General features: G+C 50.6%; 5 protein-coding genes across 7 annotated transcripts; 2 read left to right on the top strand and 3 right to left on the bottom strand.

The window, feature by feature from the left end:
* The first annotated feature begins 12969 nt into the window (after positions 1-12969).
* TMEM120B (transmembrane protein 120B) lies at positions 12970-55870 on the top strand. Of its 2 annotated transcripts, XM_055405542.2 has the most exons (12): positions 12976-13199; positions 32089-32207; positions 34179-34295; positions 37374-37433; positions 38029-38124; positions 41695-41784; positions 50250-50315; positions 50820-50881; positions 51952-52044; positions 53099-53163; positions 53503-53571; positions 54081-55870. In XM_055405542.2, exons 1-12 carry the CDS (start codon positions 13131-13133, stop codon positions 54192-54194), a joined length of 1020 nt encoding a protein of 339 aa, XP_055261517.1. In that variant the 5' UTR covers positions 12976-13130; the 3' UTR covers positions 54195-55870. The 2 variants fall into 2 exon arrangements, with proteins under 2 accessions (XP_088684280.1, XP_055261517.1); XM_088828154.1 differs by lacking the exon at positions 54081-55870 and having other exon boundaries at positions 12970-13199; positions 53503-54060.
* A 37-nt stretch (positions 55871-55907) lies between these two features.
* On the bottom strand, positions 55908-69790 carry RHOF (ras homolog family member F, filopodia associated). The gene is made up of 5 exons (XM_088828155.1): positions 69528-69790; positions 69131-69218; positions 58958-59067; positions 58736-58870; positions 55908-57459 (listed from the first exon to the last, which is right to left on the bottom strand). Exons 1-5 carry the CDS (start codon positions 69675-69677, stop codon positions 57295-57297), a joined length of 648 nt encoding a protein of 215 aa, XP_088684281.1. The 5' UTR covers positions 69678-69790; the 3' UTR covers positions 55908-57294.
* A 1352-nt stretch (positions 69791-71142) lies between these two features.
* LOC129542814 (uncharacterized) lies at positions 71143-80827 on the bottom strand. The gene is given in 7 exon segments (XM_055405554.2): positions 71143-72305; positions 75923-76022; positions 77791-77826; positions 77934-78038; positions 79433-79475; positions 79893-80646; positions 80648-80827. Coding segments are annotated over 6 exon segments (1185 nt in total). The 3' UTR covers positions 71143-72305; positions 75923-75955.
* Positions 80357-103682, top strand: SETD1B (SET domain containing 1B, histone lysine methyltransferase). 2 transcript variants are annotated; one of them, XM_055405539.2, is made up of 17 exons: positions 80357-80488; positions 80975-81162; positions 81409-81507; positions 82155-82425; positions 84449-84561; positions 85527-86765; positions 90397-91224; positions 91685-91946; positions 92034-92362; positions 92449-92554; positions 93252-93734; positions 94972-96234; positions 97074-97240; positions 98678-98809; positions 98897-99016; positions 99101-99238; positions 101047-103682. In XM_055405539.2, the coding sequence occupies exons 2-17, from the start codon at positions 80989-80991 to the stop codon at positions 101218-101220; spliced, it is 5898 nt and encodes a 1965-aa protein (XP_055261514.2). In that variant the 5' UTR covers positions 80357-80488; positions 80975-80988; the 3' UTR covers positions 101221-103682. The 2 variants fall into 2 exon arrangements, with proteins under 2 accessions (XP_055261514.2, XP_055261515.2); XM_055405540.2 differs by lacking the exon at positions 80357-80488 and adding an exon at positions 80742-80868.
* A 3239-nt stretch (positions 103683-106921) lies between these two features.
* Positions 106922-118586, bottom strand: HPD (4-hydroxyphenylpyruvate dioxygenase). The gene is made up of 14 exons (XM_055405335.2): positions 118550-118586; positions 118212-118238; positions 117614-117676; positions 117172-117276; positions 116383-116425; positions 116108-116190; positions 114660-114749; positions 113200-113303; positions 112497-112574; positions 111115-111277; positions 110913-110984; positions 109393-109515; positions 107503-107619; positions 106922-107427 (listed from the first exon to the last, which is right to left on the bottom strand). The coding sequence occupies exons 1-14, from the start codon at positions 118550-118552 to the stop codon at positions 107317-107319; spliced, it is 1182 nt and encodes a 393-aa protein (XP_055261310.1). The 5' UTR covers positions 118553-118586; the 3' UTR covers positions 106922-107316.
* Positions 118587-130415: the final 11829 nt, after the last annotated feature.

The raw sequence follows: 130415 nt of genomic DNA, 5'->3' as shown, positions 1-130415 counted from the left end.
CAGAACGGAAGATTCAGCGTGTTCCAACTAAGACCTGGCACAGAAAAAAAAAAAAAAATGCAGACAAACCAGCAGAAAGTGGGATAAGGTCATGGGACAGACCTTCCCTCAGAGCCTCCAGGAGGAACCAGCCCTGCTGACACCTTGATTTCAGACATCTAGCCCCCAAAACCGTGAGACAATCAACTTCTGTCGGATAAGCTACCTTGGTTGGTGGTTACTTTGTGATGGCAGCAGCCCTAGCAAATGAATACAGTTCCCAGGAGGTCCTTAATAAATACTCACTGAATAAATGGGCTTCCCCGGTGGCTCAGAGGTTAAAGCGTCTGCCTCCAATGCGTGAGACCCGGGTTCGATCCCTGGGTTGGGAAGATCACCTGGAGAAGGAAACAGTAACCCACTCCAGTATCTTGCCTGGAGAATCCCATGGACAGAGAAGCCTGGTAGGCTACAGTCCACGGGGTCGCATAGAGTCGGACACGACTGAGCGACGGAACGGAACGGAATAAATGGATGGCTGAATAAAGGACAATTTTTATCATCCCTGGCTCTTCAAAAGATGACAAAAGAGGTGTCAAGAGAATAACTTTATCCTGCCTTTCAAGTCTGGTGAATGGTTGAAAACCAGTCCCTTTCCCCAACCTACTTCATTTTCTGTGGTGATATTTTCATTGTGTTTGATTGATACTGTCTTTGTCATGAGCCTCAGACAAGTCCTGGGCAGTGATAATAGGAGCAGGTAGAATGGGGGCTGTGGTTCCCTGGTTGACACACTATTGGTTGCTACTGAAATTCAACACCCTGCCACCCCCTGCTTTCATGTTAGCTTCCCTTTTGTCTAGGGAAAGTGAACCCTCTTCCCCAGAGCCAGGGGGTGAATTATAATTGAGCAAAACTTTTCTGTAAAGCTAGTTAATATTTTTGGCTTTGGAGTCCAAACATCCTACAGATATATATATATATATATATTATATATATGTAATGTATATCTGTATATATGGTATATATGTATGTAAGGCTGTATACTGTCACCATGCTTATTTAACTTATATACAGAGTACATCATGAGTAACGCTAGGCTGAAAGAAGCACAAGCTAGAATCAAGATTGCCGGGAAAAATATCAATAACCTTAGATATGCAGATGACACCACCCTTATGGCAGAAAGTGAAGAGGAACTAAAAAGCCTCTTGATGAAAGTGAAAGAGGAGAGTGAAAAAGTTGGCTTAAAGCTCAACATTCAGAAAACTAAAATCAAGGTATCTGGTCCCATCACTTCATGGGAAATAGATGGGGAAACAGTGGAAACAGTGTCAGACTTAATTTTGGGGAGCTTTAAAATCACTGCGGATGCTAATTGCAGCCATGAAATTAAAAGATGCTTACTCCTTGGAAGGAAAGTTATGACCAACCTAGATAGCATATTAAAAAGCAGAGACATTACTTAGCCAACAAAGTTCCGTCTAGTCAAAGCTATGGTTTTTCCAGTGGTCATGTATGGATGTGAGAGTTGGACTGTGAAGAAAGCTGAGCACCAAAGAACTGATGCTTTTGAATTGAGGTGTTGGAGAAGACTCTTGAGAGTCCCTTGGACTGCAAGGTGGTCCAACCAGTCCATTCTAAAGGAGATCAATCCTGGGTGTTCATTGGAGGGACTGATGCTAAAGCTGAAAATCTAATACTTTGGCCACCTCATGCAAAGAGTTGACTCACTGGAAAAGACCGTGATGCTGGGAGGGATTGGGGGCAGGAGGAGAAGGGGACGACAGAGAATGAGATGGCTGTATGGCATCACCGACTCAATGGACATGAGTTTGAGTGAACTCTGGGAGTTGGTGATGGACAGGGAGGCCTGGCATGCTGCAAAGAGTCGGACACAACTGAGCGACTGAACTGAACTAATACATATATGTGGGGGCTTCCCTGGTGGCTGAGATGGTAAAAAATCTGCCTGCAACTCAGGAGACCCAGGTTAGATCCATGGGTCGTGGAAATTTCCTGGAGAAGGGAATGGCAACCCATTCCAATATTCTTGCCTGGAGAATTCCATGAACAGAGGAGCCTGGTGGGCTACAGCCCATCAGGTTGCAAAGAGTCAGACACAACTAAGCAACTAACACACACGTTCATACATATATATACTGCACTTTTTTAAAACATAAGCTCAGTTTATGTATTTACTTTTGGCTGCTCCATGCAGCATGCGGGATCTTAGTTCCCTGACCAGGGATGAAATTTGAGCCCCCTGGCTGTGGAAGCATGGAGTCTTAACCACTGGACTGCCAGGGAATTCCCTCATTCAAGTGCTTTATAAACCTTTAATAATGTTGATCAAAATAAGCTACATGATCCAATCCCAAATGAAGAAGTAGGACATATGCTTTGCCTATGGAGTATGCAGTGCTCTGCGGATCTAGTTACAGTGAGTCCTTTACAACATATTTTCTCTCCAATGTGCACTCTCAGATTCCCATGCTAAGGTGTGATGAAAAGAAATAACCTGAGCTACAAGCCCCTGCACTGGAATTTACTGGACACTCTGAACAGCTATTACTCTGGCTCTCAGTTGCCTCATCTCTAAAATACACAGTTAAGAGCACCTACCTCTCAGGATTTTATAAGGATTACTTGAAATACTGTTTGTGAAAGCATAGCTGCTATCACAGGTAACAACTGCTCCCATGGAAGGCGTGTGGAAGATGTATGAATGGTGATGTTTGCACTGTTGTCAAACAGAGCTGAGAGCTGAGAGGCGCTGAGCAGATGTTAAATTCTTTGAAGTGCTTTTTCTGGCAAGTGGCACTTGTCTCCCCATTTCAAACAGCCCAATAGCAGCTTTCATGAAAGCCCACTTAGAATCTTTTTAAGCTACTAGCCATCTGAAATATACTTTTCAAAGGTATTTCAAAAAAAGCAGGAGAGTCCAAACACTTTTAGAGAGTGTGAACTATGTTGGCTGAGATCTAAAGTCATGAGTAACCTTGCTTCTAGCAATTAACTCCTGGCTAGGTACCAGGATAAATGTACCCGAATGCCCTTTCCAGCGTTGTTCTTCAAACCCCAAACAGGAAATGACCTGAATGTTTATCCATGATAGCACAGGCATTTCACTTGTGTACTCCTTATTCCATAGAATGTCACAGCAGTGAAAATAAACAAATTATAGTCCAGGTAGTACAGGTGACTCTTAAAAACATCATACTGAGCACAAGAGGCATAAAAATGAATCAGAAACAAATAAACCAATATAATTTCACTTTTAAAAGTTCCAAACTAGGGAAAAAAAAATCTATGTTATGTAGGGAGGCAAAGATACGTGGTAAAACCACAAGGAAAGGTAAAGAAATTACCACAAAAAATTAGGTCTGTGGTTAGAAGTGGAACTTTCTCCTTCTGCAGAAAAGAAGGAGATTGTAATTGGGAATTGACACCTGAGAGCTGGTGATATTCTATTTCTTGACTTGGGTGGTAGTTACATAGATGTCACCTCATAATTCTTTGTTAAACTATACAAAGTGTTTTTTACTCTTTTCTGTTTTTAAAAAAGTGTGGTTGTGCTGGATCTTGATTGCAGTGTGCAGCCTTCTCTAGTGGCTACAGGCTTAGTTGCCCCCTAGCATGTGGAATCTTAGTTCCCCCACCAGGGATTGAACCCATGTCCCCTGCATTGAGGGTGGGTTCTTGACTGATGGACCACCAGAGAAGTCCCTGCTCTTTTCTATATGCATATTTCACAGAAAATGAAATTTTCTTTCCTTCCGTCCTCCCTTCCTTCTTTTGAAAAAATTTCCCCAAATAAAAAGCAGGAAAGAATTAAGCATATATGTACCTTGATGCTTTCGTATTTTCCACTCCATATTTGAGGTCTCTTTTCACTTGTTTGTTACCCTTATGGTGGTGCAGCGGGAGCAGTCATCAGATTCCTTCAATGGAGAAATGAGACGTAGAGATTTTCTTAATCGTAACAAAATTCTACTAGGCAGAAATAATTGTGAAGTCTTGTGTTATGAATTGACTATTGCCTTCCTTTTGAAGATCTTTGAATATCTTTTGTGTGATGTAATATTTAACACTATGTATACACCTGTATGCAGGTCAGGAAGCAACAGTCAGAACTGGACATGGAACAACAGACTGGTTCCAGATAGGAAAAGGAGTACGTCAAGGCTGTATATTGTCAGCTTGCTTATTTAACTTATATGCAGAGTACATCATGAGGAACGCTGGGCTGGAAGAAGCACAAGCTGGAAACAAGATTGCTGGGAGAAATATCAATAACCTCAGATATGCAGATGACACCACCCTTATGGCAGAAAGTGAAGAGGAACTCAAAAGCCTCTTGATGAAAGTGAAAGAGGAGAGTGAAAAGGTTGGCTTGAAGCTCAACATTCAGAAAACAAAGATCATGGCATCTGTTCCCATCACTTCATGGGAAATAGATGGAAAAACAGTGGAAACAGTGTCTGACTTTATTTTTGGGGGCTCCAAAATCACTGCAGATGCTGATTGCAGCCATGAAATTAAAAGACGCTTACTCCTTGGAAGGAAAGTTATGACCAACCTTGATAATATATTAAAAAGCAGAGACATTACTTTGCCAACAAAGGTCCGTCTAGTCAAGGCTATGGTTTTTTCAGTGGTCATGTATGGGTGTGAGAGTTGGACTGTGAAGAAAGCTGATGGCCGAAGAATTGATGCTTTTGAACTGTGGTGTTGGAGAAGACTCTTGAGAGTCCCTTGTACCACAAGGAGATCCAACCAGTCCATTCTAAGGGAGATCGATCCTGGGTGTTCATTGGAAGGACTGATGCTAAAGCTGAAACTGCAATACTTTGGCCACCTCATGTGACGAGTTGACTCACTGGAAAAGACTCTGATGCTGGGAAAGGTTGGGGGCGTGAGGAGAAGGGGACGACCAAGAATGAGATGGCTGGATGGCATCATCGACTCTGTGGACATGAGTTTGAGTGAACTCCGGGAATTGGTGATGGACAGGGAGGCCTGGCGTGCTGTGATTCATGGGGTCGCGGAGAGTCGGACACGACTAAGGACTGAACTGAACTGAACTGAAATCTTTCCTGATTTTTGCCTTTTGTTGGAAGAAAAAGAAATTCTGGAACACTGTCAGCAGGTGGCGCAATTAAATAAGATTTAATCTTCCTGGCTCAATGGCAAGCCAAAAGGGAAAACAGAAAGCAGCCAACACTCCCCCTGATGATGGGAAAATATTCTGGTGAATTTCCCACTACCTTCAATCTTCCTCCAATATCCACCATTACACAAAAGAACCTGGTAAATATGGTTTCACTGGGGGACTGTCAGACTTAATTCTTCAAATACGTCAAAGACGGTAGATGTTTTCTCCCTGTTGCTTGATGAAGGGCCCTCAAAATAACAGACTTGGCTGGGCCCCAGGATGTAGGGCTTTCTGTGTCTGCAACAAATGAGGACAGCCAAGATGTCTAATAATAAATACATGTCTCAAATATTCTTAGATGGCTTTTGAAGTGAATTAGGAAGTGTTCAGTTTCTAAATCTTTACCAAGCACTTCCTTCCACACCCATCTTGTTGGTAATAGCCTTTGGAGCTTCTGTACAAAAAAAACAAAACAAGACATTTAAATCTGGACACAAGTCAGAGAAAGAAATTAACGTGCTCAGCATCTCTCTCATTAAGATACACTTATTGGTCCAGTGGTTAAGACTCTGCACTCCCAATGCAGGGGACCCGGGTTCCACCCCTGGTCAGGGAACTAGATCCCACCTGCCACAAATAAGACCTGGTGGAGCCAAATAAGTAAATAAAGAGAATATTTCTAAAAATGACACACTTATTGGGACTTCCATACTGGTCCAGTGGTTAGGACTCTGTACCTCCAATGCAGGGGACATGGGTTCCACCCTTGGTCGGGGACCTAGGATCCCATGTGCTGTGCAGTGCAGCCAAAAAAAAAAAAAAAGTGCAAAACCACTTATTTGGGGTAAGATTGGCTTCAAGATGGGAGAGGGTAGGTGGTGGAGATGGGAGATTGGTTACATATGAGGAGAAATGATCAGATAAGTAAATATACTAAAAATGACAGGAGATAGATTTCCCACTGTTGGTGAGGGGAATAGCAGATCTGGAAAAGAGAAAAACTAGAATGAACCCTATGGATTAGAAGTGGATATTGGTGTGGAGTCATGGTGTTAAATACTTGCTGCTGCTGCTTAGTCACTTCAGTCGTGTCCCACTCTTTGTGACCCTATGGACCATAACCCGCCAGGATCCTCTGTCTATGGAATTCTCCAAGCAAGAATACTGGAGTAGTGGGTTGCCATGCCCTCCTCCAGGGGATCTTCCCAACCCAGGGATCGAACCTGGACCTCTGCAATGCCAGCAGATTCTTTACCACTGAGCCACCAGGGAAGCCCTTTCAATACTTATAGAGTTATATATAAGTGCAGTCAGTCCCCAGATCTGTCAGCTGAGAGAGGAGAGTAGTGACATTCCATAGTGATGAACACATATCTAGTACTCAGAACTTGGTTTCTAGGGAATTTCCTGGAGGTCCAGTGGTTAGGATTCCATCCTTTCACTGCGAAAGGCCTGTTTTCAATCCCTGGTTGGGGAACTAAGATCCCAGATTGGGGCACAATACAGTCTAAAAGTAAAAATAAAATTTAAAGATAAGTCTTCCACTTGTCTTGAGGATCCCATTCCTTCTTTTCAAAAAATAAACAAAGGATTAGAATAGGCATTTCTCTGAAAGAAGATATGCCAATGGCAATGAGCAAATGAAAAGACAGTCAACATTCTTCGCCATTAGGAAAATGCAAAATTAAAGCCACAGTGAGATACACTTCACACAAAATCACAAGGATGGCTAAAATGAAAAACATAGACACTAACAATTGTGGACCAGGATGTGGAGAAATCCAAACCCTAATACTTCGCTTGGAGAAAGACATGGCAACCCACTCCAATATTCTTGCCTGGAAAATCCCATGGACAGAGGAGCCTGGTGGGCTACATAGCCCATAGGGTCACAAAGAGTCAGACAGACTGAGTGACTAAACAACAAATACTTTGTTGGTGAGGCTGTAAAATGTAGCCACTGGGGAAAAGTTTGTTGCTTCCTCAAAATGTTAAACAAAGTTACCATCTGACCCAGCTATTCCACTCCTAAATGGAATACAAAGAGAAAAGAAAACAGTAAGTCCACACAAAAAGTTGTGCAGGAATGTTTATAGGAGCATTATTCATAATAATCAAAAAGTGGGGGGAAAAGTCAAATTTCTATCAATTGGTGAATGGACACGCAAAATGTGTAATTCCAGTCTGAACTGCAGATGGTGACTGCAGCCATGAAATTAAAAGACGCTTGCTCCTTGGAAGAAAAGTTATGACCAACCTAGACAGCATATTAAAAAGCAGAGACATTACTTTGCCAATAAAGGTCAATCTAGTCAAAGCTATGGTTTTTCCAGTAGTCATGTATGGATGTGAGAGTTGGACTATAAAGAAAGCTGAGTGCCTAAGAATTGATGCTTTTGAACTGTGGTGTTGGCGAAGACTCTTGAGAGTCCCTTGGACTGCAAGGAGATCCAACCAGTCCATCCTAAAGGAAATCAGTCCTGAATATTCATTGGAAGGAATGATGCTGAAGCTGAAACTCCAATAGTTTGGCCACCTGATGCAAAGAACTGACTCATTGGAAAAGACCCTGATGCTTGGAAAAATTGAGGGCAGGAGGAGAAGGGGACTACAGAGGATGCGATGGTTGGATGGCATCACCGATTCAACGGACATGAGTTTGAGTAAACTCCAGGATTTGGTTATGGACAGGGAGGCCTGGTGTGCTGTGGTCCATGGGGTTACAAAGAGTCGGACACTACTGAGCGACTGAACTGAACTGCACTGAGTTTGAACTAAAGGATTTATTTCTTTTTTAAAGTATTTATTTATTTTATTGTTATTTGACTGTGTCGGATCTTAGTTGCCTCTTGTGGGATCTTTCGTTACAGCTCGTGGACCCTCTAGTTGTGATGCTTGGGATTCAATGTTATTGAAGCACATGGATTTAGCTGCTCGTCAGTATGTGGGATCTTAGTTCAATCACCGGGGATCAAATCTGGGTTTCCTGGATTGGCGGGTGGATTCTTAACCACCAGACCACCAGGTAAGTCCCTTGAGCTGAAGGCTTTAGAACCAAGAGAACTGATAAAGTGTAAATCCTAGTCCCAGGGCAGGAGACTTAATGGGTCAGGCAGAGGGAGAGAGAATGCTGTCTTCCCCTACCTTTTTGTTCTATTCAGACCCTCAAGTGATTGGCTGGGGCACTCTTATATTGGGGAAGACAATCTGCTTTACTCAGTTTACTGATCCAAATAATCCCTTCTGGAGAGACCTTCGCAGACACACCCAGATGATGTTTAGCTGGCTATCAGCCTATCTGGCTCAGTCAGTTGACACATAAAATTAATCATCATGACAGCTCAATAAACCTATTACTAAAAATATATAGTTTACTCTTCAAAACTGTCAAGACCTTGAAAAAATAAGGAAAGACTGAGATACTATCACAGACCAGGAGACTATAGAGACATGATGCTTAAATGCAGTGTCAGATTGAATTGCAGAACAGAAAACGGACATCAGTGGAAAGACTGGTAAAACCTGAATAAACTCTGGAATTTAGTTCATAGTCGTATACCTATGTTCATTTCTTAGTTTTGATAAAGATGTCATGGTTAAATTGTCAACATAAGAGGAAAAGAAGTGAAGAAGAGTAAATGGAAATTATCTTTGTAGTTCTGTTGGTAAATCTTAAAGTATCCCAAAATAACTTTGTTTTTTTTTTTTTTTGGCTGCACCTCAAGGCATGTGATCTTTAGCTCTCCTGCCAAGGATGGAACACGTGCCCTCTGCAGTGGAAGCGCAGAGTCTTAACCACGGGACCACCAGGGAAGTCCTGTTAGTTTTTTAAGACCCAGCTTTATAAAGTTAGTGCTTTCGGGTGCTTACATATCAGGTACTTCATCTACATATTACATTTAGTCCTAACAACAATCCTATGAGAGCAACCTTGAGTTTACAGAGAAGGCCAGTTATATACTCGGGTCACATATCCGGCAAATGGCAAAAGATTTGAACTCAGGTTGACTAGGAAACCACACAGCCCCAGCCAGCCAGGACTTTACAGTCCCAGGTAGGCTCAGTAATGCAAATAACCGAATAAAGACATGAACAACATTTTGCTACCTGGAGAGAAAATATTAAACAAATGAATTTTAATAGATAATACTGCTTACATTATAAACCCATGAACAGAAAGATATTGGTGTAAAATTTCTATCAAACACCTGAACATTTCAGGAAGAAAAGATGCCATCAATATATTTTATGGACTATTTCTGTTATACTAAATACACCCAGTCTTTTATAGCATACATGAATGATCATATAACTTTAATCAGCATATACACATTATTTTGGGGCTCCACTTTCTTACTTCACATGATTTAATATACCTGTTTAAAGATATTAATTTATGATATCTAATTTTGATATCTAATTTATGATATCTAATCCCATAGCAATTTTTAACAGCCATGTAATATTACATGAAATAGAAAGACTATATCTTTTTTGTTTTGTTTTTGTACTTTTTTATTTTTTTGTGGCACTGCCCGCCTTGTGGGATTTTTGTTCCCCTAGCAGGAATTGGACCCCGGCCACCACAGTGAAAGTTCTCAGTCTTAATCACTGCAGACTATAGATAACTTAACCATTTCCCTGTTGTGGGGCGCTTGGGATGCTTCCAGTGTGTGCCTGATTTGAAAAATTCTGCTATAACCATCTTTGCACAAATTGCTTTTTACAATCTCGGGGACTATTTTGAGCAAGGGCATTTGTGGGAAGCAGATGAAGGAAACGTCCCTAGAATTTTCACTTCTCACTGGGCAGCTGCTATTTCTGTAGAATAGTCTCTTGGCATCCTGCAATGCATAAGTAACACCACTACCAGTAGCTGGATGATTCGGGGAAAGTCTTTTCACCTCTATGCACCTTGGTCTCTTGCTATTGCAAGTGTAGTCCTTGGACCAGTGGTATTGGCTGGGAGCTTGTAGAATTACAGAACCTTGGGTCCTTCCTAGAACCTACTGAATCAGAATTTGCATTTTAACAAGAGCTCCAGGAGGTGGTTCATAAGCACCCTGAAAAGCTGGAGAAACCATACTTACGTATCAAATAGAGATAATAAAAGTCCTTCCTCATCAGGTCATTGTGAGGACTTAATGTGTAAATACAGATGCGTACAGTGCGTAGAACTCCGAGCACACAGTGAATGCTATGTGTATGCTACTTATTTTCTGGTGTTGTGCCATGAGGATTATAGGATCCTAGTTTCCTGACCAGGGATTGAACTTGAGCCCTCAGCAGTGAAAGCACAGAGCCCTAACCACTGGACTGCCAGGGAATTCCTTCTGTTTTGTTATTTTTACGACTCTTCCCAGCTAACTGAGCAAATTCTCCGGTGGGTAGGTCTCTAAGTAGAGAGATATTTCTCCCTGGTGATGTGGGGAAGAAGTGGGGAGGATACTCTTGCAACACATGTTTTCATATATCATGCTCAAAGTTCCTAAGAAGAGGCAGATCCAGCCCCAGGAAGCTGATGAGTGAGTCTGAAAGCTCTTTCGGAAGAAACCAGGACAGGGGATTGGGGGTGGGGAGGTGGGAGGGTGGTGACGGTGGGTGCAGCCAGATAAGATCTGATACTTCTGGTACCTAAGCAGCTACACTGATGGGGGTGAACAGCCTGTGCCATCTATAGAAGGGCTTGCGAATAATCACCTGGAGTCCTGACCCCATGGAGAACAGTTCCTAAGATTTGCAACCTGACCCCTGGCCAGCTAGTGGAGAAGGTGTACTTGCACAACTCTACCTGAGGGGGCAGGGCCAACCTCTTCCACCCAGAACTGAATGACTGCAAGCATAGGTAAAGCGGGATCTTCTTCCAAAATCCTCTGCTTGTTGTCATTGTTCTGTCACTCAGTCTTGTCCAACTCTGCGATCCCATGGACTACAGCATGCCAGGCTTCCCTGTCCTTCACTATCTCCCGGAATTTGCTCAAACTCATGTCCATTGAGTCAATGATGCCATCCAACCATCTTATCCTCTGTCGTCCCCTTCTCCTCATGCTTGGTGACATTTAATTCATCCTTCAAGGCCCTGGGTTTCCTTTTTTGTCTACTAACCCCAATTAAGGGCTTCCCTGGTGGCTCAGAGGTTAAAGCGTCTGCCTCCAATGCGGGAGACCCGGGTTCGATCCCTGGGTCGGGAAGATCCCCTGGAGAAGGAAATGGTAACCCACTCCAGTATTCTTGCCTGGAGAATCCCATGGACAGAGAAGCCTGGTAGGCTACAGTCCACGGGGTTGCAAAGAGTCAGACATGACTGAGCGACTGAACGGAACCCCAATTAAATTGTTTTCTGTTTTTTTCCCCCCATGTGCATGATTTATACAGATTTGCAAGCTTCATGACACTTTATGTCAGAGTTCTCAAACTCAGCAGTCTCCAGTCCACATGAAATAAACTGGGGCAGTACAATTGAGCATGGTGGGGACCGTGGTGACTGGCAAGCCCTTTGTGAAGGGGATATCTGTTCCTCTGTTCCAGCCCATGGTCAAGTATGAACATGAGTCCAGTGTACCCAGAGCCTTCCACTTTAAAAAAATTATTTTAATTGGAGGATAACTGCTTTAAAATATGTTGGTTTCTGCTGTACAACAATGTGAATCAGTCATAAGTATACATATGTCCCTTCCCTCTTCAACCTCCCTCCCACCCCACCCCCTCCATTTTTTTCTTTTTTCATGTGGACTGTTTTTAAAGTCTTTATTTAATTTGTTATAATGTTACTTTTGTTTATGTTCTGTTTTTTTGGCCATGAGGCATGTGGGCCCTTAATCCAAGGAGGCTGGTGTCCTTGTAAGAGGTGAGGACACACAGAGGCAAGCATGCAGGGAAGGAGAACCATGTAACAACAGAACGCAGAGGATTGGAGGGGGTGAAGCTTTAAGCCAAGGAATGCTGAGGTTGGGGACCACCACCATAAACTATGAAGAAGCAAGATTCTAAGGAGTATGAATTTGTTTTCTCCTTGATTTCTCACGTCTAGCCTCCAGAACCATGATAGAACACATTTCTGTTGTTTAAGTCACCCAGTTTGTGGTATTTAACCCAGTTTGTAGTTAGGGCAACCCTAGGAAACTAATACAGGTGTCATTTGAACTAAGTAGAGAATGATGAGAAAGAGGAAACCAAGTGAAGAGTTACAGGGAAGAATATTTCATGCAAAAGCAGGAAATAAAAAACAGTGGCTGAAGAGGGGTGAGATAGGAGCTATGCCTGGAAAGCTAGGCAGGGATAGAGCTTGTAGGAGGACCAGGCAGGAGACGGGATTCAATTAGTAATGAGGTGGTTGTGTCATTTGAATGACAGAAACATCTGTCAAGCGAGTCACCCAGATCTTAGAGGGCAGGATCTAGGATGTATTAGTTGCAATAAGTAATGACAATATGAGATGGCAGGGCCCTCTCTGCGCTTCCCCGCCCTGCCCGGCGACCTTGCTGGATGGTCAATGTCAGTTCTAGCATTTCAGGCCGTGGCTGACTTCGGCTCCGTTAAGGCAACGCTCCCTCCCCGCAAACTCCTTCCTCCCTCCGACCCCAGAGACCCCAAATACACACAATCTAGGTAAAATAAGCTCTATAAATGAGGTTTGCGGACAACTTCCCCATCCCAGCTAGGCATGAGAGATTCCGTAAGGGCAGAAGCATTCTAAAGAGACGCAGAGAGACCCAGCCAAGTCCTGCAAAGGTCCAACAATACCCCCGCGGGCGCCGGGCGCGCAGGGGCCGGACCGGGGCGGGGCGTGCGCATGCGCAGGGGGCTGCCTCCCGGCGAGGGGGTGGGGCGGGCGCCCAGGCCGGGGCTGTGACGTCAGGTGCGCGCGTGGCTCGGGCTGCGCAGGAACAGCTGGTGCCTGGGAAGGCGGCCGGCCGGCGGACACGCGTGGGGTGCGGGTGGCTTGCCGCGCCGCGCTGCGGGAGCAGCCGCCGCCGCCTCGCACCACTGCACCATGTCCGGCCAGCTGGAGCGTTGCGAGCGCGAGTGGCACGAGCTGGAGGGAGAATTTCAGGAACTGCAGGTAGGACCGGGCCACCTGGTCCCGAAACTCTGCTACCTGAAGTGCCGGGTATTCCCTTTCCTGCTTACCCCAGCCCCGGCCGTGGGAACCATCAATGCCCAGAGGTTGCCCTGGGCCAGGCCCTGCGACGGAGTCGGGGGCGGGGGGGCGTTGCTGGTGGTCTGCGTTGGCCAGCCCCCTCCCATCTCCCAGGACTTCAGTTTTTCATCCGCTTGGGGCTGCGGGTGGAAGCCCCCCCAGGCCCCCCCACCCCCCGCCCTCTCACCGGCTCTTTGCCGCGCGCTCCTCCTTCGCTGCAGAAAGTTGATCTGTGACCTCTGAGGGGAAGTTCCAGGCATGTCCATGTGGGGGAGGCCGGAGGGACCAGGTATGTTCTGGGACTCAAAAGAGAAAGCCCAGCCCCTACCTCCTCAGGGGTCTCCCCTAACCCCACCGCTACCCACCAGGTTTTGGCGGCTCCACTCTCCCTTTGCTGTGGCGGGTCAGCCCTCTCCTCTGACGCTCCATTTTGGGAGATGTGCTTGGGAGCCATTCACCTTGAACCCGCAGGCTTTGCTTAGGGGTTAGAGACCCCTGACCTCAGCCTTTGGGTTTCCTGTGTCTCGCCTCTGACGTTGCTGCAGGCCGAGTTTGGCATCGTGGATGACATCTGTCACTTCTGACAGCTGGGTTGCCTCCCAGTGATAGAGGCTGCTCCCAGCCCTCACCCTTTGGCCCAGAGCCTTATGCTGGGTGGGGTGAGGTCAGGTGTAAGAGAGGCCCCTTGAAAGAACAGCATTGGCATTGCTGCTGCAGGGTCCCTGGCAGGATTAGTTAGTTGTTCCTGATAGGAGGTTCACAGAGGCCTCAGATGCCTATCCTGGTGACTAGAGAGGTCTCTGGAAATCTTGGGGTTGGCTAAGAGAGATGCCTGGATCTTTTTTTGGGAGATGGGACTGTTCCCTCCCCAGCTACCGGATTGTTTGTTTTCTCCAGAGTTGGGCTGTGTTTGCCTGAAATCACGTGGAACACCCCCAGCCCACTTCTGCCTAGTCTCAGCTGGGAGCAGTGACATTTTGCTTGTCCATGAAGCTCTTGTCTGCAGTTTGGTTAGCCTCTTACTGTGTCCAGAGTAGGAGAGAGGAGAGATGGGGAAGGGTGTCTGTAATGGGTCTTTCCAGAGCCATCTAGAGGGAAGATGGGTCATAGGTCGGAAAGAATAGAGAAGGGGTGCTGGAGAGACCAAGCAGGGAGAGGGGTGCTGTTTTAGGTGTGAGCAGAGAGTAAGGTACCAGAACTGGTTCCCAGGGGACCTTTCTGGCTCTCCTGCCATGGAGAAGAGTCAGCTACTTTTTTTTTTCCTCAGTATTTATTTTGGCTGTGCCAAGTCTTAGTTGCTGCACTCAGAATCTTCAATCTTCATTGCAGTATGTGGGGGATCTTTAGTTGTGGTTCGTGGGATCTAGTTCCCCAATCAGGGACTGAACCCGGACCTCCTGCATTGGGAGCGAGGAGTCTTAACCACTGGACCACCAGGGAAGTCCCCACTCAGCTGCTTCTCACCACCTTGTCCTGCTGGGCTCTCGGTTATGTCCAGCTGTAGAGCCATGGAGGGTTAGGGTCGGGCGTGAGAGAAGAGTTTGCTCTGTGGAGCTTTTGTTGTTCATAATTCCTTTCCCTGACCCTGCTTTCAGCTAGAAGGAAGAGTCTTAACTCTTCAGAGCTATACAATTAATAGCAATTAGATAGCTAGTCTTGGCAGGCAGAGGTTGCAAAGGAGAGGTTTGATTTGTTGTTATGTTCTTACTTGGCGTCTCTGGGGCTCAAGTGTGTGGGGGACGGAGAGGACTTGGAAATGAATCCTGGATTGTGTCCCCTGATGCACGGCAAGGGTTGTAGAAGAACTGATCTGGTAGAAACTGTGATGTCCCTTCTTCAGGTCTTCAGCATTGGGGCAAGTGGAATGGACTAGGTCCGACTTCTTTTCCTTCCCTCCACCCCCCATAACACATGTGAGAACTCTGAACTCCTGAAATGAACATCTCTGGAAATAGGCATGTAATAAATAGAGTGTATGTTGTCATTATGTGTGTGTTGGGTGAACTTTCAAATATGAGACATTCGTCGGGGAGCAAGGAGGTCACAACAGGTATACGGGGTGGGGGGGGCGGTGCTGACTGGAACTAGAAAGGTTAATGATAGGAAGGGTCTTTTTCTCCCACCAGAAAATCCCAGTCTATTTTACTTCACCTGTATCTGCTTCAGAATCTGGGATTTGTGGGTTTCATGTTCGTATCTCTCTGATTCTGTCTTTCTTGGGATGATATATAATATCTCCATGTTTTACCTCTCCTTCCCTTTTGCCAGTAGAGGGAGGAAAGAGGAAATCTAATTTCAGACCCAAGAGGATTTGAAAGATTTCTGGAATTCCCACCCAACCTCTAAAATGTCAAAAATCTCTGGGACTTTCTAGAGGAAAGGATCTTTGTTCTTTTGTCTGTGATTTACATCTGCCAGGGCCTCCCTGGACTCAGGGGCAAGGCTGAGTTGCTATGTGGACTTTGGTTTTGGCTGGTTGAGGTTTCAGGTGTGCTGGCTGATTGAGCATTAGTCTGAGACTGGTGCATGTTTGGCCCTGTGGCCTGTGGTGTGACCACAGAAGGTCACTTACAGACATGGTGGCAGGTGATTTAATGAGCATTTCTTGTCTTGCCTCTCTGGAAACCTGACCTCATCCCTCTGCACCCAGGAAGGAGGTGGCCTGAAGAGGCCTTTCCCTTACCCTGACCTCGCAGAAATGCAGGGGCCTGATAGGACATTACAGAGATTTTTGGCTTTTATTACCAATGAAATGGGTATTCCTTTGACTGCTGTGTATAGAATAGAGATGAGGGGGACAGGCTGGAAGCAGGAAGATCAGTATTATTTAATTAAAACCCTCTGAAATAGAGCCTATTATTCCCATCTTACAGAGTGAAAAATACACCCCAAAGTATAAGTACTAGAGTCAGGATTCAAATCCAGGCAGGTGAACATCAACGTCTATACTCTTTAAAAAATTTTTTTATTTATTAGGCCATGCCTTGCGTCACACAGGATCATAGTTCCCACACTAGGTATTGAACTGGTGCCCCCTGTATTGGGAGTGTGGAGTATTAACCACTGGACTGCTGGGGAAGTCCCCAGAGTCTGTACTCTCAACCACTGCCCAAGGCAGGTCTGTGCCCTGGGTACTCTTGTTTCTCTCCCATCTTGCATAACTTTCTAGGCCTCTTTTCCCCTAGAAGTGGGTTGTGTGGAAAGAACTCTGGACAAGGGAGTCAGAATTCTTGGGTTCAGGACTGAATTCTGCTGCTGTCTAGCATCTGACCTTTAGCAAGCTGCTTCTCTGAACTTGAGTTTCTTTATCTACCAAACAAAGGCTGACAGTAATAGCAGCAACAATAAGAACTAACTGTGTGATACATGGATTATTCCATTTAATCTAAACAACAACCTGGCTTTAGAGATGAGACCGAGGCTGAGAGATGTTACATAACTTGAAATTCGTGGAGCCAGAATTTGACCCCAGGCCCGCTGTTTCCATCAGGTAATTTTTGGGTTGAGCTCCAAAAGTATCCTGAGACCCTTGGCTTTAGAAGGAAACTTTTGGACTTGTGGGGACTAATTTTATTTCTGTGGTGCTTTAACATGAAGCATTAGTAAGGGTTCTTAGTTGTAAGTGGCAGAAATCCAGTGCAACCAGCTTCAAGCCAAAAACACAAAATAGTTTATTGGCTTATGTATTGGGAAGTCCAGTGGCAAATGGCTTCAGGCAGGGCTGGATCCAGGTTCTCCAATGATGTTTATGTGTGCATGTGTGTCTGTGTCCGCTGTCAGCTTCCTTCACAATGGTCTCTCCCTTGTTGTGGTCAAGATGAGCTTTGACAGCCCTAGGCTGACATCTACCAGCTTAGCAAACCTCAGAAAGGAGCACCTTTTCCCCTGTAATTCTAGCTGGAGTCCCAGGGCTGACTCTCATTGGCCCCACCTGGGTCATGTGATTATCCCTTAACCAGATCCTGTGGCACTGATTGGCTGGGTCTTGTGGTGTCTCCCCTGTTGCCCAGGGCTGGGATGTCTGCTGCTCAAACCACATGAAGTAACAGTGGGAGAGGGGCGGTCCTTTGAAGGAGAATCAAAGTACTGGTAATAAAAAAACAAAAACAGAGAAGGATGGCAGACAGCTATCTTTTTAGGAGTAATATTGTAGAGACAGTCTATATCTGTGTTTCACCAACTGTGTTAAGGCACCTCCAAGGAGCTGCAGCAAGCTCACAGGGGCTCTATGGGATAATTTGAATTTTCAAGAGAAAGACAATGACATCTGTCACGTACCACTTAAACTGCTAATGTAGTAGTTCACAGCTGCACATTAGATTATGCTGCTGCTGCTTCTTTTTAATGATGTCATATCTTTGTAAAGTTGGGTTTTTGGTGCTGATTGAAATCAAGTACTATGTGAAAATCAGTTTAGAACAAGAAATGAGGGTGGCAGTGTCCAATCTATTCCTAAGGTTTGAGAATTTGTACAGAGCCTGACAGGCATACACATCCATAAATAATTTTGGTTACTTCAAAATTAAATTAAAATACCCTTGACAATTTCTGCATATCCTTTTTTTTTTTTTCTCCAAGAGGCTACTGAGTTGTTAGGATATAGATACTTTTCAATTATTTGGCTTCCTTAGTGGCTCAGAGGGTAAAGATTCTGCCTGCGATGCGGGAGACCCAGGTTCGATCCCTAGGTTGGAAAGATCCTCTGGAGAAGGAAATGGCAACCCACTCCAGTATTCTTGCCTGGAGAATCCCCATGGGCAGAGGAGCCTGGCAGGCTACAGTCCATGGGGTCGCAAAGAGTTGGACACAACTGAATGACTTCACTTTCACTTTTTCTTCCAATTATTTGGCCTAAGGACCCTGTGAAAAGTTCACTGAGACACTAAGGATGTGGTAAACCAACAAAGTTAGGGAACCTTTGTTTTATATCCTCATTGTGGTGCTGGTTACTCAACTGTATATATTTGCCAAAATTCATTAAATTGTACACCTGAAAATTGATGATTGGTATGTAAATTATACCTATAAAGCTTATTTAAAAATACCAGTACATGGCCTGTTACGTATATCTCATGCCCTAGCTCTTTCAAAACTGAGGAAACTAAGAAGTGGCAGATTCTAGACGTGAAGTCAGTCTGAGTCTCAAGCCTAGTCACTTAATTTTTATGTTACCTGCCTCCCAAATGCCTGACCTGCTTGCCTATACCTCCACTTACTGTTCCTGAAATAGGCATTACTAATTGATCCTGGCACATGACTCAGAATCTTTCCCAGTATAGAACTGATACAGTTTAGGTGAAGTCAACTTGTCATCTTTGTAGTGTTAGTTCAGTATATTCAGCATTCAGAAATCTTTGTTTGAAGTCAGTTCCTTAGAAACAGAACTATATAAATGCAATCTCTTGAAAACTTAGCACCAGCCCCAACTATCAGCCACCGTTTTTTTGTTGTGGCCATGACTGTGTAGCAGTCTGCTGGGTTGTCCACCAGCTTGCAGTGCTCTTAGGCCAGAGCCCTGTCTGAAAATGGCACATGATGGGAGCTTAGTTCCCTGACCAGGTATTAAACCCATTGCCACTGGGGTGGCAGTACAGTCTTAACCACTGGACCGCCAGGGAAGTCTCATTGCCATCAGTTCTTGCAATAAATATTGACTCAGGTGTTGTGACTCAGTCAAGTTATGTTAAGAGGGCATCTCCAGATGTGTCACAGCCGTGCTGGGACCTGGAATCATTAACCTCATCTTCCCACTGGGGTAGAGTTTGTGGCCTCAGAGGACAGGAGAGGTGGCAGATCTCCAAATCCTTCAGTGGCAACTCAGCTGTTTGTGTCTCCTGTACATGGTATAAAAGGAATGGCTATCAGATATGTGGGAAAGGAGCTATGGGCATCCCAGCTAACAGGGCCGATGTTAGTGTCTGTCTCTCTCTGTCTCTGATCTATCCTATGTTTGTATAAGTAATACATAGCCACATATTAAAAAAAGTTAAAAAGTCAAATAGGAAATGTGTATAAGCATTCTATAACAGCTAAAATCTGGAAACCTAACTGTCCATCAGGATGGATAATTCCACTGAACATCCGTAGAGTGTGGTTTGAAGATCAGAATGAATAAACTAGAACCATATGTATTAACATGGGCAAATGTTTTAAAGAGAAAAGCAACATTGAGTGAAAAGTTGCTTAGCGGGTATATATAATATGACGTGTATAATAAAGTTTAAAGCATTCAAAACAACACACTTATGTTCTGCTTACTGATACATGTCTATACAGTACAAATACAGACTTTTGCAAGGGAGTGATATGGGTCAGACTCAGTAGAATGGAGATTTGAGCAGGGCCCTAGCAAGAAGCAAATGATTCTTCCAGATGGATCTCACTGAAAACAGTTTAAGGACGAGGCTATTTACAGAGGTGTGGCGGTTTAAAGGGGTTTCCCTGGTGGCTCAGATAGTAAAGAATCTGCCTGCAATGCCGGAGTCCCAGGTTCAACTCCTGGGTCAGGAAGAGCCCCTAGAAAAGGGAATGGCTTCTCACTCCAGTATTCTTGCCTGGAGAATTCCGTGGACAGAGGAGCCTGGCAGGCTACAGTCCATGTGGTCGCCAAGAGTTGGACACAGCGAGGCCCCTGGATCTGGGACCATCCTAATACGTGAGGGACAGAGGGAAGGGGCAGTCACCGGAGCTTGTTGCAGGGTAAGAAGAGCTGCAGGACTGGAGCTGTAGCCTCGAAAGCCTAGTAAAGTGAGGAGGAGGCAGGGGAACCAGTGCCCCAGTCTGCCTCTCCTCCTGCACCCAGTCTTCTGTCCTGACATCCCATTGGCTAAGTAGGAGGCAGGACAAGGGAGCCCAGGAGATGCAGTCTGTAGGGGTCAACCTCTCAGGGCACAGAGGAAGACAGGATTGATCTGGGGTGGGCTTGGGGGCAGAGGATGGGGATGCTATGTGAAAAAATATGTAGGGGCTTTCAACAACTTGTGCACTATTAGTTCTTAAACTGAGGGTGAGAAGTGTGGACATTAATGTTGTTTATTTTCTATTAATTATGGGATTTTCTGTCTTTTTCAATATACCTGACCAAAAAGTCACCTAACAGTACCAAAAGGCTTATTCATAAAAATAGGCTCAATGGGACTTCCCTGATGGTCCAGGAGTTAAGACTCAGCGCTTCCACTGCAGGGGGCACGGGTTCAACATCTGGTTGGGGAACTAAGATCCCACATGCCGAGAGGTGTGGCTAACTAAACAAACCAAAAAAAAGACTCAGTCATTTATGTGATTACGACCATGCAAATTTCATTCACTGAAGAACTGAGCAGTGTACAATGCTTGTACTTTCTCTTGGGGATTTTTATTAAATTTATATAGTCAGCATTTGATTGTTTCCTGGCAGTGTTTGCCTTGTAACTATCCTTCCCCGCCCCTCACCTCAAAGCTCTATCTTTAGGTATTTTATCAAGTGGGTCTTTCTTTCTTTTGCTTGGTCTTGAGTTAGGCAGCAGGGGGTTGGGACTTTTTCTGAGCAGCTGAACAGAGTCCTTTCTTTCCCAGCTGCCTGTCTGCTCGGGTGCCCCCAGCACTCCAGGTTATTTTTGGAGGTAGCAACTTGAAGTGGGAGTCAGTCATGTGTTTTATAAGCTGGTACTCCCTGCATTGTGTGCAGACACCTGACTCGAAGTTTTTGGTGAGTGTGCTCCTTTGCTTCAGTCCACTGCTGCCAAATTTATTTTATTTACTTTATATTTCTTATTTATTTATTTGGCTGCGCTGAGTCTTACTTGCAGCATGCAGGGTCTTTCAGCTGTAGTGTGTGATATCTAATTCCCCAACCAGGGATTGAACCCTGGGCCCCTTGTGGGAGTGCAGAGTCTTAGCCACTAGACCACCAGGAAAGTCCCACTGCTGCCAAGTTTAGAAATAAAAATAGTGGTTTGGTATTTTGGCATTTTCTTTGAAAGTTGGCAAACATACATGTACCATATGACCCAGCAGTTTCATTCCTAGGTATCTAACCAAGAGAAGTTGAAATATATACTTACTACCAAGACTTGTGCACGAATGTGCGTGGCAGCCTTATTTGGAATAGCCAAAGACTGGAAATAACCTATATGTCCAACAACTGGTAGATGAATAAACAAAATATGGTATAAATGCCGAGGTACAGTTAAAAAGTGGGTACATGCTGCAACAGAAATACACCTCAAAAACACTATGTGAAAGAACCAGACACAAAACTGCTTCTTATATGATTCCATTGATATGAAATACCCAGAAAAGGCAAATCTATAGAGTCAGAAGGTGGGTTAGTGGTTGCCAGGAGCTGGGAGGAAGGAAGAGTGGGGAGTGAGTGTGGATGAACACTAGAGATCTTATTGGGTGATGGAAAGTTCCGAAACTGGACATGGTAATAGTTGCACAACTTGATAAATCTATAAAAATCACTTAATTGTACACTTAAGATGAGAATTTTATGACATGTAAGTTATACCCCAATAAAGTTGTTAAAAAATAATGGTTTAGGTTCTTGCTTTGGCAGAAAAACACCCAGTATGGTTGTTCAGAGATCTGCGTTTTAAAGTGCCTGTTTAGTTACTGGCTTGATGAAGGATTTATTCATCAGGCTCCAAGTTTTTGGCACCTTTATGATGACAGTGCCCAGGGCAAGAGGTTGTTAATGAGTCCAAGATTTATGGCTTCTCTTCTTACCTGGTGTGGTTAACTTTTCCTAGAAGGGAGGCTCTGTTCTTTGGCATATTAAATCTAGATTCTGACCCCTGCCTCATTTTTAAATTAGCTAATTAATTTGACTGTACTGGGTCTTAGTTGCAGCATGTTGGATATTGTCTTCCTTTCTGCATGCGGGATCTTTAGTTGTGGCATTCGAACTCTTAATTGCAGCAAATGGGGTCTAGTTCCCTGCCTGGGGATAGAACCTGGACCCCCTGTGTTGGGAGTGCAAAGTCTTAGTCACTGGACCACCAGGAAGTCCCTGACACTGGCCTCTTAAATGGAGACACTCAACCCAAATTGGCAAAGCCAAACAGAATAAAATGGCATTTGTTCATTTATATTAATTAGGACCTCAAAGGTGTACCACTTTCAGATATAAGCTGATCCAGGAGCTTAAATGAAACCATCAGGGCTCAGTTTACCCTCCATCCTGTTTTCCTCTCAATTGGGTTCATTCCCAGGCAGCTAATGGCAGCCCCATTAGCTCAGGGCTCATATCCTGCTACCTTCAAAACGAGTGGCAAAAAAGTTCTTTTTTTCCTTTTTTTCAACAGTTCTGATAAAAAGTCCCACAACTGAGTGTGATTGGTTTTGAATACTCGTTCCTGAGTCAACCAGCTGGGTCCGGTGGGTGATGTTCTGATTGGCTAGGCCTGGGTCATTTGCCCTGGAAGCTGGGGCAAGGTCCACTCTGTTCCTAGCCAGATCTCATGGACTCAGTGTCAGGGAGGGAGGATCTTCAAAGAAATTACAGGGAATTAACCAGAAAGGGAATAGCTGCCTAACTGGCAAAAACAACAGAAGGCTTCCATCTGGCGACTAGTTGCGTTCAAGACCATAGGGGCTGGTTGGTTGAAAGGCAGGATTGGCTTGCCTCCGTGTGGCTCACTCCTGGAAAAAGCATCTCAAAGCACAGGTCTAGTTGAGGGTCTTCTGGAGACATCCTCAGGAGTGGAGGGCAGGGTCTCTGAGGGAAGACAGGAATTGTGTTCCTCCCCCCTCCCCCGTCCCCTCCTAGAAACACCAGAAAGACAGTCCCATCAAGACACAGCTGTCGTGAAATGGTTCAGCCTCTCTGGAAAATGATATGGCAGTTCTTTTAAAAAAAAAAAAAATTAAGCTGTGTGATCAGTTACCATATGATCCAGAAATTCTGCTTCTGAATACACACACACACACACACACACACACACCCCAAAGAATTAAAAGCAGGGACTTGAACAAATATTTATACATCCATGTTCATAGTAACATTATTCACAATATCCAAAAGATGGAAGCAACCCAGGTGTGCATCGACAGATGGGTGGATCAAATGTGGTATATACATACCGTGGGGCATTGTTCAGCCTTAAAGAGGAAGGAACTTCTGATACGTTCTGCAGTGTGGATGGACCTTGAAGACGTGATGCTGTGTTTAAATGTCAGGCACAAAAATATAAATACTGTATGAGTCAACTTACATGAGGTACTTAGAGGAGTCAAATTCATAGAAATAGAGTGGTAGAGGACTTCCCAGGTGGCACAGTGGGTAAGCACCCACTTGCCAGTGCAGGAGACACGGGTTTGATCTCTGTTCTGGGAAGATCCCACATGCCTCAGAGCAACTAAGCTCTTGAGTTGTAACTACTGAGCCCACGAGTTGCAACTACTGAAGCCCACTTGCCTAGAACCTGTGCTCCATAACGAGAGGCCATTGCAATGAGAAGCCTGAGCACTGCAACAAACAGTAGCCCCTGCTCGCCACAACTAGAGAAAGCCTGTTTGAAACAGTGAAGACCCAGCAGAGCCAAAAATAAATAAATGAGAAAATAGGGTGGTGGTTGTCAGGGGCTGAGGGGAACAGGAAACTGAGTAATTGGGTGACGGGTTCAGAGTTTCAGTTGAGATGATGAAAAAGTTCTGGAGATGGATAGCAAATAATGTGAACATAGTTGGTATCACTGAGTTGAACACATAAAATGGTTAAGGTGGTAAGTTTTATGTGTATTTCATTGCAATTAGAAAAATTTTAACGATTAACATGGTAAGTTTTATATATATTTTACCACAGTTGAAGAAAGACAGAGAAAACTGTCTGGAAAAAGGGCAGAATCCAAGAAATGAGTTGATACTCTTTCCTGCCGCTTGTGTGACTGGCACAAGGTGGGATCAGCAGAGGCTGGGTGTGGGTGAGGAATGCCCTGGGAACAGAGGGCGTGTCACACTAAGGGCCTTGTTTCCACTTCACATGGTCCTCGAGGCTGACAAATCCTGAGCCTGGAGCCAAGGACAGGGTGGACAGGAGGTGTGGTCTCCAGTATCAGATCTCCCCTAGGAAGTGGCTCTAGCCAGTGGCAGAGAACTGTTAGGAGTCAAGAATGACTGTATGTGCCTGGGGACACAATTATGAGAAGGGCCATGGACTTCAATCTGATGTTTTAAGAGTGGGCAGAAAATACCACCAGTGGAGCATTATTGTTGTTTAGTTGCTCAGTTGTGTCTGACTCTTTGCAACCTCATGGACTACAGTACGCCAGCCTTCCCTGTCCTTCACTATCTCCCAGAGTTTGCTCAAACTCATATTCATTGAGTTGGTGATGCCATCCAACCATCTCATCCTCTGTTGCCTGCTTCTCCTCCTGCCTTCAGTCTTTTCCAGCATTAGGGTCTTTTCCAATGAGATGGCTCTTTGCATCAGGTGGCCAAAGTATTGGAGCTTCAGCATTAGGTGAAGTATGGAGCATTACATGCGTGTGTGCTAAGTTGCTTCAGCCGTGTCTGACTTTGTGCAACCCTATGGACGGTAGCCTGCCAGGCTCCTTTATCCATGGGATTCTCCAGGCAAGAATATGGAAGGGATTGCCATTTCCTTCTTCAGGGGATCCTCCCGACCCAGGGATCGAAGCTGCATCTCTTACATCTACCTGCATTGGCAGGTGGGTTCTTTTACCATTACACCACCTGGGAAGCCCATGGAGGCATTAGGAAGTGCCTTTAAGAAAGTCAGTGGGGATAGCACTGAGTGTTGGTGAAGTGTGGGCAGCTGTTATATGCTGTGGGTGGGAGCATAAATTGGCACAGCCACTCTGTGGGCAGTTTGCCAAGATATGTTAAAAGTAAAAACAAGCCTGTACCCTATGACCCAGCAATTCTACTTCTCTTCCCCAGAGACACTTGTGTGTGTGCCCAAGGAGACAGTGCAAGGGTATTAGTAATTGTTGCGTTGTTGGTTATTGTCAGAGGCTGGAAACAACCTAAGTATCCAGTGATAGGAAAATGGCTAAATAAACTGTTTTGTGTTCATAGTATGAAGTGCTGAACAGGACTAAAAATGAAGCACATCTGTATATTCTTCTTTTTTTCTTCTTCTTTTTAATTGATTAATTTGGCTCTGCCAGTCTTAGTTGTGGCACGCGGGATCTTTGATCTTCGTTGCAGCATGTGAACTCTTAGTTCTGGCATGTGGGATCTAGTTCCCTGACCCGGGATCTAGTTCCCTGACCCCGGATCAAACCTGGACCCCCTGTGTTGAGGGTGTGGAGTCTTAGCCACCGGGCCACCAGGGAAGTCCCTATCTATGTATTCTTATGTGGGTAGATCTATAAGACATATTATTGAGTGGGAAAAGAAGGTTGTGAAATTGTATCTATATTCTGATCCTGTTAATATATTTTAAAAAAATCAAAAGTATGTGCTTTAGGGTATAAGCTATGCTGCTGTAGCAAAGAGATCCCCTAATAACGGTTTAAATGAGATACCTTTTTCCTTTCTCACATAGTAGTTCAGACGGGTGCTGAGTGTTCCAGTTACCCATTGGCATAAAGCAACAGTAATTGTATTTTGCTCATGGATTCTGGGAGTCAGGAATTTAGGCAGGGCATGGTGGGGATGGCTTGACTGTGTTCCACGAGGTCAGAGGCCTTAGCTGGGAAGATGCAAATGGTTGGAGCTGGAATTACCTGGATGTTTCTTGACCCTCATATCTGCCTGAACTGAATGACAAGAAGATTTATCTTAGATGTGGCTATTGATCAGACTGCCGTCACATGGCTTATCTATGTGGTTAGGGTTTCCATGCAGCGTGGTGGCCTCAGAGTCATGGAACTATTTGTTACAGAAGCTAGTGTTCCAGCAAATAAGGTGTAAACCCAATGGCCCTCTGTGAGTTTTTCTCAGAAATGGTATAGTGTCAGTTCTGCTGTTTTTAAAAAATTGAGCCAAAGTTGACATATTATGTGTTTTCAGTTCAGTTCAGTTCAGTCGCTCAGTCGTGTCCGACTCTCCGCGACCCCATGAATCACAGCACGCCAGGCCTCCCTGTCCATCACCAACTCCCGGAGTTCACTCAAACTCATGTCCACAGAGTCGGTGATGCCATCCAGCCATCTCTTTCTCTGTCGTCCCCTTCTCCTCCCGCCCCCGACCTTTCCCAGCATCAGAGTCTTTTCCAGTGAGTCAACTCGTCGCATGAGGTGGCCAAAGTATTGCAGTTTCAGCTTTAGCATCAGTGTATAATATTGTGATTCACAATTTTTAAAGGTTATACTTTACTTATGATAAAATGTTGGCTATATTCCCTGTGCTGTACGGTATATCTTTATAGCTTGTTTATTGTGTGCATCGTAGTTTGTATCTCAGTCCCCCTACCCCTGTCCTGCCCCTCTCCCCTTTTCTCTCCCCACTGGTAACCACTAGTTTGTTCTCTGTAAGTCTGTTTCTTTTTTGTTATATTCACTAGTTTGTTGTATTTTTTATATTCCACATATAAGTGATATCATGTAGCATTTCTCTTTCTCTGTCTGACATATTACTAAGCATAATGCCCTCCAAGTCCATCCATGGCAAAAATGCCATTCATTTTTGTGGCTACATAGTATTCCTCCGTGTGTGTGTGTGTGCGCCACATCTTCTTTATCCATTCATCTGCTGATGGACATTTAGCTTACTTCCGTATCTTGGCTATTATAAATAATGCTGCTATGAACATCGAGGTGCATGTGTCTTTTTGAATTAGTGTTTTCATTTCCTTCAGATACAGACCCAGGAGTGGAACTGCTGGATCATATGGTAGGTCTATTTTTAGTTTTTTTGAGGAACCTCCATACTGTTTCCACAGTGGCTGCACCAATTTACATTCCCACCAACAGTGTGCAGAGGTTCCCTTTCCTCCACATCCTTGCCAGTATTTGTTATTTGAGGTCTTTTTAATGATAGCCATTCTGACAGATGTGAGGTGATATCTCCCTGTGGTTTTAATTTGCATTTCCTTGATGATTAGTGATGTTGAGCATCTTTTCATGTGCCTGTTGGCCATCTGTGTGGCTTCTTTAGAAAAATGTCTATTCAGATCTTCTGTCCATTTTTTAATTGGGCTGTTTGTTTTGGGGGGTACTTCTGACATATTTGATTAGTCAGACCAGCCACAAGCCTACCTGTATTTAAGGAGACTGAAAAGAGATACCACTTCTCTATGTGAGGAGTGCTGAAGGACTGGTGGTCATATTTTAAAACAAGATGCAGGTTGGTTTGGCTGAGGAGGGCACTGTGGGCTTTGCCATTTGTACCATGTAGCTTCCATTTCTGGTTTCAAGGTAACTGATCCATTGTTGCCATATACCAGCCAGGGAAAGAAAGAGTGGAGGGCAAGCTGTTACTTAAAAATGTGGTTCAGTTATTCTTGGCAGAAAATGTTGCCTTGACATGTGAAAACTGAATAGCTAGAAAGAGCAGGTGTAGTGGTTAAAAAAAGAATGTAGTTTAGAACTTACATCACTTCTGCTTGCAACCCATTGGCTAACACTTTGTTGTATTCCTACATTTAGCTGCAAAGGAGGCTGGGAAATGTCTGTAGCTGGACAGCCATGTGCTGGCTATGTCTTGGTGGGGTCCTCTTATTAAAAGGAAGCCAAGGAGGGCTTCTCTGGGGGTCCAGTGGTTGACTCTTTGTTCCCAGTGTAGAGGATATAGGTTTGATCCCTGAATGGGGAACTAAGATCCTACGTGCCTCATGTGCCACATGGTGTGGGGCTAAAAAACAAAAAACAGATGTAATAAATACTCAAACTCATTATATAAAAAAAGGAAATAAAGGAGAATAAGTATTAGGAACAACTAGTTTTTGCAACAGTGAGCATTTTTCGTATTTATGTTGTGTGTGTGTGTATATATATATATAAATAGATCTCTGTGGAACATCAAAATACATAGATACATAGAATACAGTCTAGAAGAAATGTAACTGGTTACTTCTGGAGAAGGGGGAGAAGACAGGATAGGGGTCCATTCAAAGTCAACTCTAGCTGTAGCTGTGGTGTTTTAATTTTTAACGAGGATAATGTCCTTATGTTTACTTGTGAAATTAAATATTAATCCAAACTGAAGAGGGCCTGGTGAGCATCTGTCTCTTGATGTTGCAGTCTGGGTCTTATCTCACTGTACGGGGGCCCGACACCAAAGAATGCCAGGCGGTGGTGTGGTGTTTTACCTTCCATTGCTGGGGACTCCAAATCCAAAGGCTTCACTTTCTCAAAGGCTGTGTAGTTGGGAGTCTCTCTGCACCCATCCTCCACATCTGGTTCTGGAGAGTTGCCTTTCTTACCCACAGACACTGGTTGATCATTGAGGACTGTTTTGGTGCTGAAGCCTCTTTCTGTACAGATTTATTCATTCATTACAGGTAGGAAGCTGGTCACTGTACAGTGGAAAAGACAGATGGCCAGCATCTCTCCCAAGCAATCAGAGTTAACATCACAGACTCCACGTCCCTTCTCATGGGAGACACTGAGGACCCAGTGTCACTTCAGTGGCATGTCTGTCCCAGATGCATATTCAAAATTCAATCACGAGGAAATATCAGACAAGCCAAGGCAGAGGGACATTCTCCAAAACGACTAGACTGAACACTTTAGAAACACTGATATTCCCAAGACAGAAGTTGAGGAGCTGGTCTAGACTAAAGAAGACCAAAGAGATATGAACAGCATTACAAGGCATAAGACGGAATTGGGTCCAGGGTCTGGGGAGAAATTGCCATCCAGAGATAGTTCGCAGGACTTCCCTGGTGGGCCAGTGGTTAAGAATCCGCCTGCCAGTGCAGGGGATAGGGGTTTGATCCCTGGTGTGGGAAGATCCCACATGCCAAGGAGCATCTAAGCCCGCATGCCATAACTATTGAGCCCGTGCTCTAGAACCCAGGCTCTACAATAAGAGAAGCCACCGCATGAAAAACACGAGCACTGCAACTAGAGAGTAGCTCCTGCTTGCAGCAACTAGAGAAAGCCTGCATGCAGCAACCAAGACTCCACACAGCCATAAATGAATAATAATAATAATTAAAGAAAGAGTTCACATCCAAATTTGAATTTGGATGGTGTTTGAGGTAACAGTAGTGTATTGTATCAAAGTAACATTTTCTATATTTGATCGTTAGATGTATAAGAGAATGTCATGTTCTTAGGAAATATGCATTGAAGTATTTAGGAGTAAAGAAGCCTATTGTCTGCAAGTAACTCCCAAATGATTTAGAACAGAAATAGTCAGACTCTTGACAAAAAGGTCAAGTAGCGAGGATTCTTGGAGAAGGCAATGGCAACCCACTCCAGTACTCTTGCCTGGAAAATCCCATGGAGGGAGGACCTTGGTAGGCTGCAGCCCATGGGGTCGCTAAAAGTCGGACACGACTGAGTGACTTCACTTTCCTTTTCACTTTCATGCATTGGAGAAGGAAATGGCAACCCACTCCAGTGTTCTTGCCTGGAGAGTCCCGGGGACGGCGGAGCCTGGTGGGCTATGGGGTCACACAGAGTCGGACACAACTGAAGTGACTTAGCAGAAGCACTGGGATTTGCAGGCCATGTGGTCTCTGTCACAACTACTCTTTCTCCGTTGTGGTGCACAGATGATACATAAATGAATGGGCATGGCCTAGCTCCAGTGAAACGGATATTTATTCATGGATTCAAGAGTTTCAATTTCACATACGTTTTACATGTCATGAAATATTCTTCTTTTGATCTTTTGCAATGAGACCAAAATCATTTCTAGCTTACTGCCTGTACAAAATCAGGTGGCCAGATTTGGCCGGTGGGTTTACTGATGCCTGATACAGATAAAGAACACACTCAACAGACATAAACACACGCACACACAAACACACACACGGGAAGAAAGCGAATGTGTCATAATGCTAATAGTTGGTGAATCTGGGCAAAAGGTGTAGGGGAGTTCTTTGCAATCTTACAATTCTTTCAGAAGTGTGAGACTATTTAAACATTAAAGGCTAAATTTTTAAAAATGAGACATGGTTTTCCTCTCTCGGGGCTCAGAAAGGAGAGAATGAGGAAACTGTATAAATCCAGGGGACTGAGCCTCTCAACTGGGGGCCAAAAGAGAGATGCTCAGAGCATTCTTCCATGTTGCTCCTAAGTGTTATCTATTCACTTCATTGCCTTCATTTTTTTCTTATTTTCGGGCTTAACTTTCATATCAAGGAACCTGCGTGGAGGACATGAGAGTTTAGGCTATGGGCCTCACTGCCCATCCCTTTTTCCTCTCTGCTAATACAGTTCTCTACCACCCAAGCAAACAGCCACTTTAAATATGGCCATTGGATTATTGTTTTTAATTTTATGGTCCCCATACCATCATATTGTTTTCTCCAGATTGTTGGTATTTGTCTTAGATTATCAGGACTCTGGAGGAAACTGGTTGTTTCCCTGCATAGGGCAGTACCCAGGGGGAGGTGTGCTGTGGCAGTAATGTCGAGAAGATACTCTGTTCCATTCTCCCTGCCCGGGGGAGCACTGTCTTGTATTTCCTCTGGTCTGTGGTCCAGAATGGTTATTTCCAGGAGTAAGATATTGAGTGTATTGGAGTGGCTGTGCCTGGGATAAGGAGGGTTGACTTAAAGGGAGGAGGTATGTCTTTTTCTTAATTGTCTTAGCAAGAACTGTCTTCATTGCCAAGATCAGAAACCCAACCCAACTGGACTAACCAGAAAGGAATTTATTCATATAACTAAGAGAATCAGCATTGCATTCAGACTTGGTTAGATTCAAGTGCTGAAATGATGCTATAAGAATGCTGTCTCTTACTGTGTCCAATTCTGTTTTCCTGTTTGGCTTCATTCTTCTTTTTAAAAAATTATTTATTTGGCTACATCAGGTCTTAGTTGTGGCACATGGGATCTTCAGTCTTTGTTGTGACATGGGGATCTTTAGTTGTGCCAGTTGCAGCATGTGGGATCTAGTTTCCTGACCAGGGATCGAACCCTGGCCCCCTGCATTGGGAGCATGAAGTCTTAGACACTGGACCCAGGGAAGTTCCTAGCTTCATTCTTAGGCAGGTTCTCTACACTCAACAGCCCCAGGTGTGCCTTCCACCAGATAAACAAACCCAGGAGAAAGAGGGCATCTCTAAATCAATACTTGTAGGTGAAGTCCCAGAGCTGACTCTCATTGGCTTAGTTGGTGGATGCATGGCTCAGTTTGAGTCATGCATCCACCTATGAACCAATCAGTTGCTGGGGGGATTGGAGAATACTGATTGGCCAGGCCTGGGTCACATGACCATGCTTGGTATGGGCACTGTCAGCTCTACTGAAACCACCTGGATCAAGAATTGACAAGAGGTGGCTGGCCCCTCAAAGGCATATTTGGTTTCTGTTCCTATCAGAAAAGACAGAACCAGCACAGGAAAAAACAGCAGTTCCTTATTACACTAGTGCTGCCTTCCCCAAACCCAGTCCCAGTTTTATAAGTTAGATCTTTAATAGGTGTACTTGTATCATCTTAACTGTCAAACTCTTAGTCACAAGAGCTGACTCACGGGAAAAGACCTTGATGCTGGGAAAGACTGAAGGCAAAACAAGAAGCGGGCAGCAGAGGATGACATGGTAGCATCACTGAATGAATTTGAGCAAACCCTGGGAGATCGTGAAGGACAGGGAAGCCTGGCGTGCTCCAGTTCTTGGGGTCAAAAAAAGTCAAGTCGGACACGACTTAGTAACTGAACAATAATATACTCCAACACAAGCAGACTGAAAAATAACCCCTTTATGTTCTCCTGCACACCCTGCCTGGGCTCTTTTATCCCTCAGGAAACTCACAGGATCTACAAGCAGAAGCTGGAGGAACTGAATGCACTCCAGACTTCGTGTAGCAGCTCCATCAACAAGCAGAAGACGCGACTGAAGGACCTGAAACTCACACTCCAGAGGTAGGCGGGCTGCAACTCAGAGGCTCCCCTGGCTTTTAGGGACAGAATCTCAACTCAAAACTGGCTTGAGCCGAGAATGGAAATTTTAATGGAAAAAAACAGAAGTGGCTTCACGCATCACTGGATCCAGGGGGTCAAAGGGTATTTTTAGGAATTTTTTTTTTTTCCTCTCAATTCTGCCTTCCTCTAGATTGGCTTCACTCTCTGGCTGAGATGGTCACTGAGATAGCCACAGCAGTGCCAGGCTGTTATCTTCTCAGCCTTTCTTCCTACTGGCTTGGCCACCCCAGCAGAATGAGAACTTGTCTTTCAGCACAAGTGCTGGTTGGTTGTGAGTCTCATTGGCTGGAACTGGTCATGTGACCATCTGTGAACCAATCATTGTAAGACTTGGGGGGGGGGTTCCCTGATGACTCAGACGGTAAAGAATCTTCCTGCAGTTCAGGAGACCTGGGTTGGGAAAATCTCCTGGAGAAGGAAATGGCAACCCATTCCAGTATTCTTGCCTGGAGAATTTCATGGACATCCGAGCCTGGCAGGCATGCCCATGGGGTTGCAAAGAACCGGACACAACTGAGTGATAACACTTATATAAGACTTGGTCCTATGCTCAGTTTATGGACCTGGGGGATGGGACAGCTCTACTTGAACTACTTGGGAGGCGGGAGAGGATGAGGCATAGTTCCCATAGGAAAGTTGTTATGAGAAGTCCTGTCAGGCAGATAAATAGTAAGTATCCTTCTCTCAGGCAAAGGGAGTTCACCCCACCAGGTCTCTGGTGTACAGGGTGAGAAGTCTGGCATGCCTGGTCGGGATATACTTGAGCTTACGACCTAGTTCGTTTCCTAAGGCCAGGATCACCTGTTCACTTCCTAGTCCCATGTCTTTATGGTTTGGAAAGTGCTGTCATTCCCTGAAAGTGAAGGAGTCCGGTGAATGCTGTGACCCCCTAGGGAGACAGGAAAACAGGCTCTGAGTGCCTTGTCCCTGGTCACTTAGTTGGGCCTCCATTCCAGTTTATGATTCCTGGGCGATTCTTCCCTTCCCCAGTGGAAAATTTGGGAGATGGTTACCGATTGTACCCCTAACCTTGACTGGCCATTTTGGACATGGAGGCCCATTAGTCATGTGAAGAGTGTGGATGGTTCCACATAATGACGTCACCTCTCTTGGAAAAACGTATCTCACTGATGGTAGGACTCCAGTCTTTTATCTGTCTAGGGCTTTTCATTCCTGGCACTGTTGATGCTTCTTTGCTCCTGGGGGCTGTCCTGTGCGTTGTAGGGTGTTGGGCAGCATCCCTGGCCTCTACCCACTAGATGCCAGTAGAGCTGTCTACTCCTGTCTTGACAACCCAGAATGTTCCCAGACAGTGTCTTCATGGTTTGGGAAGAACTCCCATCCCAAGTTTCCCCAGTTGAGAACCATTGGGTTGGAAGGTTGACTCATGAGTTAGGTTCCCAAGGACCCTTGCTATTCCTCTGAGTATCTATGACTTGTTTTTCTAGTTTTGAAATTAAATCTCACCAAAGAACAACTATCAGACCTCGGTTGGTTGACTGCTAATACTTTCAAAGCTTTTTTCCTGTCTGCACTCTTCATAACCTTCAGGTTATTTCTGTGGAATAGCATGGAGGGTGGTATTGCCGGCCAATATCCCTGGAGCTCATACTATGTGTCAAGTATTCTAAATGTTTTACACTGCATTTACTCACTGTATCTTCACAATGGTATCATTTACAAGGTAGGTCTGATGTTATCCCTGTTTGTGAGGTATGGAAAAAAAAGCAGAGAGGTTAAAGGACGTTTCCCAAGGCTGGCAGGGAGCCAGCATCAAACCCAGAGAGTACAGCGGGAGAGCTGAGGTTGCCAGAAGCATTGAGATGGAAAGATGGGGGCAGTGCCTAGAGCTTCCGGATTCTTCGTCCAGTCTGTATAACGCCTGTCTCACCCACACACCTCTGACCTCAGGTACAAGCGCCATGCCAGTCGGGAGGAGGCAGAGCTCGTTCAGCAGATGGGTGCCAACATCAAGGAGCGGCAGAACGTCTTCTTTGACATGGAGGCCTACTTGCCCAAGAAGAATGGGTAGGAGCTGGGGACTTGCCCTCACACCCCCAACACTGTGTGCAGATGCCCAGGCTTGGAGCACCTGGTCTGCGTGCCTCTCACCTCCCTGCTGGGGGTTGAGGAGGAAACAAGGGCAGGAAAGGGAGGGAAGCTTCCTTACATGACCCTCCATGAACCCAGGAGGGGACCTCAGCCCCTCCGTGTGGCAGTGACATTCATGGAAGGGCTTTTTCAAGGAACCAGACAAAGGACCTGGTTCCCATTCTCTGCCATCTGCCCAATGTCACCTGGGATCAAGAGGAAACGTGTTCTCTTTCAAGAGAACAAACATCCATTGAGGGCCCACTGTATGCCTGGCATTGTGCAGGGGACTCTCTTGACGTCAGTCATTTCACCCTCTACAGCCCAGTGAGTGAGATCCAGGAATCCCTGTTCTAAAGGTTCAGAGAAGTGGCATTAGGAAGTATCTTGCCCAGGGGGCTCAGACTGGGTTAGGCTGAACCAGGATGTGAACACTGGACATTCTGACTCTAGTGCTTGTGTTCTTTCCTTCTTCCTCCTTCAGAGAAGTCCCATCTCCTTCCTCAGGTGACATCTCTGCCACCTCGTAAAGAGAGATCCTTATAGCGTTGCATCATGACTTGATGTGGGTGGCTAAACGCATGTCCCAGGAAGCACCCTGACTTTCTTTCGGTTTGATCCAGCCCTGAGTCAGAGCCTTCTACCAGAGGCCTTCCTCTTGTCTTCTCCTTTTTGGCTGTGTTTGGTTAAAAACTCCATGCTTTGGATGGTGATAACTTTCTACAGAATGAAACAGCATGACCTTCTTTTAAAGTCAGATTCACTCTCCCAGCTCCAGTCTCCCTAATTCTCTGTCCAGCTTACGTTAGTTAGGAATCCTTGGAATACAAATGACAGAAAACCTAACCCAAAGTTGCTTAATTAATAATAGGGCATTTTTTGACACATGTAACTAAAAAGTCTAGGTGTAGCTCTAGGTACGCCTGGATACTGTTAAACTGTGTCCCTATTTATTTATTTATTTTTACTCTGTTTTGCTGTGTGTGAATTTTGTTCTCAGGCAGGCTTCCTCCACAAGCTGGCCCCAGCAGCTCTGGGTTTGCATCCTACCTGCTTAGCAAATCCAGTACAGAAAGCCTCTTTGTTCTGTAGGAGTTCTGGGAAAAGTCCTTCTATTGATTCTCATTGGCCTAGATTGTGTTCCATGATCATGACTGACCAATCAGGAGGTTGCACCGCTTTGATTGGGGGAACCTGGGTCATGTGCCTTACCCTAGAGCCTAGGGGGAAAAGTGATTCTCTGAAGGGAAATTATACTGCCCTTTCAGGAGGTAGGGGCTATATGCTGGGTGAGAAAAATAAATGGTTTTCTGACACCTCTGCTCTAGGTGCACAAGACTGGAAATCCCCCTAGATTTTACCCATGGCTGGAAGAAGGCTTTTCTGTTCCCTTTTCTCCTCTCAAACTTCTTTGCATCCTTCAAAGCCCAGTTCACATGTTACTACCTCAGGAAGTCTTTCTAAACTCCTCTCTCCCTCTGTGGAATTAACTTGTCTTCCCCTGAGATCTCCTAACCCTTTATTTTCACCTTTATTAGTTAGCATGTTAGGGGCTTCCCAGGTGGCTCAGTGGTAAAGAATCCTGCCAGTGCAGCACCAGCAGGAGACACTGGGTTGGAAGGATCCCCTGGAAAAGGAAATGGCTCCCCACTTCAGTATTCTTGCCTGGGAAATCCCACAGGCAGAGAAGCCTTGTGGGGCTACAGTCCATGGGGTTGCAAAGAGTTGGACGTGACTGAGCATGCGTGCACATAGCATGTTAGCGTGCAGGCTGTTGTAACAGAAGCATCATGGCACAGTGGCGCAAACACGTGAGGCTTTTGTCTCTCACACATAACAGTCCAGAGGTGAGTGGGCCAAGAGTGTTGGGCTCCTGAGGTCACCTCGGAGCTTGGTCCTTGCAGCTTACTCACTCCGCACCACTTCTTTAGGAGTTGTTCTCATCTGTGTGGCCAAAGCTGGGTCACACCATCACATTCTCAGCAAGCAGGAAAGAGTCAGGCTGTGGAGGGCACACAGATCCCTTTTTACAAAAATGTTTGCCATTTCCCAGTGAAGCCAAACACATACATACCATACAACCCAGAAATTCCACTCCTGGGTGTATATACACTCAGTGGAAATGAGTTCTGAACATTCACAACAAGGAAGCCAGACGTAAAAGGCCACGTATCACATGAGCTTGTTTACACGAAATGTCAAGAATAGACACATGCATAGAAACAGAAAGTACATTAGTGTTTGCCAGGGGCTGAGGGAGTGACTGCTAGTGGGTAAGGACTCTCTTCTTGAGGTGTTGAAATTTCATGTTCTGGGATTAGGTGACACTGATGTTTGCACAACATTGTAAATATACTTGAAACCCTTAAATTATATAATTTGCTTTTAATGTAAACGTTTTTTATGAGCTCACATTATTTTATTTATTTTTTAGATCAGGCTTTACATTAGCAATTTGATATTTCTGTACAGTACAAAATAATCACCACTAAGCTGTATACTTTATTTTTTATTTTTAAAAATATTTAGCTGCAAGGGAGGCTGGGAAACATGGTCTGTAAGCCAGCTAAAATGGGGAGAAGTGGGTTAATCATGACGGTTCTGACAGTTGCCATGTTCTCTGGTTAATCATTTTCATTGTCATATGATGTGAGAATTTTACCGTTGAGCTCAGCACCTCATTTTCTAATATCCAGTGCTCAGTGCCATGCTTATTGTGCATGCATGCTCAGTCACTCAGTCACGTCTGACTCTGTGACCCCATGGACTGTAGCCCACCAGGCTCCTCTGTCCATGGGATTTCCCAGGCAAGAATACTGGAGTGGGTTGCCATTTCCTCTTCCAGGGGATCTTCCTGACCCAGGGATTGAGCCCACGTTTCCTGTATTGGCAGCGGGTTCTTTACCACTGGGCCACCGGGAAGCCCTTGCCATGCTTATTAAGTCTGAATATTTTTGGTTGGGGACCACTCCTGGGGTTGTTAACGTGGTGGCCCTCACAGGTCTTTCCTTTCAGGCTGTACTTGACTCTGGTTCTCGGTAATGTGAATGTGACCCTTCTCAGCAACCAGGCCAAGTGAGTATCCCAGACACCCCTCCACCTAACTTTATGGAATCCGGGCATTTTGCTCTTTCAGCTCAAGAGAGATGGGACCAAGCCAGTTTTTGCATTTAAAAAAAAATGTTCACAGCTGGGACTCTGGCTTTTGGTCTTTCTGACGGTCTCTTCCTTAGTATGTAGACCACCTGGAGGAGGTTTCCTTCCTTCCTTTCACAGAGTCAGTACGTGATGTGGACTGGACTACCAGTTTTCCATGAGAAATGGCCCCTTGTCGCATTCCACGCCTTATCACACACATTCCTCCTGGGGTGTAGGCAGTCCTGGCCACCCCAGATGTATCCCATTTCCAGGGAAAATGGAGCTGTGGCTTTTCCACTACTGTAGGTGGTTGAGGAGGAGACCCTATCTCAGCTCCCTGCCTATCATGGGCTCAAAACCTTAAACCCAGGAGTCCAGGGACAAAGGAAGCTTTGCACATTGGCCTTCTTTCCCTATCGATCATCACCATTCATTCAAAATCTCTCCCTTAGTTTGATCTAGCTGGTCAGGGATCCAGTGGGGTGATGGGTTATAGTCATGTGACCTTTCCTGGGGGTGTCTGTCGCTGCAGATTTGCCTACAAGGATGAGTATGAGAAGTTCAAGCTCTACCTGACCATCATCCTGCTCCTGGGTGCTGTGGCGTGTCGATTTTTCCTTCACTACAGGTGATGGGGTGTGTTGGTGGGTGGGCAGGGGTGAGGGAGGAGGGCCATGAGAGAAGGATCCAGGGTTTCTCTTGCATCTCCAGCATTTGGTGTGATAAGGTACAGGATAGAGAATGACTGTCTCTTACGGGAAATAGCAGTTCTGTCTGCCTTACAGCCATCCAACAAATATCTACTAAATGGTTGCTGCTGCTGCTAAGTCACTTCAGTAGTGTCTGACTCTGTGCGACCCCATAGACGGCAGCCCACCAGGCTCCCCTATCCCTGGGATTCTCCAGGCAAGAACACTGGAGTGGGTTGCCATTTCCTTCTCCAATGCATGAAAGGGAAAAGGGAAAGTGAAGTCGCTCAGTCGTGTCCGACTCTTAGCGACCCCATGGACTGCAGCCCACCAGGCTTCTCCGTCCATGGCATTTTCCAGGCAAAAGTGCTGGAGTGGGGTGCCATCGCCTTCTCCAAAGAGGCCTTATAACATAGTAGCTAAGAAAGAGCCCAATGTGGTCCATCCTTACAATGGAATATTATTTGGCCACAAAAAGGACTGAAGTACTGACACGCACTATAACATGGATGCAGCCTGAAAACACGGTGCTGAGTGAAAGAGCCCAGAGGCAAAAGGTCAGTTATTGTATGCTCCCATTCATATGAAATGCCCAGAGTAGGCAAAGGCTATAGAGACAGAACACAGATTAGTGGTTGCCAGGGGGTGGTGGGGAGGCAAATAGGGAGTGACTGCTAAGGGCCACAGGTTGTTTTTTTTTTTGAGTGGTGAAAATGTTCTTGAATTAGATAGTGATGATGGATGCATAACTTGGTGAATATACTAAAAACACACTGACTTATATCCTTGAAAAGGGCGAATTTTATGGTATGTGAATTGTATCTCAGTTACAAAAATAAAGGTGATAGGAAGGAAGGAAAGAACAAGAGATAGACCACAGACCTCCTGGGTTTGAATCCTGCCTTCGAGACCTACTGGCTGTCAGATGGGCAGGTTGCCTCTGGGTGCCTCAAGTCTCCCCTGCTGTAAAATGAGGGTGGCACCAGACCCTGCCTCCCTGGGTTGTTGTGACAGTTGAGTGCATTAACACTGCCCATGGCTGTGCCCAGCGCCTGGCACCCAGTGGCACAGTCAAGAGGGTCAGCTGCTCCACTTGAGTGGGACAAGGGAGGTGAGCCGAAGCCGTCGGTGAGCCAAAGCCATGATCCCCCAGGGGGTTTTGCTTCCCCCTGCTCTGGCCCCGGGTTTCCTGCCCTGAGGGGAGGCAGCCGAGTGTGGCTTGGGCATTTGGCCCACCATGTGTCAAGGGTTTATTTCCTGGCAGGCACTTGGCTGGGAGTCCAGTTGCTGGGCTGCCTATTTGAGTGTCTGAACAAAGGTTCTTTCAGGCTCTGAGCCCGTGCCTGCCTGCTGCCTTGGGCCTGGGCCGCTTCCCTGGAGGGCAGAGGCTGCTCAGTCATGCCTGCTCACGTGCCCCCAGAAATGGGGCAGAAGTTCTTGACGTGCAACCAGATTTCCTGGTGCTCGGACTTCTGGGGCCCTCAGAGGACAAACCTGTGGCGTCCGGTTGAGTGCTCAGGCTCACTGAGGGCCTGGCATCACCATGTCTCCCACCCCTTTCTGTATTCATTTCCTGGGGCTGTCGTAACAAGGCACCACAAGCCGGGTGGCTTAGAACAATAGAAGTGTATTTTCTCATAGTTGTAGAGGCCAGAAATCTGAAATCAAGGTTGGAATCATGGTTGGCAGGACCACACTCACTCTAAAGACTAGAGGAGGAACCTTCCTTGCCTCTCCCAGCCGCTGATAGTGGCTGGCCATCCTTGGTATTCTCTTGGCTTAAGGCTGTTTCACTCTAGTCTGTCATTATATGGCCATCTGCCCTGCAGCCTTGTATCTCTTTCCTGGTCTTCTTATAGGGACACAGTCCATGGGTTTAGGGTCCACCCTAACCCATTATCTCCTCATCTTCACTATATATTTACAAAGACCCTGTTTCCAAATCAAGTCAATTATGAGGTTCTGGGTGGATTTGAATTTGAGCAGGGGGGAACACTGTTTAGCTGACTGCACCTTCAATGGCTTAAAAAAGGGCAAGGATGGGGAGCTGGATGGGCAGCACATCTCTGAACCTCAGTTTCCTCATCTGTGAAATGGGGAGTTGTTGTTGTTCAGTCGCTAAGTCGTGTCCAACTCTTTGAGACCCTGTGGACTGCAGCACATCAGGCTTCCTTGTCCTTCACTATCTCCTGGAGTTTGCTCAAACTCATGTCCATTGCATCAGTAATGCCATCCAACCATCTCATCCTCTGACACCCCCTTCTCCTCTTGTCCTCAATCTTTCCCAGCATCAGGATGTTTTCCAGTGAGTCAGCTCTTCACATCAGGTGGCCAAAGTATTGGAGCTTCAGCATCAGTCCTTCCAATGAATATTCAGGTTTGGTTTCCTTTAGGATTGACTGGTTTGATCTCAAGGGACTCTCAAGAGTCTTCACCAGCACCATAATTGGAAAGCATCAGTTTTTCGGTGCTCAGCCTTCTTTATGGTCCAACTCTCACATCTGAAGATGACTACTGGAAAAACCATGGCTTTGACTAGATGGACCTTTGTTGGCAAAGTGACATCTCTGCTTTTTAATACACTGTCTAGGTTTGTCATAGTTTTTCTTCCAAGGAGCAGGCATCTTTGAATTTCAGAAATGGGAAATAATACTGTCTTTGTTTGGGTTTCCCCAGAAGAAATCCCCCAAGACAAGCATTTGAGTGCCATTAATTTATTCAGGAGGTGATCCCAGGAAACACTGGTAGGGGAATGGAAGTGAGACAAACAGGGTTATCCTGTGGGCACCTGGAGTTCAGTGCTGCTGGGGAATAGGGGACAGCAAAGGACAGGCCTCAGTTATTCCCCCTCAGGGGTGAGGGAGCGGGTAGTATTTATCCTCCAACTGCTGTCAGTTAAGGGAGGCTTGACTCTCACAGAGTATTGCAACCTGTAGCATTTACTCTATAATTGTCTACAAAATAAAAAATGAAACAATGTAAGTGAGCATAATAGATACAAGTATCCATCTCCACAAATTTAGTTATTGCCAACACTCAGGAGAAGGCGATGGCACCCCACTCCAGTACTCTTGCCTGGAAAATCCCATGGATGGAGGAGCCTGGTGGGCTACAGTCCTTGGGGTCGCGAAGAGTCGGATACGACTGAGCGACTTCACTTTCACTTTTCACTTTCATGCATTGGAGAAGGAAATGGCAACCCACTCCAGTGTTCTTGCCTGGAGAATCCCAGGGACAGGGGAGCTGGTAGGCTGCCGTCTATGGGGTTGCACAGAGTCGGACACGACTGAAGCGACTTAGTAGCAGTAGCAGCAGCAACACTCAGGAAAGCACGTTTCCATATATTGAACTTTCAAGGCCCTACTCAAATGTCATCCCTTCTTTGGGAACTTTCTTGTCCTGGTTTGCTCTTCAGTTGTGTGTGTGCCGGGGGTAGGGGTGGGGTAGGGGGACAGCTGTCCCTGGTTCTCATGTCTGTACCCCTCCCTGGGACTGTTTCTCTATGCCAGGGTGACAGATGAAGTCTTTAACTTCCTGCTCGTATGGTATTACTGCACCCTGACTATTCGGGAGAGCATTCTTATCAGCAACGGCTCAAGGTAACGGGGGGCCCAGCTTTGTGGGGTGGTGCGGGGGAGCCAGAGGGAAATCTGTCATGGAGGCGAGAGCTGTCACCCTCGCCTTGCACCCCCGTCCTCTTTGTGGAGTGGGGGTATTCATGACTGTTGAGAACCAGGGAGGAGGAAATTGGTGTCTGCTGCAGCTTCACTTGCAATGGTCAGTCTCTTGCTTACAAGAAACTCTAACTCAAATAAATGAGTTTAACACAATAGGAAATTTATTTTCTCATATCAAGGAATGGGTCCATTGGCGCTGAATTCAGGTAATCCAGGCGTTCAGACAGTGTCATCAGGACCCAGTTTCTCTCTATCTCTCAACCATATCTTCTGCTGTGTTCTTTTAGTCTCGGGTTCCAGGTAAGAGCACCCAGCAGCTCCAGGCTTACATCTTCATTTCTAGCATTCCCAGCAAAATAAGGCACATTCCTCTCTCCCAGGAGTCTCACTGGGTCCTGTTGGCACTCACTGATTATCTCTGAACCAGTCGCTGTGGCCAGAGACTGCACTGCTGTGATTGGCTGGTTGTGAGCCTTGTGCCCACCCCCAGGGCTGTCAACCAACACCTCAAAGCTGAGTGTCAGGAGAGGAATGGTTCCCTGGAGGAAAGTTAGGTTACTGTCACCAGAAGGTTGAATGAATTCTGGTGAGAAAAGTGGATGGTCCCGGACAGAGAGATTAGAGTATCAGGACTGAGTTAAGACCCACGACTTGCCACTTGTAGGACCCATTTCCCATAGGTCTGATGCCTTTGGAGGGTGTCCATTTGAACCCCTGCATACCATTCTTGTCCCTGTTTTTCCTGAAACAGAAAGAAACAAGCTATCGACCCTCCCCACTTCCTTCTTCCTGGAGGCTGGTAAGGAGTGACCAGGAGCCATGTGTTTAAGATTGGGGTGTTTGCCAAACCCCCAGATAATTTGCTACTTTCTCACGTCTCCGCCAGTGCTCTCTCATGGCATATCCCTGCCCTGCCCGGCCTTACCCTAAACATAGAGCTGAGAGGCAAGGGCCAGAGGAAAACAGCTATTCTTAGGTATGCAGCCCGTAGCATGCAGCCCTTTAGAAAAGATCAGTGTTTCTCAAACTGCACTCATCCTTTACCATGTCCAGCATCACCTGAATGATAGTTTTTTCACAATTTAAATCCACCCTCTTTTTGCTTTTCTTTTTAATTAAATAAATGTGAATTTATTTTAAAAGGAAACTTTTATTTCCCCACCATATGTGGAAAACCAGCATCAATTGCAGGAAAGAGGAAATAGTGTAAAAATAGAATTTCATTTTCATTGTCTAATTTATTGAAGTCAATGACTCCTGCTTCCCGAAGGCTCCGAGCCTGAGGCTTGCTGTCTCTCTTCAGTGTATGTACATGTGTAAAAAGGGAGATAAGCAGATCTCTGTGTATGTATGTGTATGTGTTAATTGCCCAGTCGTGTCCGACTCTTTGTGACCCCATGGACTACCGCTCACCAGACTCCTCTGTCATGGCATTCTCCAGGCAAGAATACTGGAGTGGGTTGCCATTCCCTTCTCCAGGGAATCTTCCCAATCCAGGGATTGCACCTGAGTCTCCTGCATTGCAGGCAGATTCTTTACCATCTGAGCCACCTGGGAAGCCCAAGAGCAGGGGATTTTGTATATTAAAGATATCCGAGCATTTAACCAAGACTATCTCCCTGACTTAATCAGGAGAATGGAAAGAACAGGACTGATGACTTCTCACCATGTGATTCAGTATCATCTAGCGTTACATTCCCAGGGACGGGGGAGCCTTGTGGGCTTCCGTCTGTGGGGTCACACACAGTCGGACACGACTGAAGTGACTTAGCAGCAGCAGCAGCAGCGTTACATTCAGATACCATCTAAAACTTGGTGGTACATGCCCCATGCTTTGGGAAACACTGAAGTAGAAAATCCTACCAAATCTATAACATTTGTAGTTTTCCTTAATTTTAGTGATTGTATCTTCCTGCTTTGGGCATGGTTGGAGGGGACCCAGGGTAGTAACATAGTGGGGAAATGGGCCCAGGGCAATGGGCCAAGCTTTCTTGTTACTAATTCTCGTCATGCTCCCCTGAGCTTGGTGTTGGGAGTTTCCTCCTCCTAATGGACTTATATTAAGAGGGCATGCTATATCTCTAACAGTCACTAACACTTTAATAAGCGTTACTCTTGTCATTTTTTTCTTGTATGACAAACTGTGGGTGGGGGCTTCCCTGAGAGAAGGGAACAGGTCTGAGTCGAGATCCCTGTAAGTGTGGAGCACACCCAGAAAACAGAGGAGGACTAAAAGGGGAAAGTAGGATTCCAGAGCTGCCTCACTTGCCTGACACCTTAGTGGGGCCTTCTCTGAGGCCTCCCTAGGGCTTGTGCTCTGATGGGACATCAGGAAGGGCTGTCACTGAGCCGATAATGCAAAGCTTTGTGTGTAGTCCAGTCTGTCCCGACCTGCCATTTATTACATGTTTATTTTATGTATTTTACATTTTATTTTGCTGTGCCACACAGCATGCGGGATCTTAGTTCCTTGACCAGGGATCAAACCTGTGCCCTCTGCAGTGGAAGTGCGGAGTACTAACCACTGGACCACCAGGAAGTCCGCATTACACTTTTATTGAGCAACTTCTAAGTACCAGACACTGAGCTAGGGACTCCAAGACAGCTCCCACGCGGAGCCTTTTGGGAGCACTCATAGAGGTTCTTTAAAGGACAATTCATGGCAAGTATGGTTCAGGAAGGTCAAGTTGCTTCAGGAATCACACTCCCCCAGGCCTGCCTCCCCAGTTTGGCCTTCGGCACAGATTTGGATGTGTTGGTGGTGGGGACTGTGGGATGAGTGGGGTGGGCCTGTACGGATGTCTTATTTTCTGGAATGACTACGGGAGTTGTGGTCAACTTGTGGGACAGGGAGGCATGGCAGGTGGACCAAAGTTGGGTGATTAAAACTTGTGGCTCGTCCTCGACATCTGTTGAGTAGTTAGCCTCCATCCTCCCCCTGCTCCTTCTCAGAGCTGATTTTTCTCCTGGGGGTGGGCATGGGAGATGCCTGTGAGATTTCCCCTCATACTTGGCCCTTATTAGGGAATAGCTAAGAAACCAGTTCAAGAAAGCACTGTGAGGAGGAGGCAGGGGTCCAGTTTAGGATGAAGGCTGCCTTTCTCTGAAGTGTCCCAGCTCTGGAGCTCACAGTGGGTACCCAGTGAATGCCCCGGGGTCTGTGTAGAGATGAACTGAACCCAAGCTCTGTAGTGAAGGAAGTTCATTGGGGTCATCTTGGTGTTGGAGAGACAGCTGAACCAGAGCCAGATAGACTTCCTGGAGGCTTGCTGCCCAGTTTTGGTCTGATTGAACCTCTTTTACCCTGTTTCCAGTTGCATCCAAGACCTGAATTAGGGGTGTGTTGGGGGGAAGTAGGCTTTGAGAGGTGGGTGTGTAGGGGGAACACCCACATCATAGGATGGAGCCACCTGTGGTTTGTGTCAGATGTTTGCATGTGAGATGTAGCTCCATAGCTCAATTAGAGCCATAAGTAAGTCAACTTCCCTTCCAGATTTTGCAAATTATGGAAAACCACCTGATAGGAGTAAGCATGAAGGGGTATTTATTGAAGCATATAAATAGTTCAGGGAGGTCCAGAGTGCTCAAACAATGTTAATTTAACAGCCCTTTTCCTTCTCCCTTTTCCTTCCCTGTTACTTCCTGCACTGGCTCCCAGCAGCCCAGGCCAGCACCCCACAGGGATCAGCAATCCCAGAGGAAAGAGCATCTTTCCTCTACTGGTCCAGGGGCAGTAGGGTCTTGAGACAGATTTCTAATTGGCCAGGCTTAGGTCACATGGTCTTCCCTGAACCAATCACTGTGCTGGAGTGATTTAGCATCTCCATTGGCTGACTCTGGGTCATGTGCCCAGTATCTTAGCTCCACCACCCAGACTGACTTGGGGGTGAGGTAGTTCCCCCAAGGAAAGACAAAGGGGAGAACCAGAATGGGGAGTGATTAACAGACAGACAAAACAGCAGATGTCCTCTGCAGTAGTTCCAGGATAGAATGAATAATGAATCAGAAATCACGTTGCCTTTTCTGGCAAGCCAGCCCACCAGTGCCCAGAACGAATGGGCCTTTTTGTAAGGGCCTTTCCTAGGATACAGAGGGGTAGGGGTGGCAGAGGAGAGAGGGAGCCTCGATGTAGAAGCCATTCCCCTAGCTGCCCAGATGACCCGAAGCTCAAAGCCAGACAGAGCCAGGGGTTGACTAGTGACTGGTGCCTGGATCTTATGCTAAGATGTCCTGAAGGGAGGTCTCCAGGCACAATCCCCAGATATCAGAACATGCTGTTCGTACTACATTCAGGCTATGCAATGTGCCGGCCTTCCTGGCGTACCTACTGTCTGCTCATTTAAAAGGCCACAAGTTCCTGCAGGCTTCGTTTCTGGGGCAAAACGGACTGTAGAGATAGACTGCTAAAGGGTAAAGGTCTCTTTCTGGAGCAGTACAGATGTCCTAAAACTGACTGTGGTCATGTTTGCACAACTCTGTGAGTACACTGACTTGTATTTTTTAAATGGGTGAATTGTATGGTGTCTGACTGACATCACAATAAAACTATTATATAAATACACACACTCACACACTTGTACGTGCGAAGCACCAGTCCAGAGCCCTGGGGTATGCAGACGGACAGTGGGGCTGGTGAATGCACGCTGGGAAAGAAGACATTTTAGCCTCTCCCAGTGCCACTGAGCTGTGTTTATTGGTGGCGTCTGTCAGCGCTGGGCTGTGGGCACAGTGAACTGTGAAATTAGAAGCCGCTGCTCAGCCAGGCTTGCTGCCGAGGGCCTGTGTCTGGCTGCGGCCCTTCCTGGACAGGGAGTGGGTATTTCTCTGGGGACCTTTGGTGGTAGGACAGAGGACAGGGGGCTTGCCAGGCCTCCAGGGCTTGCAGAGACTTGTTGGTTGCTCTTCAAGATGAAGGTCTAAGGATGGGTGGGGCCATTTATCTTTTCGGTCAGAAACCAAGGTTCCTCAGAGACCCTGACAGGCAGGGCAGGGACACGGAGAAGGGAGATTGGGAACCAGGAAGTGGACAGATGTCCCATCCTGTCCCGTGAACTCATGTGGCACCTGCATCAGTCTTCTGTCCAGTCTCTCCTGGTGGCATCTATACCAGCTGCATTTCCTGGACATCACTTTTTTCATTTCAGCATGTATTGAGTACCTACTGGTTACCAGGTGCTGTTAGTGCTAGGAATAAAAAGCCTCCTAAAACCTTGTTTCTCCTCATAACCACTCAAGCATCCACAAGCTGTTGCCAGAACACCTGATTTATGACCAGACATTTTTTGTGGCTGTATCGTGCGGTATGTGGGATCTTAGTTCCTGACCAGGGATTAAACCCGCAGTCCCTGCATTGGAAGCGTGGAGTCTTAACCCCTAGGCTGCCAGGGAAGTCTCTTTATTTTTTTCTTTCTTTCTTTCTCTTCCTTCCTTTCTCCTTTCCTTCCTTCCTTCCTTCCCAGAACCACTGAAGGGCTTCCCAGATGGCTCAGTGGTAAAGAATCGGCCTGCCAGTGCAGGACACACAGGAGATGAGGATTCAATCCCTGGGTTGGGAAGACCCCCTGGAGAAGGAAATGGCAACCCACTGCAGTACTCTTGCCTGGGAAATCCCATGGACAGAGAAGCCTGGTGGGCTACAGTTCATGGGGTCGTGGAGAGTCAGACAGGACCAAGTGACTGAGCATGCACACACACACACTGAAGGGCTGCAAAGAGAAGAGAGGAATAAAATGCTGTCCCTGCTCTTACAGTGTTTATGTCCATGTTGGAAGGTTTTAAGACAACTCAAATCCACTTATTAGGACAGTGCAAATGAAAACCTCAATGACACACCAATTTGCACATAATAAGATTGGGAGAAATTTTTAAATTAGGTATTCCGTATTGGTGAGGGTTTGGGGAACTCGATAGTCTCTGCTGCCAATGGGAGTGTAAATTGGGAATTGCTGTTTTGGAAGGTAATTTGAGAAATAACCACGCACATGCCCTCTGAGCTAGCCATCCTGCATACTTACTTCCTGGTACCTTCCATGGAGAAACGGTGTCATGACACAAGGAACTTCCACGGATGTTATGGCAACATGAGGGATGACAGTGACAGTTCAGGAGTGGCTGCGTAGACTACGGCAGAGCAGACACATCCTGAAATGTTGTGTCATGTTTAAGAAGTCAGTGGCAGGTCTGTAGATACAGGCCCAGAGTCAAGACAAGGAAGCAAGTCGCAGGATGATTTTAGTTATAGTCTAAAAAAAAAAAATTATTTTTAAATTTTTTTAATAAAAGGGACTTCTTGGAACTTCCCTGACAAAGATGCCATACTCCCAGTGCAGGAAGCCCAGGTTCGGTCCTGGTCAGGGAACTAGATCCCACATGCCACAGCTAAGGTCCGATGCAGCGGAATAAATAAATTTTTAAAGAGGGGACTTCCTTGTGGTCTAGTGGTTAAGACTGAGCATGCAATGTAGGAGAACGGGGATTTGATCCCTGGTCGGGGAACTAAAGTCCCACATGCTGCATGGCTCAGCCCAAAACAAAGAAAAACATCTAATCCATCAGCTCACCCCCGAACCAGCAGATCCTCAGGTGCCTCCATTTGGAGCCCATCTCCCCACTTGGCCCCCACTCCAGTTGTCTCCCAAGAGTGTTCTGGAAAGACGAAGGTTAACTGCTTCCCACATGGATGCTTCCCGTGTCTCAGTCCCTGGTGTCCCAGGGTGCACTTGGCAAAGCAGATTGCTGCCCCCTCACGTTCTGATCACTGAGCTCCTGGAGAAGGCCTGGGGAGGCCAGCAGAGGCCTGAGACACACTCTGGGACCTTGAAGAATAAAGACTGCCTGTGACACTGGAGAGGGGGTGACAGCCAGGCTCCTGCCCCTCTTTGGAGTGACAGCCCTGAGCCAGGGGAGCGCTGGGTTCTTATTTTTTTGGCTGCGCTGGGTCCTAGTTGCAGCACTTGGAATCATCAGTCTTCATTTTGCCATGGGGCATCTTTAGTTGCAGCAGGCAAACTCCTAGCTGCGCCACCTGGGATCTAGTTCCCCGACCAAGGATCCAACAGGAGCCCCTGGCTTTGGGAGTGAGGAATCGGCCATGGGACCACGAGGGAAGTCCCAGAGCTGGATTCTGACCATGGGGTCCCGGCAGCTCGTGGACTGGATGAGTGAAGTCCAGGGCTGGGCGAGGGCCTGCTGTAGACAGAGGAGCAGACAAGCCTAGGGCCTGGGCCCCCAGAGAGCAGCTGTGTCCGGGATGGAGCAAGGCACTCCATGTACAGTTTGTCGTTCCTGTGTCTGTGTGGGTGAACGCAGATAGCTACAGCTCTGTGTGAACGTGTGCGAGTGTTCTGTGTTTATTCAGCATGCTTGTTGAGCACCTGCTCTAAGCCAGGTGTCACAACAGAGAGGAACAGACAGTATCTCTGCTCTTTTGAGTGGGGAAGAGGGTTCAGAAACAAATGAGGAAAGAATGATAATTTTAGTTAGTGATAAGCACCGTGAAGAAAATGAAGCAGGGTAACGTGATCCAGAGCGGGGCTGTCTAGCTGTTTCAGATAAGGGGGTCAGGGAAGGCCTCTTGGAGGAGGTGACAGTTGGTCCGAAAACTTGAATTTGGACCAGGAGCCAGGCTGGCCAAGATCTTGGAGCAGAGAGAACAGCAGGTTTGAAGGCCCCATTAGCCTGCTCAGGCTGCCATGACAAAATGTCACAGACTAGGGGACCTAAACAACAGAAATGTATTGTCTCGGTTCTGGAGGCTAGAAGTTCAAGAGCAGGGTGCTGGCAGGTTTCCCCTGAGCCTATGCCTTGGCTTGCAGACAGCCACTGCACCCTCACAGGCCCTTTTCTCTGTGTGCATGCATTCCGCTCCAGTCGCTTCTTCTGCTTCTAAGGACACCAAGCCTATCGTTTTAGGGCCCTACCCTTATGACCTAATTTAACCTTAATTGTCTCTTTAAAAATATTCTCTCCAAATATAGTCACATTTTAAGGTACTGCAGTTAGAGGTCTTCAATATAGGAATTTGAGGGGAACATCATTCAGCCCATCACAGGCCCTGAGGTAGCCATGGGCTTGGCAGGGTCAAGGAGAAGGCTACCTGGAGCTCCTGAGAGTGGGGGTGATTTGGGGCAGAGAGGCGGGTCTTGGAGTGCTGGAGAGGTTAGGGAGGTGTTCTGAGGGTAGTGGGAAGCTGCTGGGGGCCCGAGTGCCTCTCTGGGTCTCTGTGTGATTGTATATCTCATAGGACAGAGGGCGAAAGTCTTGGCTTGGGCTCATTTCTTGCTCCAAGAAGCTGTCTCTGGGTTGCAGACCACTCCTCTCCCTCAGCACAGGCTGGGAAGCTTGCCTTTCTCTCCCCTCCTGAGCTCTTTTCCTTCTCTTCTCTCAAGAATTAAAGGCTGGTGGGTGTCTCACCACTACGTGTCCACGTTCCTGTCTGGAGTGATGCTGACCTGGTGAGTGTCTCCTGCTTGAGCCCCAAGACCTCTGTCTGCTCAGTCTCCCCAGGGAGCCGGTGGATGGGGACTGGCGGTGGGCCCACAATGCAGGGGATTTTGGGGCTGACTTTTGGGCTGAGAAGTAAAAGTGTGAGCTTACGAAGGGGCTGCAGGGCCACCCCAAGCCAGCTGGGGACTTTTCCAAGGGCCGCTGACTGCGGTGACAGGAAGCAAGTCTGGCCAGAACAAGCACAGGGACAGGTCTGTGACTGATGGAGGCAGGAGGAACTGGTGGGCATTTGGCCTTCGAGATGCCTACCCCAGCTCCCTTGGTTCTAGAAGGTGTTAAAGCAATGATGGGGATTACCTGGTCCAGCCCCAGGGACATGGTGATAAGGTAGAAATTGGGTTTAAAATCTTTTATTCTCTCTCTCTCTTTTGGTTGGAACAAATATAGGATGGGGATGAACAGATGATTTCAGATTGGGGCCTCATCTTTGCTTTTCCCCCACTTCTCTGCAGGCCTAACGGACTAATTTATCAGAAGTTTCGCAATCAGTTTTTAGCGTTCTCCATTTTTCAGAGTGAGTGTCTCTTGCTCAGATTCTGGGGAGGGGCATGGTGTGGCTTTCACTGGTGGAGGTTGTGTGAAGAGTGTGTCTTGTGTGAAAGGGAGATGAGACGGGGGGAGGTCTCTGGTTGGGCAGGGAAGGGTCCCAGGAATCCAGAAGGAGCTGTCGGCCATCTCTCCCCACCACTCCATCAGCTCCATCCTACCATCCAGCCCCCAGCCCCTGGAGAGGAATGTCCATCCCGTGGAGCTCCAATCACTACCTTTTTCTTACCCGGTTCAGAATCTGACCAGTTGTGCCCTTCAGGAACTGGGTGGTGTTGGGAGCATCAACTTTGTTTCCCTTAAAATGGACATTTATGTTATTTTTCTTATTTAAGAATAGCTCCGGATTTGTACACAATGAGGGGTTATCTCTGAGGAACAGAGATGGGATGGTTAAAGACAGGGAGAGGGTTTTACTTTTCACCAAGTACCTGTTTGTTCCCCTTGAATTTTATGCTGAATACATCTTATCTATTCAAAAAAATACAATTTAATTTTTAAATAAAGCCCTGCATCCAAACATAAGCCAAGAAGGAAATAATTCCATCCTTAGGGTGTTAACAAATATATGTCCTTTCAAATATTTTCATTCATAAACACATATACACACCTATAATACTATATTACGTATAATCTACAAACATGGGATTCTTCTACACAGCTTTTTTTTTTTTACACAACCTTTTTTTATAACCTAGTTTCTATTCTTTTAACAGTTATGATGGGTATTTTTCCATGTCGACACACAGAATTCTGCCTTCTCATTTTTTAGGTTCAGATGTGTGTGTGTGTGTGGCGTGGCATGGCATGGCGTGGCGTGGCATGGGCTGCCTTCTCATTTTTAGGTTCAGATGTGTGGGTGGGTGTGGGTGGGTGTGTGGGTGTGGTGTGGTGTGCTGCGGTGCAATGTGTGTTGGGGGTGGGAGGAAGTTGTCCCCAGGCGCCCCTGGTCTCTGGGCAGTGGAGACCTGCCGGCCTGCCGTGGAGGTGTTGCTGGGTCCCCTAGTGCCTGAGCTGGGCGCTGTGCTCCCCCTACAGGCTGTGTCCAGTTCCTGCAATATTATTACCAGAGAGGCTGCCTCTACCGACTGCGGGCCCTGGGGGAGAGGAATCACCTGGACCTCACTGTGGGTGAGTAGCCTGGCCTGGTCGGTGGGGTGACAAGCACTGACCCTCTCTGTTCCCCCAGACTTTGCCCCGCGTTCGTCACGGGGACCAGCTGCCAATAAGAACCTGCAGGACCTGCCACATGCAAAGCCAGGGCTTGCTGGCCTCATCCTAGTTGCTTTTTGTAATTCATCGTGGATTCTATTGCAGTTGACAAATGCAAGGCCAGCTGTGTGCCAGGCCCCGGAGTCTAAGCGCCTGTAGCTTATCCCTTTTAAATGTCTATTTTTTTTTTCCTGTGTTTTATGACGTACATAATGTTACTCTAGTGTTTTTACACTTGTGCAATTTATGTGTTCTTGCAATGGCAACCCACTCCAGTACTCTTGCCTGGAAAATCCCATGGACGGAGGAGCCTGGAAGGCTATAGTCCATAGGGTCGCTGAGGGTCTGACACGACTTCACTTTCACTTTCACTTTTCCCTTTCATGCATTGGAGAAGGAAATGGCAACCCACTCCAGTGTTCTTGCCTAGAGAATCCCAGGGACGGGGGAGCCTGGTGGGCTGCCGTCTATGGGGTCACACAGAGTCGGACACGACTGAAGTGACTTAGCAGCAGCAGCAGCAGCAACTTTAACTCATTGGGGTGGGTGCTGCATCAGGAAAACTCAGAGACCCTTCCTTTAAACTTTCAGGGGAAAGTGTTAATAAAAATCTTCTGTTTTTTGAAGTGGTCATTTCCATCGAATTACTCTGCACAGTAGGCCCTATTTTGTCAAGACTCGATTGAAATGAAGCATGCCAAAGCCAGTTACGAAATGTAAAATCCTGTGCAAATTATGAAAAACCTATTGCTGGCATGTCAGTGTCCTGTAAGAGTGGTCAGCCCACTTGGGTCACAGGGGCATGAGGCGTGAGGGCCACCAGGCCTGGAGGCAGGTATTCCGCGTGTTCCCTGGATTATTTTCCAAGTGAGCACTCACCCACCTGGAGGAGGTGAACCCGCCTGATCGCAGAGTGACTGGCAGGGCCGGGCCACCTCACCCAGGCCCTTCACTCCCTCCTTCCTCTCCACAGAAGGATTTCAGTCCTGGATGTGGCGAGGCCTCACCTTCCTTCTGCCCTTCCTGTTCTGTGGCCATGTGAGTCCTCCTGGAGTTTGTGGGTACCCCCTCCCAGGAATAGAAGGTCCTAAGGCCTCTCCCTCTCTTACCAACCATCCGTGAGCTGGGGCCCTCAGGGTCCTGTGGCTGGGACGGCCCCTGGGTCCAGGGAGGCCAAAGGCAGGAGCTGGAATTAGCCCTGGGCACCCGCATGCCCCACCCCAGGCTGGGGGCCCAAGTTTCATTTGAAGGGGGTTGTCTGTCTTAAGGGCAGTTAACAGCAGAAGCTGGGGGGGCTGGCCCCTGCCCCCTGGACTTTCCCACCTGGGTCTCAAGGGGACTCAGGTGAGCTGAGCAGTGCCTGCTTCCCCTCTCTAGTTCTGGCAGCTCTACAATGCTGTCACATTGTTTGAGCTCTCCAGCCATGAGGAATGCAGAGAATGGCAGGTATGGTGCTCGCACGTGTGTGTGTGTGTTGTGTGTGTGTCCTGGGGAGGGTTGGGGCCGCCTGGGGAGAATTCCTTCCCTGCCCCCCCCACCCCGCTCTGTGGGGACCTACAGCAGAGAGCTCACTGCTCTGGGGACCTAGGAGACTGGGGCAGGAAATCTGGGAGTCCCTGGGAGCCCCTCAGAGGTCTGAGAAACACCAAGGAGGGCGCTGGGGATAGGAGGCGAGCGGGGAGCCCCCTAGGACACTGCCTGACCCCGAGGACTCACACACCCAGCTGGCTCAGATCCCTGCCTTCTGCTGGCAAACCTTGCAGTTCTCAGGGAGCTTGTGCTTAGGGGTTCTGAGGTCCCAGGGGGCAGTGGTGTGTGTGTGTGGGGTGGGGGGGGGCAGTCATTTCAACAAACAGAGCTGACCCGAGCGGGCCTCTGTCTTTTCTCCCTTCTGTTCTCTACCCGCCTCCCTGACCCCGGGGCGCCCCTCCTATGCACCCCGCCCCCCCCACCAGGTGTTCGTGTTGGCGCTGACATTCCTCGTCCTCTTCCTCGGCAACTTCCTGACCACACTCAAAGTCGTGCACACCAAACTCCAGCAGAACAGAAGCAAGGCCAAGAAGCCATGAGCCACGGGGCCGGCGCCCCTCGAGACCCCGGACTCTGAGACTGCAGGGGATCCCAGGCAGCGTCCTTGCTGCCCATCTCCTCCCCAACAGTGCCAGTGACCACTGGCAGCGGTGACCTCAGGGGCCAGTTCATTGCTGGGATCAGGGCCGAGGCCCGGTCCCCAGCTGGACAAGAGGAATGTGACCCCAGCCTGTCGGCGTGGTATTAGCTGGCCCCAGCCTCCCTATTTATGACATATTTAATATCACCTGCCCCCTTCCCTAGAATCTGCTGCCCTCCTTCCCCCGCTGCTCTCTCGAGACTGGGTCAGTCTTCCTGGGAGGGGGCGGGGGGAACGAAGCCTCAGGGACCCCCTCTGTTCCCCATCCTGTCACCGAGCCACTCGGGTTTGGGCTTCGGACGTGCCTCGCTGGGGTTGGGATTCCGCTGATCTGTGAGTTACTGAGTCCCAGGTGGGCGGAAGGAAGCCTCTCGGTGCCCCGCGGAGCCTCCTCCCCGGGCGCTGCTTCTGCTGTAAGCTCCCGGTGGCCTCCGGGGTGTTTCAGTTCTCAGAGAACCGCTGCTCCTGTGCCTCCTGAGGCTCCCTGCTTGCTGGCCGCCAGGGCTTGGCCTGAGGCAGGGGAGTTTTCTGAGGGTCACCACCAGGGGGCACCCCTGCTCTGTTTGGTTGGTTTGAGGGCGTTTTTCCCTCCCACCCCCCACCCCTCCAAAGTTTGGGTCCACTCTTGGGGGGTGCTTCCTGACTCCACTCCTCAGCCCACCTTTCCAAACTCATGCAGTGAGTAACTCAGGGAGTGGGGACAAGACTCTCAGCCCGGGTTGGGACTTCAGCCCCCATGGAGGTCACCCGTGCTCCGGGCTTCCTCCCTTCACCTCATAGGTTCTGGAATGCGGGGGGGAGGAGGGCCGAGTCTGAGCAGGCTGGCTTTGTGGAGGTCACCCTCTGGAGGTCGTGGCAGGTCTGCTGGTCACCTCACGTTAGGTTCTCTATCTGTGAAGAAGCCAAAAGGTTTGGTTGCATTTTCTGAGTCTTCTCGTATGGGCTTCAGCCGCCCTTAACAACTTACCTAGAAATCTCTGTTGGCCAGAATTCACACATGCTATCTATACTCATGCTCTGGCCCTCGAAGGAGTTTAAATTTTCACAATATGGTATTTCCCCTCCCTCCAGTAAGATTCCACCTGAAAAATCCAGATTTCTACTTTCCCTGCTGCTACTAAGGCACTTCAGTTGTGTCCAACTCTGTGCGACCCCATAAACAGCAGCCCACCAGGCTCCACCACCCCTGGGATTCTCCAGGCAAGAACACTGGAGTGGGTTGCCATTTCCTTCTCCAGTGCGTGAAAGTGAAAGTGAAGTCGCTCAGTCGTGTCATTGCCTTCTCCGAGCTACTTTCCCTAGAGAGATGGAAGGAATCTAGAAACATTCCCACAGAGCAGCATTTGGCTGGGCTGAGCTGCCTTGTCTAGGGTGGGGGCTTGCTTTCTAGTTTGCCCCACCACTTCCTTTCATCTCTACCCTACTTCACTCATTTGGGTCTCCCATCTGGCCCTTTAGGAACTTGGGTTTGCCCCAGACTAGGAGTTGGCAAACTTTTTCTGTCAAGAGCCAGATGGCAAATATTTTAGGTTTTAAGGGCCAGATGGTCTGTGTCACACGAGTCTGCCGTTGGAGGGCAAAGGCAGCCAATGCATAAATGAATGGGAGTGGCTGTGTTTCAATAAAAGTTTATTTACAAAAATAGGCAGTGGCCAGATTTGGCCCATAGACTGTAGTTTGTGGACCTCCTCTTTCCTAGACCATCCTTTGTCCACGAAGCTCTGGACTGAATGCTCTGTTGACTCCCCCTAGGCATGGCAGGAACCTAGGTGGCGTAGGGTAGGTTTTATAAGTCTCTTTCTCAGGCCCAGTGGAGGCCGGAGCACTGGGCAAGGGAGTGGGCAGAGGCAGAAGATACCAGGGAGGGCAGGAACCACCTAACGCCGTGATCTCACATTAGGTAAAGCTGATTCCCCGGCTTATTCAGAAACCACCAGCTCACAATCTCTGGGGCATCAGAATCACCTGGGGCACTGACCCCAGACCTTTCAGGAGGTTCAGTGAAGCTGTGCTGGGGGTTAATCAGGAAGTCTCCCAGGAGGCCAGGATGGCCTTGGTGCGCCGTCTCCACACCTTGGCAGTGGGGGGCACTGTTTGGGACAGAGGGGAACCTGGTGACAAGCCAGTGCCATCCTTCTGCAAGTAAAAGAAATCTGTAGAGCGACCTGACTTGCCCAAGATCACTCAAGAGCTGCTGTTACTTTTCATCTCAGGTTTCTGGCAAATTGTGGCCATGGTAGGGTCACAGACACTGAGCAGGGATCAAATAGATGGTCCAGGGAATACTTCTTGCTTTTATAGAGAGGTTCTTCTCTGCCCCTGTGCGTCCAGCTCTGGAAAGAAGGTGGCCAAGCTGAAGGCTGAGACTGAAGTCCTCTGTATGAGGTGGAGGAGGGAGGGCCCCCATGTCCAGGGCTGAGGCCTGTGTTCTTCTGATAGGCCCCAGGCCCACCGTGGTGCCCGAGTTCCTGGGCGGAGGAAGAGAAGCTGGAGGATGCGACCAGGCCTATCTCGGGGGCCCAGGGAAGCAAGTGACTTGGGAGAGCAGGCTTGGGGGCCCTGTGGAAGGCTGCCAGGTCCACATTTATCCACGTCCCAGACATTTCTCGTTTCAGGCATGGGCTTGGAGGGCCTGTTGGGTGTGCACAGCGGGGACACACAGGTGGGGGCTGGTTGTGACAAGGGCACTCCTGAGTGCTGGGGACAAGTGCTGGTTCCAGGGTACAGAGGGACCGAGTCCAGCACCCCTCACCCTGACCACCACTATGACCACACAGGCTGGAGGGGAGCTTGTGGTCAGAGCTCCAGCTAGGAAGGGACAGAGTTCCAGAATGTTCCAAGAGCCTGACCACAGGCTCCAGACACTAGGTCCTGGAGGTGCCTGACACCAAGTGCCCTTCAAGAGGAGGGGCAGGGGTGGGGTCTGGACAGCAGCGTGGGCCTGGGGGCCTGGGCCCTGTCAGTTCTGTCGTGAGGGCCGCATGCCCTGCCGGGAGCTGTCAGAGCAGCAGGCAGAGCCGGTGTTGTTTCTGCCGCTGTGCTTTCTTCAGAGCGCTGAGGGCAACCTTGGCGGCCTCCCGGAAGACATCTTCCACATTCTCCCGAAACTTGGCAGAACATTCGAGGTAGAGGGCGGCTCGGATCTGCTCGCAGGCGCTCTGGCCCTGGTTGGGGGACGGGGTGGGATTAGACCAGGGGCCTGGGGCGCCTCCTGTGAGACCCCACTCACGAATTTGGGGGCTTCCTGGGGCCAGGGTCCTCCCCAGGGTGTGCAGATGGGCCATAAGAGCTGGTTTGGTGTGGCCCACAGGCTGTAGCTGCTGGGAACTCTGTCCTGGCCTCCACCCTACGCTTTCCCCAAACTCAGGCAGAGATGGGCTGACTTCAGCCAGGAACTGGGGTGGTCTGTTGTGTCTGCCAGGCCTGTGAGAAGTGTTGAAGGCCTCAAGACATAGGGCTTCCTACATGCCTTTCTCCCCGCTCATCTCAGAAGCACAATTTAGGCAACTGAGCTGGCTATTAGAGTAGAAAGAAAAATACCTTTAACACATTTATTAATGCCTGTTCCTTTTGATTAAACTTTATTAGTTTTCCTTTGTGTTCCTTTTATTCTGCCACGCCTCACCCAGAAGGCTTGGTCAGGGTTTGGTCAGGTTCCTGAAAGGAGCCCTGCTTTCCAACACAGGCCTGCCCCTCCAGGCCTCTGGGGTGATGGGACAGGATGGTGGTCAAAGGCTCAGGCTCTGGGGCCAGAGTGACTAGGGTGGGATCTTGGCTCCAATTCAGGTTAGCTGTGTGACCCTGGGCAAGCTACTTAACCTCTCTGAGTCTCAATCTCTACTCTGTAAAGGAGGGGAGGCAGTAACAGTGCTTGCCTCAAGGTAATAAGGATTAAATGAGGTAAGTAATGTGCTCAGATAAGTGGTCTGTCAATATTAATATCTAAAAATAATTATTCTTAGGGAATTTCCTGGTGGTCCAGTGGTTAGAACTCAGTGCTTTCACTGCTGTGGCCCCAGGTCCAATCCCTGGCTTGGGAACTAAGATCCCACAAGCTGCTGGGATGGCAAATACGTGTGTGCTGAGTCACTTCAGTCATGTTCGACTCTGTGAACCCATGGACTGTAGCCCGCCAGGCTCCTCTGTCTATGGGATTCTCCAGGCAAGAATCCTGGAGTGGCTTGCCATTTCCTTCTCCAGGGGATCTTCCCTACCCAGGGATCGAACATCTGAATCTCTTAATGTCTCCTGCACTGGCAGGCAGGTTCTTTACCACTAGCACCACTTGGGTATATGATTCTTAAAGTCCTGCTGCCTTCAGCTCCCGAAAGGTCACTAAGGCACACCAGGTGCAGAGGCCAAAGGCCTGGGAGGCTTTTGGCCACGGCTGTGCATGCGGACCCGGGCTCCTCGGGGTGGGGTGGGGGAGGCCCCGGTCACCTGTGTGTAGGTGATGGGCTCCAGCTGGGCTGCCCGGAGCTTGCGCAGCTGCTCCTTGTCCTTCCGCAGGTCTGTCTTGCAGCCGATGAGCACCATGGGGATCCCACGACAGAAATGTGTGACCTCGGGGAACCACTGTGGAAGGGGAGGGCAGGCGTCAGGGCTAGGGCCCCATCTGGCCCCACTTCCAGAGGTAGGCGGGGCTGGGAGATGGGGCCTCACCTTGATGAGAACGTTGTCGTAGCTAGTGGGGTTCATGACGTCATAGCAGATGAGCACGAGGTGGGTGTTCTGGTAGGACAGTGGCCGCAGCCGGTCATAATCTTCCTGCCCTGAAACCAGACAGCAGGTAGGGGTCAGGGAGGTACCCCTTACTTCTCCACCCGAGTCCCCTGCCTGGGCTCAGACAGGTTAGGGATTGGGCTCTCCTGGGCAATTGACTCTGTATCTCTGGGCCTCAATTTCTTTAACTGTAAAACAGAGGAGACAGCCCACAGTCTTTGACCGTAGGGACGATTACATGACATAAAAGCAGCTGGGCTTCCCTGGTGGCTCGGTGGTAAAGAATCCGCCTGCTAATGCAGGAGACACAGGTTTGATACCTGATCTGGGAAGATCCCACATGACTCAGAGCAACTGAGCCCGTGCACCACAGCTATTGAGCCTGTGCTCTGGAGCCTGGGAGCTGCAACTACTAAAGCCCACATGGCCTAGACCTGTGCTCCCCAACAACAGAAGCCCACGCACTGGAACAAAGAGTTGCCCCCGGTAGGAAAAAAGCCCGAGCAGCCACGAAAACACAGTCAAAAGCCATGTGGTGCTCTTGCAGCGCTCAGAGATGGGCCTGGCTGAAGGGTCAGCACTGGGAAACGGCTAGCACTCGTGTCGGTAATGATCACCACCCCTCGCTTCCGTCTTCATCCCTGATGCTCAGGTTTAAGGCTCAGACTCCGAAGAAACCAAACCCTTCCCTTCCCGAGGCTTCAGACCAGTGGGGTTGGGTGGGCCCAGGACGCTGCAGTTAACTGTGGAGGATGCCCCTGCCGCCTGCAAGCTGAGAGGGGCATGGCCTCTGGTTACACTCTTGCCATTCTGGTCCAGCTAATAGGAGGGTGGGGGACTGCTGGAGATGACCTGCCTGCCTGGGCCCACCCGGCACTGGTTGTCAGCCCTGCACCACATGACTCACCAGGGGAACTGATGGCTTCTGATCTGTCAGCCCCTCCCAGCGCCAAGTGAACCAGGACCCAAGCCTCAGCTGGGGCAACGGTGGGCTTGGTTTTTTTCAAAAAAATACCTCATTTAGTAATTTTTTGCTGACAGTTTCAAGCTTACAGAAAAATTGCAGAAGGGTGCAAAGGATTCCCTTACTCCCTTATTCACTGGGGCCTCACGTTCTGTCCACTTGCTTTATCTGTATATAAACACTTCAAACCACGTGAGAAGTCACTGCAGACCTTTGGCTGGCTGCTGCTTCTCCCCACCCCCGCCCCAAACTCCGGGAGATTTCCCGTGCGGTTTTTCTAAGAACAAGGACGTCTCTCTTCTCACTTACCTCAGTACAAGTATGAAACTCAGAAACCAACACTAAGACTGTATTCTTCTAATCCAGTCTATTAGCTGTGTTCGGATCTCACCAATAACGTCCTGCAGAATTTTTTTCTCTGTTTCAGAAGCAGGCCAGGGATTACACACTGCATGTGGTCCCCATGGCTCAGTAATTCTTTTAAAAAAATTTATTTTTAATTGAAGGATAATGGCTTTACAGAACTGTGTTGGTTTCTGCCAAACATCAACATGAACCAGCCATGGGTATACATACATATGTCCCCTCCCTGTTGAACCTCCCTCCCTGGCTCAGGAATTTTTAGAAACTCCCAGAGTGAGAAGTGAGAGTCTTTCAGGCCCATGGGTGACCCCCGGCCACGTCTGCAGAAAGAATCAGGCAGTGACTTCCTTCCAGGGAACACAGAACACAGCCCAGGAATCCCCACCCTGTCCTCTAGCCTGTGGGTGCCAGGGTGACACCAGCCTGCTCTCTGGCCCCTGCCTGCCCAAGGCCTCTCAGGACAAGCGGCCTTTCGGAGAGCACAGACAGGCCATGTTCTGCTGACGATGGCACAGCTGCCATCTTTCCCACTGGCTCCCTGTCAACCCAGGGACCCCTGATGGTGTGCAGTGGCTGGGAACCCAGCTCTAACGATGGCTGGTCTGGGAGGACTGTCTAGGCTGTCATTCAGCCCACGTCCCGTCAACACTGGAGAAACGATTAGGGATAGTCTGCGCCTGGCAGACTCGGGCCCTCCTGCCCTCGTCGCCAGAAAGCAGGAGAAATCCTTGTAAGATTGTGGAAAACGGGCCAACATGCTACTCTAGCCAATCTCCTCCCCTTTCCACACACATCCCCAAACTATCCCCTCTCCTGACCTCTGTGAACATCTTTCTAGACCTGCACTGTCCAGCAGGGTAGCCACTAGCCCCACCTGGCTACTTTAGTTAATTAACATTAAAAATTCAGGTTCTCCAAATGTAGCATTGGCTACATTTCAAGTGATTAACTCATGCAAGCCACCGACAGTCTCCCGCGTCACCTCCTCCCGAGCCTCCTCCTCTCCTGCTACTCCTCCACCCATTCTCCACCTGGCAGCTGAACGGATGGGGGTGAGGTGGTGTGTGTGTGTGTGTCTGTGTGTGTGCGCGCGCACTAAGTTGCTCAGTCGTGTCCGACTCTTTTTGACCTCATGGACTGTAACCTGCCAGATTCCTCTGTCCATGGAATTTTCCAGGCAAGAATACCGGAGTGGGTTGCCATTTCCTATTCCAGGGGATCTTCCCAACCCAGGGATTGAACCCAAGTCTCTTGCCACCTTATGCATTGGCAGATGCATTCTTTACCACTGCGCCACCTGGGAAGCCTCTGAATGGATGGTAACAAAAGTAAAATCATCCCCCTCCCCTCATCTGAAACACCTTCAATTACTCCCTATTGCTTTTTGTGGAAAATCCAAGACTCTCCCGGTTATTGACATGACTTCCGTGCCTACCAACCTCGGCTTCACCTTCCTCCCTCCTGCGCCCCTACCCCCTACTCATTTCGATCCAGACTCGCTGTTTCTCAAACTCATCAAGCTCTCCTGTCACACCTGGAATGCTTTCTCCTCATTTTCCCTTTGCTTCCAAACATTTTAAACGTTCAGACTCACCATCCATAGTATTTCCTTTATCAAGATGATCGCCTTCTCTCTAACTCTACTTATTGATAATGCCACGTTATGTGTCACAGGTTTTTTTTTTGTCTGCAACCCATGGCTTGTGGGATCTCAGTTCCCAGACCAGAAATTGAATCTGGGCCAAGGCAGTGAAAGCCCAGAATCCTAACCACTAGGCCCCTGAGGACGTCCCCTCACAAAAGACTTCTTACAGTGCTTCTGCCTCTAAATGATGAAGAAATCTTTACAACATGGATTTCCCTGGTGGGCCAGTGGTTAAGAATCTGCCTGCCAATGCAGGAAACACAGGTTCAACCCCTGGTCCAGGAAGATTCCACGTGCCTCGGGGCGACTAAGCCTGTGTGCCACACCTACTGAGCCAGAGTGCCTAGAACCTGTGCTCCACAATGAGCCACAACAAGCCTGCACACCCCAACTAGTGAGTAGCCCCTGCTCGCCACGACTGGAGAAGGTCTGTGCGCAGCGATGAAGACCCAGCGCAGCCAAAAAATTAATTAAATTTAAAAATGAAAAAAGAAATCTTTACAACAAACACCTGATGTGCTAGTCAGGGAACTCCTGAATCCTCCTATTTACATGTAAAGAAACAGGAGCCATGAAGTGACCCACCCCCCCAAAACCAAGAGGTCACCGAATCCGATCCAGGCCTGACTCCAGGTTCATTCAGTTCCAATGCTAGCATCCCTTCTGCTGATACACAGCAGTGCTCTTTTCTGCTCGGAAGTATACACACAAACCGGTTCGAGGCCTAACACACACTGATTCCCTTTTAGAAACACGGCAGGAGAAGACACGCAGTTGTGAGACGGGCCTGCAGCATGCCGATGTCTTCCCCACCTTGCCCGGCTGACTCCTCAGAGAGGCCTTCCCTCAAAGCCCGTCCCCGCCCTGTCTGGCCACAGTCTGTACTCACACGTTTATTCGTTTACTGCCAGCCCCCTAGGAGACTGTAGGCACCCAGAGGGCAGGGACCATGTCTGTCCTTAAACATCATTCCTGGCACCGGGTAGGTGTCCAGTCACTACTGGCTGGTGGGCTGTCTCGAAGTCATTCAACTCCTGTCAGATGCGGCAGGGACCAGGGAGGTGAGAGGGTGCCACTGGGCTGAGCAAACTGGGGCCTGAGCTGACTGCAGCAGGTTCGATGGGGGCTGAAGTCAGGCTAGTAGAAACAGGAAGTGAGACCATGCCTGCTCCTGGCGAGGGCCCCTCCCTTGATGTTCCCTCTTCTAGAATGCTCTTCCCAAGTAACAGTATGGCTCACTCCCTCCTTTCCTTCAGGCTTCTGCAGAGATGTCACCTCTTCCTAGAGAACTTTCCAGACTGCTTTGAGATAAGAGTGTCCTTTGCCATCTGTCCCATGACCAACTATGGCTTTAATTTTCTTCCTAGAAAGGACATTACTACCCGACATCATGATTTTTTTTTTTGAGGGGGGAGGTGTTCCCCATGAGTACATAAGACCCTGAGATGCGGGCCATCTCTGTACATGTCACTGTTACATCAGTGGGTACACCCACAAGCTCAGTAAACATTTGGGGAAATGAAAGAACAAACAAATGAGCGGGTGAATAAAGTGTAATGATAATTTCTATGGCTTTCAGGCTTGAAAGGGCATTTCATTTCTTTCACCTGTGTTAAAAAAATTTTTTGGCTGCATTGCTCGGCTTGCAGGATCTTAGTTCCCTGACCAGGGATCAAACTCATGCTCCCCCACCCCAGCCCACTTCAGTGGAAGGATGGATTCTTAATCACTGGACTGTCAGGGAAGTCCCACCTGTGTTAATTTAAGCAGTCACCCCAGGAGGGAAGCTGGGTGGGGAAAATTCTTCCTGTTAGGAGCCTACGCGTGGCTGGGGGTGATTTCAAGGTCACAGACAGGTTTCCTGTGAGCTGAAGCACCAACTCAGTTCCCAGTTCCAAGGTCAGCTGCCAACCCAGCCACTCTAAAAATTCCAATCCTCCCAGGAAGCCTTTCGATTGGGAATTCACCTCTGGACCTCAGTTTTCTCATCTGTGAAATGGACATGTGAGGAGTAGGTAGGCCTGTGATAATAATAGTGAAAATGGTTAGTGTCAACAGTATTTATCGGTAGTGCTCACTCATCACATGCCAGGCCCCATTCAAAGCCTTTTTTATGCATAGACTCATCAATCTTCACTATGATTCCTCACTATTGGCTATTGGGTTTTTTTTTTTTTCTTCTTTTTTTTTTTTGGTCTCATCACATGGCTCTGTGGGATCTTGGTCCCCCAACCAGGAATCGAACTCAGGACATTGGCAAGTGAAAGCTCGGAGTTCTAACCACTGGACCGACAGGGAATTCCCACTACTGGCTATTGTTATCCTCAATTTACAAATGCAGAAACTGAAGCAGAGAGAGGTGAAGTGACTTGCCCAACATCTCATAGCCAAAAGGAAGGTTCGTAAAGGACAGAGGACCATAGGGAGGGCTACTGGGGTGCTTTTCTCTCAGGGCACCCCAGAGGATAGGAAGCTGTCCTTATTCTATAAGCCCCAGCCCCAACCAGGTGAGGAAAAGGCTGCCAACGAGGGAGGAACTCTGGGAGAGGGTGGGTAGCCAGCCCAGATCTCAGCACCTCCTCTGGGTTGCCTTCTTGCCTTGACTGTGTCTGGCTCAGCTTCCCCAGGGGTCAGTATGCAGGGACCAGGCCTGCAGAGGATGGACTTGCAGGCACTGCCGACCTCGATTCTTTGGGAGTGGAGTATCCTGGACACCACTCCCCTATGAGTCAGGGGAACCAATATCCACACTGAATCATGTTCCACGATCTTGGCACCTCCCCTGCCTGGGCCTCAGTTTCCTTATCTGGAAAAGGGGGTGATAACCCTGTCCTTGATCTTGGAAGTGAAGGATTTGCAGGCTGAGCAATGCTGGCCAAAGGTGTGGTTACTATTGAAATAGAAACTCACAAGGGACAGGGGCCTGGGTAGAGGATTCTAACCCCGGATCTTTGGACCCACAAACTCTACGGGGCCTCCCAGCCACAGGTGATACAATGACCTTTCCTATTTACCCACAGTGATTCACAGGCTTAAAGGGGCAAGTCGTCTCTCCAGAAGAGATGAATCAGGGTTCCACTCTGGCCTCTGCAGATGGGCTTGCGTGGTTAAAAAAAGCCTCCAAAGGCGTTCCCTGGTGGTCCCGTAGCTAAGACTCTGTGCTCCCAATGCAGGGGCCCTGGGTTTGATCCCTGGTCAGGGAACCAGATCCCACATGCCACAACTAAGAGTTCTCATGTTACAGCTAAAACCCAGCATAGCCATATACATCTGAGAAACAAGCAAACAAAAGGCCCCAATTTATGTGCAGAAGGATGCATTTGCTTCTGGTGACGGAAGGTTTTCTGGGCCACGGTGCCCCTTGAAGCTGCCCCATCTTCCTGAACCGGGTGTGCTGTGGGGCAGAGGAAGCGAGGCAAGGCTCTTGCCTCATGCAAGGGCATTTCCTTTGCGGGAAGCTCAGTCGTGGCAGGCATCGTGTCGGGGGCATGGTCTCTGAGGTCTGGTGCTGGATTGAGGAGAGGGTGTCCTTGGAGCCACAGCAGTCCCCAAATCTGCCAGAGGATGCCCACTGGGCACATAGTTCCCAGCTCTGGCTGGGGTGTTGGTCAGGGTAGGGGTGCAGGCAGTGTGAGAAGTGGAAGCTGCCAGAGAGGAACTCACTTCTGCACTAGTGCTGTTGGGGCCTCCCCAACCTATGTTTCCTCCCCCGGAGACAGGAGTGGCTGGTGCTCGGGTGGCCCGGGCCTGGAACTCAGACCACGCTGCTCTAACGGATCTGCAGGGTCAGCTCCCCCGCCTCTGGGGCTCCTGGCTCTGAGACACCCCAGTGGTCTGTGATTCCTGTCTCAGCAACTTGCTTTGCCCCCCACTTGTCCTACCGTTCCTGTCTCAGGTTGGGAAGGGGCCCGCAGCTCCCCACCTCCCAGGGTAACTCCACCCTGCCCCACCCCTGGGCCCCACCCCAAAGCCCAGATAACTCTGTCTCTGGTTGGTGTCTTAACATCCCACCTCGCCCCACACCTCCCCTCTCTCTGCCCAGGAAACTTCAGACTTCACCGCAGTTTCCGGCCTCTGAGGCAGCAGATGAGCAGTGGAGCGATGGGTGCTCACAGCTCCCGCCCCTCTTCACCTTTGAGCACTGAGAGCTCCGTCCTCCTCACTACTCCTCCATCCGCTACAGCGGGGTCTGTAACTGCTTCCGCCGGATGGAGACAAGCAGCCAGACTGGTCTCCCATACAGGCCCCTGTGGGCAGGGCCCTGGGCATGGAGAAATTTTGCCTCCCAGGGGCCACCCCATCCCACAGCTCTGGGTACCACTGTTGGCTGGAAAGATGCTTTCTCCTGTCCTCCACTCCTCACCTTGGGGTCTGGCCCATCTGGTTCTAGAACCTTCTACAACAACCTTTACTGGCCTCATCTCCACCTTGGCCACTCCCTTCACCCTCTCAGTCTCTATCTTTCTCTAGTTGGTCACCTGGTCGTCTTTTCTGCCACTTTCTCCTGATATCTGTCGACCCCAAAGGCAGAGACCAATCTCACCATCTTTATCACAAAGGACCTTCTCCAGAGATCTCTGTGCACCCAGGATTCTTCTTCATTCATTCGTTCCACAAGCCTTGCTCTGGGACAAGTGCTGTGCTGGGCACTGGCATGTGGAAGAGGAATGACCCAGCCTTTCCTTCACGCTCCTCTAGATAACGGGGCTTTCCAAGACACAGCAGGACACTCTTGAGGGATCAGTCACATCTCTCCCCACATCTCTCCTGGGCTGTCCCACTGATTGTAAGGCCAGCCTACGTCCCCACAACACTAATGAAAGGTTCAAACCCCAGCTCTGCTTTTCTGCTGCCAGGAACAGTCCTGCTGGGAAAGCATGGGTGGGAGATGTCACAGAGCTCTGCAGGCCACAGGTTCAAAAGAACAGGCTTGGGCTCAGGCCTGGGCCTCAATGACAGGAGGTTAAAAAACTCCCAATAACACTCAGTGAGCTCTTTGGAAGAGGCAGGCCCTGTGCTAAGCGCTATACATCACATGACTTTGACAGCATCCTCACAGCTATTTTAGCCCTGTTTACAGAGGAGGAAGGGGTTTCCCAGGTGGTGCAGCGGTAAAGAATTCACCTGCCAACGCTGAAGACGCAAAGACATATGTTCAATCCCTGTGTTAAGAAGATCCCCTGGAGAAGGGTATGGCAACCCACTCCAGTATTCTTGTTTGGGAAATCCCATGAACAGAGAAGCCTGGCGGGCTACCGACCATGGGATCACAAAGAGTCAGACACAACTGAGCACACACACACACACACACACAAAGGAGGAAACTGAGGCCCAGGTGTCCCCAGGGACATACAGTCATGAGCGCTGGCATCAAAGCCCAGGTTGGACTCCAGAGCATGCAGCAGGAAGCTGTGGGCAGGTCATCATTGCCCTGGGTGGTCACTGCTTCTGATGATTGAGAAAGTGCTCTCCCCACCCCTCCGGCACGAACTCTCAGTGAAAACCCTGCCTGATACCAAGCAGAAGCTTGCCAGAACCTCTTCATGACAATGTACTCTAATAAGTCTTTTAAGTGTCTTCCTCAGGGTTAAGCGAGAAAGACCAGAAGTGGTTCCAGCACTGGGTCTGCTGGGGGAGGCTGCAGTGAACAGTGAGCCCCAGGGATCTAAGTGGAGAAGGCCTGAGGGGAGAGAAAGGAGGAGCCGGTTAAATCCTTGCTCTGACCCTCCCTGCCCCACCAGCCCTCCACCCAGAGCGGAGTTAATGAACCTCCCCCTCCCTGGGTCCTGGACAGGAAATGTGTGAAACTGAAAGTGCCCCAGACACACCACTGCTCTTGGGGTCACGCCTTTGGGAATTCCTCAGACACCTTTGGCTTTTCCAGTTCACGGGGCTGGCCCTGTTCTGGGGGCGGCCCTGCATGGTGTTCATCCAACAAGAGAGGGTCCTGAGGGGCCACTAGAGGGGGGACACACCCATAAAGTCAGGAATACAGAAGGACCTGGATCGGGGAGAGCCCCTTTCCTGAACCTTTCCAGGGTGGAATGACAGATGCTTCTGGCTGCCTTATGGAGAGGCGCACAGTGGGGTGGGGAGCTGGGGATGGGGGTGGGGGATTTTGGTCTCATCCAAGGGCAGTTGGAAGACTTCACTTTATACATACAAGGCTTGGCTGACAGGGAACCTGATGACATGGTTCCACACAAGTCATTAAACACAGAGTCACAGAGGCTGGGTGAGGCCCCAACTGGGGATCCTAACCTTTGCTCCCCAATGTTGATTCAGCCCAGAGGGGAGTCAGGGCACAAGGTAAGCTCCTCAAGGGGACCACCAGCAGCAGTGTTATTGGAATCTTCCCATTGGCTGTGCTCTTCCAACCACCCCCCAACAATAGGAATGCTGAAGACTGCAAGAGGATTGGCATAAATGCACTTGCCTGGGAGCTGTAGGTGGCAGAGAGAACCTTATTTTGGACCTACATCCCCTAGAGCTCTGCTCCTTCTTCAGTGCCAGGAAGAAACAGAAGTGTAGCCACAGATTCCGAGAGCCACAGGCTCAGAACAACAGACCACAGAATTCCAGAGCCAGGCGCCACAGTCCATGAATCCCAGAAACACGGGACTCAGAATTTATAGAAACAGGGCTCTAGAGCCTCAGGATTGTCAGCCACAGAATCCTGGAGTTCACAGGCTCTGATCTGAAGCCCAGAGTATTCTACAAAATAGGACCCAGAAATGCAGCCTACGAATCCTTAGCAGCAGGGGACTCAGATCAGCAGCCCACGGAATCTTAACCACAGCATGTAACACACGACATCCTGGAACCATGGTAAACAGAAGCAAAACCCACGGTTTTCTAGAACCACAGGAGAGGAACAAAGCTGTGAGCCCTCATAACATCAGCACTAGGAGGGCGACCCAGAAGCTCACCTCTTCCAAACACCCTCCTTTTACAGATGGGGCGACTCTGTCGGGCTTCCAGCACCACCCAGCCAGGCGGTGGTTAACGGGCTCCCAGCCAGCGCCTCTCCAGGAGTGACGGGATGTCGGGGTCCGGAGAGGCAGGCGGGCGGGCGGGATGGCCCGGCGGGGGGACTCCCTTCAGGCGGACCCCAGGACCCTCGCCGCGCAGACGCACTCACCGGCGGTGTCGTAGAGGTTCAGGGTCACCTCCTTGCTGCCCACGGTCACGCTGGCTGTGTACTTCTCGAACACGGATGGGGCGTAGTGCTGTCGGAGAACAGGTCAAGTCGGTTCTTAAGGGGTGCAGCGGGTGCCCAGGTTCCAGCTGGACTCCCACCCCTACCTTCCATTTTCACCCCATCTGGCTCAGCCCCACACCCCAACTCTGCTGGGCTCTGGAATTCCCGAGGGGGCGCCCCGGGGTGACGGCCGCCTCTTCGTGATCAGGATGCCAGGGACCCGGGGTCCGGGCTCGGGGCACAGGCTGGGGTCCGTCTGTCGCCCCTAGTGGTCCCAAGTCCTTCCCCCCATCCCGCCCCCAGCCTACCTGCCTGCAGCCCCCCTGGCGAGCCTCACCTCGGGGAAAGAGCCCTGGCTGTACACCATGAGCAGCGAAGTCTTGCCGCAGCCGCCGTCGCCCACAATCACAATCTTCAGCTCCTTCCGGCCTGAGCCCGGGGCGGTGTTCGGGGCCGGAGCCGGGGCCGGGGCCCCAGCAGCGTCCATAGCCGCTCGCCGGCAGCACTGGCAGCCGCTCGCCGGGTAGAGCGCTGGGGTTGAGCGATCGGAGGCGGGGTGGGAACCGGCCTAGGGGCGGGGCCAAGAGAAGCCCCGCCCTCGGAACCTCCTCCACCAGGCAGCCAACTGGGCTGACCTCAGTCTCATCCCCAGGGAAACTGAGGCAACTCGGCGGCAATGGCAGCTCCCATCTCTTCTCCTGCGCGCCCCCCACCGGCAAGATCCGACCGTTTCCGCCCCTTCCCGCCCGGCGTCCTTGATTGGCAGGCTGCTTCGGGCAGAGACCCTTTGATTGGCCGATTTGGCCTCCCCATCGGATCGCATCCTTGATTGGCAGGATGTCCCCAACACGCCGGTTTGAAGAGCCTTGGTCTCAAGCGCTAGGAAAAGGTCCCCACCTGAGCCTTGCCCCAGTTATATGGCCTTGGGGAAGTCCGCTCTAACTGCAATTTCCCCCAGAAGGTTGCATCGGTGGTGCCCAAGAAGATCCTAGCATGAAGGTCAAGTCTGCCCACCTGATCGGGCCGTCTGGGAGTCTGTGTGGGCTGGGCAATAGCAGTTCCGCTTACCTATCACCCCACCTCCCAAAGGTGGAGGTCTGGCGCCCTCTGCCGGGCGATGGCATCGGCGCGGCGACTTTGAGAACAGGTGAGCGTACCCAGAACAATGCCCTTTCGAGGGTTGGCCCCAAACCACGCGGGCGGGAGCCTCTTTCTAGCAAGGCCCAGAGGCGTGAGCAGAGCAAGACTCCGTCAAGGAGGGGACAAGGAAGGCCAAGGTAGATGTAGTTGCGATCAGCTGGGCCCCCTTCCCTCCACTTGAGACTAATACCCCCACCTCCACCAAGACAATTTGTATTCTCCAGACAGCAGAAATACCTATTCTTCTCAAGCTGTCTCCCTAACCCTCCTACCCCATGACCAAAACGACTATTTGTTGAGCGTTTACTCTGGATGAGTAATATCAGGGAGGCTGGCTGAAACCACCCTGCCCCCATCCCTCCCTGCACTTTGGGCTATGCTTTGTACAAATTAGGCCAGTAGTCCGGAGTTGCAGAGGGATCCCCAGGAGCAGGCGTGAACCAGGCAGGTACCAGGGCATGGCTAGGTGAGAAGGCAGGGTCTTTCCCAGCTAGGATAGGACCTCTGATAATTTCCTCAGAGAAGAGCTGGCAGGACTCAGGATCTTCTTGCCCCCACCCCGAAGATTCCCCATTTTCAAGCACTCAGCAAGGATCAGGTAAACTTTATTTCCAGAGGAAGTTGCCAGCCTGGCAGTTCCATAAATGCCAGGTCGTTTTCAGCGGCTGCAAGGCATAATGTGACCACAAGATGGCAGCAGAGACTGCCCCTGGAAGCTTTCAAAGAGCACAGACCTGGGAAGAGAGAAGCCCAGCTCCAAGCTGTTAAGTGGAGAGCCCTCAAGAACCCCTAGACAAATTTACAGCAATTCATTCATTTTTTGCAGTACAAGTTTATTGAGAAGCAACTGTGTTTCTGCTTTTGAAGAACTCAGTCTTGGGGGAAGCAGTCTAAAGGAGTCTGCAAGATGTGAACTATTTACACACCAGAGCCCCTGTGGGAATCAAGAGGTTGAGAGCTGGGTAGCACATGAACTAAGCTTGGCAGTGCTGGCAGGAAAGGCCAATGGAAGTAGGATGGGCACCCAGCTTGTGTAAATGAATGGTGGCTGGAAAACCCCACCAAGTTTGCCAATGGCTGGGGAGTGAGGAGAGAGGCGAGACATGGCTGTCAAGGAAACCGAGGCTTAGACCATGGAGGCCTGGCTGCCAGGCTCAAGACAGGAGTCAGACACAGGCTCTGAACAGAAGAGTCAAGCCAAAGCTCTCTCCAGTGACTAAGGAGGAGCTGTGATTGGCTGGTGAGGCCATGGCTGGGGCTATCTCTGCACAGGGGCAGCCTGGTGCTGGCAGGAGAGGAGGGGAAGAGCATCACTCAGGGAGAGGGAGGATGGAAGCAGATTTTGAGAGAAAGGGGAGGACCACTTACCTTTGAGCTAACTGCAAGTTTGACCTTGGATCAGGGATCCTGAAGCTCAGGGAGTGACTGGGAGAGTAAGACTGTCTCATCTGGGAGGGTCATTGGGAGAATTCACTCAGAAGGGTCACCCCACTCTGAGCAAACTGTGTTAACTGCTCCAGCCTGGAGGGGGAGGCCACTTGACTTTCCTCAAAGTCCTCAGACCTCAGTTTCTACCTTTTCTACGAAATGAATTTCAACTTACAACAAATGACATAACACAGAGCCAAGAGGAGGAAAAGTGGGTCTTCCCAGCCTGGCCTGGGCCCAGGCAAGACAGCTGACACTGGCCCCAGCCTGCCCACCCACCCTGCCTGGCCAAGAGGTTGGCAGAGCCCCAACCCCACCCTGCAGGGAGCGTGTTTGATTTGGACCTGGCTCCAGTGGTGGTGCAGGGGCTGGCTTTGTAGCTAAAAATACCCAGTGGCCAGGCCAGCTGCTCAGAGCTTCATCAGAGGCACTGGGCCAGGGCAGGCCAGCTGAAGCACTGGAAACGCCCAAAGGCCCGTGGAGCCCTACTCCCTTACCTGCAAGACGATCTGAGGACCCAGGCCATTCTTCTCTTCACCAGGAATTCCTAGAAAGATTTGGGAGAAGAAAAAAATTCTTTAACCTGGTTCTTGCCACAGAACTGTTGGGACACAGAACCCTAGGGGAGTTGGCAGGTGACATTTGTGGGGGTGAAGCGACTTGTGTTCACACTTAGGCCTAGGGGCTCTCCCAGTGTTAAGTCATTCAGCCACGTCTCTTTGTAACGCTATGGACTGTAGCCCACTAGGCTCCTTTATCCATGGGATTCTCTAGGTAAGAATACTAGAGTGGGTAGCCATTCCCTTCTCCAGATCTTCCAAACCCAAAGACTGAACCCGGGTCTTCTGCATTGCAGGCAGATTCTTTACTGTCTGAGCCATCTGGGAAGCCCTGGGTGTCTAGTGAGGCCAACTGACGCCAGGAGAGAAGTAGGGCCAGATACACTTCTGTCTTATGAGGTCAAGGTCTGGCCAGCACAGATCAGGACAGGGAAGTGAACAGCAATGCCATGACTTCCACTTCCCTAGTGCCTCGGGATCACTGTCGGAGGCCACTGCACACCTGAGGGATCATCCACCCTGTGTGGGACAGAAGTTAATGGAGCCATCCTTTGAGGTCCCAGAGATGGGAGGTGGCCCAGGGGATCAAAGCTGTCTCTTCCTGTGCCAGGGCTCTCCTCCAGGTTCAGCATTTGGTAACAGGGCTGGGGGAGTGACTGCCAGAGTAAAAATATGGCCTTCATAAAGCCAGACTCAGAAACAGCTCAAGAGGTTATCCGCCAACTTCCTCCTCCTGGTTCACAAGGGGAGAGACCACGAGTCCTGGAGGGGTGGGACCGTGTCGAGATCACTGGTTAGAAGGAGACAGACAGCACTGGACCCAGGCGGCCTCTGAGATGGCCGGGTGCCCTCCACAGTCCAGGCAGACGCTGTCTCCACCCAGAGGGTCCGAAAGGTCGTACTCCTCGCCGCGCCTGTTGGCCGACGGGCCGGAAGGGGCGGGGCCCTGGCGTCCAGTAGTAAGGCAGGTCCGGCCACCTCCCGGCCGCCCTTCCGCTGGCGTGGCCCTCTCCAGGCAGGCTCCACCGGCTGGGCGCCAGGAACGCCCCGCCCCGAGCTCGCTGGGTGACCGGTGGGCGGGGCCACCCTCGCGCAGGAACCATCTGAGGACTGATAGGCTGCCCCGCCCCTCCTTTCACCTAGAGGTGATACCAGCATGGGGACAAAGAAATTCAAGAGGGAGAGAAAAAGAAGCGAGAAGGGGGTACAGCCTTCCAGGTCTTCCGGACACCCCTCCCTTTCCAAGAATCACACCCGACCCCAGGGGAGCGCCTCATTGTTCCCTAATTGGTCCGAGGGCGGGAGTGGAGGAACTGGAACTGGCTGTAGCCCTTCAGGCTGCTGCTGAGAGGGAAAGATTTAAATTATTTAACCATCCAGTGCTCACGGGAGGTAAACACCCCTGCTCCGCGGAGCCCCAAGGACTCGATCAGAAAGGATGGAGGACACCCTCAGGTGGCAGAAACGTCACCTGAGGATCGAAGGGAGTTGAATGAACACATCAGTGGCAGAGCAGAATCTAAACATTAGGACTGGGACAAGTGTGGAACGTGGGAAGAGGCTCATAGTATAGGATATTAATAATCTGAGCCTCACCAGCTTTTACAAAGTGCTCACTCTGGGTAGGGGAAAGGGAGTCTAGTGCCCAGTGTAGTCAGCTGCACCCCCTTCACCGGAGCAAAGGACAGGATGGACCAAATCCAGCTTATCTGGGATAAGACCCTCATGCGGTCAAGACTCGGCAGCCAGAAGGAACTACGAGTACCATGCTGGCTACTTTCAACCAGACAGCTTTGCCGGCTCCTGGGCAGTGATGCCAGCAGACAGCTGGCCCGGGCAGCAGACCAAAATAACCCAGACAGCTGGGGTGAGGGGGTGCCACGGACACAGGCGCTGGGCTGGAAGTCAAGACACCTGGAACCTCATTCTGACTGCCCGTGGTGGCCTCCTGACCTTGAGTGAGTCGCCTCTACTCTCCCAGTTGGGGGGGGGAACCCCTAAATCAGGACCCATTATGGAACAGCCTGTGGACTTGAGAAGGGCCACCACCCCAACTCACACACTAGAGGAAAAACATTGCTGGCTCCCAGCCGGCAGAAAGTCAGTCTTCCCCTTTGCCCAGAGGCTTGGCCACGTGCTATGGGGTGGGCTGGTGGGGGAGGAGCCTACAGATGGCCCAGCCACCTAGGAATGAAAGCCAACTAATGTGAAGCCAGAAGGTGAAGCCCTCCACCCTTTACAGCAGGCTTCACTATCATCACTTTACACAGGACACTCGCCCAAGGTCACCAGCACCCTGGAGAGTCAAGCCCACAGCTGCCAGACCTACAGCTTCCCTTGATGAAGCACCGACACTACCCCAACAAAATCTCTGGGTCAAGCCCTAAGGCTTCCCCAATCCTCAATTCAGCCCCCACACTGAGGGATGGGATAAAAGTGAACAGAGCCGATCAAACTGGGAAGCCTGAACCCAAAGGGGGGGAGGCTGTGCAATCAGCAGGGACACAAATGGTTCATCAAAGTAATCACAAACTAGAGCTCACATGGGGGAGGGGTCAGAGATCAAGGGCCACACTATCTCCAGCTGTGGAGCTTCCTGGAGATCAAGAGGACAGGAGACCCCTTACAATCAGCTTGTGTTAGGAAAATGAGAGTTGCCATTACTACGAAGCCCATGACTCTGCACCGAGAAACGAGGTCGGGGCTTCAGGTGCACAAGTTCAGGTCCTTTCAACACCCCAAGGTGTTACCTGGCACAAAGGTTCTCAGAATGTGTCTCCACCAGGCAGTCATGAGCACCACCTGGGAATTTATTAGACAGTTGAGTTCTCAGACCCCACCGACTGAATCAGAAACTCAAGGATGGGGCCTCGAAGTATTTTAATGAGCCACACGTGTGATCGGATGCACACTTTGACAATCACTGACCCATGTGTGCAAATGGGGAAACTTCGGCTGAGAGGCTGCACTGCTTACGCAAGGTCACAGTAGGTAAAACGGCTAGCCAGGTTTCAAATTCGGGTTTGTCCAATTCTAGAAACAGGGCTTTGAGGGGGAGGGGGCTGGGTGAGATGGAATCGTGGGAATTTCCTGGAAGGAGACGAGTCAAGAAACCTCTTTCTTAAAGAAAACTGGCCCAGATCTCAGGTCCTTCTGTTTTTCACCTCCCTAGCAGCCAGACATTAGAAAAGAAGAGGCCAGCTTCATACAATCACCCCACACACCCCCAATGCGGGCCGGAAGGGAGGGCCAGCGCTGGGTCCGGTTTCCTGGCAGCCGACTGTGCCTTTCAGAAGAGGCATCCAGGGCCCTCCCCCACCACAAAACACACGACTGGGAAATACTCTGCTAAGTGCAGCCTCTCCTATGCTGCTAAATACGGCAGAGAATTGCACGCCCCAAACTCCTGACAACAGAAGCTGACAGGCGGGGATGGATGGACCAAGCAGGCCCAGCAGGCAGCCGATTTCACACAGTCCCACACATCTGTGTGGGGGAGGGGCCGCAGAACCAGACTAGCGGGTTTGGGGTGCCTTCCCTCCCTGGGCGCCAGGCCAAAGCCCCCCAAATCGCCCTCGCAGGCTGGGAAAGGGCTCACACCTACCTTAATTCGAGGACTGGCAGAGTCAGACTAGACCTACTTCTGCTGTCCAAAGGAGGGCGGTCCACTCTGGGGGTACCGGGCCCCTTCTCCGGTCACGAGCCTAAAGGGAAAAAGGGGAGGTTTTTTTTAGGGCGTGGATGGCCACAAACCGGACAGGATCTCCTTGAGGGAAGAAGAGTCTTACAAATGCCGAACCCCCAGGCCCAGCTGCCAAGGCGGCCCTCACTCTAAAATGGATGGGGGGGGCGGCGGCGCGGATGAGTCACGAAGGTTCTGCCCGAGCGCCGAGCTGCAGGAGACGACTCATCTGCATTTCCAAAGGCCCGCCCAGTCTGCATCCCCTCCCCCAGGAATGGCCGGAGGTGCGAGGGTTTACCCCGCAGCCCTCCGCCTCGGAGGATCCCGGAGAAGGCCCGCTCGGCTTTCCCAGGCCCCAACCCCCGACCCGACCCTCCCGAGCGCCGGTGGCCAGCACTGCCCTCATGGCCACCTCGGGACATCGGTGGCCTGGGTGAGGGCCTCATGCCCAAAGCTGGTGACAAAGGGGGCCCACTCGCCCCACGGGCTTGGCTATTAAAAAAGGGTGGTTAGGGGGCCAAACGTGCGCGCCGAGGCTCGAGTGGGCAGCAGGGAGGGCCTGGGGTCAGAGCAGGGCCGCGGGGGAAAAAAAACTGCAGCCTCTAGAGCGGCCCTTCGGGGTCAGGGGGCGGCCTCGAGCGGCCCCGTGGCCCTTTGCTACTGGCTCCCGGACGGGAGGAAAGAAGAAAGGCCCCGCCCGGCAGCGAGGCCTCGTGCCCGCGGGGGTTCCTGAATAGGGCGCGGGGTCCGAGGAGGCTGCAGAGCCCGCTCTCTGGTCTAAGCTTCCCCAGGCCGGGGGCGTACCCCCAGGCGGCGGCCTGGAACGCGGGCGGCGGCCTCCCCTCCCCTTCCCCCCGCTCCGGCCCCGCCGCCTCCTTCCCTCCTCCCGCCTGGCGCGCGGCGGCCGCCACCGCCCGAGCTGCGGGCGGCGCGCGCGAAATGGCGCCCGTCTGGCCGCCTCGCCCCGCGGATGCGAGCGCGGGAGCCTCGGCGCGCGACGCCCCCTCAGGCCCGCGGCCCCCGAAACGGCCTCGGAGACCAATCCCCGAAGGGGCACTGTGCCCCGCGGACTCTCAGGGCTCGGCCCGGCCGACGGACCGCCGCCTGCTTCGGGCTCCCAACGACAACCGGGGAAGGAGGGAGGAAGGAAGAGAGCGGCCGCCATTAGCCACCCCGCAGCCCGGTCCTGGCTCCGGCCCCAGCCTCGGCCCCAGCCCAGCCGGCGGCTCTGCTCTGAACCTGAAAATAAAACTCGTGTTTGCGAGGGAGGAGCGAGCGCGGACGGGAGCACAGGCAGCGCTCGGGCTGCAAAGCGGGAGAGATGCTGCGTCACGATGCCAACATGGACGCCGGCCTTTTGTCCTTTTTTGCTTAGGAAGCGCAGGCGCGCCCAGGAGCCCCGAAAAGCCGGCTTCAGAGGGCGAGACCCCCACCATCAAAGAGAAAAGAGGCCTCAGACCCGGAAGGAGAGGCTTCCTCAGCTTTTGTGACCCCCTTCCCCAAAACACTTCAGTTTCTTCTCCCTATCAAGGCTCAAACCTTGAGCGAGGGGAACCCGCGCAGGCGGCTCCATGGATGCCCCAAATCGCTGGGGAGAGCTTCCTCTTGCCTCCTGGGCAAAAGGGGCAAAGGGTCTGAAGAGCCCTCCACGTGCCCCCACCCTCCCCGATCCGGCTGCCAAACATGAAGCTCCAGAAACCACCTTCTCCCCTAAACATTTGCAGCGCTTGGCCTTCTCGAAAAAACATTTCCTCGAAGGGGCAAGCCGCTTTTTTTTTTTTTTTACTTACCGCTCAGCCCGGTGCCATGGAGTCTGGAAGATCAAGCTGGGCGGAGGTTTTGGAGGTGTTATTGTGGGGGAAAAAAAAATCTTTTAGGGAGATTGTTTAGTTGGAAATACTTGGGGTAATGGTAGTGTCTTTGTTGTTGTTACCTTTTTAAAGTTACACTGTCATGGCATTTTCTGCTCCTTCCACTTCTGCAAACTTTCCAGGGTTGGGTTGGCAAAAGGCGGCTTCGCTGAGGACTGTTTACTGCTCTGGATATAGCAATGGTGTGACCGTCATTAAGAGACAAAAGGCGAAAATACACAGTCAAATCAAACAAAAGGCAAAAGACGCACCGGCCATCCCAACCACCATAGAAACTACCCCCGAGTTAACGATGGTGTTTGGCTCTAACCAGCTAGGACTTGTTTTCCAGTTTTAATCTAGTTTCCTGTGACGGCTTTAGTCTCTTTACACAAAGAGGTCTTCCTTTCCCTCACACCCCTCCTTCCCCAACAAAGACGAGAAAAACAGAGTCTGTTTTTCTTCAAATAGATCGATTTTCAAAGAAAGTGTACCTGTTACGGGGAAGAAAGCTGACTAGCATTTATTGCTGTAAACATTTTCAAAAGCTTAACTCTAAAACCTAGCTTTATAAAAGCAAAATCGTCTAAAAGCATTTTAACTGGCTTATGCTAGACAAGAGCGACAAAGACATACATGCAGATGAAGGTTCAGAAAATTAAGGACATCTCGGCAACATTAACATGAAAACTGCACTGCGTAAGGACAGAATGGATTGGGTACTTACAATGTAAAAGGTTTTTAAAAACTTAAAGAGTAACGGCTGCTTACAGTTTTTTGTTGCTGCCATTTCGCTAATCCTAAAACTATACATTTAAAACATTACCTTGTTAAAAAGAGAGCAGAAGGAGTTAATAAGATGGCCAGTTTTAAGTGTTTAATAGAGGAAACTATATATATAAAAATTTATTGTTCAGTTAAGAGAATACAGATTAAGACAGCTCCAAGCTCCCCCCACCCACCCAAGAAAAAAAAAAGAGGAAAAAAAATTAAATATGTCATTTACTTAGGTTTTTTGGAATTCAAAATTGTTAACTGCTGACATTAATGGTGTGCTATGACCTAGTTATACAAGACAAAGATGGATTCCAAGTCATAAGGAAAAATCCAGATCTTTTTAAAGTCTTCTTCATTCTTCCAATTTTGAGTCCTTTAGCTTGTTGACAAATGTTAAACACAACACTGAGGCGTCCTGAACGGGATGGTGGAGTCAAAGGAAAAACATTCCCCATTTGCAACAAAGGAAAAACCCACTTGGCCATTTAATTCCATTGCAGAAAAATGGCTCCCCTCATCTGTTGGCCTCTCCTTGGTGTCTGATGAAGGATGTTTTGAGATCAGCGTCTAATAACTCAAGCCCTATAGAAGCCGCGCGCTGATTGGCTGCCGCGCCCGGCCGCCCTGCTCCAGCCAATTACCTACCCACGGCCAAATTACAAACCCCGAAAAGAGCCCCAATATGAAATACACTACCACGAAGCCCCAGCGAGGCGGCTCCCTCTCCTCAGCCGCCAGACAGGAGAGGCAGAGGGGGCTGCAAACGCGTCCTCGCGAAGCCCGAGAGCCTCGGAGTTGAACTCACAAAATGGAAGCCGCGCGCTGATTGGCCGCCGCCACTCCCGGACCTTTAATAAAGAAAGGGGAAGGAAAGATAAATGCAAAAAGGGGGGAATCGCTCCTCCGCCGGTGGCTGGAGGAAAGTGGGGGGGGGGGTGCGGAGGGAGACGCATGTGTTCACAATTACAAGGGCACTCCTCTCCAAAAATAAAAACAGAAAGAAGCTTCTATCACCCAGGTCCAGGCCAGGGCTGCTTCCTCCCAGGAATGTAAATGCTAATTTGGTTAAAATCCTGGTGTCCCCTCCCCAGCTCAGCTCCGGGGGGAGGGGGTCGCGGGGCAGAAGAGGAAGCCGTAGCCGAGATACCTCGATTGCAACTCGTCTTGGGGCTGCCTTGCCGCCCCTCACGGTTCCAGGCGTCCAAACACACAATCATACACACCCCCCAAAACCAGCCCTTTCCCTTGGGCCCCCACGCGCCCACCTCCGGTCTTGGCAGTTTGGAAACAGTTTTGGAGGCCCGAGGCGCAAGCCGCGGCAGCCGCGGCTCGGAGGGTAGCCCCAGCCGCGGGAGGTAGAGCCCGGGGAGACCCCCCTCCCCCGCCGCCAAGCCCCCCACCTAAGTCCCAGCAGAATAAATAAATTAAAAGGCCTTCCCCCGGGGAGGGGGGAGGCAGTGTGGGAGCGCGCGAGTGAGGGGTGGGGGGCCGCTGGGGCCCGGGGCTTTGGCGGCGCAGCTGCCGCCGCCGGGAGAGTGCCTGGGGAAGCGGCGAGGAAGGAGAGGGGAGGAGGAAGAGGAGGAGGAAGAGGAGGAGGGTGAGCGCTCGGGTCGGGCTCCTTAGCGGTGTATTGTGGGATGTGCGGCTACTGGGAGCCGAGCCTCCGCCGCCAGCCGCCTCCCGGGTAGCAGCAGCAGCAGCAGCAGCAGCGGCGGCGGCGGCAGCAGCTCCGGGCCCGGCAGCCGCGGCGGCGGCGGCGCTCCCCCCTCCCGGCCCCCCGTCCGGTCGCCCCGGCCTCGGCTCCCGCGGGGGACACCATGTACTGGCTGGCGGCGCAGGGAGGCCGGCGCCCGGCGGGGATGTAAGCGCGGCTCAGGGAGGGAGAGGCCGCGGCCGGCAGCCGGGCGTCCCGAGCCCCCAGCCCCGGCCCCCGCTCCGGCCGACCGAGCGAGCGGGCGGGCGGCGCCAGGCCTGCCGCGAGCCTCGCGCCCGAGCCGGGCCGAGCGAGCGAGCGAGCTAGCGCCACGCCGGGCGGCCGGGCGGCCGGGCGGGCACCATGGGCCGGAGCCCGCGTCCTCCGGGTGCCCCGGGCCCCGCCAGTCCGCACCAGGGGCCCCCGGGAGCCCCTCGCAGCCGCTCCGAGACGGTGGCCGAGCGGGCGGGCGCCTAATTCTCCGGAAGGGTTATTCTCTCGCTCCATTCTTATTTTTTTGGGGAGCCAGCTCCTTTTGGGGCGCGCTGGTAAGGTGGGAGGGGGTGGGGGGCTGGACGATTTGATTCTTTAGCGTGTGTGTAGAAGCGGCCGCCGCCGCCGCGGCGGAGACGACAACAACTTGCTCGTTTTCAGGTTGGGTTAACGGCATGGAGAACAGTCACCCCCCCCACCACCACCACCAGCAGCCCCCGCCGCAGCCCGGTCCTTCGGGCGAGAGGAGGAACCACCATTGGAGAAGTTACAAGTTGATGATTGACCCGGCTTTGAAAAAGGGGCATCATAAACTGTACCGCTACGATGGGCAGCATTTCAGCCTTGCGGTGAGTAGCCGGCGCGCCTCCCTGTCGGGCCCCCGTTCCCCCCCCACCCCCGAGCCGTGCCGAAGAGGGTGGGGGCTGAGTGGTCCGAGCGACCCGGGGACCCCCCCCTTCCTGACCACCCGGCCAACTGTCAGCCAGGTCCCCAGTCCTGGAGTTTGACAAGTGCCTGGAGAAGGGGGGGTTCCTGTCCCTGACCCTGGGGAGTGGGACCAGCCCACCCACTCCGCCCCCCTTTCCTCTCCACAGATGTCCAGCAACCGCCCGGTGGAAATTGTCGAAGATCCCCGGGTGGTCGGCATCTGGACAAAAAACAAGGAGCTGGAGCTGTCGGTCCCCAAATTCAAGGTAGGACCCCCTCCCCCGTATCCCGCGCCCCTCCCCCTCACTCCCCGAGTTCGAAAATAACGCCAGTCCTGACCTAGCCCAGCCGGATTCTGAGTTCCCGCCGTCCGGGGGCTGGGGAAGTTTTGGCGGGGAGGGGGAGGTTGCAGGGAGAGGGGGTGTCCCCTCTCGGCTACTGTAAACAGAATAACACTCGGTGAAACTGTAATCAAGTAGCTGATACAGTGTCCTGTTCGCCCAGCTGGGGGCTCCGAGTCCCCACCTGGCTCCTGCCAGCCCAGGAGCTCGGCCCTGGGACCCGCCCCCCTTCCTAGCTTTGTGGCTTTAGGGGGACAGCTTCCTAGCCCGAGGGGTCGTCCCTGCCCTGGCAGCAGGGAGAGGAGGCCAGAGTTGGGGGGGGTGGGGAAAGAGAAACTGTTTCTTTTTCCCCTTTCCTTTCGAACCCAGAGAACTTCCACGTTCCAAACGATTTAATCCTCCGCTTCCCGGGCCCGCCCGCGTGCATTTTTTTTCCCCAAAAAAAAAAAAAATTTTTTTTTTTTTAATTTTTTACCCTTCATTGTTTTCAAAGAGCGGGCGAGTGGGAAATGTTCTGTTTTCCCTTCGGTTTCAATGTTCTCCGAACTCCCTTCCCCCTCATCTCCTGCCAGATCGATGAGTTCTATGTGGGCCCGGTGCCTCCGAAGCAGGTGACATTTGCCAAGCTGAATGATAACATCCGTGAAAACTTCCTGAGGGACATGTGCAAGAAGTATGGGGAGGTGGAGGAGGTGGAGATTTTGTACAACCCCAAGACCAAGAAGCACTTGGGCATTGCCAAAGTGGTCTTTGCCACGGTCAGGGGAGCCAAGGAGGCCGTTCAGCACTTGCATAGCACTTCGGTCATGGGTAATATCATCCACGTGGAGCTGGACACCAAAGGTGAGTGGAGGCCCGCTCAGGACAGCCACCGCTGAGGTCCCTAAGACCTTTCAGTGTGATCCCCTTCTCTCCCAGGGCCCGTCTTGCAATGTTGGGAAGCCCCTCAGTTTTCTTTGGGTACCCCCCTACAACCTTATTTTCCTTTTGCCCCCCTCTTGAGGGTAGAGTCACGTGGAGCTAAATGTGTTGTCTGTTGCTAGGAGACGGAACTGTAATTTACCAAATATGCCGGTCCTTGGCCACTGCACCCCTAGGGACCACCTGGAGGCTTCCCCACTGCTGACACCCCCGTGGGCCCCTCTCGGAGCCCTGGTGCCCTGGGTTTAGGCAGTCCCCAGTGTTGCTGTCTGTGTTAGGAGAGGAGACAGGGTTTGTTTATTAGGGTGGGGGGGGCGCTGAGGGAGAGCCACGAAACCGCCTTTAAATGTGCAAAGAGTAGGTCTCTCCACTAAAAAAGTCCTCCTAAGGGGTTGGGGAGTGCCCCTCCCCCTCTTGCCGCCCCCTCCCCCTGGAAGTGGGAACCAATCTGGGCCCGGAGTGTGGTTTCATTGATAGTGTTCCCGATAGAGCTGGGCGGGCTGCTCTGGGTGTTCAAGGGTTGACACTGTGTCTTCCCTCCTCTCTCTTAAAGAGACAGCATCACCTCCCAGGCAGCGGCATCCCGCTCTGCGCTAGCTCTGAGCCTCTGGGCGGCTGCTGGGAGAGCTGGGCTGGGGAAGCCATACCTCCCACCCTCAGGGTCCTGGGAGGCTTCTGACTGGGGGGCTTCTGGACCTCCAGGGCATCCCCTAAAGTTTGTCTGTGGCCGCTTAGAGTTCCTGTAGAATATAGAAGAAAGTGCCAGGTGCTCTAAGGTCTAACCAGAGGTGACTGGGCAGACACTGTTGGGGTCTTTCCCACCTCCCCTTCCTGTGGAGGGGGTCCCGGGGGACCCAGCCTGGTAGGGTTTAGGTGGGTAACTTCCAGGGGTTCTGTGAGCATGGGGTTTAGGGGCAATTGGGGCATACCAAACCTAAGACCTGAAAATCTAAATTTTCCTTTTTACCTTTAATACTGAACACACGTCGACTGAGTCTCTAAGTCTTTGCTGGGGGGTGTGGAGGGATGCTGCTCCTGGTTGGGCACAGTTACCCTACAAACTCTTGCCAAGCCTGTCCCAGGTCTGAGCCTCCTCAGGGCACAGGCCACAGCCCCCTTCACCTCCCCTCCTTCTTTTGTCTCTGTCAAGGGAGACCCCTTGGGTGGTGGCAGGCTTATCTTAAGGAGCAGTCAGCCCTCACAAAAATTGCAAAAAAAAAAAAAAGGCCCTTAGAGACTGCCACTAAGTTTGTATTTCAAGAAAGAGACCAGCAAAGAGTAGCTCAAGGAATGTGTCTCCTTTGCATATGTAAGCAGCTGCCTCAGAGGGCTCTATAAATATCGATAATCTGGCCCCCTGGTCTGTCAGAGGCCTCTCTCAACTAGAGGGGGGCTGGGAATGGGGAGGAGCTAGGGTGGAGGGTTATCCAACAAGGGGACTGGGGATGGGAGAAGGCCTGTGGAGTTCACAGTCAGTCAGTCCTAGAGTGCTTTTACAAACTCTGTCAGTCACCTGAGAGGGTTCACAACAAACTGTCACTTCTGTGTCACTGGGTCTCCTTTTCACTTGCTACTGGCCCTGGCTGTTAGATGGGAAGGCAGAAGGATGGGGATTACCTGACTGTGGTAACGGCTGGCATAGCCCAGGTGACAGGAAGGGGCTTTGTGGTGGGGGTGGCATGTCTATATTTGGGGGAGTCCCAGTGTCATGAGACATTAAACTCTTGAATCTCAGGATGAGAGAATCATACAGTTTAGCCGCTTCATTGAACAGATTGTACCTCCCGAATGAGGTACAAAGAGAGAAGTGGGAACTTGGTCAGGGTCACTCAGCTTCCCAAGGCGTGGCATCCCAAGTACAAGGGGACCCACAAGGATGCTCACCTGTGGGGGCTGCCCCATCCTGAAGCCTCACTGAGGCCTCCCTCCCTTGCCTTTTCCACAGGGGAAACCCGCATGCGGTTCTATGAACTGTTGGTCACGGGCCGATACACACCCCAAACCCTGCCAGTGGGTGAGCTGGACGCTGTCTCTCCAATCGTGAATGAGACCCTGCAGGTGGGTGTGTGAATGTCAGTCCTTCCCCCACCTCCCCACCCGATCAGTTCCCCATGGTGCTCCCCACCCCACTTCCCCAGCTCCAGCATGGGACACCAGGACCCAGGAGGGAAAGGAGCCTGGCTGTGCCTACCACAGCTTCCAGTGGGGTACAGGGGACAGTCCTGAAAGCCCTGTCTGCTGAAGTGCCCCTCTGGCCTGACCCCCCACCCTCTCCCTGCACATGCTGGGATTCCCACTGATCAGAGCCCATGTGCTTTCCATGCTGATCCTGAAACACTGCTGTGTTCAGGATCCTGTTGTCTGGTGTCCCATGGATCCCTCTGTTCTACCGCCCCCACCCCCGCCAACGAAAGCCTGGTTCAGGTCTTTCCCTCCAGAGAAAGAATGACTCCTCCCTCCTTCCCCAACCACTGCCCCCCAGGACACTCACCTGGACCACACTCTCGCAAATGGAGCACTCTCAGGAGTAGCTTTTCCCAAGTGAAGAGTCTTTGCTTACTTGCTGATCAGCTGGGATGTCTATCAGGCACTTTACCATGTTACACTATTTAAAGCCTAAAATATCAAGAGGCTGGGGGAACAAGGTGGCCACCCCCCCCCTCCACTTCCAAAACCATAGTTGGCCTTGGCTACCTCTGCCTGGAAGGTATTTGATTTCTGAGGCAGGAAGGAAATCCCAGTGCAAACCAAGACGTCAGGGTCTTATCTTTACCCTGCTTCAGGGATTAGGAAAAACCCTCAAGGTTCTCTGAGGATAATTGGCTACCCCAAGATTAGAGAAGGTGAGGCCCATCCAGATATTCTTCTTTAATTTCCCCTTCCCTCCCCATTCACCATGCTGAGTGAGCAGTTTCGCTCCGAGCTCCCAGGAAGATGGAGTGAGAGGGGAAAACAGTCTCATTCTAGTGCATGTTTTTCCCCTCAGCGATCTCAGACCTTTCTCCCTCTTTCTCTCTTTCCAGCTGTCAGATGCCCTGAAGCGCCTCAAAGATGGTGGCCTGTCTGCAGGCTGTGGCTCCGGCTCATCCTCTGTCACCCCCAATAGTGGTGGGACACCCTTCTCCCAGGACACAGCTTATTCCAGCTGCCGCTTGGACACACCCAACTCCTACGGCCAGGGCACGCCGCTCACACCACGCCTGGGCACCCCCTTCTCGCAGGACTCGAGCTACTCCAGCCGCCAGCCCACGCCCTCCTACCTCTTCAGCCAGGACCCCACAACGACCTTCAAGGCTCGGCGCCACGAGAGCAAGTTCACAGATGCCTACAACCGCCGCCACGAGCACCATTATGTCCACAACTCGTCTGCTGTCACTGCGGTTGCAGGGGCCACAGCCGCCTTCCGGGGCTCGGTGGACCTCCCATTCGGGGCAGTTGGCAGCAGTGGGGGCAGCAGTGGGACCCCGTTCAAGGCCCAACCACAGGATTCAGCCACGTTTGCCCACACTCCACCGCCCACCCAAGCAACCCCTGCGCCCGGAGTCGCCTTCAAGTCAGCTTTCTCTCCGTATCAGACTCCCGTGCCCCCTTTTCCCCCGCCCCCCGAGGAGCCCACCACCACAACCCCCTTTGGGGCCCGTGACAGCGGTGAGTTCCGAAGAGCACCTGTGCCCCCACCCCTGCCACCCGCTGAGCCCCTGACAAAGGAGAAGCCTGGTACCCCGCCGGGACCCCCGCCCCCTGAGGCCAACAGCATAGAGCTGGGTGGTCGGCCAACCTTCGGCTGGAGTCCTGAGCCCTGCGACAGTCCCGGCACGCCTACACTGGAGTCGTCACCTGCAGGGCCGGAGAAGCCCCATGACAGCCTGGACTCACGGATCGAGATGCTGCTGAAGGAGCAGCGCACCAAGCTGCCCTTCCTTCGGGAGCAGGACTCAGACACAGAGCTGCAGATGGAGGGCAGCCCCATCTCCTCCTCCTCCTCCCAGCTCTCCCCACTGGCCCCTTTTGGCACTAACTCTCAGCCAGGCTTTCGAGGCCCTACACCGCCTTCCTCGCGCCCCTCCAGCACCGGCCTGGAGGATATCAGCCCCACGCCACTGCCTGACTCAGATGAGGATGGTGAGCTTGATCTGGGCCTGGGGCCTTGGCCCCCACCCGAGCCGGGTCCCCCAGACCCTACCTGTCTTCTGGGTCAGACAAGTGAGGCGGCCTTGGACCTGGCTGGAGACAGGACCCCAACCTCAGAGAAGATGGATGAGGTACCACATGATGTCTGTCCGTCTCTGTCTGGGCTTGGTTCTGTCTGTCTTGTGGCACCCTCTTTCCTCCCTGAGGGTAACTACGACACAGAAGCAACAGGGCTAGGACAGCCAAAATAACAGGTCAAAAATAAAAAGAACGTGCAGAAAGCATCAGGGGCCATGACTGAGCGACTGGTTTGGCTCTGAGCTCCCTAGCAGCTTTGGCAAAAAGGGAAACTTGAGCTAGATCTGTTGCTCTTCATGTTAGGTTATGGGAAGTTGGGACTTTTCCGGGGGATAAAGTCTGAATGGAGCTTCTTTGGTTGAAGTCTGCTGAGATCCCAGAGAGTGTGGACAAGTGATGGTTTTGGGTCCCCTCCTCTGTTGGGTGGCTAGGGCCTGGTCAAGACTAGTCCTGACACTCAGGCAGTTATGGGGAAAGGGAGTAGCCAGAGTGTTCGGTGGGAACTCTGGAGCTCTGTCTCCTAGTACCTGGTGCCCTCTGAAGAGACTGGAAACCACATGGGGCAAGGAGGGCATTGAAATTTACCTTCTTCCTCTCCCCTGGCTCCAAGAGTTTCAGGGGGAGGGCCACAGCCAGAAGCAGGCAAAGCTGACCCCCCCCTCCCACCCACAGATCTTCATCTGGGGTCTCTCTGCCCAAGCTCCAATCTCAGGGTTAGCGTGAGGGATGCTGCCTGCCACATTCTCTTGTGGGGAGGATTAAGTCATCTTCCTTGGCTCTGTTCCTACCCACTCCTGGTCCAGGCACCTGCCCTGGCCCTCCTGGAGACCTGCTTTGGAACTCGTGAGCCTGAAAGGCATGAGCAGCCAGGAGCATAGAAGGAGCTCTGTGCCCCTGTGGGTGGCGGGGAGGAGGGTCCCTCCCTCTTTCCCAGGTCCTTTGATTAGGCCGATTTGGCTGCCTCAGGGAGGAACAGAGAGAAACTTGGCTTGCCTGGGAGGGGACTGCAGGTGGCCGGGGCTCCTGGGGGCCTCCGAGCTGATCTGGCAAGTGGTTTCTGGCGCTAAGGGGTTCAGGCAGGGAGAGTTGACAGGTGTTGCAGAGGCTGGGGGTGGAGGGTGCGCTGCTGGCTCTGCCATCCTCCTTTCTTCCCGAGGTTAGAGGATGTTTGTTTACCATGCTCACTTGCTGATCCCGGGCTAGGAAGCCCAGAGTAGCTGGAGGGAACGGGCTGTCCCACCGGGTCACTGGAGGAAAGGGGAGACTGAGGCCCAGAGAGCTGTGGTCCGGGAAGCCCGGGAGTACGGACAACTCCAAGGTGGCCCTCGGGAGCCCCCTGCCGGCAGTCGGGAGAATGGCTCCCGGGCCCCTCCGGACCAAACCTAAGGGAATCCCAGCCTAGGCTGACCAGGCGGGAGAGCAGCGCGAGGGGGCACTCCCTATCTTCACAGAAGCTGGTGGTTAGAAGTTCTGGTTCCAGGCCTTAAGCCTTGAGCCTCGAGTCCCACCTCTGTCACTTACTGGTTATGTGACCTTAGGGAAGTCACTTTCCCTCTCTGAGTCTCAGTTTCATCATCTGTGAAATGGTGGGCTAGTGAGAGTATCCGCCTCACGGTGTCTTGGCTTAAGTGAGGTGCTGCACGGGAAACTCCAGGAACAGCTCAAACTGATGCCCAACGCCCAGCGGCTAGTTCCCGCAGCTTCTCGCCCCCCGGACGTGGGAGGGGCGGAGGGAGGGGCAGGGCCTCGAGCTGGAGCGCGGACCCGGGTCTCCTTGTGATTGGCTGGCGGCGGGACCGGGGTTAACCCTCTGCATGCTGTGCCTGCCTCGCTGGGCGCTGTCCAGGACTGATCTGGCGCTGTCCCTGAGTATCAGGCTGCTAGCCCGCCAGTGCCTCCCTCTCAGCACGTATGTGGGACCCTGAGAGGCAGTGAGAGTGTGTGTGTCTGTAGGGGGGACAGAGTAACAGCCCGAGCTTCCTTCCGCTGCCTGCCGGAGATTTAGTTTTTCTCTTCTCCCCGCCCCTCCATATCCCTTTGAACCCTCCCTCACCTGTAGGTCTGACCTTTGACCTTCTAGCCTGCACAGACCCCCACCTCCTCAACCTTCAGATTCACTCCCTGTCTCTGGCAACCTACAAAGGCTCTGTCTCCCCAGATGGCACCGGAGCCACCTTTTCGCCTCTGGTCCTGACACAGGAGCCTAGGGGCAGTCCATTCCTCCTCTCCCAACCCCAGTTCTGCCTTCTTGCTCCACCTCTACCCTGTGGACACCATGCCCTGCTCCCGTTCCAGGCCTGTGCACCCAGCTCCCCAAAGTCCCAGGTCTGAATGTAAAGAGGACCTCGCTATTCACAGCCGAGTCACACTTGGCTCCCCCATTGACCTGGTGCCATTGTCCTGGATTCCCACGGCAGCTCCGACCCCTCACTCAGCAGGCACCCTGGGCTCCAATCTCAGCTCTGTTTCTGACCAGAACCTCTTGGGCCAGTGATTTATGTGTGTCTCTCTGAGGGTGTTTTCTCACCTGTCAAGAGATTGGAATAGAGCCCTTCCTCATGAGATTATGGTAAAAATAAGAAACAGACATTGTGTGCTCACAACCCTCAACCCCACTGCAGCCTGTACAAAAACTATGTGAAAGGAATAACTAAGGAAAACATACAGACTTATCTCCTTTTCATGCGCCCTGACTCCTGCTAAAGCTTCTCCCTCCCTTGCTTCTGTCACCTCTGCCAGGCCCTCTCCCACAGTGAAGACTGCCGGCCAACTGGGAATAAAGGCTGGTGAGCCACTTCCTGGTTGGAATCCAGGCTCCCTCTCAGTGGCTGTGTAGCCTTGGGCAAGTTACTTAAGCTCTCAGTGTTCCAATTTTCTCATCAGTAAAACTGGTGATAAACACCTACGTTGCAGGTTTTGTGAGGGTTAGCTGAATGAATATACATAGAGTGCTTAGAAAGGTGCCTGCCAATAGGAAGAAGGGCTGTGTGCTGTGATAAGTTGCTTCAGTCATGTCTGACTTTTTACAGCCCCATGAACTGTAGCCCACCAGACTCCTCTGTCCATGGGATTCTCCCAGCAAGAATATTGGAGCAGGTTGCCATTTCCTCCTCCAGCAGGGAAGGGCTGTAGAAATGTTATTATCTATTAGTATTATCTTTTCTGAATACAAACTGAAACAATCTTTCAAATTGAAACAGAATCTTTTTTCCTTCTTCATGCCTCACTGCCCCCTTCTCTACTTTCTTTTTCTTCACAAGGGACTATATATTTCACATTCATCATAGCCTTTGCCTTATCCCTCTAGAAGTTCAGCTCCAAGAGAGCAAGTTTGTCTGTCTTGTTCATCACCGTGTCCTCAGCACCTGGGACAATACCTGGTATACTTCAGGTGCTGAGCAAATGTTTGTTGAATGAATGAATGAAGCTGCATGATAACCCCATGAGGCAAGTACTATGATGCCCAACATGCAGATGGGAAGACTGAGACTTAAAGAGGTTAAATGACTTGCTCAAGGCCACACGGCTGAGATGGGAAGGGACCAGGATCAGGACCGCGGAAGCCACGTTGCTCACTAGTCTTGCAGAAGGCTGCTTCTCTGACCTTCTGGTGTTGGGAAGGGGAATCTGGGAGCCTGGCTTCCCAGGCTCCCCCTCACTTCTCTCCCCTTGCTTTCCCTGCAGGGGCAGCAGTCCTCAGGGGAGGACATGGAGATCTCAGACGATGAGATGCCCTCAGCCCCCATCACCAGCGCTGACTGCCCCAAGCCCATGGTGGTGACCCCAGGGGCCGGGGCTGTGGCAGCTCCCTCCGTGCTGGCCCCAACCTTGCCACTGCCCCCGCCCCCTGGCTTCCCACCACTGCCCCCACCCCCGCCCCCACCCCCACCCCAGCCCGGCTTCCCCATGCCCCCACCTCTGCCACCACCACCGCCCCCGCCACCCCCGGCCCATCCAGCTGTGACAGTGCCCCCACCACCCCTGCCAGCCCCGCCGCCTGGTGTCCCACCCCCGCCCATTCTGCCGCCACTGCCACCCTTCCCACCAGGGCTGTTTCCTGTGATGCAGGTGGACATGAGCCACGTGCTGGGGGGCCAGTGGGGCAGCATGCCCATGTCCTTCCAGATGCAAACGCAGATGCTGAGCCGTCTGATGACGGGCCAAGGCGCTTGCCCCTACCCCCCCTTCATGGCTGCTGCGGCTGCAGCCGCCTCTGCCGGACTGCAGTTTGTCAACCTGCCGCCCTACCGGGGCCCCTTCTCCCTTGGCAACACGGGCCCAGGCCGCGGGCAGCCCTGGCCACCCCTGCCCAAGTTTGACCCATCAGTGCCGCCGCCAGGCTATATGCCACGCCAGGAGGACCCGCACAAGGCCACCGTGGATGGCGTCCTGCTGGTGGTGCTCAAAGAGCTCAAGGCCATCATGAAGCGGGACCTGAACCGCAAGATGGTAGAGGTGGTGGCCTTCAGGGCCTTCGATGAGTGGTGGGACAAGAAGGAACGGATGGCTAAGGTGAGTGGGCAGCACATCCCCTCGGTGGGGGGCGGGCAGGTCAGAGGCAGAGACCTGGTCAGGCAGCCTCTTTGTCCCCAGGCATCTTAGCAGAAACACCACCACCCACACCCCCCAAACAGAATAGTGTGTGTTATTTTGTGAAACCACCGTGTCGATGACACAAGTGTGCACTTACTATGTGTTTCTCTTGGATTCCAATCTCCAAAACTCCAGAGCCCCTGCCATGTGTGGGCAGCCATAGTAACAGCTTTTCAGGTGAGGAAGCTGAGGGTCAGGGAAGCAGAGTGTGGTGCTGGGGGCATCCTGAGTGGTGACATGAAATGCAGTGGGTTCCAGGAAAGGAAGTGCCCAGTTCGGGCATGGCTGTCACTGTGGAAAGGATGGCAGGCTACTCGGCGGACAGGGTCGGTGGCCGTACTCTAACCACACTGACCTTCCCCTCCGCTCTCGCACCCAGGCCTCGCTGACCCCAGTGAAGTCGGGTGAGCACAAAGATGAGGACAGGCCGAAGCCCAAGGACCGCATTGCCTCCTGCCTGCTGGAGTCCTGGGGCAAGGGCGAGGGCCTGAGCTACGAGGGGCTGGGCCTGGGCATCGGGCTGCGTGGGGCCATCCGCCTGCCCTCCTTCAAGGTCAAGAGGAAGGAACCACCGGACACAGCCTCATCTGGTGACCAGAAGCGATTGCGACCCTCCACCTCTGTGGATGAGGAGGACGAAGGTGGGGCCTTGCCGGGTGCTGGGACTTCCTTCCTCCCTGAGCGCCCCCACCTGGCTCTGACCGCCCTCCCACCCTCCCTCCCCGCAGAGTCTGAGCGCGAGCGGGACCGGGACATGGCCGATGCCCCCTGTGAGCTCGCCAAGCGGGACCCCAAGGGTGTGGGTGTGCGGCGGCGGCCAGCCCGGCCTCTGGAGCTGGACAGCGGCGGGGAGGAGGACGAGAAGGAGTCGCTGTCCGTGTCGTCATCCTCGTCAGCATCCTCATCCTCGGGCTCCTCGACCACCTCACCCTCTTCCTCGGCTTCCGACAAGGAGGAGCGAGAAAGCACGGAGGAGGAAGGGGAGGGGGAGGAAGAGGGGGAGGAGGGCCCCAGGAGCCAGATCTCCTCCTCCTCAACCTCATCCATGTCAGATAAGGTATTGTTCGGGCTTGGGGAGGCCTGGGGAGCTGAGCCAGGCAAGGGAGCCCTTTGGCTCACCTGTCCAGCCTCCCTCTCCCCTAGGATGATGATGATGAAGACAGCGACGACCGGGATGAGTCTGAGAATGATGACGAGGACACAGCCCTGTCAGAGGCGAGTGAGAAGGAAGAAGGGGACTCAGATGGAGGTGAGTGTGGCTTCTGGCCCAGCCCAGGGTCCCTCTGCAGAAAGCAGAGCCTGCACAACAGTCAGCAATACTGAAGGGGTAGGATTTCTTGACTCTGAAGTGTGAAGTCATTAAAACACAAACACAGCCTGCCATGTAATTCCTGTTTTATGAAATGTCCAGGATAGGTCAGTCCACAGAGATAGAGGATGAGATGGTTGGATGGCATTACCGACTCAATGGACATGAGTCTGAGCAAACTCCAGGAGACGGTGAAGGACGGGGAAGCCTGGTGTGCTGCAGTCCATGGGGTCGCAAAGGGCAGACACGACTGAGCGACTGAACGACAGTAGAGACAGAGACGGCTAGACTAGCGGTTGCTGAGGTCAAGTGGTGGGGACAGAGGGGTGAGACCTGGAAGGAACGGGCTGCTGCTTGAGCTTGTGAAAAGATAGAAATGTCAGCTGTCCACAATGTGAGTGTGCCAAATACCACTGTGTCATCTACCCTAAGATGGTTAGCTTTATGTTATGTGGATTTCACCTCCATTTAAAAAAAACCGATGATGGTGAATTAATACACACACACACACACACCCCCCTCCACCTACCCGAGGGCCACGTTCACCCCATTGCCTCCTGTTTTGAGCCCTTTGGTGACACCTCTGGCTGGGGCACAGCAGAGAATAACAGGGCCCCTGCCCATGTCTCCCGTGCAGAGGAGACGGTGAGCATCGCCACCTCCAAGCCTGGAGCTGAGTCCTCCAGTGAGAGTTCTGAGTCATCTGACTTCGCATCAAGCTCCGAATCCTCTTCATCGTCATCCTCAGAAGATGAAGAAGAGCTGGCAGCTGGGGAGGAGGAAGAAGAGGAAGAGGAAGGGGAGGCAGCTGCAGACGAGAGCACGGCTCCCACTGCTCCTGACGAGGACTTTGAGAATGAAGTGGTCACAGGAGCACCCACAACAGAGTCACGGGGCCCAGAAGGGGAGGTGGACATTGAGGCTGAGGAGGAGACCCCTAAGGAGCGGATCCCGGTGCTGGAAGAGCCCCCCTTGCCTGTGAGTGTCGAGGAGCTGGCTGGCTGCAGGGAGCCCCCCGAGGAACCAGGCCTGAACCAGGAAGGGGCCAGGTTGCTGTCTCCAGAACCCCCTGCAGCAGAGATGGAGGCCCGGCCCCTGCCATCCCCAGAGCCCACCCCAGGTAACACTTGCAGCCTATGGGAAGGCGGTGGGAATAGAAGCAAGAGGTCTTTAACCATCAGAATGAACCAGGGCTCCTTTGTGCCATCACTTAAACTTACCAAGTAATTTCCTTATCTGTAAAATGGGATCAGTGGATGGTGCTTCCCCCCCTGAGGTCATACGGGAGGATGGAGCAAGATGACTTGCCAGTGCGAAGCTGGGTACCTGTTAGACCCCAAAGGGAGGCCTGGTGCTGTCACCACTCCTCACTGTATTTCCCTGGGGTTTAGTCCTCGGACTGCTAGTCCCATGAGATGTTCCCAAAAGAGGAGGTGTGGATGTGTATGGTCTTTTAGTGATAGGCAGGCAGAGAAAACCTCTGGGCCCTGGGCACGTATCACCAGAAGGGTGCTTGGTGAGTTAAAAGGGGCTGTGGGCACTGCTCCCTCCACCATCTTGTTGGAGCTGCACAAAGCACATGAAAGGCTCTGGCAGTGCTGTCCAAGAGAACTGTGTACAGTGATCAGCATATTCTCTCTGCCCTCTCCAGCCCTATAGCCACTAGACACAGCGTCACTAAGAGCTTGAGAAAGGGGGAGAGTGCTGCTGTGGGACAGAATTTGTAATGTTGATTAATTTAACATAAACTGCTATAGCCACATGTGGTTAGTTTGTACCTCTAATAGTCCTTAAGGAGAGCAACCGGTTGTATTCTGTTTAAGTTTTTTATTTGGCTCTAGAACCACAGGTCTGGGCAAATGGTTAAATGTATTTATAAAACCCCTATTTTTATCTCCTTTATGGTTTTAGGAACTGATAACAGAGGACCCAAATGGGCAAAAATATCTGCCCTCTTGGAGCTTACACTCAGGGCAAGTGATAGATGATAGTTGATAATTTAGAAAACATATTAGGTGACAGTGGAGAGAGAAAACCTTAAAGGCTCTGACAAGTCGTGGAGAAAAGGGACTTGTTTAATTTTATTCAATAGCAGAGCTCATTTTCTTGATCCATGGTATGTTCCCTGCTCACCGGAACACCATTCTAAAGACAGTGTCAAGGGCGCCAGCTGTGTCTCCTGCATCTTTGATTTACTCCCACCAACATTTCTCAAATCCTGCTGTGTATCTAGGAATCCAGAGGGTACAAGTGCATACCCAGAGAGGTGTCCAGGGCACAGTAGGGCAGCATGAAGAGGGCACCGAGGGCCACTTGAGTCAATAACTAAGGTCTGCTTTCTGCCCACCGCTCTGCAGAGGACAACCTGGGAGCCGAGCCTGAGCCCCCGGCGCCACTCTCGTTACCGCTGCAGCCACCATTGCCACCGCCTCGACCGCCCCGGCCACCCAGCCCACCACCAGAGCCCAAGACCCCAGACCTCCCCCTCTCATCCATCCCTCTAGAGCCTCCCCCCCATGAGGACCAGCCCCCACGTACTCCGAGCCTCTGTGGCAGCCTGGGCAAGTCCCAGAGCGCAGAGGCGGTGCCAGCCACACCGAGCGGGGAGCCCTTGCCGACAGCGGGCAGCGGTGGCCTGGCCCTGAGCTCCCCGCAGCTGCCCGGCAGCCCCTTCTCCTACCCATCCCCATCCCCTAGCTTGAGCAGCGGGGGCCTCCCAAGGACACCTGGCCGGGACTTCAGCTTCACACCCACCTTCCCCGAGCCTGGGGGGCCCCTGCTTCTGCCCGTCTGCCCCCTTCCAGCTGGCCGGCGTGATGATCGGTCTGGCCCCCTGGCCTCCCCAGTGCTCCTGGAGACAGGCCTGCCGCTTCCTCTGCCCTTGCCCTTGCCCCTGCCCCTGGCATTGCCCGTACCCGTCCTGCGGGCCCAGTCGCGGGCCCCTACCCAGCTGCCACCTCTGCTGCCTGCCCCACTGGCCCCCTGCCCACCCCCCATCAAGAGGAAGCCGGGCCGGCCCCGGCGATCCCCGCCATCTGTGCTCACCTTGGATGGGCCTTTGGTCCGACCACCAGGAGGGGCCGCCCTGGGCAGGGACCTCCTGCTTCTGCCAGGCCAGCCACAGACCCCTGTCTTCCCCAGCACCCATGATCCCCGGACCGTGACCTTGGACTTCCGGAACGCAGGGATCCCAGCCCCCCCACCACCCTTGCCCCCCCAGCCCCCTCCACCCCCACCTCCACCACCTGTTGAGCCCACCAAGCTGCCCTTTAAGGAGTTAGAGAACCAGTGGCCTTCCGAGGCCATCCCTCCGGGTCCTCGTGGGCGTGATGAGATATCCGATGAGTTCATGAACCTGGCCAAGGTGCGGGGGTCCTGGCGCCGGCCACCGAAGAAGCGCCATGAGGACCTGGTGGTCTCAGCCTCGCCTGAGCTCTCGCCACCGCAGCCTCTCTTCCGGCCCCGCTCCGAGTTTGAGGAGATGACCATCCTCTATGACATCTGGAATGGCGGCATCGACGAGGAGGACATCCGCTTCCTGTGTGTTACCTACGAGCGGCTGCTGCAGCAGGACAACGGCATGGACTGGCTCAACGACACGCTCTGGGTCTACCATCCCTATATCCTGCCAGGGGGGGCGGGGGCCACACCTCCCGGGACGCAGGGGTCCGCCCCTACCTCTCTGGGCGGCATCTCCTACCGTGTGTCACTACCACTTGTGGATGGTGTCTGTGCTGGCACCACACCAGGCTCTGTATGGAGTCATCTCTGCCTCGTGTGCCAGAATTAAGGGGTCTTGGGGCCAAACGTGACAACGTGATTGTACAATATAACAGAAGTGGGGGCTGACAGAGGGCTTACTCTTCCTGGCTCCCCCTCATCAACTAATTTAATCTTCCTGACAGCCTAGGGAGGTGGGAGCTGTTGTTATTCCCATTTTACATATGAAGAAACTGAAATTCAGAGAGATTAAGTTACCTGCCCAAAGTCATGCAGCTATAAAGTAACTGAGTGGAGATTTGAACCCAGGCAAATCTGGCTGTAGAATCTGGGCTGTTAATCACAATGCCCTCATAGTCAGTTGTTAGCACAACCCAGTGAAGTTGGTGCTATCTTTATCCTTGCTGTATCAAACTAACATACTGAACATTTATTCTGTGTCAGGAACTCTACTAAGCATCTATAATCATTCCAGGGGGCATCATAATTATCCCGATTTGCATATAGGGAAACTGAGGCAGAAGGTGGATAAGAAACACACTCAGGACCATGCAGCTAGCTACCTGACAGAATTCTGACCACAGTGGAGTTGGCAGTGGGCAGCTTCAGGGAGGTGGCCTAAGTGTGAGTGGTAGAGCTGGGTGTCATCAGCATCCTGGAGATGGGTCTGAGGGTGAGGCCAGGCCTGGGAGGATGGGGCTCTCCAAGAATGTCCATGTGGCCCTTGACCCACACCCACCCACCAGCCTCTCTTCAGCTAAGAAGAAGAAACGGGACGACGGCATCCGGGAGCACATGACGGGCTGTGCCCGCAGCGAGGGCTTCTATACCATCGACAAGAAGGACAAGCTCAGATACCTCAACAGCAGTCGTGCCAGCACCGACGAGCCCCCCACGGACACCCAGGTAGGGCCATCAGGTGCCCGCCCACCCAGAAGTTTCCCAGGCTGGGCAGTAGGTAGGGGCCCTCCTGGAAGGGGTGCCAGGCAGCCAGAGCAGTTGTGGAACCAGAAGGGCTGGCTCATGGTGCCACTCCCCTGGGTGCTCAGGTGTGAGAGGTGAGGTGAGGTGAAGTGAGCGGTGGGCAGAGGAGAAACTGTGAACGGTCTTTGTTAGGGATGCGAACAGTGTTGAACTGAATCTCCAGAAGTTACCGTCATCTTTTTTTAAATTCAGCAAATAAATTGGGTAGGTTAGGCGTGGGGGGCTGTGTGGGGAAAAGTGGATGCCAGGATCATTAGAACATTAGAAAATATAATGGATGGGACTGGGGGCTGATGAGGCAGAATGGCATGACGCTGCTGGGTCCAGCCTGGGGCACTGGGTAACTGGATGCCAAGCACAGAGGTGAGAGGGAAAGTGGGGCTGTTGTGTTGGGACAGCTTCAGTTCTGGGGTTTGTGGATTATCCGGGTAGTGAGGTCTGGTAGACGGTTAGATGTATGGGTACAGTATAGAGCCTGGGAGGGGGACTTCCAGTCTGAGGATTTAAATTTAGGCATCATCAGGATGGAAGTGTTAGCCAAAGCCCACAGCAGGGATGAGCAGACCCAGGGAGAGCGCTTGGAGGGGAATGAAACTCCAGGTATTAATGGCGGGGACAGGACCAGGAAAGCCAAGAGAGGGAAGGGATGCAAGGGTGTTGGGAGCAGTTGTGATTTCAAATGAAAGCCACGGGTTATTAGGGTAGGTAAATGCTCACCATCTTCTTCACTTTTAAAAAACTATTTTATATTTGACTGTGCTGGGTCTTTGTTGCTCTGAAGGCTTTTCTGTAGTGGTGAGCAGGGTGAGCTCTCTAGTTGTATGCTCAGGCTTCTTATGGCGGTGGCAGCTCGTTGCAGAGCACAGGCTCTAGGGTGTGTGGGCTTCAGTAGTTGTGGCACATGAGCTCAGTAGTTGCGGGTCCTTGGCTCAGGTTCAGCAGCTGTGGCACAAGGGCCTAGCTGCTCCATGGCATGTGCGATTGAACTGTGTCCCCTGCATTGGCAGGGGAACTCTTTACCACTGAGCCACCAGGGAAGTCCTTGATCGCCATCCTCTGTCCAAGAAGCAGAGATGCTTCAGATCTCTAATTGAGAAGAGAAAAGATGACAGGAGTGAAGCGGATGCTGTTTCCATTACATTTAAGATTAGAGGAACTTGAGCACGTTCAGATTCTGACAGGAAGGACCCAGGTGGAGGAGAGGTGGCGATTAGGACAGGACAGGCATAGGTGCGCCCAGAGCAAGGAAGCTGGGGCCACAGAGCTTAGAGTAGGGTCGCCAAGGACAGCGTGGGGACACAGGTGCCCCAGGCAGCCGCGCTCCTCTCTGATCTGCCTCCCGCCGCCCCACCCTGGCAGGGCATGAGCATTCCCGCGCAGCCGCACGCCTCCACACGGGCAGGCTCGGAGCGGCGATCTGAGCAGCGGCGCCTGTTGTCCTCCTTCACTGGCAGTTGTGACAGCGACCTGCTCAAGTTCAACCAGCTCAAGGTGAGGCGGGGACCCCACATGGGGCGGCCAGGGTAGCCCTGGGACCGGAGGCCGTGACTCTCACCCCCATCTCTGTCCCTCCCCTAGTTCCGGAAGAAAAAGCTCAAATTCTGCAAGAGTCACATTCACGACTGGGGCCTGTTCGCCATGGAGCCCATCGCGGCCGACGAGATGGTCATCGAGTATGTGGGCCAGAACATCCGGCAGGTAAGCACTGCCGGGCAGGACAGGTGTGGGGGCGGGGCCGTGGCTAGCCCCGCCCCACCCAGACTGAGGCCTCTTCCTGGCCAGGTGATCGCGGACATGCGGGAGAAGCGTTACGAGGACGAGGGCATCGGTAGCAGCTACATGTTCCGGGTGGACCACGACACCATCATCGATGCCACCAAGTGCGGCAACTTCGCGCGTTTCATCAACCACAGCTGCAACGTGAGTGTGTGGCTCGGGGCCACGCCCCTGGGGGCGTGCCGGGAGGACCTGGAAGCGGCTGGCGCAGGAACCAGCATGGTCTCCTTTCCAAGCGTGGGGCCCACGACTGGGGGCTCAGGAGGGAGGAGGCAATGTGATGCCTTGTCTGAGGAGCCCTTCTCCTCTGACCTTCAGTTTTCCCATCTGTCAAATGGCCCTAATGAGACCAGAGCTGTTCGGGACACGGTCCATACAGTTGATAACTGCAGAGTTCCTTCTCCCTGCTGGGTTTTTATCTATAACTCTGGGGTTAGTGCTGGCCAGTAGAAGTTTCTACAGTGAAGGAAGTACTCTGCATCTTTGCTGTCCGCTCCCGTACACATGTGGTACTGAGCACTAGAAATGTGGCCAGTGTGGCTGAGAAACTGAGTCTTAAATTAACTTAAAGAGACACACAGGGCTAGTAACAACTGACATGACATGAGTCTGGGGTGTTGGGGTGGACGTTGATATCAAGGTTGGTCCTCTCATGGAGACAAGCACAGGGAGCTTCAGGTGGGAGGTAAGGTACTGCTGATTGTGGGTCAAGTTACTTAATGTCTTGCTACTTCAGTTTCCCAAGCTATAAAACTGGGATGATAACAGTCCCTTCTCGTAGGTTGTTGGGAGGACGAAGCGGGTTACTGAGCACAGGCTAGTGCAGACACAGTGGGCTCAGTACACGCCAGCTCACAGCATGGTGACTTGGTCATTCCCTGGGGCTGGTGGGGACTTCGCTGAGAGTCTCCTGTGAAAGCCTGAGGGATGAGAGGGAATTGCCTGGGTGCAAGAGTGAGTAAAGTGAAGCCTGGGGCAGGGAGGGAGGGAGAACACCTCTCCAAGGGGCAGAGAAAAGGAGGGTGGCTGGTGGCTGGGTCACTCAACCTTATAGGCAGAGCTGAGAACTTTCTCTAAAAGCTGAGGCAGGCTACTGACCGGGAGTGACAGGATTTGCTGTCCCTTTGGAAAGACTTCCCTGGCAGTTGGGGCAGGAGTGGAGTTATTCAGAACAGAGACAGGCAGCAGGGACTCACTGGAGTCCAGGCCCATGGTGGCAGAAGTGAGAGGCCCTGTAGATGGAAGCTGCTGAGTGTGGTAGGCCAGATCCAGTGCTGCTGGAGGGGAGGCGAGGCAGGGGAGGGATGCTTGGGGGACTGGGTGAGTGGAATGGCCACTCCCTCAGTTTGAGTTCACTGAGCCAAAGATGTCTCCTTGAGCTGCCAAAGGTGGATATCAAGCAGGTAGTTGGATCTGGGGGTCTGGAGCACAGGCCAACCTTTTTGTAAAGGGCCAGGTAGTAAACGTTTTTGGCTTTGTGACCCAGACCATCTCACAACTGCTAAACTATCATTGTAACAAAGGCAGCCACAGGCAGTGTGTAATAAATGAGGGCAACTGTGTGCCAATAAAACTTTATTTGCAAAAGTAGGCAACTGGGGCCTGGAGTTTGCTGATCCCTTCTCTAGAGCTGTGAAGTAGGGTCTGGGCTAGAAATATAAATTTGGGATCATCTATGGTATAAAAGAAAATTAAATATTTCCCTAGGAAATCGTTATTATTACAATCATCATTCTCATTTAACTTCAGAGGCTTGGGGTCCTTCTCTGCCCCATCCCCATGGGGGAGCTGAGGCTGAGAGCAGGTGACCAGTGCGCTCTGGGGTTGTGGGGCCAGGGCGTCAGGCCTTGAGCATGGGGTTCGGTAGAGTTTCAGGGAATGCAGTCCGCGAGGGCCTGGTTGGGGGCCCAGGTAGGTCAGCTCATCCTCCCCTACTCCCATCCCACCCACAGCCCAACTGCTACGCCAAGGTGATCACAGTGGAGTCACAGAAAAAGATCGTCATCTATTCCAAGCAGCACATCAACGTCAATGAGGAGATCACCTATGACTACAAGTTCCCCATCGAGGACGTCAAGATCCCCTGCCTCTGTGGCTCTGAGAACTGCCGGGGGACTCTCAACTAGGCTGGCACCTGGGGTTGTCAGCCACCCCGGCTCCCAAGCGTGGACCCCGGCTCTCTGGGGCCGGGTCCCACCTCCCGCCCCCATTTCAGGTGCTGTCCCTCTACCCAGTGGCTGTGCCAGGGCCTGGCGCCCCCAACACTACCCCCCAGGTCCCACCGCAGCTCCGGCCCCTCAGTGGGAAAGGGCTTCTCTGTCTCGGCCCGTGTCTCTGTCACTTTTTTCTTTTTAAATGCTCCTTTTGGGACTTTGGTTTAGCTCCCGTGTAAACGTCTTCCCCCAGCTTCTCCCCTTCACCCACCTCTTGCCCTCTGTACTTTCTCGTCCTGCCCTGCCCTGTCAGCCTCTTCCCATGAATGCTGCTATGTTGTTCCGTCTTCTCCTTTTCTTTTCTTCCCCTTCATAAGAAAAGACATTTTAACTGTTGAAATGTGAAAGCAGAATCAGAGAGTGGGGACCCCCGGCAGGGGCTGCAGAGGCCTCGGTTTGATTGTGCGTTGGCCCAGGCCCACGTTCTGGAACCCTCTAGGCCTGGGCACCAGGCCAGGTGCTGCAGAGGAGGGGGTCAGGCCAGGCGGCTTTGACCTCAGAACACTATGGAAGGCCCCCTCTCTGCTGGCGGACTCAGTGAGAAGAAGACCCCCCCTGGCTCCCATCCCCTCCTCAGTCTGTCCCTTCCCCAGCAGCCTGGGGTGCCTTCCCCGCCCCACACACACATGCCCTCCAGCAGACCCTGGTGGAGCCAAGCTGGCCCCAGGCAGGAGTTTCCCCTCCGGGGCTCTCCATGCCACCCCACACCCGCCAACCCCAAAATCTTGGGTTCAATGTTTACTTTCTCATTCGAATGCCAGCAATGAGGGAGCCTCCAGGAGGCCCCAGTGTGGGCAGGGGGCGCTGGAAGGGGGGTGTTTACTCTCTTCAGCCCTCACCTTCACCCAGGGAGAGAGATACACCTCCCAGGGAAGGCAGGTCCCCCAGTCCCGCCACTACGGGTGTCTGACCGAATGCGTGTGGCATTTTTTTTTTTAATTTGCTTAAAAGCTTCACCTGCTCGCCCCCAGCCCATAGAGCCTGACTCACCCTGCCAGCAAGCCCTCACCCCAGGAAGTCAAGAGCATATTTATTTTCGAAGTGAGAAGATGTATTTCTCCCAGAGAAAGGAAAATCTTGGAAAAGATTTAAAAACTCACAAGTCTGACAGGTTTTGTTGTTTTTTTTTTAACCCTTTACACCATCCTCTTCCAAGTTCCTTTCTATGGATTTTTTTTTTCTTGTGCGTGTATAAAATCAAAACGAAGGGAAAAAAAATAGGTTTTTGAAGTTCAGAACCGACTTCTGTACATAGGCTGCCATAAAGGACTTTTTCTCGGGAACATTGTTTCTTGTAGAAACATGTGGGAAGACTTTTTTGCTTATTTCTTTGTACTTCCAAAAAAAAACCACACACACACACACACACACACACACACGAAGCAAGTCCCCCGCACCCCAGAAAGCAAAGCAGGCGTGTAAATAATTTATGGAAAGTGACTGCTGTGACCAAGAGTCCTCCTCAGCAAGACGGGAGCGCTCCCGGCGGGGCCACGCCACCCTGCGGATGCAGGCCCGGGGCCTCTGGCATCTCAGCTTGTGTCAAGCTTGTTATCATGTAAATTCTGTACAAAGAATTGTTATTTTTCTCTCTCTCTTTTTTTTTTGTCGTTGGTGGTTTTGTTGTGTTTTTCTTTTTTTTTTTATTTCTTCACCCCAACCCCTCTCTGAGACTGTGCCCACTGTTTCAAGGTCGATGAAATCGGTGGCATGAAGGCACAGAGAGGGACCTGGGTACAGCGGCAACCTTCTCTTCCTTTTGTGGTTTTCTGCCTCATTGTGCAACTGAGGAAATATTTATTTTTCACATGAGGAAATGTGTAGTTTGTAGAGATGGCTGATTTAAGTTACTTCTGCAGTCCCCAAGGGGCTGGCTTCAGTCTATCCCCTCCTCCCATAAAAGAAGTGGAGGTGGGGGATGTGAGGAAACCAGGGTCCGGGGTCCTGCCTCACCCCTCACCCTGGTCTCACCTTGCCCAACCAGCTTTCCCTAAGGGCAAGTAAGGGCCTGGGCCCTCCCTGTCCGCAGGAACCCCTGTCGCACCCCTGAAATGGCTTGCAATAGCCAGAAATGTGTCAAGTCATTTTTCTTTCAATGCCTTCATTTTCACTGAACAAACTTGCTTTTCAAGAGTTGGGGGTTTCTGCTTTTTCTTTTTCTTGTCCCTCCCTCCCTCCCTCCTCCAGCCAAGAAGAGAATCCATAAGTTTTAGGGATGTTTGTGCATATAGACTCTCATCGTATGTAACTTGTTTTGAAGAGAAGTGTTTCCGTTGTGGGTGTGTCTTGCTGTAAATATTTGTTCATATTTTTGTGAATTCAATACTATGTACCATTGTATTATAGTAACTTTTATAAAGCAAACCATAAATATACTGACTTTTCTTACAGATACGCCGTCTCTCTTGCTCTCCTCTCTACCTCTCCTCCTTTCCTTCTGTAGGGGGCATACCATGCTCACAAGGAGTGGGTGCTTACTGGGCTGGGGGTTGGGGTTTGATCCCTGGCCCAGGGAACCAACGTTTGCATGTTACAGCTAAGAGTCCATGTGCTCAAACACACACCCAGCATGAAAGTCACTCGCTCTTGTCCAACTCTTCGTGACCCCATGGTCCATGGAATTCTCCAGGCCAGAATACTGGAGTGGGTAGCCTTTCCCTTCTCCAGGGGATCTTCCCAAGCCTACCCCCCGAAACAACTTCCTTATAAAAAGAATAAATGTTATGATAAAGAAAAAATAGCTATGAGAAGGGGGTGACGGGGAAGGAGATGAAATTTTAAATTGGATGGTCAGGGAAACCCACTTTCCTGACATGTGAACAAAGCACAAAGGAGATAAGGGAGTCAGCCCTGTGGAGATCTCGGGGAAAGGTGTTTGAGGCAGAAGGAACAGTGAGTGCAAAGGTCCTGCGGCAGAAGCCTGCCTGGTACGTTTGAGGACCAGCAAGGAGGCTTGTATAGCTGCAGCTAAGTGACAGGAAGGGTGAGGCAAGGAAATGAGGTCTGAAAGATACCTCATGGGGGAGGCAGATGCTGTAAGGCCTGGCAGGGCAGCACAGGAACATGCCAGGGCGTCCAGTTCAAGGCTCAAAAAAAGACACTTCCAAATCTCAGTTTCCTTCATGTTCCCTCTCCAACCTGCTGCTGTATTTTCCACCTTGATCAATGGCACTTCTGTTCCATGCTTCCACCCACCCACCACTGCTGCCACTGGTTACCTAAGCTCAAAGGCTGGACATCCTAGATTTCTTTTCCCTCAGCTCTCAAGGCTGATGGTTCTCCTTCTACCGTATTCTTCAAACTCATCCACCCCTACCTCTGCCCCTTAGTCCCACAGGCAGAGTCCTCTCTTGATCTGCTGTGGGGGCCAAAAACAGAGGCTCAGCCTCATACATCTGCATGCACAGGGCACATGGGGCTGTGCTAGAGGGAAAGGGAGTGCCAGGTAGACTCGGGCGAGAGCCCCTCACCCAGACCTCTCTCTAAATGACATGAGCAATCACATAGCACTGATGCTGGTGCCAGCTACAGTTTGAAACATCTTTGACATTAAACTCACAGTAGTGCAAGTGCTAGGAGGTATTATTATCCCCATTTAACAAGTGAGGGAAACTGAGGGACCAAGTAGCTTGCCCAAGGTAACACAGCTAGCAAGCAGCTGATGTAGGTGAACCCAGGTAGTCAGGCTCCCCTAGTCTATGCTCAGCTCCTGTGGGTCTGCTCTGCTCATACCCCATCTAAAGAGGCAACAACTGCTTTGCACCAGCTGATTGTTGCTGCATAAGAACACAAGTTCATAACTGCCTGACTCAACTTCACTGATGGCGCAATGGATAAGAATCTGCCTACCCACCTGAAACTATCACATTATTTGTTAATTGGCCTTACCCCAATACAAAATAAAAAGTTTTAAAACTTCAACTCAACTGGATTTTTAAAAAATGGATAAATACTACTGTATTTAAAGAAAAAAAAAAATCTGCCTGCCAATGCAGGGCACATGGGTTCCATCCCTGGTTCAAGAAGATTCTACCTGCCTCAGAGCAATTAAGCTCGTGCACCACATTACTGAGTCCAAATGCTGCAACTACTGAAGCCCAAGCACACCTATAGCCTGTGCTCCGCAACAAGAGAAGCCACCGAAATGAGAAGCCCACCTACTGCTTGCTGCAACCAGAGAAAACCCTCACAAAGTGACAAAGACCCAGTACAGCCACACACACAAAAAAACTGCCCAGTTGCTCCAAGTAGAACCAGAACCCTCAAATTTGTATGTGAAATATCCCGATCTCCTGAAATGTTGACTTGAATTTGTTGAAACCAGGCAGATGAAATAAAATACATCTGTGAGCCAGCTTTGGCCCATGAGCCACCAGTTGGCAACCTCCTGTGTCACAGAATTTTCCTTCTTTGCATAAACCATGGGGAAACAGGGGGAGGCTATTTTTAAAGCAGCAGCATGGGCCTGGGACCTGCCATTGTTCCTCAGGTTTCTCACTGCTGTTCTTTTCATTTCTGAATTCACAATCCTAGAAGCCCGATTTTCTATAACCTGACCCCCCCCCAAAAAAAATGTCATCCCAACTCCTTCATTATACCAACTCCAATTTTTTTTCTTACACCAGCTTATAGTTTTGATCTGACTCCTCCTCAGGGAGGGCTGTCAAGCATCAGAAGCAGAACAGATCCTATTTGCCCCCATCTCCTCTTCTCTGGTTTGGAAGAAAAATTTCCTTCCAAGTGTTTTAGGACCAGTAGCTCCTTTCCCAACTGTATCATTATTTTGCAAGGGCCATTCATTCACACTTGAGTATGAACCAGCCTCTTTCCAAATGGAATCCACACTAGGAGCAGGGCTCGAGGTAATGGGGCTGCATTTGGGAGTGGGGTTGGGGGCACTTGGGTCTGCCTTGCTGAGTGTGTGCTCAGTTGCTGTGTTGTGTCTGACTCTTTGAGATCCCATGGACTGTAGCCGGCCAAGTTTCTCTGTCCATGGGATTTTCCTGGCAAGAATACTGGAGTGGGTTGCCATTTCCTCCTCCAGGGGATCCTCCTGACCAGGGATCAAACCCTCGGTTCTTGCATCAGCAGGTGGATTCTTTATCACTGAGGGTAGAGGGCAGAAGCTGAAGGGCTCAGATCCCTTCTACCGGTTCTCACATCAGGAACCACGTTCCGTGGTTGAGCAAGTATGATGCCCCCAAGTCCTTTGGCTAACACCTCTCTGTCCAGAAGTTTGGGCTCAGGGCAGCAAATCTGAGGACAGTTCATCCTTAGAGATCATAACGCCATCGGACAGGATGCTGTCAAGCGATGTCGAAGCTTAGGGCCTTTACCCTTGCTGTACCTTTCTCCTAGGATGTTCTTTCCCCAGATTTTCCCATAGCTGCTCCCAAATATCATCTTCCAGAGAGCCCTTCCCTCGATCGAAATTGGCCTTCCCTCCGACCCTTACCTCTACACAAGTTCATCGCTCGCTTTATTTTCTTAATACATTTACCACAAAAAGATATTGTCTGTGTTTTCCTTTAGAGTGTAAGCCCTCTTCACCCTTTGGTTCCATAACTCCCCTCCAACCTACTTGGTCCTACTTAGCACAGGGTTGCACCAGGCGCCTCCAAAGCTTCCCAGCCTCTGAACTCGTAAAGCGGACGCCTCCTACTGCGCTGCCGCCTTGAGCTCCCCCTGGCGGCCGAAGGACGTCACTGCTCCAGTCCGACACAAACGCGTGGACACTGCCTTGGACTCTGCTTTGCTTTATACCCGAGGGCAGGAAAGGTAGAGGCCCCAAAGAGGGGGCGTGGTAGGTAGTGGGCGGAGCCTTGAGTGTGTGGGGACGGGGTCCCGGAGTCGGATGGTGGGTGGGGCCTAAAAGGGGGTGGTCGCTAAGGAGGGCTCACTTCAGCTCCAGTGGAGTGGGCGAGTCACAGGGCGAGGGGGCGTGGTCCACCGTGCGCCCCGCTCCCGAAGGTGGGCGGGGCCGCGGTGGCTCCTGCGGGCCTGCGGCACCTACATGCCGGCCACAACCCCGTTGGGCTCCATGTCGGTGAGGTTGCCTCGCAGGTCCTGCTCCTCCTCGAAGGCCTTGAACAGTGAGTTGAAGTTGCCGGCTCCAAAACCCTGGGGCGGGAGAAAGGACATGAGCTGCGGGGCCCAGAAAGCCACACGCCAAGGACAGGCGGTCCTTAGTAGTACCTGGTGATTGTGGCGCTGAATGACTTCCAGGAAGAGCGTGGGCCGATCCTGCATGGGTTTGGTGAAAATCTGCAGGAGGTAGCCTTTCTCGTCGTAGTCCACCAGGATCTTCAGCTCCTAGGTAGGAGGCAGGGGATTCTTAGAAAGGCCATGGGGGTTCCTGCACCCCCAAAGCCAAGAAAAGACCATTTTCTGCAGCAGTTCCAGACACTTCCAAATAGATCCCCCAGTTGTCCTCTTAGCACCTCCCACTTCAGCCCCTGTGTCAGCCACCTAAGGCTGGTGTGGACCACCCAAGTACCACCTGCACACTCTCCAGTGCTTCTGCTTTGTCTCCTGACAATCCATCTTCCACGCAGGCAGAGATCTTTTAGAAATCACATCATCTCATTCCCCTGTTTCCATTCTCCAATGGAAACTAGAATTCTCCTATGTGGCTGCTGGGAATGTAAAATGGTACAGCTGCTGTGGAAAACAGTCTGAGAGTTCTTCCAAAAGTTAATAGTCGAGTTACCATATGACCCAGCAATTTGACTCCTGGGTATCTACCCAAGAGAATTAAAACTTGTCCACACAAAAACTCATACCCAAAGGATCATAGCAACATTATTCCTAAGAGCCAAAAAGTAGAAACAAATATCTGTCAGTGGATGAATGGATAAGCAAAATGTGGTCTCTTCATCCAATGGAATATTATTCAGTTTTATAAAAAGGAACACAGTACTGACACAGGTGCCATGGATGAACCTTGAAAACTTTATGTTGAGTGAAAGAAGTCAGTCACAAAAGATTACATGTTATATGATTCTATTTATATACATGTTTAGAAAAAAGCAACTCTGTAGAGACACAAATCAGTGATTGCCTAGGGCTTGGGGTGAGGAGAAGGTAGATGGAGAGATTGGGAGATGGTGGCTAAGAAGTCTGAGGTCTTTTTTGAAAGTGATGAAAATGTTCCAAAATTGATTTTGATGATTGTTGCATAATATAGTGAATAGGCCAAAACCACTGAACTATGTTTTTTTAAAAAATGACATGCTCTGTGACTTTATCAATAAAGTTGTTAAAAATAAAGCCAAGAAAACCTCAAAAAAAAAAAACAAAAAACAAAACCCAAACCCAAACCTTCAGTGGTTTCTGACCACAGAAGAAAAAACTCCAGACTCCTAAATAGCCTACCAGAGGAATTGGCTCCTGCCTACCTCTGTGACCTGGGCCACTCCTCAAACATTTCCCTTCGTCCACTCTGGCCCTCTTTCTGTTCTTAGATACTCAGAGCTTGCTGCTGCCTCAGGACCTTTGCACTTGCTATTTCCTCTGCCAGGACTGCTCTTCTTTAGACCTTCATGCAGCCAACTGCCTCTCATCATCTAGATCAGGGTTCCCCAACCTCTGGGATCTATGCCTGATGATCTGAGATGGAGGTGATATAATGATAATAGAAAAAAGTGCACAAAAAATATGATGTGCTTGAATCATTCCCAAATCATCTCCCCCATCCCTCGTCTGTGGAAAGATTATCTTCCATGAAACTAGTCTCTGGTGCCAAAAAGGTTGGGGGCCATTGAATTAGATCTCACTGAAATGTCACTTCCTCAGAGAGGCCTTCCCTGACTGCCTCCGGTATAGTAGCCCAAGGTCACTCTCTGTCATAGCCAGTTTAAGCACCAACTCTCTCTCTCTCTAATGGTGTTTGTATTACTTATTTATTTGTTTGTCATCTGTCTCCTCACTAGAATGCAAGTTCATGATGGCAGGGCCCTGGTCTGCTCTCCTCCCTCTCCCCCACATTGCAGAGCCTGATGCCAGGTTTAGAAGACATTTGTGAGGTAAGATGGAACTCAGGGCTTGTTCTCCTTGGCTGACCCAGGATCAGGCTCTAAACCTCACCTCTAGGATATCAATATTCTCCTTCACCCGGATCTTGGCCGACTTGAGCTTCTCCCGCAGTTGTTTGTAGTATGTGGATGGAACAGCCAAAAACTCCACGCCTCTCTCTCTCAAGTGGCGAATCTGTCTCAGAGCAGGGTCAAGGTCAGTCCTTCTTTCTCCATGCTCAACAAGCTAGGTAGAAGTGCTGAGCCAGGGTCCCTTTCCCAGCCGCATCAACTGCTACGATGCAATGTGACCTCATCCCCTTCCACCTCTGGGCCTTGTGAGTCTCATGAGAAGAACTGCAATCACTAACACTTATGGAACCTCACTATGTGCCTGTCTTGGCTTCCCTGGTGGCTCAGTGACAAGGAATCCACCTGCGATGCAGGAGACCTGGGTTTGATTCCTGGATTGGGAAGATCCCCTGGAGGAGGGCACAGCAACCCACTCCAGTATTCTTGCCTGGAGAATCCTGTGGACAGAGGAGCCTGGTGGGCTAAAGCCCATGGGTCACAGAGTCGGACACGACTAAAGCGACTTAGCACACACACAGGCATGTGCCTGTCTCAAGCACTTTCTCTGTACTGTCTCTTTACGTTGATGCAGTGATCTTCTGAGACGTTTGGATGATTATTCTCCCCATTTCATAGCTGAGAAAACTGAGGCCTTGAAAGATTAATGATCTATTCTCAACATAGTAGCCAGGGGGTTTATTAAAATACTAGTCAAATCATGTCACCCCTCTACTTACCCCACCGTGGTGTCTCAGAGTCAAATTCAAAGTTCTCACCATTTGCCCTGACTCCTACCTTCTGACCTCATTCCTGACCCCTCTCTCCTTTGTCCATTCCGCTCCAGCTATTCCTTTTTTCTTTTTAATCTTTATGTCACACCAAACGGCGTGGGCGTGTGGGATCTTAGTTCCCCAACTGGGAATCGAACCCAGGCCCCCTGTGTTGGCAGCATAGAGTCTTAACCACTGGATCACCAGGGAGTTCCCTCAGTAAGTATCTATTGAGCAAATGAAAAAATGAACGAAAAGAAGTTGCCATGGTCATGCAGTGAATTCTTGGTCACGCTGGGACTGAATGGTACAGGCCAGGCTCTTGTCCACTTGGTCACCCAACCTCCCCAGAGGCTGGAGTCGTAGACTCAGGACACTTAATTTGACTGAAAGGACCTACTGGATCCTGTGACTTAATATCCTCATTTTCAAGTTGAGACAACTGAAGCCCAGAGAGGAAGTTGAATCCCTGGAGACACACAGCAAGTCCCAGGTAGAACCGGGTCTAGAGCCAGGCTTCCTGTTACTCTGGCACTTGCTTCTTCTGTAGCAGAGAGACAGAACTCTCTGGGGGTGGCAGTGTGCCTGCACATGAGTGGCCGGAACGAGCAAGGGAACTCCGTCAGCTGTCTGGTGAAGGGGACCCAGGACTGCCACTTGCCACCCCCACCCCTGGCCCCTGACTCAGTTTGCAGAGTTTGGCTCTGGAGCTGAATGGGAGGTGGATTAGGACCAGGAATGGGCTTCTCACTGCTGTGATGATGTCTTTGGTCTTGAGAGCAATGTGCTGGACCCCAGCGCCCCCGTTATAGTCCACATATTCCTGCAGGAGGGAAGCAAGGAAACCATTGTCAGTGGCTCGAGCTGAGAGCCTCAGCTGCGAGAGCCCTCACACCTCTTCCCCACTTCCCTCTTTCCCAGCCAAGGTCCCCAGGGCGGGAAACAGAACCCACCTGGATCTGGGACTTCTTCTTGCCCGGTGCTGGCTCATTAATGGGCATCTTGATGGATTCCTCATAATTGGCCACCACGATGGACCGCAGAGAGCTGTACTCCGTGTGTACCTGCGTGTCATCCACGGACCAGAAACGGTGGAACTGCAAGTTCTTCAGGTACCTGCAGGGTTGCCGGAAGGGCCCGCCGGCTCTGAGTGCCGGCCTAGGACTGGCCCTCTGCCCTTACTCCATCTTCCAGAATTTGCTCCCTGAGCAGGCGTCAAAAAGGGAACTGCCTTTCACATCACACACATCATAGTGTTCCTTTGGGTGGAAGTAAAGCATCTGGTAACAAGATCTGTATACATGACGACACACCAACAGATGGAGAAGCTTTTTTTTTTAAAAGCATCATTTATTTATTTTTAAAAATAATTTTTATTTTTTGAAATAAATTATTTTTATTTTTAGAAAATTATTTTTAAATAATTTTTATTTTTAAAAATAATTCTTATTTTTTAGGCTACTTTGTGCACAAGTGGGATGTTAGTTCTCTGCGTGTGTGTGTGTGCTCACTTGCTTCAGTTGTGTCTGACTCTTTGTGACCCCAGGGACTGTAGCCCGCCAGGCTCCTCTGTCCATGGGATTTCCCAGGCAAGAATACTGAAGTGAGTTGCCATCCCTCCTTCAGGGGATCTTCCTGACCCAGGGATCAAACCCCCATCTCCTGTAGCTCCTGCCTTACAGGTGGATTCTTTACTGCTGAGCCACTGGGGAAGCCCCTTATTTCCCTGTCTGTCAAACCTGTGCCCATTTGTGCAGTGGAAGCGTGGAATCTTAAGCACTGAACCTCCAGGGAAGTCCCTGGAGGTGTTTTTGAGAAGGGGTACTTGCTTCTGATTTGCACCCACTAGCTCTTTGGGTAATGATAGCCTTCCTCCACTGACTTATTGGAAAAGACGCTGATGCTGGGAAAGATTGAAGGCAGGTGGAGAAGAGGGCAACAAAGGATGAGATGTTTGGATGGCATCACCGATTCATTGGATATGAAATTGTGCAAGCTTTGGGAGATAGTGAGGGACAGAGAAGCCTGGTGTGCTGCAGTCCATGGGGTTGCGAAGAGTTGGACACAAGTTGGTGACTGAGCAACAACAACAAACCTTCCCTCAAGCCTCCCTGAACTGTGACACCCCCAGTGCTGATTCTCCAAGGTTTCCTGGAGGGAGGATTGGTAGGTCAATTTGGGCCTTAAATCATCAGATCTCCATGGTGACAATTTTACAGAGAACAGATGAACCGGTGACCTCAGGCTAACCTCCCCCACCTTGTGCTCTATATCCTGATAAGACTGGGGAGTGGTTCTGTCACAGGTGTGGTAAGGGCTTGGGCCAGGAACTCACCATTCAGAGGCAGACACCATCTCTTGATCAGGCTGGTTTCCCACAATGTGATCGATTATCTCGAGACTGCAGTTGGGCCTGGAGAAGGACACAGTGGGTGAGAAGAAAGCTACTCCCTAAATCTCCTTCTCCTTACCCCTCAATAACAATAACTGCTCACTATTCCATAGCACTTACTATAGACACTTTATTTGCATCCACTCACATACTATTACTAGCCCCATTTTACAGATAAAGAGACTGAAGCTTAGAAAAATAACTTTTTGGGACTCCTGGTAGTACAGTGGTTAAGAATTCACCTGCCAATGAAAGGGATGAAGAGCCGATCCCTGTTGGGGAACTATGATCCCACATGCAGTCAGGTAGCTAAGCCTGTGTGCCACAACTACTGAGCCTGCGTGCTCTGGAGCCTGCAAGCCACAACTAGAGAAGCCCACGTGCTGCAGTGAAGACCCAGCACAGCCAAACAAAGAAAAAAGAAAAGTAACTTGCCAAGGTTAAATAGCTGGGAAGTAACAGAGCTGAGATTTGAACTAAGGCAGTTGTGTTCCAGAGCCTATGCTCTTCGCCTCTATGCTGCCTTTTCAAGCCAATTCTGGGGGACCCTCAGGGGCTTCCCCAGCAGGTCCTGAAATGCTCTGCCCAGCCTGCATGGACGAGAGGGCCTTGCTTTCCACCCTCCCCTGTTCCAAGGGGCACTCACAGCTTGGAAAGTTGGGGGTCCATGAATGCTGGTGCCTCGAATCCAGGCAGGAACCGGCCAGTATAGTTCATCTTCTCCACCAGGGTGTGTGTTGTGTCCCCATACTGTGGGTGGCAAACAGCCTGAGGTCCCATCCCTACTGAACCCAGGCCACATTGCATGGCACCAACACAGCCCTGGGTTCCAGCCCAGACCTGGCCCTAACTCCAAGTGTGATCTTGGGCAAATCACTTCCCCTTTCCGAAATGAACTGCAATTTGACATTTGGGAATTTGACAGTCTCCCCACAGGACCAGAAGCTCTGTGGGGGTTGGGATGACGTCTTGCTCATGATACTGTCCTGGCTCATTATAGGTGCTCGATACAAATATGTTGTCTGCATGAAGAATGATGAGGGCATTGGATCTAATTATATGGAAGGATCCTTTCAATCACTCTAACAACCTCTGCATGTGTGTGTCCTGTGTCCGACTCTTCACGACCCTATGGACTGTAGCCTCCCAGACTCTTCTGTCCATGGGATTCTCCAGGCAAGAATACTGGAGTGGGTTGCCATGCCTTCCTCCAGGGGATCTTCCCCACCCAGGTATCAAACCTGCATTTCTTACATCTCCTGCATTGACAGGCAGATTCTTTACCACTAGCGCCACCTGGGAAGACTCTAACAATCTTTAAGTTTATCTTGAGGAGGGGGACTTCCCTGGTGGTCCAGTGATTAAGAATTCACCTTCCAATGCAGAGGGTGTGGGTTGGAGCCCTGGTTGGGGAGCTAAGATCCCCTATACCTTGCAGCCAAAAGCCAAAATATAAAACAGAAGCAATATTGTAACAAATTCGATAAAGACTTTAAAAATGTTCCACATCAAAAAAAAAAAATTAAAAACATAAATCATGAAGAGGGAGGACCAATGGTGGTCTCAGGCGCTAAACAGGCTCTGTTGGGTATCTGTGATATGCCAGTGCTGTTGTTCTAAGTGCTGTGTATGAATCATCTCATTTGATCCTTAAAATGACTGGAGGGAGGGATCACAGCTGAAGGAACAGGTCCAGAACTGTTAAGTAGTGTTTGGCAAGTCACGCAGGTGGTCCTTGCTCACTTAAATGGACTCGCAGAGAGGTGAAGTGATTTGCCCAAAGTCACACTGCTTGAGTGGGGAGGGGCTTCCATCCCATCTCCTTCCCCAGACCCACCCATCTCCTTCCTTCGGAGCCCCTGTCTGCCGCTTGCAGTCCCATGCTCTCAGCCTGACTGGGGAGGAAGGGAAGCCCAGAGAGGGGTGACTGGAAACCCTCCTCAGCCTCTGCACACCAGCCAAGAATACAGGAGATCAGGGTCGAGGGAGAATGTTTGTGCTTTGAGGCACAAGGATGGGATGGTGTAATGGAGTCAGGGGCTGGGAAAGGAGGGTCCTGGCATCTCTGTGCGTGTAGGCAAGGCAGAGGCTCCGAAGTTAACTCACCGTCTGTAGCACAGCAAACTTCACCTTCCCAAGCTTATCTTGCTCTATCCAGGGCTCCCGCACGATCTTGGCACCTCGTTCCCGGGCTTTCTGCAGAGGAGACGGGGTGGGGAGGAGGTCAGTGCTGGATCCTCAAGGAGCCCTTTGGCTGCCCCTGCTGGATCCCCTCTGTGTGGTCCTACCACAGCCTCTTCCAGTGTTTCCAGCCCCAGGCAGGAACTCCAACCAACTTTAGCTGTTGCCCTTGACACTCATGCCTCATGCCCATTTGGCAGATTGGAGAACTGAGGCCCGGGTGTGGGGGACAAACCAGGTGAGGGCGGGGGTCTATCCTGCCTGTCCTGTGCTCACTCACTCTGTGGCCCTGCCCCCGCTCTAGTCCTCAGTTTCTTCATTAGTGAAAAAGGGTGGTTGGATAAGTCGAATACCAGCTGGCATTTATTTATTTTTAAAAACATTTATTTATTTGGCTGCATCGGGTCTTAGTTGCAACATACAGGATCTTCTTTGTAATAGGCAGGCTCTGGAGCATGTAGGTTGCCCCATAACATGTGGGATCTGAGTTCCCAGACTAGGGATTGAACCCACGTCTGCTGCATTGGAAGGCAGGTTCTTAACCCCTAGACCACCAGGGAAGTCCCCATGCTGGCACTTATTGAGCACCTGCTATGTGTCAGACCCTCTGCCAGTTGCCTTACATGCGTGATTCGTGTATTTATTTAGCAAAACCTCATTACTGGATGTCTATGCTTATCACATGTCAGGCATTGTTGTAAGTATTAACCTCTTAAATCCTCACAGCAGCATTACATGAAAGGCACTATAATTGTCTCTTTTATGAATGGAGTCATTCACCGAAAAATGAGGACATTGAAACACAAAGAAAGTAAGTCATTCACCTAAAGTCACACAGCAATTAAGATTCAGACGCAGTAGTCTGCCTCTGGAATCTACACTTTAAATCTCTAAACTGCCTCTTTTAAAAAAATAATTAATTAATTTATTTGACTGCACTGGGTCTTACTTGTGGCACGTGGGAGCTAGTTCCTTGACCAGGGATCAAACCCAGGCTCCCTGCATTGGGAGCTCAGAATCTTAGCCACTGGACCACCAGGGAAGTCCCTAAATTGCCTCTTGAATACAGTGCTTGGTACAGAATCATGCTCATGAATTGATAATTATGATCTCGTTTCCTCTTTGTAACAACTCAGTGAGATGGGCGGTTATTCCCATTTAACAGATGCAGAAACTGAGGCCTGGAGAGAGATTGCTTGACTACTAAGGGGCAGGTGTCACTGGAACTCAGGTATGTGTCAACCAGCGTCTGGGCACGTCACTCCAGTGTGGCAGTGCCCTCCAGCCCTGACCGATGGGAGGTCCCTGTGGTAGACAGAAGACAGGCTGAGGCTCCTTGCTTTGTTTCCACGCCAGCCCAGGTGCGGTCTCACCTGCACAATGTAGTCACAATCCTCCACCTCGAACGCAACGTCCTTCACTCCATCGCCGTGTTTCACCAGGTGATCGCCCATCTCTGTGGTCGGCGGGGGAGGCAGATGATGCTGGAGTCACAGCCCCTCCCCAGTACTCTCAGCCTTCTGGGCTCCATCTCCTTCTGGGCTCAGGCCCCCTGCCTCAACCCTAACCCACCTCTGTGTCCCTGGCCCCCACCCACAATACCATGTCTCCACTCCTTGGCACCTTGAACCCTGCAAGACCCCCTCACCTTTGTTCCAGGGGTTGAGGGCAGAGGAGAAGACGAACACGATCTAAGATGTAGAGGAGACGGGGGATGTGGCTGGTGGGTCAGGTGAACTTGTGGAGGTGTACCCCCAGCCCCTCTCCCTGCCCACCAGCAAGATACCCCTGGTGGGCATTAGGACCACCTTCTCCCTGCCAGGCAGGACTCTTTTTTTTTTTTTTGGCTATGCCATGCGGCATGTGGGATCTTAGTTCCCTGACCAGGGTTCCAACCCATGCCCTCTGCAGTGGAAGCACAGAATCTTAATCACTGGACTGCCAGGGAATTCCCAAGGACTCTTGATCCTGGGTTCCTGCCCCTTCTCTGCCTTAGTTTCCCCTCTGATCCTGAGGGATGGGGGCTTCCCCAATGCCAGAGCCGCCTGGAGTCCCGGGATGAGCTGGTGGTCAGGCCTGCCTGTGGGGAGAGCTCCAGGGACCTACAGACCAGGACATGGCTCAGAGTTCCAGCTCTGATGCTGGAGGCCTTTGCCCACTTTTCCCAAACATCCATGAAACCAGCACTGGGCCAGGCTGAGAAGGAGACCAAACGAAAACCAAACCTTTGCACATTGTACAAAGGTGCCCATGGGGGCTGACCTCAGCACAGACTCTGCTAACCACACCAGGCAGCCTGGAAGAGCACCCAGCTGCCTGGAGGAAGGGCCTCATGGTCTGCTGCACCCAGAGGTGCCAGAGTCACCAGGGAGCTCAGAGACCAGCAGGGGGAGAGACGGACCTTCTGGAGGAGTAGGGGCCCGGAGTGGAGACTCACCTGCCCTTGCTTGACCACATGGCTCACCACTTCCCGGGAACCGGTCTCCAAGCCCTTGTAGGCTAGGGGCTCAAAGCCCAGCTTACTGCAGTAATACGACGCAGCCTGAATCACAGAGTTGCAGGCAGGCCTGTGAGGGGTGAGGCGCTGGCCCCCACCCCCACAGCGTGTCTGCCCCATTGCCCCAGGTACTGTTTCTCCTGGGAAAAAAGCCTGGCTCCCTGGCCCATGCTGATGTCCCTTAAGTTCCCTGCTGGGGTCTGCAACCCAGATTGTGTAATTAGGATCCAAAGAGTGACTGTCCTTCCTGGGACACTCCCAACACTGGCCAGGATCCTCCCTCCCAGGGGCCAATCACAGACCCAGCCAGAGGCCTGCCCCTGTCCTGGAGGCCCCCTTGCCTGCCCTCTGCCCCATCCCAACACCTCACCCCGGCTTCTACCTGTTTGGCATTGCCAACCCAGAAGGTCACAGAGTGAAAGTGGAGGAATCGGCCCCGTTCAGGCTGCAGAAGGAGAGAAGGGGCGAGACTGAGTCCCCGAAAGTGGGTCTAGACAAGTGACAGTGGAGAGAGGCCCCCCTAGCCCCCTCCCTTGTGCCACCCTCAATCCCAGAAGTGAGGACGAGTCACCTCACCCCACCTCTCTGCCCTGAAGCCTTGCCAAGCCTCGAAAGAGGGTTCTTATGTAGAAACTGAGTTCCTGTGGGCTTAGGACTGGTAAGCCCCACCCACTGAGGAGGCCTACCCAGGTTTCACAGGGTGAACAGTCTTATGCTACAGCAACAAGGATTTAAATTAGACCTTAGAAAGAACTTCCAGGCACGATTAAGCGATTGGCAGGAATTTAAAAAGAGGTAAAAGTTTTTCTTAGGAAGGCAAGGTTGAGTTGAAATCAGTTGCGATGAGGTCAGGGGAGTGCAGAGATGAACCTAAGCCTGTGTCCAGAAGGTCACGTACCCACTGAAGCTATTCCTCTTCCGCTCTTTGCTGACATCCCAGGCTCCCAGGGCCCTGACCCCACGTTTCCCCTCCTGCTTACCTTCTCTCCTTTGTCGCTGTAAGTCGTCTAGGGAGAAAGAAAAGATCAGTAAGACACAGACTCGGACACAACACGCTTATGGAAATCTCACCACAGATCCCTACCATCAGATAAGGCTGTCATGGCCCCAGGCAGGCTTTTTTTTCTTTTCTTTCTTAATTCATGTATTTTTAATCAAAGGATAATTACAATCTTGTGTTGGTTTCTGTCATACATCGCCATGGATCAGCCATAAGTGTACATATGTCCACTCCCTCTTGAGCCTCCCTCCCACCTCTCACCTCCCACCTCCCACCCCATCCCACCCCTCTAGGTTGTCACCCCAGACAGGCTCTTACCATGATTGAACGCGGTCACACTTCCTGCTGAGAAGACTGGGACTAGAGGCCAGCGGAGTGTGGAACAGAAATATTTAACATGTAGCTGGCCCCGCCCCTGGCCTCCTGGCCTTCCTGGGGGTGGGAGCTGATCCTGGAGGCTCCTAGGCCTGGAGACCTCTAATCCAGCCAGAGCCTCATTGAACAGGGTGATGCTGCAAGGCCTAGAAAGGGGGAATGACATGCCCAAGGCCACTAGCCAGCGAGGCACAGAGCCAGGCCCAGATGCCAGGGCACGACGTTCTTTCCAGGACCCTGCACTGGGATTTCGATCTTTGCCCTCCAGAATTCAAAGCCCAGAAGCCAAAGCCAGCTTGCATGCAGAGGTGACTCCAGAATTCATAATTAAGGGGAATTTGAGGGGCATTAAGGGACTGGTCCTGAAGCCCTGTTTGGATAGCAAGTGTTCATTTTATTTTTAGGTAAAAAGGTTGCATTCCTTAGTGGCTAGAGGCATGGGTATGGAGGTTTGAATCCTGGAGCTGCTGTTAGTGTATACTATGTCACCAGGGAAATTTGCCAAACTCCTTTAAGCCTCATTCTCTCCATCTGTAAGATGAGAGCAATGGTGGTGTGGCAGGGCATTAAATGAGATAAACAGAACACACAGTAAGATCTCTGTTAATGCTGCTTATAATTAGTTATGTTTCTTTGGGGCTGGAGGAACTGATGGAGGATAAGGGGACCTTGATGTTGCCCCAGCCTGTTTTATTTTTAAGTATTATTTATTTATTGGCTGCACTAGGCTTTCATTGCTGCGTGGGCTTTTCTCTAGTTGTGGCGAGCAGGGGCTACTCCTGGCTGTGGTGCTTGGCTTCTCCTTTTTTTAAACTTCGTTTATTTATTTATTTATTCATTTTTGGTCGCACTGGGTCTTTGTCACTGCCCGTGGACTTTCTCTAGTTGCAGTGTGGTGGCTTCTCCTGTTGCAGAGCACAGGCTCTAGGCACTCGGGCTTTAGCAGTTGGAGCATTGGGGCTCAGTGGTTGCGGCTCATGGGCTGTCATTGCTCTTCGGCATGTGGAATCTTTCTGCACCAGGGATTGAACCTGTGTCCGCTGCACTGGACCAACAGGGAAGTCCCAGCTTGGGTATTGGGGAAGAGGTTGTGGCCCTACCCCTGGGCCGGAGTGGGTGGGATGTGGGAGCTAACAAACGCCCTGTGTGGAGGAAAGCCTGGGTTCTTCCCCAGAACTCCCCACACCTGGATCTTCAAGGCTCAGTTTCCTGGAACCTGGTGTGGCGACTGCTGGCCAACTGTGGCATTTACCTGAGGACTCCAGGACAGCTCCCCCACCCTCCTCTAACTCCACCTCAGTCCCCAGAAACCCCACTGCTGAGCTGTCTTCCTAGGGAACTGACTTCATCAACTCTCCTCATTGTCCGGAAAGAAATTCTTTCCAGTCCCTGGTGCTGGCAGTCTCTGCCTGTGGCTGCACCCCTCACCCACTGCCTGGCATTTTGGCTCTCCAAGTGTCCTGCATTAGCTTTTGTTGTGGTCTTTTGGAAGTAATGTTTATTTTGCCCCAGTGACAAATCATTCATAGTTTTTTCCAATTTATTTAAACTAAAAAAAAGCTCACTCATTTCTCCCACCTGCTGTCCTGTCCCCACCCACCCTCTGACAGTCACAGGTCAGGTCTCTGTGTCTGTGAACCTGGTGTATGGTGTGTTTTGCTTTCTTTGTTTGTTTTTCTTTGTTTTGTTTTTTTAACACATTATTGACCAGAGGCGTATTAATACATCTTTTGTTCTCTGAACGTTGTTGACCGGAGACCTAGCAGTATCAATTACATAGCAAATCACCAGTCACAGGTGTTAGTTTCTGCAAAAATTCCACCATCAATAATGAGTTAAGATACTGCATGTAAGAGAGATCATAGTTGGTCCAGTGGTTAAGACTCCATGCTTCCACTGTAGGGGGTGCAGTTTCAATTCCTAGTTGGGGAACTAAGAACCATATGCCAAAAAAAAAAAATCTTCAAGAGAAGGGAGGATAAGCACACTAGTCAGGTAAAGAAAACCTGGGTGTGAAATCCAGAACATTCGCACCTAGGTTTTCTTTTCCTTTTCACATTCACCATGAGTATTCCATTGGCTTTAACACTAATCCTAACACTGGATGTAGCCCTACCTCTGCCCTATGGCTCTCTTTGTCTTAAAGTTAACAAATATACCCTAAGCCAAGACCAATAACCCTAAAAAAAAAAAAAAAAATCACCAGGAACTCTCTAGTGGTTCAGTGGTTAGGACTGAGTGCTTTCACTGCTGAGGATCCAATCCCTGGTTAGAGAACTGAGGTATTGCAAGCCTCATGGTACGGCCAAAAAAAAAAAGAGAGAGAGAGAGAAAGAAGGAACGGTCATATAGTGTTTGTCTTTCTCTGACTTATTTCATTTGGAATAATGCTTTTGCAACCCATGCCTGTTGTTGCAAATGGCAGAATTTTCATTCCCTTTTATGGCTCATTGTTTTAGAAATATCTTGAGGATTTATTTATTTATTTTGGGGGCTGTGGTGGGTCTCCATTGCTGCGCGTGGGCTTTCTCTATTTGTGGTGAGCAGCATCTACTCTCTAACTGTAGCGCATGGACTTCTCATTGAGGAGGCTTCTCTCGCTTTGGAGCACGGGCTCTAGGGCACTCAGGCTTCAGTAGCTGCGGCTTCTGGGATCTAGAGCACAGACTCAGTAGTTGTGGCGCACAGGCTTAGTTGTTTCCCAGCACGTGGGATCTTCTCAGACCAGGGATCGAACCAGTGCCCTTGCATTGCAAGGCAGATTCCTAACCACTGGACCACCAGGGAAGCCCTATAATTTTTTTGGGGGGCTAGTGAGTTGTGAGTTCTTCCTGTATGTTAGATATTCAGTTCAGTTCAGTTCAGTCGCTCAGTCGTGTCCGACTCTTTGCGACCCCATGAATCACAGCACGCCAGGCCTCCCTGTCCGTCACCAACTCCCGGAGTTCACTCAAACTCATGCCCATTGAGTCGGTGATGCCATCCAGCCCCTTCTTCTCCCGCCATTCAGAAAACAAAGATCATGGCATCTGGTCCCATCACTTCATGGGAAATAGATGGGGAAACAGGGGAAACAGTGTCAGACTTTATTTTTTTGGGCTCCAAAATCACTGCGGATGCTGATTGCAGCCATGAAGTTAAAAGACGCTTACTCCTTGGAAGGAAAGTTATGACCAACCTAGATAGTATATTAAAAAGCAGAGACATTACTTTGCCAACCAAGGTCCGTCTAGTCAAGGCTATGGTTTTTCCCGTGGTCATGTATGGATGTGAGAGTTGGACTGTGAAGAAAGCTGATCGCCAAAGAATGGATGCTTTTGAACTGTGGTGCTGGAGAAGACTCTTGAGAGTCCCTGGGACTGCAAGAAGCTCCAACCAGTCCATTCTAAAGGAGATCAATCCTGGGTGTTCATTGGAAGGACTGATGTTAAAGCTGAAACTCCAATACTTTGGCCACCTCATGCAACAAGTTGACTCCCTGGAATGTTAGATATTAGCCCCTTATCAAATATGTGATTTGCAAATATTTCCTCCCACTCAGTAGGTTTCCTTTTCATTTTGTTGATGGTTTCCTTTGCTGTGCAGAAGCTTTTAAGTTTGATGTGGTCCTATTTGTTTATTTTTGCTTTTGTTTTTGGTGTCAGATGCCTTAAATTTTTTTGTTTGTTTCTTTTTCTGTTTTTTTGGCTTGCAGGATCTTAGTTCCCTGACCAGGGATTGAACCCAGGCCCCAGCAATGAAAGCACTAAATCCTAACCACTGGACCACCAGGAAATTCCCTGCCTTTTTACTTTTTTTATTTTTTTTAATACTGAAAAACAGATAATCCTGGTAGGTTATGACCTTGAGGATCATTCAGTCCAACATTCAATCCAATGTTCCCATTTCTCAGATAAGAAAAACAGCAAGAAGGTGCCTGACATTACTCCCCTCATTCTTTCCTGCCCACCTCCTCCCTCCTTACCTCTCTTGTCTTTCCCTCCCCACCAGAGAGCAAAGAGAGGCTTATACCAGGGAGGAGCACCCCTTCCCACCTTCCTCAGCAAAACCTGCTAGGTCCCCTGGTCCACTCTCCAATTCCCACCTCCTCCAGGAAGCCCTCTCAGAACTCCCCAGCTCCAGGTCAGAGGTTCAGCTGCTTAGCTGCCATGGGTCAGCCTTAGTCAGCAGACCCCTGGGAGGTGGGACCTGGGACAATCAGAGAGCTTTCCTAAGCTAGTCAGAGTAGAACTGGAATGTGAACCAGATTATTCTAACTCCAGAGCCTATACTTTTTTGGCTGCAACACTGCATGGCATGTGGTTCCCCAACCAGGAATTGAACTGGAGAATCCTTGTAGTGGGAGCGCAGAATCTTAACCTCTGGACTGCCAGGGAAGTCTCCAGAAACCCCTCCCTGTACAGGTTTTTTTCATCATTGTAGGAATCACCTTCTAGGCAAGGAGATATTGATCCCCCCCACCAGACAGATGGGAAGACTGAGGCTCGGAGAGGGAACATATGCCCCTAGGGTTGTGGAGCTGTAAGAACAGAGATCCTAGCTCCGGCCTATTTGCTTCTATTTCTTCCCACCAGTCCAGATATCTTTTCCCTTTTCTCTGTTTCCTGGGCAAATATGAAGGTAGGCAAGGTGGCCCCACCTCCTTATTCTGCCCCTACTGGGCCAGTTTTCCTCTGGGTCCACCTTGGTCCCCTGAGTCTAGGTTTCCATCTGAAAACGGGAGTGGATGGAGCCCAGAGTGGCACTCGCAGGCCAGAAGCTTCCACGTGGGAGAATGTCTCAGCGGACCCTCCCATCCCAGGTGCAGAGGAACACTGCGTCCCCTTGCTTGAGCCGGCCGACTCAAATCCTCTCTCCTGGAACCTGCCCTGCCCTGTGCCCTCGGCACAAAGTTAATGTTTGCAGAATCAAGGAGGCCTGTCAACAGCAGCCTCGAGTGCCAAAGGTGAGTGACCGGCTCTGCTGACCAGGGCTGGTATCTTCGTCCCTCCTACCCTCTGGACTTTGCTTCCATAAACACTGTGGGGTCTCAGTCACATGCTGGAAGCACCCCGACATGCCTCTCCCATCTGTGGGAGAGGTGGCGGAGGGGAACCTGCAGGACCCAGTCTTTGGAGCCCCCCAGCCCCCTTCCAGGGGCTCCGTCTCAGGCTGGGCCCAGTTGGAGAAGGTTAGTGGTGGGTGGGTACGGCTGCCTTGGCTCTTTGTTCCTGAGTGGCCAGTCCCTGCCCATCCTGTGCTAGGAGCTAGGTTCCAGACGGCTTGCTCAAGGAGCCCACAACCCCGATGTCCTTATGTGACTTGCCCTCCACTGTGCCCTGGTGTGTAGACAAGAGGGAACCCAGCAGGCTTGAGGCTGATTTTCTTTCTTTCATTTTGTAAAAGATAATCTTTAAAATTTATTTTTGGCTCTGCTGGTTCTTCACTGCCGTGCAGGTTTTCCTCTAGTTTTGGTGAGCCGGGGGCCTACTTTCTAGCTGTGGTGCCTGGGCTTCTCACTGCGGTGGCTTCCCTTGTTGCAGAGCACTGGCTCTAGGGTGCTTGGGCTTCAGTAGTTGTGGCACAGGCTCAGTAGTTGTGAGTACAAGGGCTTCAGTTGCTCCACAGCCTGTGGGATCCTCGTGGCCTAAGGATTGAACCTGTGTCTCCTGCACAGGCAGGCAGATTCTTTACCACTGAGCCATGAGGGAAGCCCCTGCTTTGATATATGTATTTTTTTCTTTAAACATAGTTGAGCCAACCATTATTCTGAAGATTTGATAATCATCTATTTAGAATCTTGGCCTGTTTTTTTTTTTTTTCTTTTTTGGCTGTACCATGAGGCCTGTAGAATCTTAGTTCCCCAACCAGGAATTGAACCTGAGCCCTCTGCATTGGAAGCATAGAATCCTAACCACTAGATGGCCAGGGAAGTCCCTTAAGGCTGCTGTTTGTAGGAAGGCCTGCTTGCAAGGTTGAGCCTTGGTTGACATTGAGGAACTTGTATTTCAGGAAGGTTCCCACCATCCCCAGAAATGGTAAGTCACTCACTGGGCCTAAACCGTGCAAACAGTATGGCTTATGCCAAACACCTGCTTCTCTCCTGGGAGCCCGGGATTTTGGTACCCACTGTGCAGTGGATGCCTTTGAGACCAGCCTCCAATAGAAACACTGGAGTTTTAGGCTCAGGCACGCTTCCCTGGTAGATACTTCACCTCTTGCTGGAGGAAGTAAGGGCATCCAGTGAGACCACACTGGGAGAAGACCCTTAGTAGCTGGCCCCTGGTTTCCTCTGGACCTCACCCATACTCCTTCTCCCTGGACTGAGTTTGTGTCTTTTGTTGTAATATGCCTTTTTTATTTTTTAAAAATATTTATTTATTTGGCTGCGGGAGGTCTTAGTTGAGGCACACAGAATCTTCTATCTTCATTGTGGCATGCAGGATCTTTAGTTGCAGCATTTAAACATTTAGTTGTGGCCTGTGGGATCTAGTTCCCTGACCAGGGATGGAACCTGGGCCCCCTGCATTAGGAGTGTGGAGTCCTAGCCACTGGACCACCAGGGAAGTCCCTGTAATATGTCTTAATCATAAGCGTGACTATATGGTGGGTCCTGTGATTCCTCCTAGTACATAATCAGACTTGCAGGTGGTATTGGGACCCCTCCCTGACAAGGTGGGATTCGACCTATGGACCCTGACTCACTGAAAGATGGTGGAAGCGCTGTTTGGGGAAAGGAAGGATGGAGTGGCAAGGAATGTCCTTCCTAAAATGTGCGTATGAGTTTCCTGGCTGTGTAAGCACTGGCTATCTTCTTCTTCATGACCGTGACGTAGGTGGTGTTGGTGCTGAGCTCCTTTCTGAAGACCTGGCTGAGCACTCAGAATCTGCCCAGGGGCCTTGGGGTGGCCTGCATGGCCTCCTGGAATTGTCGACCAGCCTTTAAAGCCCGGGTGGCTGTGGAGTTACCTGTGGTGTGAGACAGTAGCTTACCTGCAGGCAAATCTGTTGTGAGAGGTAAAAATTACTTCTGGGATTCAACAGTAATAGATGGAGTCCCAGGAGAGTTGACTAGCTGCATCCCTGTGGTCTGTCGAGACTGCAGTGGCTTGAAATGAGGGGGGGAGAAGCCCAGTGTGCGTGATGACTTTATTTACTTATTTATTTAAAAAAATAAAAATTTTGGGGTCTTACTGTGCTGCATGCAAGATCTTAGTTTCCTGACCAGGGATCAAACTCAGGTCTCCTGCAGTAGAAGGGCAGATTATTAACCACTGGACCCCTAGGGAAGTCCCGATGCCTTTGGTGTTTTGTTCTCTCTTCTAGACGGGAGGAAGAAGAGGTCAAACGTTCCCAAAAGTGAGCTTTAGGTGGCCCCCAAATGTTGAAAGTTTGCATTATTGTTTCCACTAAGTGGAAAGAAAATGTTAAGTCTTTTCCCAGAATGGAGAAAAGCTTTAGATAAACCAGAGGGGGGAAAGGTCAGGGGAGATGCTCTAGCTGCTGCTGCCATAGCCTCCCTCTCCCCTCTCCCCTGTAAGGGTTGAATTTACTGCTAAGAGCTTAAATAAATTTGCAATGAAAATAAAGGGGGAGGGATTTTTGTTTAGGTGCACCCTCAGTTTATGTATTTTTAAATTTTTGTTATTTATTTACTTTTGGCTGTGCCTCGTCTTTGTTGCTATGAGGGGGTTTTCTCTAGTTGTGGCGCGTGGCTTCTCACTGTCGTGGCTTCTCTTGTTTTGGAACATGAGCTCCAGGTGAACGAGCTTCAGTAGTTGCAGCACGTGGGCTCAGTAGTTGTAACATAAGGGCTCTTTTGCCCTGAGGCATGTGAGATCTTCCCGGACCAGGGATCAAACCCGTGTCCCCTGCATTGGCAGGCAGATTTTTAATCGCTGGACCACCAGGGAAGACTGGGGAGAGGAATTTTTTAAAAAATTATTTATTTGACTGCACTGGATCTTATTTGCAGCTCTCAGGATCTTTAGTCTTTATTGCAACATGCAGGATCTTTAGTTGTGGCAGTACACAGTCTTATGCACTGGACCACCAGGGAAGTGCCAAACGGGGAGGAATTTTTTTAAGGGTTTTTTTTGGGGGGTGTGTATTTTATAGCTATTACATATGGATATATGATTAAAGCAGATATAAAGTGTTATATGATTGTAATTTCATAAATACGAGAGGGAAGGTCACAATTAGGGAGAGCTGCATGGAAAAAAAAAACATCGCTGGGACACAACTTTCTTGCATTTCTCCATATGGGCAGCTTGGAATTTGAGTTCTTTGAGTATCAAAAACAGAACAGTTCATTCTATGAGTCCTTGCCTATTGGCTCCTTCTGGGGAAAAAAAGACAATGTGGGACTTTTCTGGTGATCCAGTGCCTAAGACTTGGAGCACTCAATGCAGGGGGCCTGGGTTCAATTTCTGGTCAGGAAGCTAAATCACACGTGCTGCAAATAAGACCTGGTACATCCAAATAAATAAATGCTGCTGCTACTGCTGCTAAGTCACTTCAGTCGTGTCTGACTCTGTGCGACCCCATAGACGGTAGCCCACCAGGCTCCCCAGTCCCTGGGATTCACCAGGCAAGAACACTGGAGTGGGTTGCCATTACCTTCTCTAATGCATGAAAGTGAAAAGTGAAAGTGAAATCGCTCAGTCGTGTCCAACTCTTAGCGACCCCATGGACTGCAGCCTACCAGGCTTCTCCGTCCATGGGATTTTCAGGCAAGGGTACTGGAGTGGGTTGCCATTGCCTTCTCCAACAAATAAAATATATTTTTAACGGAGACAGTGTGAAAAAAAGGCAGTCTCTAAATGGAGATGCACTTTTGAGGTTTGGAAACGCAGTCTTTGGTTGCTAATGAGCTCCTGTGAAATCATATGCCTGACCTTTAGACATGATATGCCATAACTTGCATATCTTTGTGGGACTCGGCTTGTATTCTAAGACCAATATGACAAAAAGGGTGTGGGAAAGCCTTGGTTGTCTTTTGAACTTGGGACGTGGCTGTCTGGCTTGGCTGCAGCAGAAGAGATGCTGCTACTCCCCCTTCCAACCCCCAACTTTATCAAGGAATAATTGACAAATTACTGATAAGAGAAGCTCATCGGGTCTAAACTGGACAATGTGGTTTATGCAGATCACCTGCGTGCTTCTGAGAGTCTGGAATTTTGGCACATCATACTATGCAGAGGTTTCACAAGACATCCAAAGATGTCCATAGCAAAAAAAGGAAGGGAAAAAAAAAGGCAGAAGATCTCGTGCTCTAGATAATATCCACATGAATCCCTACCCTCATTTATAAGGCTGTTCACTCGTCTTAGTTCATCTACCATGATGGCAAATATTGTCAACAACCTAAATGTCCTTGTATTGGTTAAATACAAGGAAACATGAAGTAGCTATAAAAACAGATCAAGAGGTATTTCTCTGGCAATCCGGTGGTTAAGACTCCATGCTTCCACTGCAAGGGATACAGGTTTGATCTCTGGTCAGGGAACTAAGATCCCACATGCTGGCAGTTTCCCATAGTGCAAAATATGCCAATGATTGTCAGCCATTGAATGGATTTTATTAATTTATTTTTTCAATTTTAATTGGGGTACAGTTGATTTACAATGTTGTGTTAATTTCAGGTGTACAGCAAAGTTAATCCATTCTGAATTGGATAAAGAGAACCTGAATTTAAATAAAGAGAACCAGTTCAACAATTTCCATTTGGAATCTTCTTTTGGGATCACCCCAAGCTATTGTGACCAAAAAGTTTATTTCCTTCTCTTCAGGTCTAATTGCCATTCTGATTCTGCAGCAAATAATATTTGCATGATTTACATGATTTTAGGAATTGTAAATATGACTTTTTGAGAATCGTAGTTCTTAGAATGTAATTTATAAAGAATGACATTCACCCTTTTTAGCATACAGTTCTGTGAGTTTTGAAAACATATGCAGTCACGTAACTATAACCATGATCAAGATCTAAAACAATTTCATCACCCAAAAACAGACCCATCAACTCATTCACCACTGTGTACCTTCGTAGTTAATCCCTCCCCTACCCAGTCACTGACAGCCAGGGATCTATTTTCTGTTACGTGGACAGATTGTGGGTTTTGCCTTTTCCAGCATTTTGTATAAATGAATCAGACAGTAAGCAGCCTTGTGAGTCTGGCTTCTTGCATTCAACATAATGCATTTGAGAGTCTTCCATGTTGGTGCCTCTACGTGGATTGTGTGTCTTTTTGTTGCCGAGCAGAGTTTCATAGCACTGGTCTCCCAGAGTTTGGCTGTTGTTCTTTTTGTTTTGGCCCTGCCTCAGTGTTATTTTGATTTGCGTTTCCCTAGTGGCTAATGACGGAGAAGGCAATGGAAACCCATTCCAGTACTCTTGCCTGGAGAATCCCATGGACAGAGGAGCCTGGTAGGCTACGGTCCATGGGGTCGCTAAGAGTCAGACACGACTGAGCGACCTCACTTTCACTTTTCACTTTCACGCATTGGAGAAGGAAATGGCAACCCACTCCAGTGTTCTTGCCTGGAGAATCCTAGGGACGGGGGAGCCTGGTGGGCTGCCGTCTATGGGGTCGCACAGAGTTGGACACGACTGATGCGACTTAGCAGCAGCAGCAGTGGCTAATGATGTTGAAATTTTTTCTGTGCTTATTGTTAATTTCATACATTCTTTGGAGAAATATCTCATATCCTTTTCCTACTTTTTCACTGTATTATTTGTCTTTTTATTACTGAGTTGTTGTTGTTCAGTTGCTCAGTTGTGTCTGACCCTTTGCAGCCCCATGGACTGCAGCATGCCAGGCTTCCCTGTGCTTCACCATCTCCCGGAGCTTGCTCAAGCTCATGTCCATCCAGTCGGTGATGCCATCCGATCATCTCGCCCTCTGTTGCTTAGTTGTAATGGTTCCTTACGTGGTCCTGTATCAGGAATCAAGTCCCTTATCAAATATATGATTTACAAATATCATACATTTACAAATATAATTTTTCCCACTCTGGGCTGTGTTTTCACTTGATGGAATGACAGGCAGCACAGATTTTTTAAAATTTGATGATGTCTGACTTACTATTTTTTTTTCTTTTGTCACCTGTGCTTTTGGTATTGTATGTAAGAAGGGGAGCTGATTTTTTAACTTAAAATATCTTCAGCTGAAGGAGTGTGATCTGTCTCAAGTTGTCACCTTTGGAGGCAGAGACTTTTTCAAAATAATAATAATAATAGCAGCAACAACAAAAACTTAGATTTTCTGGTCATTTTGTTTTATAAGCCAGACACTGTGCTAAACACACTAGATGCTATGACCTTTCTCTTTTCTTTTTTTAAATTAATTTTTATTGGAGTGTAGTTGCTTTTATGCCCTTTAATTATTAAATCCTCTAACAACCCTAGGAGGTAGGTGCTGTCATCCCCATTTACAGACTGGAAAATGGAGGTTTAGAGAGGTGTCCAAGGAACACAGCTAAAAAGTGACAGAACTGAGAATTGAGCCCAAGCCTGACTCTCTCAGGCTTCCCTGGTAGATCAGTGGTAAAGAATCCACCTGCAATGCAGGAGACTCAGGTTCAATACGTGGGTCAGGAAAATTCCCCTGGAGAAGGACATGGCAACCCACTCCAGTATTCTTGCCTGAAAAGTCCCATGGACAGAGGAACCTGGTGAGCTACAGTCCATGAGGTCATATGAGTCAGACATGATTTAGCGGCTAAACTGCCACAACTACCTGACTCTCTCCAAAGTCTATATGCTAGCCACTTCCTGCCATGCTGTCATTGCTTTTGGAAAATGCTTTGGAAATGACCCCTGAGC

The sequence above is a fragment of the Moschus berezovskii genome, chromosome 19 (genome assembly GCF_049115385.1).
Source record: "Moschus berezovskii isolate FMDL1 chromosome 19, NW_MosBer_1.0, whole genome shotgun sequence".
Lineage (NCBI taxonomy): Eukaryota > Metazoa > Chordata > Mammalia > Artiodactyla > Moschidae > Moschus > Moschus berezovskii.
The sequence above is the reverse complement of the archived record's forward strand: the minus strand, read 5'-3'. Positions and strand labels throughout refer to the sequence as shown.

Excerpts from the sequence above, each read along its gene's own strand:
- RHOF (XM_088828155.1), bottom strand. The coding sequence starts at position 69,677 with ATGGACGCTGCTGGGGCCCCGGCCCCGGCTCCGGCCCCGAACACCGCC. Across the intron at positions 69,219-69,527 it reads GCCAGGGCTCTTTCCCCGAG|CACTACGCCCCATCCGTGTT; the intron begins GTGAGGCTCGCC and ends GTTCTCCGACAG. Across the intron at positions 57,460-58,735 it reads AGCCCATCACCTACACACAG|GGCCAGAGCGCCTGCGAGCA; the intron begins GTGACCGGGGCC and ends TCCCCCAACCAG.
- HPD (XM_055405335.2), bottom strand. Across the intron at positions 117,677-118,211 it reads ACAGCGACAAAGGAGAGAAG|CCTGAACGGGGCCGATTCCT; the intron begins GTAAGCAGGAGG and ends CTCCTTCTGCAG. Across the intron at positions 111,278-112,496 it reads ATGGTGTCTGCCTCTGAATG|GTACCTGAAGAACTTGCAGT; the intron begins GTGAGTTCCTGG and ends GCAACCCTGCAG.
- TMEM120B (XM_088828154.1), top strand. The coding sequence starts at position 13,131 with ATGTCCGGCCAGCTGGAGCGTTGCGAGCGCGAGTGGCACGAGCTGGAG. Across the intron at positions 41,785-50,249 it reads CTTATCAGCAACGGCTCAAG|AATTAAAGGCTGGTGGGTGT; the intron begins GTAACGGGGGGC and ends TCTTCTCTCAAG. Across the intron at positions 53,164-53,502 it reads CCTTCCTGTTCTGTGGCCAT|TTCTGGCAGCTCTACAATGC; the intron begins GTGAGTCCTCCT and ends TCCCCTCTCTAG.
- SETD1B (XM_055405539.2), top strand. The coding sequence starts at position 80,989 with ATGGAGAACAGTCACCCCCCCCACCACCACCACCAGCAGCCCCCGCCG. Across the intron at positions 91,947-92,033 it reads TGTGGATGAGGAGGACGAAG|AGTCTGAGCGCGAGCGGGAC; the intron begins GTGGGGCCTTGC and ends CCCTCCCCGCAG. Across the intron at positions 99,017-99,100 it reads TGGGCCAGAACATCCGGCAG|GTGATCGCGGACATGCGGGA; the intron begins GTAAGCACTGCC and ends CTTCCTGGCCAG.